Consider the following 144,179-nt stretch of genomic DNA (forward strand, 5'->3'; position numbering starts at 1 on the left):
AGTAAATACCGGTATGTTTCAAATTAATATGAGAGGGATATATGTGTAATATTAAAAGAATAGAGATTTTTGAGAAATAATTACAATAATAAATCAGGTATATTTTTGTGGAAATACCACGCAAAAGTGTAATATTATGAGCAAAAAAACAACTATTGTTATAATACACCAAGTCCATTAAGTTATAATATTAAATAACTGTAATTGTCGAATTCTCACATTACACAAATATACATATTTCTTGAAAAAAATAATATTTTGCAAAAATAACATTCAAATGTTATGACAATAAAGTTTTAATGTTAAGAAAATAAAGTCACATTTTTTTTTAGGTCAAAGTCCTAATGAAAATATATATATGTTCAAGGCAAATGGTTTCATGGTTATATTATATTATCTGACTCGCATAAATTATCAATCAATCAATCAATCAATCAATCAATCAATCAATCAATCAATCTAGGTTTATTTGTATAGCACCCTTACAACATCACAATGGTGCACAAAGTGCTTTACAGGACAAATAAGTTAAAAGCAAGTAAAACCACACACATTAAAACAGCAATAATAAATACTTATAGCAATTGTTTGTTAAAAGCTAATTTAAACAAATATTTTTGTTAGTCAAGATTTAAAAACTTCTAGCTCCGTGATGGCTCGCAACTCAGGTGGGAGGGAATTCCATAACTTGGGTGCAGATGCGGAAAAAGAACGATCACCTCATGTTTTAAGTCTCGTCCTATGTACTTCCAAAGATGTGTGTAAAGATGAGCGCAGATTAAAATAAAGACAGTTAAAATATCAGCCAAGTATGCTGGGGCCAGACCACTGATGGTCTTAAAAACAAAAAAAAAGGATTTTAAAATGTCTTCTAAAACCCACTGGGAGCCAATGGAGAGCAAAGAGAACTATTGGCATTATGAGTGAGGAGGCGAGCAGATGCATTTTGTACTAACTGGAGCATGTGGAGGAGTGACTGATTTAGTCCATTATAGAGGGCATTACAGTAGTCCAGTCTAGAGCTGATGAAGGCAAGAATGGCTTTTTCAAGGTCTGCCCCCTGCAGAAAAGGCTGCGCTTTGGCCAAAAGTCTCAGCTGGGAAAAAAACTGCTGTAACCACGGAGTTTATTTGTTTTCCAAATTTAAGGTCGCTGTCAAATATCACACCCAGATTTTTCACAGCAGGAGCGAGGGTTGGGGTGCTAAAGCTAGGTGCACTATGACGTGCATCAGAGCTACAAACAGTGCACCGTATTTCCAGGACTATAAGGCGCACTTAAAATCATTTTTTTCTTTCTGAAAACTTGACAGTGCGCATTATAACCCGGTGCGCCTAATGTACGGAATGGTTGAGTTTACTCACCTCGATTTTATTTGGTACATGGTGTAATGATAAGTGTGACCAGTAGATGGCAATCAAACATAATAGATAAGTGTAGACAGCACTATGATTGCAATATCCATCCATCCATCCATTTTCTACCGCTTGTCCCTTTTTTGGGGGTCGCGGGGAGTGCTGGAGCTTATCTAAGCTGCATTCAGGCGGAAGGCGGGGTACACCCTGGACAAGTCAATATGTCTCAAGTAAAGAACACCAACATTTTAAATGTTCCATTGAAAATATAGAACATTACACACGGCACTCAAAAATCTATCAAAATGTTTTAATACGACTTTGGTAAGCTATGAAGCCGCACCGCTTGAGGGACTGTCGGCGCATTAAACATACGAGTATTATTATGATGTGTGTATAAGGTAAGACATATTATCTGGTGTTTTGTTTCGCAATATTATGCAAAAGCAACTTTTGGGATCTGCAAAAATCCTGAAAAATTGCGCGCGTCCGTGAGTCGATAAAATTCTTCTTTTTCCTCTACCTTCTTGTTATGGGACATTCATCCTCCGCTGTTGCCATTTCTAATATAAAGTAGTGTAAAGTTCTTACTTAAATCTGTCAGTAAACTTGCCATGAAAGCGTTAAAACATACCGGTGTAGTGAGTTAACATTATTCACCCAAGGAACTTTAGTTATTAGCGAGTTCCAATCGGACGGTTTTTCACGAGACACATTTCCTGTGTTGTTCTTTCCGGATGAGGAGATGCTGCTCCGTTATTGATTTAAGTCAAGTCTGAATGTCATTAAAACAGTTAGCTCCATCTTTTGACACTTCTTCCACCCCCGTCCTTGCACGCTACACCGCTACAACAAAGATGACGGGGAGAAGACGCTGCCGAAGGTGAGCCACGTAAATAAGACCGCCCACAAAACGGCGCATCCGGAAGCGACTGTCAGAAAGCAGCTTGAAGATGATCTGTAAAACATCATCTATGCAACATTTTGACCAAAGAACCACCATTACATGTTATGTAGACCACAAGGAAGTGTTTTCAATTTTGAAAAATAATAATATTAATACGACTCCTTTAATGCGCCCTATAATCCGTTGTGCCTAATATATGAAAAAATATCAAAAATAGACCTTTCATCGGCAGTGCGCCCTATGGTCCGGAAAATACAGTACTCTGTTGTGCTCTCATTTTAATGCAGAAAATTATGTGACCGCCATACTTTAATGTTATTGAGACAGCTATGGAGGGAATTGAGTGCTTTTCTGTCACTGGGCAAATATAGCTGTACATCATCAGCATATAAGTGGAAGTTAACATTGTATTTGGATTTGATTGAACCATGTTAAGAGAAAAAAAAAAATAGGCCCAAGGATTGAGCCCTGGGGTACGCCAGAAGAAAATGGAGCAACTGTGGAGGAGATATCATGAATCATTACTGAAAAGGACCTTTGGGAGAGATATGAGGAAAACCAGCTTAGCACAGATCCATGTAGGCCAGGGGTGTCCAAAGTGTGGCCCGGGGGCAATTTGCGGCCCGCAGCTAATAGTTTACCGGCCCGCCACACGTTCTGGAAATGTTATTGCAAAAATTAAAAAAAACATTAAAAAAAAGTTGAATGAGGTGAAATCTGACTAGAAAAAGTTGCAATGTTGACACAAAGCTGCCATGCAGGCTGTTTTTTTTCTTTTTTTTTCTTTTTTTTTCTTTTTTTGCCATTTCTTAAAAAAAAAGAAAAAAATAACTCAATGTTATAATGAATTATTGACCTATTCAAGGCTCCAATTATTTCAAATATTTAACTTTAAAATATTTTATGTGGAAAATATTGTGTGGTTGCCATACAAAAACATCAATGTTTTCTTTGACAAAAGAGCGTAAAACAAGCAAAATAATAGTTCAAACGTAAAATCGACAGATATGTCTGAAGTTGATCTCGTAACTTAAGTGTTGAAAGTTTTAAAAAAAAACTAATAAAAATGTATCACTTTATGAATGGGACACCTTTTGGGTCCCAAATATATTTAATGGGATTTTATTTGTCTTTTCACTGTGAAAAATAATAATGAATGGTGTCCTGTATTATTGATCTTTTTAAGGCTCTAATTACTTCACATCAAACATTGCTTTTTGAATGTTTTGGGCAGTGGGGGAAATACTGCATATTTCAGTTTTATTATTAAAAACCAAGTTGTCTTTGACAGAAAAGACATAAAACCTTGTTGTTTTTTTTAACTTTATTTCAACCTGAAGTTGATATACTGTAGAGATTTACTGTAAGCGTTAAATATATATATATATATATATATATAATAATTCGACTTGTTTTTTTTACATTTTAATGACTTAGACCCTTTATGGTCCCCGGGAGCCCTAAAGGTAAAAAAAAACAAAATCCATATATTTGGTTTGAAAATGAAAAATATCAAAATGGCCCCCGCATGCTTTAATTTTTCCATGTGCGGCCCTCAGTGGAAAAAGTTTGGACACCCCTGATGTAGGCCAACACAGTGCTCCAGGCGGGACGTGAGGAGTGCATGGTCCACAGTGTCTAAGGCAGATGTGAGATCCAGAAATACAAGCATTTTTGGTGTCAAGGACCATAAGAATGTCATTTTGGACTTTTAGTAAGGCTGATTATGTGCTGTGGAGAGTCTTGAATCCTGACTGAAACTTGTCAGCAATATCATTGAGGGACAGTTTTTCCATGATCTTGGACAGAAAAGGGAGATGTGATATTGGACGGGAGTTGGATAGAATGGATGGGTCTAGGTCGGGGGTCAGCAACCCGTGGCTCTCGAGTGCTGCCCTAGTGGCTCTCTGGAGCATATTTAAAAAAGGATAGAAAATGGAAAAAGATGGGGGAAAATGTTTTTTTTTTTTGTTGTTGTTTGAGGACAAACATGACACAAACCTTCCCAATTGTTAGAAAGCCCACTGTGTAATATGTTTGTGTGTATGCTTCACTGATGAGAGGATTTGGTGAACATCGTTTTGTCCTACTAATTTTGGTGGTTCTTAAACTCACCATAGTGTGGACTGTGACACAACAGTTTGTTTACATGTAAAATCTTCCACTCCTTATTTGTCTAATTTTGTCCACCAAAAGTTTTATGCTGTGCGTGAATGCACAAGGGTGCGCTTTGTTGATGTTATTGACTTGTTGGAGTGCTAATTAGGCATATTTGGTCACTGCATGACTGCAAGCTAATCAATGCTTACATGCTATTTAGGCTAGCTGTATGTGCATACTGCATCATTATGCCTCATTTGTAGGTATATTTGAGCTCATTTAATTTCCTTTACTTTTATCCTCTTTGTATATAATTTAGTTTTGCATGTCTCATGACACATTATCTGTATGCAATATTGGCTGCATTTCAGATAGTTGTTTGTGTGCCATGTTGTTCCAGACCACAGCAAACATTACCTAGAGTGCCAAAGATTGTAATAAATCTATTAAAAGAAGACTATATTCCTATAACTTGAACACACATGTTTGAACATGTTTGGCCTTTGGCCATTAAAAGCCAGTAATTTCCAGGAATTATCTCACCTTCTGAGTAGCCTCTGATTTACTAATGGTTTCCAATGTTGTAAAAACGTGTAGAATAAATATTAAATTTCAACGTTTCTGTCAACGAAGATTTGCTTCAGCCAATATAGACACTTACGTCATGTGTTGCCTTCATTATAAGACTTTTAAAGTCATTTTGATAGTAGGCTAATATAGACACTTACGTCATGTGTTGCCTTCATTATAAGACTTATATAAGACTTTTCATTGTGTGCAGTTCCAGACAGATTTGTTTTTTAGAAGTGGTCTGACTACAGCATGCTTCAGGGCAGCGGGGACAACACCCAGCCTGAAGCAGTTGATAATAATAAGAACAAGGCTTGGACCAAAGGTGTCCATAACCTCCAGCATTATTTTAGCAGGTATAATATCTAGAGGACAGCCAGTGGGGTTTAATTGCTGGGCTGATTTTTTTTATTAATTACTTTTGTTGTTGTAATTGTTGTATTATTACTAGGACAAATCATCATTTTTACAAGTCAATTGCAAGTCAAAAGGAAATTATACTAATAAGAGAATAAAGTAATATTATTACAAGAAAATACTAATAATGTATCTACAAAACCCAAAACCAGTGAAGTTGGCACGTTGTGTAAATCGTAAATAAAAACAGAATACAATGATTTGCAAATCCTTTTTCAACTTATATTCAATTGAATAGACTGCAAAGACAAGATATTTAATATTCGAACTGAGAAATTGTATTTTTATTTGCAAATAATCATTAACTTAGAATTTAATGGCAGCAACACATTGCAAAAAAAGTTGTCACAGGGGCATTTTTACCGCTGTGTTGCATTGCCTTTCCTTTTAACAACACTCAGTAAACGTTTGGGAACTGAGGAGAACAATTGTTGAAGCTTTTCAGGTGGAATTATTTCCCATTCTTGCTTGATATACAGCTTAAGTTGTTCAACAGTCTGGGGTCTCCGTTGAGGTATTTTAAGCTTCCTATTGCGCCACTCATTTTCAATGGGAGACAGGTCTGGACTACAGGCAGGCCAGTCTAGTACCCGCACTCTTTTACTATGAAGCCATGCTGTTGTAACACGCGGCTTGGCATTGTCTTGCTGAAATAAGCAGGGGCGTCCATGATAATGTTGCTTGGATGGCATAATATGTTGCTCCAAAACCTGTATGTACCTTTCAGCATTAATGGTGCCTTTTATAAGTGGTTGATTTATATAGGCTAGTAAGGTAAAGTTTTGTACCAGACAAGTTTCGGCTATCTTGCTTCTGCAGCCTTCATCAGAGGTGTCACGTGATGTTAACGTGACGTCATCTGTGACGTGTTATATGGATTGTTCCATCCCACCTGAAGTGGTGGGATGGCGGTGTCCCCTGGTGTGGGTGGGGGGTAGGGCGGGGTCTACCAACTATCCCACACCTGGGACACAGTCCTGCAGGGTCGCCCCCGGCCATTTGGTAGACATCCAGACGACAGGGGACGTAAGAGGTTTTATGTGGCCCGCGGAATGAGTTTGCTAAGTATAAAAATGAGCCGAAATTTTTGAATGAAAGAAACTGCTGTTTAAATTTGTCCACTAGTTGTCGCAATAGTAATTATTTGTATCTTTGTAGATTTTACTACATATGTAAAAAAAAAAAAAAAAAAACACATTATGTTAGTGCACCAGACAAGAAAATGAACAAACTATATAAATAGCAACAACAGCACGGGCCGGATGGGCAGCACGGTGGAAGAGAGGTTAGTGCGTCTGCCTCACAATACAAAGATCCTGAGTAGTCGTGAGTTCAATCCCGGCCTCGGGATCTTTCTGTGTGGAGTTTGCATGTCCTCCCGTGACTGCGTGGGTTCCCTCCGGTTACTCCGGCTTCCTCCCACCTCCAAAGACATGCACCTGGGGATAGGTTGATTGGCAACACTAAATTGGCCCTAGTGTGTGAATGTGAGTGTGAATGTTGTCTGTCTATCTGTGTTGGCCCTGCGATGAGGTGGCGACTTGTCCAGGGTGTACCATGCCTTCCGCCCTATTGTAGCTGAGACAGGCTCCAGCGCCCCCCGCAACCCCGATTGGAATAAGCGGTAGAAAATGGATGGATGGATGGATACATAAATAACATCCTGTAATTTGATTTTGATATTATTTTTTCATCTTGATGTATTGAAAATTAACACCAATGAGTTGACTGATGAACATTATCACATAATTTATTCAGAAAGTATAAATAACGACAAATAAAGATAAAATACTATTAACCACAACATGTAAGTGTAAAGAAAAACAAAAAAACATTATGATTTGTACATTTTCAGAATGTGCTTGTTCTATTTCTTAACAAAGAAAACAGTCTGAAGTTGTCTTTATTTTTAAGTTATCATGCCGTGATTTTACCAGTCCAGCTCACTAGGGAGTAGATTTTTCTCCATGTGGCCTCCCATCTAAAATAAGTTTGACACCCCTGATCTATTTCTTAATAGTTTTAGTATTATTCCAGTAAAATCATAAAGTATGTGTTTTAAAAAAAATAGTTATTATGTGGCTCTATAACACAACGACTGACCTCTTCCTCCATTCTTTATGATGGACACATCTTGATCATCTCCTACTACTATTTTATGAAGACATTTAAATATGTCTGCGGTTTATATAATGAAGCGATGCATTATCTGCATTCCGCTCTCGTGCAGCACGCTGACATTTGCACACTAGTTAATGCATGCAGACAGAAATGCATATTCACAAAACCAACACGGATGCTCTGTCCCTCAGGAGCCATCAACATGCAGACAATTTTTACTTGGATTAAAACAGCCACACATGCTCAATATTGTTGAGTTAAAGTGCACGTGGGTGCCTGTCAATGAATGATAAATGTGTGAAAATTACAAATTACAATGGTCTTTATTTGCATGCTTTACTTTTTTTTCAACCCTTCAACTTTTTAATATTTTCAGTAAAATGTTGCTATATTTTTGGCAATGTTTTTTTTGCTGTGTCACTCCCATGATACACGATTATTCCTAAAAGGGTTTTTTTCCATGTTAAATAAAAAAAAAAATATTTTAATTCCTTCACAGGTGCACCCAAAGCCCCGAAGCCAAACAGGACATAAAAGCATAAAAGTACTTTATTTTTTGATGAGCATAAAAACAGTTCCGAATATATATATATATATATATATATATATATATATATATATATATATATATATATATATATATATATATATATATATATATATATATATATATATATATATATATATATATATATATATATATATATATATATATATATATATACATACACGGGGATGGCGTGGCGAAGTTGGTAGAGTGGCCGTGCCAGCAACCGGAGGGATGCTGGTTACTGGGGTTCAATCCCCACCTTCTACCATCCTAGTCACGTCCGTTGTGTCCTTCGGCAAGACACTTCACCCTTGCTCCTGATGGCTGCTGGTTAGCGCCTTGCATGGCAGCTCCCGCCATCAGTGTGTGAATGGGTGAATGTGGAAATACTGTCAAAGTGCTTTGAGTACCTTGAAGGTAGAAAAGCACTATACAAGTATAACCCATTTATCATTTATTTATATATATATATATATATATATATATATATATATATGTGTGTGTGTGTGTGTGTGTATATATATATATATACATATGTGTGTGTATATATATATATATATATATATATATATATATATATATATATATATATATATATATATATATATATATATATATATATATATATATATATATATATATATATATATATTATATATATATATAAATATATATATATATATATATATATACACACATTATTTTTATTTTTTAAAACTTTTTTTGCACAAATCTCTCAATCAACTTCATCCCTAAACAAAACAATCCATGTACTGTTTTTGTGTTGTTTTGTTGTTTAAACTGGATTGGAATGGAACTTTATTGTAACCGTTTGAAGGTCTATTTGAACTAAATGATGTCAGTTGCCAATTAGCATGCATTAACAAAACATGAGTTATTTTACTCATTTAAACCTGTGACTTTATCTGATCAAAGGGCCTTCAAAAGGGTCAACATCCAATTAAAAAAACATGACATATTTGATATTTGTTTTGGGATTGAAGTTTATTGAAAAAAAAAATAGCAAAAAAAATGTTTTACATCCTTCAAAAACACACATATTTTCATGTCATGTTTGCCTAAGAAAATGGTTGAATTAAAAATAAAAACAAAAACATATACATATAGATTTAATTCCAACATAGCAACCACTTAAACTGAATTTAAGAAGTCATCTAGTTTGGTGTGCGTAATGAACACTGCAACAGTGTGACCACTAGAGGGCAGAAGCATAATTTACTGTAACCGAGTCTTGGGTATAAAAAATAGACAATAATATATATTCCAGCTGTATAAGGCTTTAAGGGTCTTTATTCTCAAAGATTAATTTATTTTAACATTTTAAGTATTTAAAAAAGGTACATGCATACGATTTGTATTTATTTATTGAGCAATTACTGAGTAAGTATTTTGACAAGTATTATCTAATGTAGTGTTTACATACATTATGTTATTGCTGTACTAGTAATAATACTGTCTAATGTTAGTCGAGGTAAAGCCAGTAAGGGAACAAACAAATGTAGTTGCGCTTTTGAACCACTGAGAGACGCTGTTTCTCCATAGAGGGCAATACGTTTGTAAATGAATAGTGTCAAAGCCACACATTTACAATGCAGCCTATATAGGTGTTGTAGAGGAACTAATAAAACCCACATCCATTTTTTACCGTTATTATGCCCTTTAATAAAACATTGAGTCATAGATGAGGTCACAAAAATCAATTTAGATATAGATTTACAGTAAGTGACATGTTTTTCTGCTCAGTCATTTATAAGAAAGTTTAGCTACAGTTTGTCCACAAGATGTAACTTTTGGCAGCAGCTATTTCGAAACGTTCAAACAGTCAGAAGCCGGAGTAGCATATAGATAGAACCGTAGCCACACACATGGTCACACACTATTGTGGGATGGCTTTGTAGTTCTCAACCAGGAGTCATTGCAAGCCAGCAGCACCAACAGCACACACACACACACAGGCGTTCAGTCAGCTTGGGGGTTAAGACTGTTTCTACTCTCAAACTGTGGAGTGTCGTCACACCACCCTGTGGGGCGACCCTTGCTATCCACAAAAGCAACACATTTACATATATTTCTGCTATATAATACACGGCAGGGTTTAGCAACTGTTTTAAAAAAAAATCTTCTGATATAAATGGTGTTTTTACTGTCAATTTAGGAATACATAGTTGTACAGTATGTACAGTATAACTGTAAAGACAATCAGGGAGTGACAATTCAAACCTAAATTTTTTTATTTTTTTTTCACACATCACCCATATCTCTAACACCTTTTTTCAAAGATAGTTACACTTAAAATGTGGTTTCACACATTCTAAAAATGGGGAGAAGCCTCAATAGCATGTGGAAAGTAAAACAAAAACAAAAACATACATAGCCACACTAGCCTGGTCACACACTGTTGTGGGATGACTTTGTACTTCTCAAGCAGGCATCATTGCAAGCCAGCAGGACCACCATTATAACCACAGGTGTTCAGTCAGCTTGGGGGTTAGGACTGTTTATACTCTCAAACTGTGGAGTGTCGTCACACCACCCTGTGGGGCGACCCTTGTTACCCTTGGGCTATAATGTGTTTGTATATCCATCCATTTCCACATTCCTCTTGATAAAATATTTTGCAATAGATTAAGTATTTTGGGGGGGGATTTAAGTAATTTTTGGGGAAATATGAATACAAATGTATCAGACAGTTGCTAAAAATGTAACACAAAAGCTACACATGTACATGTTTTTCTGCTATATAATACACAACAGGGTTTAGCAACTGTTTTTAAACATGTTTTCTGATATAAAAGGTGTTTTTATGTACAATTTAGCAACAAATAGTTGTACCGTATTTATAACTGTAAATACAAGCAGGGAGTGAAAATTCAAACCTAGAAAAAAATGAAATTTTTCAACCACATTTCCAACAACTTTCTTCAAAGATAGTTGCACTTTCTAAAGCAGGGTTTCATAAACAATACAACTTCAGACCTGCATTTAAAATGTGGTTTCACACGTTCGAAAAAATGGTTAGAAGCCTCAATAGCATGTGGAAGGTAAACATAACACCCACACAAAAAAAAACATACAGACACTAGCCTGGTCACACACTGTTGTGGGATGACTTTGTACTCCTCAAGCAGGAATCATTGCGAGCCAGCAGGACCAACAGCATTACCACAGCTTGAGGTTTCGGATTGTTTCTACTCTCAAACTGTGGAGTGTTGTCACACCACCCTGTGGGGCGACCCTTGCTATCTTTCAAAATAAATGTATTTCCACATTCCTCTTGATGGAATTTTGTGCAGTAGATTAAGTCATTTTGGGGCAAATATGAATAATAATTTTGGATAGTTGTTAAAAATGAAACACAAAAGCTACATGCTACATGATAGGGTTTAGCAACTGCTTTAGTCATGTCTTCTGGTGTTTGCATTTACAATTTAGGAGCAAATAATCAGTTGTACAGTATGTACTACTGTAAATATAAGCAGGAAGTGACAATTCAAACCTATTTTTCGCCCATATTGCCAACACTTTGCAGAGTTCAAAAAACGTTTGCGACTTAGGACCCACACTTAAAACAAATGGTTCGGAGCCTCAATAGCACGTGCGGGGGTGGGGTAGGGGGACATACACAGCCACACCAGCCTGGCCACACACTGTTACGGGATGGCTGTCCACTTCATAACCAGGAGTCATCAAGCCAAGGTGATTGTTTTGGTCAGTCTAGAAACAAATAGAACACCCACCGCAAGTGTCCTCTTCCCGTTTTTTCTACCCCCCCCCCCCCAACACATTGGAGGGTAGTATTTCATAAACACCACCCTGTGGGATGAGCCTCGCCGTCTCGCAGGTTGGAGTTCGGTCCAACGGTGCGTGGATGGGTGATTACTACTGGCCGCGGAATCTCATCTCTCTCGTTGTGTACCGCGATTGCCTTCAGTGATGACAACCATGGTTTTTTGCAGTGATGGAAATGCCGCCCCACAGCCTCACACTACAATCAGGCGCCTAATTGTCCTAAAAGCTGAAAACAAGAGCAACATAAGACAATGTGTATCCAAGAATGCGGCAAATACCTAACACAAACGTGCTGGACTTTTTTGTGTTATGTTATATATTTGTATAGGCCCCTACAGTAGGCGAACGGCAAACATGAGAGGAAACGAGCTAATGACAAAGACACACACATAAAACGGAGGGTGCATTGCACACGTTGTTTGCTCCTCCATATCAGGCGGCCATATAGTCATTTAGCCGCCTCTTTAATTGCTGAGTAATGGTGCCGCTCTCTGCTTGCAATCTGTGTTAGCCAGCAAATACTTTAAATGGGGTTTATATCAAACGGTAGCCTGTAAAAACATGACATTTACAACGCAGTGCTATAAAGCCGCGTAAGCCGATCGATAAGTCCAGCGTACGCACACACGCACACGTATGCACACACATGCAAACAAGCAGAATGCATGATTTAATGTCAAGCATGGAGCGACACACATGCACCAACTGTTCTGTGTTGTCCTGCAAATACTGTACTCCAATGTGTATTTTCATCTGGACACAAGATAATAAGTGATAGAATTATTAATGATTAGTTAAGCCACAAATCAATTATTATACATCCTACGTTGCAAGGGCCACGGTTATAATACGGTATACTTCACTGCTAGTCTAAAATATAATGTTATAGTACTACAAAGCTACCCAGATATACTAAAATATAGGAAATATTAGAGATGTAACGGTATCAAAATATCATGGTACGATATTGTTACGGTATTAGAACCACGGTACAATACAAACATACATATACACATATACTGTACATTAGGGCTGTGAATCTTTGGGTGTCCCACGATTCGATTCAATATCAATTCTTGGGGTCACGATTCCATTCAAAATAGATTTTTTTTCAATTCAACACGATTCTCGATTCAAAAACAATTTTTTTCCCGATTCAAAAGGATTCTTTATTCATTCAATACATAGGATTTCAGCAGGATCTACCCCAGTCTGCTGACATGCAAGCAGAGTAGTAGATTTTTGTAAAAAGCGTTTATATTTGTAAAGGACAATGTTTTATCAACTGATTGCAATAATGTAAATTTGTTTTAATTATTATATGAACCAAAAATATGACTTATTTTATCTTTGTGAAAATATTGGACACAGTGTGTTGTCAAGCTTATGAGATGCGATGCAAGTGTAAGCCACTGTGACACTATTGTTCATTTTATTTTTATTTTATAAATGTCCAATAATAATGTCAATGAGGGATTTTTAATCACTGCTATGTTGAAATTGTAACTAATATTGATACTGTTGTTGATAATATTCATTTTTGTTTCACTACTTTTGGTTTGTTCTGTGTCGTGTTTGTGTCTCCTCTCAATTGCTCTGTTTATTGCAGTTCTGAGTGTTGCTGGGTCGGGTTTGGTTTTGGAATTGGATTGCATTGTTATGGTATTGCTGTGTATTGTTTTGTTGGATTGATTAATTTACAAAAAATAAAAAATAAAAAAAAACAAAAAAAAAACGATTTGTTTAAAATGAGAATCGATTATGAATCTCGCAACGTGAGAATCGCGATTCGAATTCGAATCGATTTTTTCCCACACCCATACTGTACATATATATTCATTGTACAAACATACATATACACATACATGTACATATACATTCACTGTACAAACATACATATTTGCATACTGTACATATACAAGTACATATACATACATACACTCATGCATATAATCACGTTTCATCAAACATATATTAACGGTGTTGCCCTAGGGCAGGAGTCGGCAACCCGCGGCTCTTTAGCGCCGCTCTAGTGGCTCTCTGGAGTTTTTTTCAAAAATGTATGAAAAATGTAAAAAGATGAGGGGGAAAAAATATATTTTTTGTTTTAATATGGTTTCTGTAGGAGGACAAACATGACACAAACCTCCCTAATTGTTATAAAGCACACTGTTTGTATTAAACATGCTTCACTGATTCGAGTATTTGGTGAGCGCCGTTTTGTCCTACTAATTTTGGCGGTCCTTGAACTCACCGTAGTTTGTTTACATGCATAACTTTGTCCGACTTTCTAGGACGTGTTTTATGCCACTTCTTTTTCTGTCTCATTTTGTCCACCAAACTTTTTAACGTTGTGCATGAATGCACAAAGGTGAGTTTTGTTGATGTTATTGACTTGTGTGGAGTGCTAATCAGACATATTTGGTCACTGCATGACTGCAAGCTAATCGATGCTAACATGCTATTTAGGCTATCTATATGTACATATTGCATCATTATCATAATGATGCATAATGACATTATGCCTCATTTGTAGGTATATTTGAGCTCATTTAGTTTCCTTTAAGTCATCTTAATTCAATGTATATCTCATGACACACTTTCTGTATGTAATATGGCTTTTAATTTTTTGCGGCTCCAGACAGATTTGTTTTTGTATTTTTGGTCCAATATGGCTCTTTCAACATTTTGGGTTGCTGACCCCTGCCCTAGAGGAAACTGGGTAACACATGGCACACTGACAAAGCTTAGCCTACTGTTACTATAACAATCTACAAGGTTCATATAGTTGGCTTCTCTTTCTTCCCCTCCATTAATCTGCTTTATTTTGTATTTCAAGTTACCATTACATATATGTATTGTTGCATTTGAAACAATTGCATTGTTGATAATAGAGGTAATTATTGTTATTATTCATTATCAATAGCGCTATTTCTCTTGGTATTTGTTGTGCTCCATTTGTAGTGTAATAATGTTCCTTGTCATTTCTGTATTATTATTTATTTCACTCACTGCTTCTTTGCTATCACTTTTACCATCATATTTGTACATATCCTATTTGCTGATGTTGTTCTGTTATTGTTGTTGTTGTTATTGTTATTGTTGTGTTTGCTGTTGTTGTTGTCTCTCTGTCTAAGCCCCCTCTTGTCCCTGCAATTTCCCCCTCTGTCTTCCTTTTTTCTCTCTTTCTATCCCCTATTGTTCCGGCCTGGCTGCACCAAATGATAATATAAATCCATTTAATAAAGTCAAATACAAATAAGGCAACAAGAGAAGTATCCCCCACGTCTCATTTGTAAAGTAAATCTGTACAGCAGATATGGGCATCTACATCAACAATATGATTTGCCTGAGAAGCTGGACAGGACATAAAAAAAAAATAACACAATATGATGTTTTTGTGGTATATGTCCGAAAAAATAAAGGCTTTAAAAATGCCGTAGTGTGTAAAATGAAGTGGCAGGAATGTTTAGGATGAACACACTTACTGTAATTGAACACAAACACAATGCTCAAATGTTCTAATCATATTTAATACTACAAACATGATTTTTTTTTTTTTTTTTGTGCAAAGAATTGTATAGCAACATCCACTTTTTCAAGAAAATATTGGAAAAAAAATACCTCACAGTTGCGTGTCTTTAAAGTGAGAATGTAAACATCCTGTGTAAAACAATAATGTTCACTTTAGTGTCATGCAACTTTTACTTTCCAAGAAGCTGTGTCCTCCACAGTGGACATGTTTATATCAGTTTAGAAAAGGCTGTTTCTCAGAAAAATTTGCGAATAATTAAACTTTTAATCATGTACATTTTTTACAACTTGATGCCTAGTTTAGCTACTTTAACCATACCATCATACTGTAGTATGGTATACTATACTCTACATTATACTATACTTCATCATACCTTACATACTATGTTGTCATATACTGTACCAACATTGTACACCATACTATACAATACTACTATGTACTGCTCGTACCATAACTATACCATTATATATTATACTATACCATGTTATACTATACAATCAGTGGCAGGCCGTGCGTTTCCCACCTAGGCCTTCAGTGATGTCCGACTTCAATGATTACCTCTCAAAATACATAATTAATGTCACCACATGACCATTGCTGGAGAAATACTATACAGGAACACATATACGCACTATTGCGCATTGAAACACCTCAACAGTGTACAAAACGGGTTTTTTTCTGGCGCATTTAATAATCAATTAAAACACATCAGCAATTAAAACATATCTTAAGTGGTACTGTCCGAATTAAAATTGCAAAAAACATATTAAACGTGAAAAAATAAAGAAATAGAATATTTGAACTCACCATTTGTAGCACCCATTCGACGCCGTATAAGCCAGTGGTAGCCCTCGTAGTCGGTTGATTCAAGTGGAAATTAGATTGTTTGCGGGATTGGCACTATACTATACTATACTATACCATGTTATACTATACTATACTATACTATACTATACTATACTATACTATACTATACTATACTATACTATACTATACTATATCACTGTTTAGCATATTACACCATATCATACCATATACAATATACTTTGGTATATTGTACCATACTTCATCATAACACACCATATTCTATACCTTAGTGTACTATACTGTATATTACACCATAACCATACCATTATATTCTATACTATACAACATTATACTACACTATACTGCACCATACTATACTACTGTTTATCTCACTACACCATATCATACCATATACATTACCATTCTACACCATAACATACACACTATTTTATACATACTATGCTGTATATTGCACCATAACTATACCATCATGTACTATGCTATATCACAATATACTATGATATTCTGCACTATACTAAACTACTCTTAACCATACTATACCATATCATACATATACAGTTTACTTTGTTATATTGTACCCATACTACACCATAACATACACACTATTCTATACTTTAGTGTACTACGATGTATATTATACCATAACTATACCAACATGTACTATGCTATACCTCCTTATGCTATACTATACTGCATTATACTATACTACTTTTACCAAACTATACCAAATCATACCACATACTTTGCTATACTGTACCATATGACACCATGCCATACACACTATACTAAACTGTACTATACAATGCTATGCCATGTTATACTATACTGCACTATAGCATGCTACTGTTTACCATACTGCACCATACTGTATCATACCATACTATACATTAATACAAAGTTCATACTTTACTGTTACACTGTTGTGTAATATGCTGTCAATGATACCATCACTATACCATCATATACTATATCAAATTATACTATACTATCCTGCACTATACTATACCACTGTTTAGCATACTACATCGTATCACACCATATATCACAACAGTATACTATGTTATACTGTATCATACTACACCATACCATAAACTGTAGTGTACAATGCTGTATAATATACCATAATATACTATTTTATACCACATTATACAATACTGGACTATACTACACATGCTATGCTATACTTTCCCGTAGTACAGTGTACTACACCTGACCATATCTTACATAATATACTATAATATACATTATTGTAATATACTATATAGTATACCAAAACTGTACCATCATATACTATGCTATATTGCATTATGTTATACTACACTACACTGTTATAGGACATACTACACCAAATCATACCATACACACAATGCTACGCTACCATACTACACTATACCAACCACTGTATGTACTGTAATATACCTTACTGTACTATACTGTTATCTTTGGCAGCTTAGTCACAGATGACCATGCTAATTTACGCTCTTGGGTCAGACACTTATTTCGATTTGATATTTATTTTTTTATTTTATTTTATTTTTGATTTTGTTTTTTTATTTTGTAATAGTACTTTAATTATTAATAGTTTATTGTTTTTATTTAAATAGTTTTGTCATACTATTTTAGTCAATTGTTAGTAATATATATTCTGTTATAATTATTGTTGTAATTATACAATGCACTTATTTATTTATAATTTTCACATTTTAACTTGATGTTTTGTTGATGCGGTACATTCATGTTTGTTGACAACGCCTAGCATGGCTGTACAAGCCAATTATTGAGTGACAGTCCCTGTTGCACTTAGTGCAAACATGTGTAGAGACTTCGTCCCGCTCCTGCTGTGCGATGGTATTTGCAGTACGTTTACTCCTGTCTCTCTTCTCCTCTGCGAGCTGGCCTCTCCTCAAATCAGCCTCTGCAATACCCCGTCTCACCGCTTGACGCCAGACATTTCGGTTCTCCGCCTGTATCTAGTATCTAGAGGAATATTACACGCCTTCAGATCTCTCTTGCATGCGTCTTTGAACCGGGGGGAGGGACGCCCAACACGTCTGGAACCAGCAGCCAGTTGTCCATACATAATGTCCTTGGGAAGCCGTCCGTCCTCCATCCGCCGAACATGTCCCAGCCATCGAAGACGGCGCTGGCTAAGCAGAGAGTTCATGCTATGGATATTAGCCCGCTGAAGAATGACACTGTGTGGAATATAGTCCTGCCAGCTAATACCAAGGATACATTTGATGCACCGCATGTGGAAAACGTTAAGTCGACGCTCTTGTCTTATGTAAGTAGTCCAGGTCTCGCTTCCATAGAGTAAAGTGCTGAGAACGCAGGCCTGATAAACTCGGATCTTTGTATGTTGAGTAAGAGCGTTGTTTTCCCATACTCGTTTTGCTTGTTTAGCCACGATGGTATTTGCCTTTCCGAGCCTCCTGTCAAGTTCAACATCAAGCGAGAGTTTATTGCTGATTGTTGAGCCTAGGTATATAAAATTATCTACTACTTCTAAAGTGACACCATTCATCTTGATAGCAGGATTTGCAGCACCTTGAACGCTAACATTGGTTTTCTGCAGGCTAACTGTAAGTCCAAACTGTTCACAAGCATTCGCAAAACAGTCACTTAGACGCAAGGCTTCTTTGGTGTTGGTAACAAGAGCAGCATCGTCTGCAAAAAGCATCTTTCGGATTAACACTGACCTCCTTTTGGTCTTCGCACGTAATCTTGCCAGATTGAACAATTTGCCGTCAGACCGTGTGTGTAGATAGACACCCTCAATGGATGTGTCAAAAGCGTAGGACAGGAGTATAGAGAAGAATATTCCAAAAAGAGTTGGTGCTAAGACACAGCCCTGCTTAACACCACTGTTGATAGAGAAGGAGTCCGAACAATATCCATCATACAAGACTGTTCCCTTCATGTTGGAATGGAAAGAGATCAACATGCTGAGTAGTTTTGGAGGACATGCAATCTTTTGTAGAAGCTTGAATAGGCCCTTCCTGCTGACAAGATCGAAAGCCTTAGTTGGATCTATGAACATCATGTAAAGAGGTTGACCTTGTTCTCTACTCTTCTCTTGAATCTGCCGGACTGAAAATATTATGTCAGGCGTCGATCTTCCAGCCCTGAAACCACATTGGGATTCCGGATAGATACGATCTGCAAGTATCTGTAGCCTTTTTAGGATTATGCGTGCATAAACCTTTCCAACGATGTTCAAGAGACAAATTCCTCTATAGCTATTGCAGTCACTGCGGTCCCCTTTATTCTTATAAAGTGTTACATAGTGGCATCACGCATGTCCTGAGGTACTCCTTCTTCCTCCCAGCAAAGACACAGTAATTCGTACAGCGGTTTAAGTAGGGCAGGCTTTCCTTGCTTGATAGCTTCAGGTGGAATGTTATCGTTACCTGGTGCTTTGTCAGATGGAAGTGAATCAATAGCTTTTTCAAGCTCTACCATTGTAGGCACTTCGTCGAGTTCATTCATGATTGGTAGCTCCTTCGTATAATTTAGAGCAGCATCAGAGACAGTTGTTTCACGGCTGTATAGTTCTGAGTAGTGCTCGACCCATCTGACCATCTGTTCTTCACGATTGGTAATCTTCTCCCCTATCCGAGATTTAATTGGAGTAGTCCGTTTTACAGCAGGTCCTACTGCTTTCTTGATACCGTTGTACATTTCAGCACTTATCTGGATATATTCGCAGAGCTGCTGCCAGTAGTTGTTTGCACACTGTCTGGTGATGCGCTGTGTGGAACAACGAGTACTCTTGAGTGTTGCAAGTGACTGAGCATTTGGACATCTCTTGTATGCCAAAAATGCTTTTGTTTGGCCTCAATTGCTGGTTCCATGATTGGTAGATAAGCATTAAACCAGTCGTGACTAGTTATTTCCTTCTTCCCAAAAGTAGAAATAGCTGTATTGTAAATTGCTTCTTTCATGGCGTTCCATTTTGCTGTAGCATCATGCTCCGGCAGGTTTTGAAGAGCTTGGTCCAGGGTTGATACATAATCACCCACCTTGCATGAAATTGACATCTTTGATGTGTCAATGCAGGCACGACTCTTTGCCTTGGAGCGGTGAATTTTACGGGGCTGAAGGCGCACTTTGGCACTCACAAGGACATGGTCCGTATTGCAATCTGCACTATGATAGCTTCTGGTAATAACAATGTTATTTAGTGACGACCGCCTAGTGATTATCAGATCAAGCTGATGCCATCGATGAGACCTGGGATGTTTCCATGATACTTTGTGCGATGGTTTGCTCTTAAAAAATGTGTTTGTAATACAGAGGTTGTGGTAAGTGCATAGCTCCAGCAGCCTCTGGCCATTTATGTTCATCTTTCCGATGCCATGGTGTCCCAAGCAAGATGGCCATGATGCATGTTCTGCGCCTACTCTGGCATTAAAATCGCCAAGGACGATTAAGCACTCATCTTTAGGAAAACCCTTGATCTGCTCATCAAGTTGCTCATAGAATCTATCTTTAATCTCCTCAGTTGAAGAAAGAGTCGGAGCATAGACACTGAGAATGTTCACTGGACCTGTAGCAGTGCTGAGACGGATAGACAGCAATCGCTGAGTACGTCCTGATGGATGTTCCACTGATGCCAAAAGTGTGTTTCTGACTGCAAAACCAACTCCTTGCTGACGAGGCTCCTCAGGTTCTCTACCTTTTCAAAATAATGTATAGTTAGCCTCTCTGAGAGACCCACTGGAGGCCAGACTAGTTTTTTGAAGAGCAGCTATGTTGACATCAAGCCTGGCAAGCTCCTTATGTATGATGGCCGTCTTTCTGGCGTCGTCCACTTCACGAAGGTCATCAGAGATTCCTGTGCACATTATTCGCACATTCCAGCTTGCTAATCGAAGAGCTGGAGTCTTCTTTCTTTTCTTGTTTTGTTTGTCTGGTACATAAAATTAACCGTCTGCTTTTCATGCCTTTGCAGTACACTGAGCTCCAGGCACCCACTGAAGCAGGCAAACGTTGGCGGGACGACACCTTTTTGACCAGGGGCTGCCTGGTTTAAGGCGGACGGTAGTCGACCGATGAGACACGATGATTCCTTCCACCTTCAAAACTGACCCGTGGCGCCCCTTTCCTACGCCAATTGGATGGGGGTTTATAACCCGTAACTGTCAGAATCCGTGTTGTTTCCACACTTGGTTAAAGTGAAGCTGGAGTGTCCTCTCCAGAGCGTAATCATACAATACTATACAATACTGCACTAGAATATACTATACTACACCATACACACTATGGTATACTATATTGTGCCATGCTACACCATACCATTTATACTAACTGATTACACTTTGCTGTATATTATACCATTGCTTTACTACCTTTACCACTGACATACTATATTATTTACTAGTATACTGTACTATTCCATATCAATCCAAAGGCACTGTCTCTACAGGCGATCAATTAATTTGGGCAAACATTGGCTTTTTTATTGCTATTAACTTTGCCTATAGGTGATTGGATGAGCAAACACACTGCAGTGTGTGTGCCTAATAATGCGCTCAAGCACCGTCGTCAAATCACACACTTCAGTCGACTATCAGGTAGAACAAGATTGTAAAGCGGCGTGGGCTCCATTTTGTGCTTTTGGGGTGATTAAACATTGACGCTGTTGCTCTACTATCAGCTGAACAATGCAGCTGCACCTCACAACATTCATTTTAACCAAAATGTTAGACATGCAATGTTGCTTTAATCAATCATTTGCATGTGTATATATATATATATATATATATATATATATATATATATATATATATATATATATATATATATATATATATATATATATATATATATATATATATATATATATATATATATATATATATATATATATATATATATATATATATATATATATATATATAATGGATGGATGGATGGATATGTATAGATCCATCCATCCATCCATTTTCTACCGCTTATTCCCTTCGGGGTTGCGGGGGGCACTGGAGCCTATCTCAGCTACAATCGGGCAGAAGGTGGGGTACACCCTGGACAAGTCGCCACCTCATAATGTCATGGCTGTCTTGAGTTTCCAATAATTTCTACAACTCTTATTATTTTGTGATAGAGTTATTGGAGCACATACTTGTTGGTCACAAAAAAACATTCATGAAGTTTGGTTCTTTCATGAATTTATTGTGGGTCTACTGAAAATGTTACCAAATCTGCTGGGTCAAAAGTATACAAACCCCGTTTCCATATGAGTTGGGAAATTGTGTTAGATGTGAATATAAACGGAATACAATGATTTGCAAATCATTTTCAACTCATATTCAGTTGAATATGCTACAAAGACAACATATTTGATGTTCAAACTGATAAACATTTTTTTTTTGCAAATAATCATTAACTTTAGAATTTGATGCCAGCAACACATGACAAAGAAGTTGGGAAAAGTGGCAATAAATACTGATAAAGTCTAGGAATGCTCATCAAACACTTATTTGGAACATCCCACAGGTGAACAGGCAAATTGGGAACAGGTGGGTGCCATGATTGGGTATAAAAGTAGATTCCATGAAATGCTCAGTTATTCACAAACAAGGATGGGGCGAGAGTCACTACTTTGTCAACAAATGCGTGAGCATATTGTTGAACAGTTTAAGAAAAACCTTTCTCAACCAGCTATTGCAAGGAATTTAGGGATTTCACCATCTACGGTCCGTAATATCATCAAAGGGTTCAGAGAATCTGGAGAAATCACTGCACGTAAGCAGCTAAGACCGTGACTTTCGATCCCTTAGGCTGTACTTCATCAACAAGCGACATCAGTGTGTAAAGGATATCACAACATGGGCTCAGGAACACTTCAGAAACCCACTGTCAGTAACTACAGTTGGTCGCTACATCTGTAAGTGCAAGTTAAAACTCTCCTATGCAAGGCGAAAACCGTTTATCAACAACACCCAGAAACGCCGTCGGCTTCGCTGGGCTTGAGCTCACCTAAGATGGACTTATACAAAGTGGAAAAGTGTTCTGTGGACTGACGAGTCCACATTTCAAATTGTTTTTAGAAACTGTGGACGTCGTGTCCTCCGGACCAAAGAGGAAAAGAACCATCCGGATTGTTATGGGTGCAAAGTTGAAAAGCCAGCATCTATGATGGTATGGGGGTGTATTTGTACCCAAGACATGGGTAACTTACACATCTGTGAAGGCGCCATTATACTGAAAGGTACACACAGGTTTTGGAGCAACATATGTTGCCATCCAAGCAACGTTACCATGGACCCCCTGCTTATTTCAGCAAGACAATGCCAAGCCGCGTGTTACATCAACGTGGCTTCATAGTAAAAGAGTGCGGGTACTAGACTGGCCTGCCTGTAGTCCAGACCTGTCTCCCATTGAAAATGTGTGGTGCATTATGAAGCCTAAAATACCACAACCGAGACCCCCGGACTGTTGAACAACTTAAGCTGTACATCAAGCAAGAATGGGAAAGAATTCCACCTGAGAAGCTTAAAAAATGTGTCTCCTCAGTTCCCAAACGTTTACTGAGTGTTGTTAAAAGGAAAGGCCATGTAACACAGTGGTGAACATGCCCTTTCCCAACTACTTTGGCACGTGTTGCAGCCATGAAATTTTAAGTTAATTATTATTTGCAAAAAAATAATAAAGTTTATGAGTTTGAACATCAAATATCTTGTCTTTGTAGTGCATTCAATTGAAGGAAGGATTTGCAAATCATTGTATTCCGTTTATATTTACATCCAACACAATTTCCCAACTCATATGGAAACGGGGTTTGTACATACAGCAATGTTAATATTTGGTTACATGCCTCTCGGCAAGTTTCACTGCAATAAGGCGCAGAGGATGTACTTCCTGCGGCAGCTGAGGAAACTTAAGGTGCCGACAGAGATGCTGGTGCAGTTTTACTCAGCCATCATAGAGTCCATCCTGACCTCCTCCGTCACAGTGTGGTTCCCCGGCGCCACAGTCCAGGATAAGAATAGACTGCAGCGCATCGTACGTGTTGCTGAGAAGGTGATTGGCTGCAAGCTCCCATCCCTCCAGGACTTGTTCTCCTCCAGGACCAGGAGGCGTGTGGGTCGGATCACAGCTGACTCTTCTCACCCTGGACACACACTATTATCCCCTCTCCCCTCAGGCAGGAGACTACGCTCCATCCAGACCCACACCTCCCGCCACCTGAACAGTTTTTTCCCCTCGGCCATCAGGCAAATGAACAATAACTCCTAACAGCAGCTCCTTGAATTCCTTGAATCCCTTCTAAGTCTATCTGATAGCTCAGTCACAGCTCTTTTTATACCAAATATGTGTTATATGTGTTTTATGTCGCACGTTTGCACCAAGAAAAATTCCTAGTTTGTGAACCCGTTCTCAAACAATGGCAATAAAACGATTCTGATTCTGATTCTGATTCTGATTTTGGCAGCCATCCACAAGCTTCTGATAAGCTTCTTGTTGAATTTGTGACCACTCCTCTTGACAAAATTGGTGCAGTTCAGCTAAATGTGTTGGTTTTCCGACATGGACTTGTTTCTTCAGTATTGTCCACACGTTTAAGTCAGGACTTTGGGAAGGCCATTCTAAAACCTTAATTCTAGTCTGATTTAGCCTTTACCACTTTTGATGTGTGTTTGGGGTCATTGTCCTGTTGGAACACCCAACTGCGCCCAAGACCCAAACTCTGGGCTGATGATTTTAGGTTGTCCTGAAGAATTTGGAGGTAATCCTCCTTTTTGTGTGATGTGATCTGATTTAAGAAAATTAACCGTTTGACAGGACTATTTTTTTTATGTTGGCATTTGAGATAGCTAACGATTAACGCTCTAGTTGCCAGCTAGCGATTAGTGGCATTATACTGTGTTATTTAAATATCTTAGTATTGCACAATAATAAGGTACATTTAGGACCAACTGTTCTTACTTATTGGTACCTGTTTTTGGGATCTGCATAATTCCTAAAAAAAAAAAATTGAACCATGGGGGCATGGTGGAGATATTTATAAAGAAATCTTGCCTTCCTTCCTACTTGCTCCAAACGAGCCGTTTGGAATTTGCTCAATTTGGGACGTTTTAAAGTTTGACGTCTGCTGATATCTCCGTTATCTGGTAGAGATTTACCCAATACGCTTTGTGTGAGTCCGACATTGTCGTCAAAAAGTTCCTTTTTTTTCTCTATCCTCTTGTTGTGGGGCAGACTGGCTTGTACATGCACATAGCGGTGGATAATAAATGATAAATGGATGCATGTAGTTCAAACTTATATTTGTCAGTAGACTCCATATGGAAGAAAAAACATAATATGACCCCTTTAAAACGCAGTCACAATTGTATACAGCGGGGGTCAGCAACCCGCGGTTCTAGAGCCACATGCAGCTCTTGAGCGCCGCCCTGGTGGCTCCATGGAGCTTTTTCAAAAATGTACGGAAATGGAAAAAAAATGGGGTGAAAAATATGATTTTTCTTGTAATATGGTTTATGTTTGAGGACAAACACGACACAAACCTTCCTAAATTATACAAAGCCCACAGTTGAATATGTTTGTGTTTATGCTTCACTGATGAGAATATTTGGCGAGCACCGTTTTGTCCTACTAATTTCAGCAGCCCCTTGAACTTACCCTTGTGTGGACTGTGGCTCAACAGTTTGTTTACATGTGTAACTTTCTCCGACACTGCCACAGAAAGATGTGTTGTATGCCACTCCTTCTTTGTCTCATTTTGTCCATCAAACGTTTTATACTGTGCGTGAATGGACAAAGGTGAGCTTTGTTGATATTATTGACTTGTTATGGAGTGCTAATCAGGCATATTTGGTCACTGCATGACTGCAAGCTAATCGATGCTAACATGCTATTTAGGCTAGCTGTATGTACATATTGCATCGTTATGCCTCATTTGTAGGTATATTTGAGCTCATTTAATTACCTTTACTTGTGTTAATTTATATGTACATGTCTCATGACACATTATCTGTATGTAATATTGGCTGCGTTTCTGATGGTTGTTTGTGTTCCATGTTGTTCCAGACCACAGCAAACTTTACCCAACTTACAAGGATTGTAATAAATTCATTAGAAGAAGACAGCCTGCCGTTTCCTTTAACTTGGACACACACATCTATACCTTTGGCCATTATAAGACAGTCATTTCCAGGAGTTATCTCACCCTCTGAGAAGTGTTATGAATGTTTTCCAATGTTGTAAAAATGTGTAGAATAAATATTAAATTGCAACATTTCTGTCAACGAAGATTTGCGTCAGCCTGCGACACATACTCATTTTGATAATAGGCTAATATAGCTAATATAAACACTTACATCATATGTTGTCTTCATTATAAGACTTATATAAGTCTTTTAATTTTTTTAAGCTCCAGACAGATACGTATTTTGTATTTTTGGTCCAATATGGCTCTTTCAACATTTTGGGTTGCCGACACCTGGTATACTGGTTATACATGTTGGGGGTCCCTGCACCATCTCTCCCTCAGATTGGGGGCCCTTAGCCAGGAAAACATTTAGGACCCATGCTTTACTCCATGGATATGAAATAACACATATATCCATCCATTTACTACCGCTTGTCCCTTATGGGGTCGCGGGGGGTGATGGAGCCAATCCCAGCTGCACTCGGGCGGAAGGCAGGGTACACCCTGGACAAGTCGCCACCTCATCGCAGGGCCATCACAGATAGACAGACAAAATTCACGCTCACATAAAACAATTGACATGTAATTGAAATGAAGATTTTCACTCAAACATAATGGCATTTATTTAGCTTTTAGCCATTGTAGCAATTGTATTATCCATTCATCAATCCATTTTCTACCACTTGTCCCCGGAAGGAGGGGTACACCCTGGACAAGTCCCACCTCATCGCATGGCCAACACAGATAGACAGACAACATTCACACACTAGGGCCAATTTAGTGTTGCCAATCAACCTATCCCCAGGTGCATGTCTTTTGAGGTGGGAGGAAGCCAGAGTACCCGGAGTGAACCCACGCAGTCACGGCGAGAACATGCAAACTCCACACAGAAAGACCCCGAGCCCATTATGTTGTATGTTACATTTAGATACAACATTGGTTTTTAGGGGTGTCAAAAAAAATAAATAAATTAAATTAAATAAAAAAAAATGAAAATAAAAAAAATGAAAAATAATATTCTTTCCTGTCCAGCCACTCAGGAATATAGTTGATGTAGATGTCCATATCGGCTGTACACATTTACTTTAGAAAAGAGAAGTGTTGGATACTTCTCTTGTTGTCTTATTTGTATTTGACTTTTTTCAATGTTTGGGTAGAATTTTATCAAACAAAACAGTTTTTCTTAAAAGTAATATAGAAATTTATCAGAGCTGTGTATTTATTATATGGAGGAACGTACTTTCTGGCACCCAATGTTATTAAACATTTTTTGATTTTTTTTAACGAATCAGGAATAGATTCTGAATCGAAATTGTTACCCCCAACAATCAAATTGAATCGTGTGGTGCACAAAGATTCACAGCCCTATTGGCTTCACTTTCAGTTTGGCTTAGTGTCACTATAATGCAGTCAATATTTACATAGTGGTTATATATATTGTTATTATTAGGGTCCGCCCTGTACCCTGTACAAAGGACTCCCTCAGGGAGTCCTTTGTACTGGTTACAAAGGAACCTATTGTTATTGTAATTTTATTTTTGTATTTTTTCGGCCTTGTTGTGGCTCCTCAACTCCAACTCTTTAAGGTAGAATTAGTTGTGACATGGAAGTAAAGTAAATAGTGTGTTGTTCAGAACAATTTAAAGCGGTATTACTAGAGTAGTGTGCATGAGTCAATCACATCAACATAGGTTTGATGTTAAAGGCCTACTGAAATGAATTTTTTTTATTTAAACGGGGACAGCAGATCCATTCTATGTGTAATACTTGATCATTTCGCGATATTGCCATATTTTTGCTGAAAGGATTTAGTAGAGAACAACGACGATAAAGTTCGCAACTTTTGGTCGCTGATAAAAAAAAGCCTTGCCTATACCGGAAGTAGCGTGACGTCACCGGAGGTAGGACTCCTCACATTTTCCCATTGTTTACAATGCAGCGAGAGAGATTCGGACCAAGAAAGCTACGATTACCCCATTAATTTGAGCGAGGATGAAAGATTTGTGGATGAGGAACGTTGGAGTGAAGGATTACAGTGCAGTGCAGGATGTATCTTTTTTCGCTCTAACCGTAACTTAGGTACAAGGGTTCATTGGATTCCATACTTTCTCCTTTTTCTATTGTGGATCACGGATTTGTATTTTAAACCACCTCGGATACTATATCCTCTTGAAAATGAGAGTCGACAACGTGAAATGGACATTCACAGTGACTTTTATCTCCACGACAATACATCGGTGAAGCACTTTAGCTACTGAGCCAACGTGATAGCATCGTGCTTAAATGCAGATAGAAACAAAACAAATAAGCCCCTGACTGGAAGGATAGACAGAAGATCAACAATACTACCAAACTCTGGACATGTAACTACACGGTTAATGCTTTCCAGCTTGGCGAAGCTTAGCAATGCTGTTGCTAACGACGCCATTGAAGCTAACTTAGCTACGGAACCTCGACAGAGGTTAGCTCTGCACCTACGCCAGCTCTCATCTGCTCATCACGACCCGTGCTCACCTGCGTTTCAGCGATCGGCGGTACGACGAAGGACTTCACCCGATCACCGATGCGGTCGGCGGCCCGGAGACGGCGTAAGTCAAGGTGAGGTCGGCGGCTAGCGCATCTGCTATCCATCTCAAAGTCCTCCTGGTTGTGTTGCTGTAGTCCTTCGCTAATACACCGATCCCACCTACAACTTTCTTCTTTGCAGTCTCCATTGTTCATTAAACAAATTGCAAAAGATTCACCAACACAGATGTCCAGAATTCTGTGGAATTTTGAGATGAAAACAGAGCTTTTTGGATTGGATTCAATGGGCTCCGAATACTTCCGCTTCAACGATTGACGTCACGCGCAAACGTCATCATATCGAAACGTGGCGGGAAATTTAAAATTGCACTTTATAAGTTAACCCGGCCGTATTGGTATGTGTTGCAATGGTAATATTTCATCATTGATATATAAACTATCAGACTGCGTGGTCGGTAGTAGTGGGTTTCAGTAGGCCTTTAAAGATCCCAAACTGATTTGTTGAAAAAGTTTCTCTCCTCAACGTCCTCCCAAATGTTTGCGTCAAACCTGTGAATAAAGCGGTCAAAATTCCTCAGACATGCTAGACAGTAGATACAATTCCCATTGTTAAAAATAAAAAGTGAAGGGGGGGGGGGGGGGGGGGATAAATAAATGGATTAAAAAAAAAAAGAAGCCGAAAATGCCTCCCGGTGTAAACGCTGCAATTTGCCTCCCAGCTGGTGGAGGCAGCTTGGACAATGGCTAAACAGCTCTGAGGCACAAAAACAATCAATACAGATTCTCTGCTCCATCCCGAGCCCACCTGCTCTCTGCTCCCAGCCCCGCACGAGGGAGGCCACCCCCACCTACTCTTGCCCCCTTTCACCAACACCACACACACACACACACACACACACACACACACACACACACACACACACACACACACACACGGTTTAAAGCCTTGCCAACGTGACTCCCACACAGATTAAACTCCTCACCTGGTGACATTATGCAACATTCACTTTCATATACTTAAACTACACCAGTTTGTAGTCTCTGTGTTATTTTAGGCGAGAGTATTCGGTCTGGGTTATAATCTAGTCCAAAATACTTTCCAGTAGACAGGGCGAAAGGGGGTTAAAACAGCAGTTTTATACAAACCAAAACAATACAATGAAATTGTAGTCCCTAAAACAGTGGTTCTCAAATGGGGGTACACGTACCCCTGGGGGTACTTGAAGGTATGCCAAGGGGTATGTGAGATTTTTTTTAAATGTCTGTCAAAAAGAACTGTGAAAATAAAGGCAACAATGTAATATTCAGTGTTGACAGCTAGATTTTTTGTGGACATGTTCCATAAATATTGATGTTAAAGATTTCCTTTTTTGTGAAGAAATGTTTCGAATTAAGTTCATGAATCCAGATGGATCTCCATTACAATCCCCAAAGAGGGCACTTTAAGTCGATGATTACTTCTTTGTGTAGAAATCTTTATTTATAATTGAATCACTTGTTTATTTTTTTAACAAGTTTTTAGTTATTTTTATATCTTTTTTTCCAAATAGTTCAAGAAAGACCACAACAAATGAGCAATATTTTGCACTGTTATACACTGTAATAAATCAGAAACTGATAACATAGTGCTGTATTTTACTTCTTTATCTCTTTTTTTCAACCAAAAATGCTTTGCTCTGATTAGGGGGTACTTGAATTAAAAAAAATTTCACAGGGGGTACATCACTGAAAAAAGGTTGAGAACCACTGCCCTAGAAAATGTTATTCTGTGATGTTTAGGCGGAACTGGAAGGAAAAATCCATAAATGATAATACAAAATAATAAAACTCAATCAATCAATCAATCAATGTTTATTTATATAGCCCTAAATCACAAGTGTCTCAAAGGGCTGTACAAGCCACAACGACATCCTCGGTACAGAGCCCACATACCCCTTAAAGCCCCTTAAACTCTTAGATGATAAAATATACTGGACATAAGGGTTGTGAATCTTACAACCATTCATGATATAATTCCGACTCTTGGGGTGAGTAGTCACAAATCTTGGTTTTAAGTTCGACAATGATTTTAAATTGGAACAGCAGACTAACTCTGTTGTAGGATCTAGTTTTTATCATCTGAGATTTTTAGCAAAAATTAAATCAGTTTTATCTTTTACGACTTTGAGCGGGTAATTCATGCTTTTATGTCATCACCTTTGGACTACTGCAACTCCTTCTACGTTGGAATGAACCAGGCCTCAATTGCTCGATTCCAGTTAGTACAATATTCTGCTGCTCGCCTTTTAACTGGCACTATAAGACATGAACACCCATCCATCCGTCCATTTTCTACCGCTTGTCCCTTTTTGGGGTGACGGGGGGTCGCTGGAGCCTATCTCAGCACATTACCCCTATTTTAGCATCCCTTCACTTCATTTTAGAATTAATTTTAAAGTATTGTTTGTTTTTAAATCTCTTAACGGTTTAGCGCAGGGGTGTCCAAAGTGCGGCCCGGGGGCCATTTGCGGCCCGCAGCTAATTGTTTACCGGCCCGCCATACATTCTGCAAAAATTGCAAAATTGATAATATTGCAAAAATTTAAAAAAACATTTAAAAAAGTGGAATGAGGTGAAATCTAACAAGAAAAAGTTGCAATGTTGACACAAAGCTGCCATCCAGGCTGTTTTTTTTCTTTTGTCTTTGTTTATTTTTCTTTTTTTTGCCATTGCTAAAAAAAAAAAAAGACTAAAAATCTATGTTATAATGAATTATTACTTAAAAAATATCACTTTAAAATGTTTTATGTGGAAAAAATATTGCATATATTGTGTGGTTGCCATATAAAAACATCAAAGTTTTATTTGACAAAAGAGCATAATACAAACAAAATAATAGTTCAAACGTAAAATCGACAGATATATCTGAAGTTGTTCTCGTAATTTAAGTTAAAAGTAAAAAAAAACTAATAAAAATGTATCACTTTATGAGTGGGGGACCTTTTGGATCCCACATATATTTAGTAGGATGTTATTTAACTTTTCACTGTGATTACTCAAAAATATTAAAGAATTAAAATCAATGGTGTCCTGCATTATTGATCTTTTAAGGCTTTAATTACTAAATACTGCATATTTAAGTTTTACTATAAAAAACAAAGTTGTCTTTGACAGAAAAGGCATAAAACCTTCTTTTTTTTTTTACTTTATATCAACCTGAAGTTGATATAGAGATTTACTGTAAGTGTTAAATAGAAAATAATAATAATTTGACTTATTTTTAACATTTTAATGACTGAGACCCTTTATGGTCCCCGGGAGCCCTAAAGGTTAAAAAAAAAAATCCATATATTTTGTTAAGGTTTGAAAATGAAAAATATCAAAATAGCCCCCGCATGCTTAAATTTTTCCGTGTGCGGCCCTCAGTGGAAAAAGTTTGGACACTCCTGGTTTAGCGCCACAATATATATCAGACCTTTTAAAAAATGTACACCCCCACACGGTCTCTGAGGTCAGCTGTCATCCCAAAAACCTGTTTAAAAAATCCAAAATTAGTTTTAAATCACGTCTTAAAACATATTTTTACTCGTTGGCTTTTAAACCAGCCTGAGAGTTGTGTGATTTTAGTCTATTTTATTTTCTCTGATATATTGCATGTATTTATTATTTTATAGTTAAATGTTTTATATTATTGACTCTCCTCGTATGTATTTCCCAACTTCTGTGCAGCACTTTGTGAAACTTCTATTTTTTTTTTTTTTAAATGTGCTATATAAATAAAGTGGATTGGATTGAATTGGATCGCAGTCATGCTTCAAACAAAAACAAATCAATTGTTCATGTCAATGAGCCAGTCAATAGATTTGTGAATATAACAACCACATAACAATCATATTTGATAATCTAACAATGTGGAATAAAGAAAAATACAACTAAACTAAGTATCAACAGAAGAAAATTAATTTACATTTTTAATAGTAATTTGCATTTTTAACTCACTTTTTATGTCTCCCAATATGTTATTTATCTCTACTACATCATTCATTGTAATAAATTATGCAAATGAGGCCATGGTGTCATCTAGCAACTTCTAGCAATTTTTATGACAGCCAATAGTAACTTTCCTTACTGAGGAGTTTGCAACACTGGGAGATCAAGAGGGATCAGAAAAGATTGAGCACAGTGAGGAGATACAAATTGAGAACAGGGATTCACAGGATGAGACAGAAGAACCGCCAGAGAAAAAAGTGAATGATTTTCATTTCTAATTTCTGCATAATTAAGACTTTAGGAAGCCACAGTGCAGGGAGAGCTGCTGGAGGGGAGGACAGCAGTCTTAAGGTATGAATCGACGTTAAAACATGCCAAATTGGTGTTAAAAAAAAGTAAAAAAATTTCAAAAGTGTAATGCCAAGTCTCATTCTTGTCATTTTCTGAAACTTGGCAGCATTGTAGCTGCACTGTAATTAGCAGAATGGCACCATGCGAAGTATTTGAGCTGCTACACTAAAGCTGCTGTTTAGTTTACATGGTGGCACTTAATTATTAATTAATGTTATAACACCTCTACTTGACGCACAGCTTGCTTTTCTTGCTACTTGAGCAAACAACAGCAAAGACCTGGTAGCTTTTCCAAAAGTGTTTTGTTTACTTCTTCTTTTCGTGAAGTTTATGGATTGCAATGCCTTGAAGTTGATAGTTCTACTATTTGCTCATAAGCAATACAGGAACCACCTGTTTTGTCTGGGTCTATTTAAAAAAAGAACAAGTGACATAATTCTGACATGATACATTTTATCTTATTTTCACCATGCAAAGCTTCTATCGTATCGCATTGAATCGTAATGTTTAAAAAAAGTATTGTTCTTGAATCGTATCGTAACCCACGTATCAAGATTCATATAACTCAAACAAATTTGAATATCGTGCAAAGGTTTGTTTATTCCGGCAATTAGATTTACAAGGTGAAACTAATATATGACATAGGTTCATAACATGCAACTTAAAATAGACCAAGCCTTATTTTGACATAAATTTGATGGTTTGGGTTTACAGCTTATGAAAAGCTCGAATTGAAAATCTCATAAAATGTTGTGTTTTCAAAAACTGTAAGGCGTAATCTTCAAAATTATAAAAAATAAAGGCTTGACTTATTTCACTTTGCATGTAATGAGTTTATATTACATATTAGTTCCACATTTGATGTTGAATTGCTGAAATGAATAGCCATTGGCACAATTTTTGTTTTTGTTTCGCCTAATAGTATATATATATATATATATATATATATATATATATATATATATATATATATATATATATATATATATACCAGTGGTTCTTAACCTGGGTTCGATCGAACCCTAGGGGTTCGGTGAGTCGGCCTCAGGGGTTCGGCAGAGCCTCCGCCGCAGCGGTCAAGACACACCAGACTCATGAATTGATTAACCTGGAAATTAATTAAACAAGTCGAAAAAGTTATTTGGGTGTTACCATTTATTGGTCAATTGTACGGAATATGTACTGTACTGTGCAATCTACTAATAAATGTTTCATTCAATCAATCTTGTAAATAAAAACGTATCCCTATCGGCGTATCTGTACTGTAAAGTTAAAATGTGAATAACAATAAAAAAGAAGTCTAAGTCTAAGTATTATGGATACCCCCAAAACAATGTTCCCTCTGATTTTCCATCTGATTTGCAAGTGTGTAATTTGTTGTGAGTTCATGCACTGCGTTGGTTTTGTTCTTTGAACAAAGTGATGTTCATGCACGGTTCATGTTGTGCACTAGTAAAAAAAACATATAACTTTGTCTTGAATTTGAAAAAAAAAAAAATATTTTTTTTATTTGTCACTAAAGAAGGGTTCGATGAATGTGCATATGAAACTGGTGGGGTTCGGTACCTCCAACAAGGTTAAGAACCACTGATATATACTATTGGGCGAAACAAAACAAAAATTGAGTTATTAGCATACTGACTGCATCGGCTGCAGCATACACAGCACTGTTTCCTGTAATAACTTTTTTTTTTGCAAATATATTTGATTTATTTTTACAGTTAAAATCACATTTGACAATAATACGTTGCTCACTCAGACCCTTCATACGTGCACACATCCACTCATCCACACTCACATGCACGCTTGAGGAGAGAGGTGCACTTGGGCTTTAATAACTCAAGGTTTACAGTATAGGCATTATTAGAAAAAGTACCCAGATATTGTATATATCAAACCATCCTGCACTGGCTCAGGATCAGCAGACGATCCAGACCATAGCAAGATGGATGAATACTCCTCGGCATCAAGGATTCTCAGGAAGTGATCACTAGATCACTTCCCGGGGACCTCTCCACCGTTCACACTTAATAAAGAAGAAGAAAGTCACATTTTCGTGGCTTGATGAGATGCAACAAAAAAAAAAAGTCACAAAAAAATAGCAAGTAGACCGTGACTAAACTATATCAAAAGTGACATAAAAAAAACAATGGTAATGTGGGAACAACTTCCTGTAACAACTTTTGATTGGTCAGCAGGCCAAGAATGCAAGGCTCGATAATTCTGATTCAATGTGAAGATGAAAGAGAGAAAACAACCCTCTTGAGATTAATAATTGAAGAAATTAAAACCTTGATGTTGATTCAAAGTCGATTAATTGTGCAGCCAGTGTAAACATGTTATGTACTTTAATGTAACCATCCAACCAATGTATCCATCCTTTAACTGCACATATTTATGTCATTATGAGCATAGTTTTTGCTCATTAGTAAGTGATTTAAAGGCCTATTGAAACCCACTACTACCGACCACGCAGTCTGATAGTTTATATATTAATGATGAAATCTTAACATTGCAACACATGCCAATACGGCCGGGTTAGATTAGTAAAGTGCAATTTTAAATTTCCCGCGAAATATCCTGCTGAAAACGTCTCGGTATGATGGCGTTTGCGCGTGACGTCACGGATTGTAGCGTACATTTTGGGACACCATTGTGGCCAGCTATTAAGTCGTCTGTTTTCATCGCAAAATTCCACAGTATTCTGGACATCTGTGTTGGTGAATCTTTTGCAATTTGTTTAATGAACAATGGAGATAGCAAAGAAGAAAGCTGTAGGTGGTAAGCGGTGTATTAGCGGCCGGCTGCAGCAACACAAACACGTAGCCGGTGTTTCATTGTTTACATTCCCGAACGATGACAGTCAAGCTTTACCATTGGCCTGTGGAGAACTGGGACAACAGAAACTCTTACCAGGAGGACTTTGAGTTGGATACGCGGTACCGTGAGTACGCAGCTGCGGCTTCCAAACATTTGATCGCTTGCCCGTACGCGCGTGCCGCTATGTGCATGTCACGTACGTAACTTTGGGGAAATATATGTGCTGTATGAACTTTGCGGAGGTGAACGATACTTTGGGCTGTGGGATTGAGTGTGTTGTGTGGGTGTTTGATTTGCATTGGTGGGTTATATGGACGGGAGGGGGGAGGTATTTGTTATGCGGGATTCATTTCTGGCATATTAAATATAAGCCTGGTTGTGTTGTGGCTAATAGAGTATATATATGTCTTGTGTTTATTTACTGTTTTAGTCATTCCCAGCTGAATATCAGGTCCCACCCGCCTCTCACAGCATCTTCCCTATCTGAATCGCTTCCACTGCCCTCTAGTCCTTCACTCTCACTTTCCTCATCCAGGAATCTTTCATCCTCGCTCAAATTAATGGGGAAATAGTCGCTTTCTCGGTCCGAATCGCTCTCGCTGTTTGTGGCCATGATTGTAAACAATGTGCAGATGTGAGGAGCTCCACAACCTGTGACGTCACGCTACTTCCGGTACAGGCAAGGCTTTTTTATCAGCGACCAAAAGTTGCGGACTTTATCGTCGATGTTCTCTACTAAATCCTTTCAGCAAAAATATGGCAATGTCGCGAAATGATCAAGTATGACACATAGAATGGACCTGCTATCCCCGTTTAAATAAGAAAATCTCATTTCAGTAGGCCTTTAAAGGCCTACTGAAACCCACTACTACCGACCACGCAGTCTGATAGTTTATATATCAATGATGAAATCTTAACATTATAACACATGCCAATACGGCCGGGTTAACTTATAAAGTGACATTTTAAATTTGCCGCTAAACTTCCGGTTCGAAACGCCTCTGCGGATGACGTGTGCGCGTGACGTAGACCGGGGAACACGGGTATGCCTTCCACATTGAAGCCAATACGAAAAAGCTCTGTTTTCATTTCATAATTCCACAGTATTCTGGACATCTGTGTTCGTGAATCTGTTGCAATCATGTTCATTGCATTATGGAGAAGGAAGCTGAGCAAGCAAAGAAGAAAGTTGTCGGTGCGAAATGGACGTATTTTTCGAACGTAGTCAGCAACAACAGTACACAGCCGGCGCTTCTTTGTTTACATTCCCGAAAGATGCAGTCAAGATGGAAGAACTCGGATAACAGAGACTCTAACCAGGAGGACTTTTGACTTCGATACACAGACGCCTGTAGAGAACTGGGACAACACAGACTCTTACCAGGATTACTTTGATTTGGATGACAAAGACGCAGACGTGCTACTGTGAGTATGCAGCTTTGGCTTCTAAACATTTGATCGCTTGACCGTATGTGCGCAACTTTTTTTTGCGTATGTACGTAACTTTTTTAAAATATATAAGCTTTATGAACCTTGGGTTAGGTGAACGGTCTTTTGGGCTGAGTGATTGTGTGTGTTGATCAGGTGTTTGAATTGTATTGGCGTGTTCTATGGAGCTAGGAGCTAGCATAGGAGCTAGGAGCTAGCATAACAAACACACAGGTGTTTTTATGCAGGATTAATTTGTGGCATATTAAATATAAGCCTGGTTGTGTTGTGGCTAATAGAGTAAATATATGTCTTGTGTTTATTTACTGTTTTAGTCATTCCCAGCTGAATACCAGGTACCGTGAGTATGCAGCCTTGGCTGCTAAACATTAGATAGCTTGACCGTACGTGCGCGTCACGTACGTAACTTTTTAAAAATATATAAGCTTTATGAACCTTGGGTTAGGTGAACGGTCTTTTGGGCTGAGTGATTGTGTGTGTTGATCAGGTGTTTGAATTGTATTGGCGTGTTCTATGGAGCTAGGAGCTAGCAGAGGAGCTAGGAGCTAGCATAACAAACACGCAGGTGTTTTTATGCAGGATTAATTTGTGGCATATTAAATATAAGCCTGGTTGTGTTGTGGCTAATAGAGTATATATATGTCTTGTGTTTATTTACTGTTGTAGTCATTCCCAGCTGAATATCAGGTACCGTGAGTATGCAGCCTTGGCTGCTAAACATTTGACAGCTTGACCGTATGTGCGCGTCACGTACGTAACTTTTTAAAAATATATAAGCTTTATGAACCTTGGGTTAGGTGAACGGTCTTTTGGGCTGAGTGATTGTGTGTGTTGATCAGGTGTTTGAATTGTATTGGCGTGTTCTATGGAGCTAGGAGCTAGCAGAGGAGCTAGGAGCTAGCGTAACAAACACGCAGGTGTTTTTATGCAGGATTAATTTGTGGCATATTAAATATAAGCCTGGTTGTGTTGTGGCTAATAGAGTATATATATGTCTTGTGTTTATTTACTGTTGTAGTCATTCCCAGCTGAATATCAGGTCACCCCCGGCTCTCACAGCATCTTCCCTATCTGAATAGCTTCAACTCCCCACTAGTCCTTCACTTGCACTTTACTCATCCACAAATCTTTCATCCTCGCTCAAATTAATGGGGAAATTGTCGCTTTCTCTGTCCGAATCTCTCTCACTTCATGCGGCCATCATTGTAAACAATAGGGAACTTTGCGTATATGTTCAACTGACTACGTCACGCTACTTCCGGTAGGGGCAAGCCTTTTTTTTATCAGATACCAAAAGTTGCAATCTTTATCGTCGTTGTTCTATACTAAATCCTTTCAGCAAAAATATGGCAATATCGCGAAATGATCAAGTATGACACATAGAATAGATCTGCTATCCCCGTTTAAATAAAAAAAAATCATTTCAGTAGGCCTTTAACGTGGCTAAACAAACACTAATGTGTGTTTTTAGGAATCTGCCTCTCCTCTCTTAACACTCCTTCTTCCCGGGTTTAATTGTTCATCCTAATTAGAATAAAGCTTTTCCTCAACAGGGTGAGGGTTTTTGTTCAAACCGTTATGCTTCATCTTTTTTTTTTTCTTTTTTTTTTTTAATGATCATTTCCTTTAAATGTGCGAGTCCCAGGTGCGGCAGACAGCGGTGCAGATATTGCCTCTCGGCGCGCAATAATGCACGGTGCACGTCTGCGACCACCATTGTGCGAATGGTTGAGTGCATTACTACGGCGGGTGGCTGTGGCTGTGGCGAGAACAAAAACCGGGCCAGTTCCGAATGAGTCCTTTTATGAGGAGTCCTGTGCCCAGTGGGAAACCTTGAGAGGCCAAACTGTGTTTTAAGTGAGACTGCAACTGGTGAGGCCATTATCCTTACACTCCTGAACCTTTCTTTTGCTCTATCTGTGTGCACACGTAGTTCCATATGCGTGTGTGTGTGTGTGGGTCCTTCCTCTGCCTTGAAAGCCCCCGGAGCCTAGGGGAGCTGTGAAAAATCAATACTCTTCGGCAGCTCCCCTCCTCTTTATTCATTTAATAACTCACTACCATTGCATTACTGTTCCACTGATCTCCCATCACAGAGCTCAGACTGACACCTTTGTGCTCTTTTACCACGCTGGCGTTTGATGTAAACACTTCAACCTGCACCCTCGCGCCTGACACATGCACCAAATAGACCTCGCGCACAAGCGCCGGCGCGTCAACAACGTGGAAAATATGAAAAAGACGAGTCAAAGAGAAGCGCCGGAGAGATCGGCGAAAATGGAGCCGGCCTGGGCTTGATTGGCTAACAGCGAGCGGTGCTGTGGTAACCGGGGAAGTGGGTGTCAAAGGGGTGAAAGGCTCGAAAAATCGTTAAAAGTAATGGTGCACCTGCACAATCGAAACAGATCCATCCGTCATGATCACCACTTTATGTCCCTCTTATGTAGCCAAATAGGGCCATCAAAATAGCTCTCAGGATGATGTAGTACAGCGACAGCTTGGTTTCCATCTTTTACGAAGACCGAATCGAGCAAAAACTTAATGTAAATCCAACGACTACCCAAAAATACGAACACAAAACACTGCTTTTAGTGAATAATGCCAGTTATTTTTCTTTAATGCCATATTTTGTGTCATGTTTTAGCCAGAAAATGTTATGATGCAGCATTGGTCCGGACCCCAGGATGCAGGGATGATAGGCAACGTGCAGGTAAGAGCCCTCTTTATTAGGAACCATACAGGAACAACAACATGTGCAAGATGGAAGTGCACAAATGGCAAATAGACTTAGGGGGGCATCAAAACGCAGAGCAGGATGATGTAGTACAGCGGCAGCTTGGTTTGCATCATTTACGAAGACCCAATCGAACGAAAACTTCAGCACGTTTTGCCATAAAAAATAATGTAAATTCAACGACCAGCCAAAAATACGAACACAAAACACTGCCTATAGAGAATAATGCCAGTTATTTTTCTTTAATGTCATATTTTGTGTCATGTTTTAGCCAGAAAATGTTATGATGCCGCATCGGTCCGGACCCCAGGATGCAGGGACGATAGGCAATGTGCAGGTAAGAGCCCTCTTTACTAGGAACAAAACAGGAACAACAACATGTGCAAGATGGAAGTGCACAAATGGCAAATAGACTTAGGGGGGCATCAAAACGCAGAGCAGGATGATGTAGTACAGCGGCAGCTTGGTTTGCATCTTTTACGAAGACCCAATCGAACGAAAACTTCAGCAAGTTTTGCCATAAAAAATAATGTAAATCCAACGACCAGCCAAAAATACGAACACAAAACACTGCCTATAGAGAATAATGCCAGTTATTTTTCTTTAATGTCATATTTTGTGTCATGTTTTAGCCAGAAAATGTTATGATGCCGCATCGGTCCGGACCCCAGGATGCAGGGACGATAGGCAATGTGCAGGTAAGAGCCCTCTTTACTAGGAACAAAACAGGAACAACAACATGTGCAAGATGGAAGTGCACAAATGGCAAATAGAATTAGGGGGGCATCAAAACGCAGAGCAGGATGATGTAGTACAGCGGCAGCTTGGTTTGCATCTTTTACGAAGACCCAATCGAACGAAAACTTCAGCACGTTTTGCCATAAAAAATAATGTAAATCCAACGACCAGCCAAAAATACGAACACAAAGCACTGCCTATAGAGAATAATGCCAGTTATTTTTCTTTAATGTCATATTTTGTGTCATGTTTTAGCCAGAAAATGTTATGATGCCGCATCGGTCCGGACCCCAGGATGCAGGGACGATAGGCAATGTGCAGGTAAGAGCCCTCTTTACTAGGAACAAAACAGGAACAACAACATGTGCAAGATGGAAGTGCACAAATGGCAAATAGAATTAGGGGGGCATCAAAACGCAGAGCAGGATGATGTAGTGCAGCGGCAGCTTGGTTTGCATCTTTTACGAAGACCCAATCGAACGAAAACTTCAGCAAGTTTTGCCATAAAAAATAATGTAAATCCAAAGACCAGCCAAAAATACGAACACAAAACACTGCCTATAGAGAATAATGCCAGTTATTTTTCTTTAATGTCATATTTTGTGTCATGTTTTAGCCAGAAAATGTTATGATGCCGCATCGGTCCGGACCCCAGGATGCAGGGACGATAGGCAATGTGCAGGTAAGAGCCCTCTTTACTAGGAACAAAACAGGAACAACAACATGTGTAAGATGGAAGTGCACAAATGGCAAATAGAATTAGGGGGGCATCAAAACGCAGAGCAGGATGATGTAGTGCAGCGGCAGCTTGGTTTGCATCTTTTACGAAGACCCAATCGAACGAAAACTTCAGCAAGTTTTGCCATAAAAAATAATGTAAATCCAACGACCACCCAAAAATACGAACACAAAACACTGCTTATAGAGAATAATGCCAGTTATTTTTCTTTAATGTCATATTTTGTGTCATGTTTTAGCCAGAAAATGTTATGATGCCGCATCGGTCCGGACCCCAGGATGCAGGGGGGATAGGCAACTTGCAGGTAAGAGCCATCTTTATTAGGAACAATGCAGGTACAACAAAAACATGTGCAAAGTACAGCGGCATTTTATGTATTTTTTTAGGTAAAATTATGGTCAATTTAATTTGGCTTTAAAGACAATAATTTGCACAAATGTCACAGGGAAAACAGTTTTGTACAGATTGGTGTAAAGTGATTAAACATATATAATGTCAAGTAAAGAATTGCAGAAGTATTCAGGTCAGTGTGTAATAGATGCACCTTGGGCTGCGATCACAACACTGAGTCTGAAATGTTGTCCTCTTTCTTTTTTGCAAAACAGCTCAACTCTGTCAGGTTGCTTAGAAATCAGACGTGAATAACTCTTTTCATACACAAATTCCCAATTGGATGAGATCTGTTCTTTGGCTTGGCCAATCTATAACATTTGAACCAGTTCTCTTTTGCTTTTGCTGTATGCATGAGGTTGTTGCCTAGCTTGGTAGTATACCTTTTGCCAAGGCATAGTTTTTTCGCAGGTTGTAACTGATTATCGTCCAGGATTTCCCAATATTTTTCTGCATTTCCCTTTACCTTTACAGGCCTTCCAGGACCTCCTGCAGAGAATCATCCTCACAAGTTGGGGCGGTGTGCTGTGGTGTTTGCCAAACATAATATCTCATCTGATGGCCCAAAACCAAATGTTTTGTCTCATCAAAACAAAGTGTCAACGCTTAAACACTTAAATATGTGTGTGTGTGTATATATATATATATATATATATATATATATATATATATATATATATATATATATATATATATATATATATATATATATATATATATATATATATATATATATATATATATATATACATATACATATATATATATATATATATATATATATATATATATATATATATATATATATATATATATATACATATATATATATGTATATATATATATATATATATATATATATATATATACAAAAATATACAAAATCTCCTGAGGATTGAGGAAATCCCTCATGAAACAGGCCTGTAGACATGAAATAGTCTTGTGATTTTTTCCCACACATACATATTACGCTCTACCACGGTATCGAGCACTATTTTTTGGATAATCTAATTAAGACATATATATATATATATATATATATATATATATATACATATATATATATATGTATATATATATATATATATATATATATATATATATATATATATATATATATATATATATATATATATATATATACATACATATATATATATATTTTTTTTTTATATATATGTTATATATAGTTTATATATATAATTTATTTCAATCACATGTATTAATTCTGACAGCCCTAATATATATATATATATATATATATATATATATATATATATATATATATATATATATATATATATATATATATCAGTGGTGGGCCGTCAGGGCCAACAAGGCCTTCGCTGTTGACCTAACATAGCCAGGAAATCATGATCATAATTAAAGATAAAAGTAATTTTTAAATGTATTTTCCCTAAATATCTATAAGTATTCATATTCTCTTCATGTCATATTATGCTCCTTCCAACGCTGTTGTTTTTAGTTTATAGAGTTTTTATCCAATCAGAATTCAGCTAGCTTATGTTGCCATGCTCTACCAAATCTGCCACAGGCCTTCAGATTCAGCAATGCGGGCATCTGTGCACTGTAAGTGTACGGGAACATACAGTTGACAGACAGTTGCAATGGCCAATCAGATCACGAGTTGTTGTCAGTAAGGCCTTCTAGATGGCCTAAGGCAGATATATAGTGATGTTATGAGCCAGGTAACATAATAACTCCATTACCCAGCATGCCACAGTAGTGACGCGCATGCGCAGTAGCCCCGTTTAGGTTGTTGAATGTAGACATGCCGGCAGCGGGATGTTTTTGATGAGCACGCTGTGGTGTAAACTTTAAGAACTCAGCCAACACGCCTCGTCTGCATCTTGTGTTTCTGTTGTGTTACGGTGCGGATGTTCTCCCGAAATGTGTTTGTCATTCTTGTTTGGTGTGGCTTCACAGTGTGGCGCATATTTGTAACAGTGTTAAAGTTGTTTATACGGACACCCTCAGTGTGACCTGCGTGGCTTTTGATCAAATATGTCTTGCAGTCACATACGTGTGTGTACAGAAGCCAAATACATCATGTGACTGGGCTGGCACGCTGTTTGTACAGGTTGTAGAGGGCGCTAAAGGCAGTGCCATCACGGCACGCCCTTAATATTGTTGTTTGGGTGAAAATCGGCAGACATTCGAGAGAATGCTTGCCCTGAAACTCGTGAGTCTCCCGGAAAAATCAGTAGGGTTGGCAAGTATGACGCCGTCAAGCGCCATTCATATAAAACTCGCGGGCCGCACTAACATTACATTTTCATATTACGGTGCAGGCCGCAAAATAACGTCTCGCGGGCCGCAATTGGCCCGTGGGCCGCGTGTCTGAGAGCCCTGCTTTAGATAAAACAGAGGTTATTTGTTGGCATCGCAGCGACAAGCTTTCTCCTCATCGGCGCACAACAACTTTAAAATAGCATTTTAATGCAAAGCACGTACACGAGGATGCAACATTGACACCAACTTGACTAAACGACAAACAACTTCAACACTGGTTTACCTGCATCAATGTTGTCAACAAAAGTAGCACAGAGAAGTTGAACGTAGCTTTCGCTAAATGGACAGCCAGCGCATGTAAGCTACTCAACATCGTTGAAGACAAAGATGTCATTCATATCACCACACAGTAGCTCAGTTTCAAAGGATGTAAAGGGTAAGGATGGAAAGGATAATGCAAGTATTAAGTAGACTAAAAATGTACCATAGTAGCAATACAAAATATAACATTTATGCGATATTTACATATTATATGTACTGATATATTATATTATTATATTACGTTATATTTTTTTTATATAAAAGATACAATATATAACAAATCCCAATTACCATGAACAGTATTACAGTATATGTAACAGCTGCAGCAAAAAAAAATTATGTTTACAAAAAAAAAAGAAAAATAAAAGCCATTAAAAGATTACAACCCTCCCAAATATATTACACTATATACATCCATTCATACATTATATTACTTTAATTTATTTTCACGTAAAAACACTCATTTTTAAGGTGTGGCGACTCTTATTTTATTTTATTTTGTTGTAGTAGCAACTTCCTCACGGTCAACTTCCTTTGTTTTCACTTTAGCGAACTGCGCATGCAAGTGACGTTGGGGCCACATTGGGGCCTGTTTGTTTTTTACACTGGAGTCTGATAAAAATCACATTTTAGTTGCAGTGTAAAAACTCAGATGGAAAACATCAGAATTAAAAAAAAAAAGATTTGGGCCACCTTGGCCTGCACTGTAAACATAGTCAAAGTGTTTACAAAGTAGAAAGAAAAAGAACCATGATAAACATTCTAAACTTACTGATAATCTTATTCATCTCACGATATAAAAATACATTTTACCTCATTTTATATTATTAATTTGTTTATTTTTGTATGCTATTATTTATGGAGCATATTGTGAATAAATTAGGAACAGGAAGTGAAAAAAAGAGTTAGCAATTGCTATGTAATGGAAAAGGGGTAGGATCAAATAAGCTCTGCTTCTTCCTACTGCTTTTGGAATATGTTAAAAAGAGAAACTGGAAATTGTGATGTATCATGTTAATACATGATAAATAATAAACTCAAACCACCATCTGGCATAAGACGTTTCATGAAAGCAGAGTGTCTGAGTGTGGTTTTGTTTATTTTTTAGAATGCCGTGTCTTTTGCTTAGGGGCGTTAGCGATAAAGCCAGCCAGAGCAGCGTTAGTTCAGGTTTGTTTGTAAGCTTTTGTGGGATGGCAGCTCTGTTCAATCTTTTCACTGGATTGTGTTACCTCCGGTTGATAAAGAGATTGAATGTGTCATATATTTTTGTCCACAAACGGGGTATTGTAGGATTACAAGCTTGTCACTTCAATCATTGATTTATTGTTCATTGTCTTTTATTCCCACACAGGAGTCGTAGTAGTGTGTATGTCTGTGTGTATTACATGTTGTTTGCTGTGTTTCTTGCCTCTTTCTATTTAATATCAAGTTTATTTTAGCGTGTTGCTAGTTGCTGTTTTCATTAGTAAAACGATATTTCCTATGTTGAACTTGCCGTGTCGGACGCTGTCATGTTGACATAAAACCACATCCACAGTAGCGTGCCACGTTACAGCAAATGTATTTGTAACGGCGTTTTAACGTGCTGAGAAGTAAGTAATAAGATTACTTGTTGCTAGTAAAAGTAACATTGCTACTAACGTTATTAGATATCACTGTGATTCCGAATACTGTTAACAACATTGGTTGCGACCGACCATAAAATAAAGAAGCAGCTGCTGCTGTTTTGCCTTTGAGTAAAAAAAAAAAAAACGCTAATGCGAGTTCATAAATCATCCATGTAGTGTTGTCCCGATACCAATATCTTGGTACCGGTACCGGTACCAGAATTATTTCGATACTTTTCGGTACTTTTCGATACTTTTCTAAATAAAGGGGACCACAAAAAATTGCAAATATTGGCTTTATTTTAACAAAAAATCTTACGGTACATTGAACATATGTTTCGTATTGCAAGTTTGTCCTTAAATAAAATAGTAAACAAACAAGACAACTTGTTTTTTATTAGTAAGTAAGCAAACAAAGCATCCTAATTTAGTCTGCTGACATATGCAGTAACATATTGTGCCATTTTCCATTCTAATATTTTGTCAACATTATTAAGGACAAGTGGTAGAAAATTGATTATTAATCTACTTGTTCATTTACTGTTAATATCTGCTTACTTTCTATTTTAACATGTTCTGTCTACACTTCTGTTAAAATGTAATGATGACTTATTCTTCTGTTGTTTGATATTTAACATGAGTTTTGTATGATACCACAAATGTGGGTATCAATCCGATACCAAGTCGTTACAGGATCATTCATTGGTCATATTCAAAGTCCTCATGTGTCCAGGGACATATTTCCTGAGTTTATAAACATAATATAAATTGTTTTTAAACGAAAGAAGATAGTTGTAATGCCAAAAAATATTGACGTAATCATAGTAGTATCGACTAAATACGCTCCTTTCCTTGGTATCATTACAGAGGATGTTAGGTGTGGATCCACCAATGGCATTTGTTTACATTTTGACGCCGGTGAGCTACGGTGTGTAGTGAAGCATGTTTAGCTATTCCTCGCCCTGCAGGGATGATACTTGTAAGAAACATACTTTATTTGTCGCCATGGAGGCGAGCATTAGTGATTTAGAAGTAGCTACAACACTGCCGACTGGGGCTGGACTTTAGCCGCTAGCTAGCTAGACATGTCTTAAAGCTCCTCTTCCTGAGGGTGTTTCAGTGTTATAACTTCACCTTTATCTTTAGTTTTTAAGCCAAACTGCATCCATTCTCCCTTTTCTGTCTACACACTGTGTCTGTTTGTAAATACTCTGTGATTGTGCGCTGGCGAACGTGCTCACCTGCTCGTAAACCTGCAATGACACGACGTGACGACGATGGAGGGGGAGGGGGGGCGGTTCTTTTTAGAGGCGGTATAGTACCGAATATGATTCATTAGTATTACGGTACTGTACTAATACCGGTAAACCGTACAACCATACATCCATGGCACCTTTATCATAGAAGCTTATGGCACCAACTCGGAAAGTTGATTAACTATGAAAATCTTGGCTCTGAACAAATGGAACACAGCAAAAGACCATTGCATTTTTTTAATCTGAGGCGTGAGGATTATTCTGAATTTGGCAGCTGAAGAATGATACAAGGTTCCGTCAGTCGGCAGACATCGTGAGTCACTGTTCTATATTCTTATTTCAGGGGTGTCCAAAGTGCGGCCCAGGTGCCATTTGCGGCCTGCAGCTCAAGTTTTTTTGGCCCGCGGCATATTGTCGAAATAAAATCAGACAAAAAAGAACAGTAAAAATGTAAGCATAATAATAAGCAAATATGGTAGCTTATTTTAATACTAATTTTAATACAAAGCAGACACATTGTTTTGTCTGTAAATTTATGTCTGTTTTAAATTCTTTTTTTTTTTTTTTTTACTAAATAAAATATCAAAACGGCCCCCGAATGCTTTGACTCGTCAGTATGCGGCCCTTTGTGGAAATAGTTTGGACACCCCTGTCTTATTTGAAATGTTTAGCGCCATGCACAAACGCTGCCGTTGCTGTGCGCTCTGTGAAATAATCCCGCCGGAGAAAGAAGTTAGAGCAATGCTTAAAATGATCAAAAATATTGTAAATACAATATTACATGTTAATATGAACGTGCCTGTTATTACATTACAGACATTCTCATAGCATGCATATTAAACAATGTTTGAGGTTTTTGAATGGGATTTAAAGGGGCCTTATAGGCATAATAGAACGTGTCGCTATTATCTGCATTGTTAGCTGCTTCTTACGAGCAGTTTTTCAATATTTAGAACGCAGTATGTCAGAGAATAAAATAGTTATGGTTAAAAACAACAAAAGAAGCAATGGCATTCCTAAATATAAACATCCTAATGACACTGCAAACCTGTATTCTTGGTGATCTGCATCAATTTAGTATCGTGTCATCAAAGAGTAAAAATGCATTTCTTTCAATATGCATCATAACAAAAAGGGTAATACTAAAAAAATGGATAGATGTTGATAGTCCAACTCATACTGACTCAGTATACACAAGCTATGGAAATGATATCAGTAGAACAAACTGCATTTAGTCTAGATAATAATGAGTCATATATTGGAATATGGGATCCATTATTTAAATGTTGTTTTAACTATTAAAGGAACTTAAAATATGACTTATTTTATCTTTGTGGAAAATATTGGACACAATGTGTTGTCAAGTTTATGAGATTTGATGCAGGTGTAATCCACTGTGACACTATTGTTAATTGTTTTAAATATTTTTATTTATTTTTTGTTATAAATGGCTGTGATGATAATGTAAGTAAGGGATGTCTAATCACTGCTATGTTGGAATTCTTATTAATATTGATACTGTTGTTGATATTATTAATTTTGGTTTGACTTCTTTTGGATTGTTTTGTTTCATGTTTGTGTGTCCTCTCAATCGCTCTGTTGATTGCTATTCTGAATGCTGCTGGGTCGGGTTTGGCTTTGGAATTGGAATTGTATTATTATGGTACTATTGTGTAATTTTTTGTTGGATAGATTAATTTAAAAAAAATTATGATAATATTTACAACGCACAGAAAAAGCAAATACATCTGTTCTTGTTTCCATGTAACTCAAATGTATGCTTATTTATGCACAAATCGGAGCGACAGCTTGTATCTCGAAACATTGGTAAGTTGAGGTACCACTGTTTTAAATCATTTCAATGGATGTCCTACAGACATACGGCCAAGCTTCAGTTATGATATACAATGTTTTTAATCAGAGGGAAGCTAAACAAAACGTTGACGTGATGCTATTTTTTTTATTTTGTTCCAACAAGGAAAACAACCGTGCTTTATTTTATTTTGAAGAGCGCGTCTGCCGTAGTTGATGGGCTGTAAAGTCAGGCAGATGCAAATGACATCCAGAGAGGCTGCAGCCTGCTAAAAGTGATGACAGAGAGACAAATAGATGGAAGACACACAAGCATCCAAACCATCCGTGCACACTCCCACTGTTCAGACAAGCAGGGAAGGGAGGTTGGGGGTAGGGTGGGGGTATAAAAAAAATCAATAGTGTACTTGCCACATATAGATGAATTTTTCCAGGGTGTTCTGTTGTTTGGCTGAAGGATTTCACATTTGTGCATTTGGAAGAGGAATGACCTCTCACTCCCTGAAAGATGAACAACACTGCCGGCTGCTGCATGCACGTCTTTTTATGCATATTTATGAGGCTCGGAGAAGCTCTCACAAATAACAGAAGAATAGATGCGGTTCATGTCTGTTATTCCTTTTATCCAGAGTCACTGTGATTGATATTTGAAAGGCTTTCCTATTTTTAACCATTGAATAGGCCTGGGCCGATAACACGATATTTTGTCCTTCAAGTTATTGCCGGTAATTTAAAAAAAAACCTTGTCAGCAATATTTTCCAACCAAATTTAGCACTGATGTAATCACAATATATAATAGTAAGGTAACACTTCCTCAGCAACCTCAGCCCCAGAAATAGGAGAGCCCACCACATTTAATAACAATAGAAGAGAAAATTCTAACACAATATCAAATAGACGGACATTGAATGAGTACGAGAAACCAAATTTGGGGTGTAACAATAGATGAAAAAGTGAACTGAAAATATCCTAAAAATAAACAACCTAAAGTGGCAAGAAATACATCAATAATGAATATTATGATGTATAATTATTTGTATTTGTTATTGTTAATTTAATTTTTATTTCATTTTATTATTATTATTATATATATATATATTTTTTAAAATTATTGTTATTTTTGTTTAATCTTATTATTTATTTGTGTGTGGCGTCGCGCGGGTCTCGCTTCCTGTTGGGTGGGGTCCGTGCCCGTGTGGCCCGACCTTGCGCTGTGGGGTCTCTGTTGGCGACTTTATGTGGTGGCGGCGCGGCGCCCGTGTCTGGTCTGGATACTGTGTCTCGGTTGTTTGGGCGGTGGTGTGTTTGTGCGGGTTTGGGTTGGGGTGGTGGGGTCTTTTGGTGGGGGGGGGGTGTTGGTGTCTCTTGTTTGCGTGTTGGCGTTTGGGCTTGCCGGCGGGCTGGCGCTGGCTGGTATCTGTGATCCTGTTGGCGTGTGGTTGCCGGTCGCGTTTTTTTTTTTGATCGCTTTGATTTGATTGGGTGGTGCTGGCTGTCTGGGGGTGTTGTGGCTGCTGTTTCTGCTGCCGTTTGTTTGTGGTGTGGGCGCCCGTGGCTGCTGGGTCTGGTGCAGGGGGGTGGCTGATGTTGTGACTGGTGGCAGCGCGCGCGCGTGGTGGTTGTCGGGGCTGACAAACTGTGTATATGTATGTGTATGTATGTATGTACGTATGTATGTATATATATGTGCATGTGTATGTGTGTGTATGTGTACATGTGTATGTTTATGTGTATGTATATATATATGTATGTATATTTCTGGGGGTACGTTCTGGGCCTGCCTGTCGGGTGGGGGTCGGCGCCTCAGGCTACTGCATCCGGACTGCGTGTCTGGAGCTCCTGGGTCCCGCCGTCCATCCCTTCCGGGTGCCCGTCTTGGTTGGGGCCTGCTGGGTCTGGTCCCTGCGTCTACTGTGGTGGCTTGGTGCTGCAGGGTATTCCGAGGTGCTGCGAGTCGGCCAGTTGTTGGGGTAGCGACCTTGTGTGTCAGCATGTCTGTGATCTTCTTTTAATTCTTTTTTTATTTATTTATTTATTTATTTATTTATTTATTATAAATAGATTGAATTATTTATTTATTTTTTTTCCTTTTTTTTTTTTTAATATATTTTATTAATATTATTATTATTATTATTATGTATTTATTTATTTTATTTATTTATTCCCCTACATCAGGGGGGGGGACTCGGCGGGGCGGTTGCTGGTTGTTCCATCTCCATCGTTGGGGTCCCTGCGGGTGGGGTGGGTGGTTCCTGTGGCCCCGTGCTGGGTGGTCCTGTGGCGGCCGGGTTGGGTGGGGTGGCCGTGGGCTGGCCTCGCCGCGCTCTCCGGGGGTGGGGGGGGGCTCGTGGGGGCCCTGTTGCCGGTGGGGCGGGGGCGGTCTTCCCGTCCGGTTGCGGGGGGTCTCCGGGCCCCTCGGGCGGGGCGTCCCGCCTTTCTGTCCGTGTGGGGTGTGGTCTCTCGCTGGCTTGGGGTCTGGCTGCCCCCTGTTTTTCTCGTGCCTTGTCCTCTGCCGGGTGCGTCTGTCTGCGGCCTGCTGCTGGCCCTTGTGGGCGGCACGGTGGGCCAGGCTCTGGGGTTCCTGTCGCTGTCCGGCTTGGCTGCGTGGGGGCGGTGGCCCCTGGTTCCCTGGACACCACACCTACTGTTTGTGGGATGGGTTCTTGGGGAGGCTGGGGCCGTACTCTGGCTCCCGCACACACTGGGAGTCAAATGTATTGTACATGCAAATTCACATATACTCACACACATACATACAGACATACATAGGTACCTACGCTCCCACATACATATACAAATAAATACAGTACATATTTACACACTCAAAGTTCGTACATCCACACGCACATTCATTATACAAACATACTGTATACACATACTGTACATATACATTCACTGTAAAAACATACATATACACATACAGTACATATACACTCACTGTACAAACACACACATACACATACTACACATACATTCACTGTACAAACACACACATACATATACTGTACATATACATTCACTGTACAAACACACATTTACACATACTGTACATATACATTCACTGTTCAAACACACATACTGTATACACATACTGTACATATACATTCGCTGTACACACATATACACATACTGTACATATAAATTCACTGTACAAGCACACACACACATACTGTACCGGTACATATTCAAGTACATATGCACACATACACTCATGCACATAATCACGTTTCATCAAACATACATTAACGTTGTTGCCCTAGGGTAAACTGGGTATAACACATGGCACACTGACTAAGCTTAACCTATTGTTACTATAACAATCTACAAGGTTAAGGTTGCTTCTCTTTCTTCCCCTCCATTTTTCTGCATTCTTTCGTATCTCAAGTTATCATTACGTATATGTATTGTTGCATTTGAACAATTGTATTGTTGATAATAAAGGTAAAGTACTGGTATTGTTTATTATCAATAGCACTATTTCTATTGGTATTCATATTGCTCCATTTTTAGTGTAATAATGCTCAGTTCTGTATTTTTTTTTTAAATTTTCGCTAACTGCTTATTTGCTATTACTTTTACCATCATATTTGTACATGTCGTATTTGCTGATGTTGCTCTGTTGTTGTTGTTGTTGTTGTTGTTGTGTTTGCTGTTGTTGTTTTTGTCTCTCTGTCTAATCCCCCTCTTGTCCCCACAATTCCCCCCTCTGTCTTCCTTTTTCTCTCTTTCTATCCCCTCCTGCTCCGGCCCGGCTGCACCAAATGATAATATAAATACATTTAATAAAGTCAAAATACAAGTAAGGCAATAAGAGAAGTATCCTACACTTCTCTTTTGTAAAGTAAATCTGAACAGCCGATATGGGCATCTACATCTGCTATATGATTTGCCCAAAAAGCTGGGCAGGACATTAAAAAAAAAAAAAAAAAAAAAAAAAAGGAATAAAGCAAAATATGTTCTGGACCAAAAGTCAAAAATGGTGTTACCATATCTGAGGTATTGTGCAGAAATATGGGAAATAAGTACAAAAGTACACTTATTACTTAGCATGTTAAATAAATAAATAATAAATAGGTTATACTTGTATAGCGCTTTTCTACCTTCAAGGTACTCAAAGCACTTTGACACTATTTCCACATTCACCCATTCACACACACATTCACACACTGATGGCGGGAGCTGCCATGCAAGGCCCTAACCACGACCCATGAGGAGCAAGGGTGAAGTGTCTTGCTCAAGGACACAACGAACATGACGATGTTGGTAGAAGGTGGGAATTGAACCAGGAACCCTCAGGTTGCTGGCACAGCCACTCTTCCAACAGCGCCGTATTGTACGTTTATTAGCTGGAGTATGTTTAGAACTACTTATAGACATATTATTTTGGTTCGTTTGGTCAGAAAAACTAACGTCAAAACCACAGCAATTGCATGTTGCACATCCGCACACCTCCTTGGTAGCAGTCATGGCGCCTGTTGTTTCGTTGGCCTTACTCTCTTTACACACCACTCTGTATCACACTAACAAAAGAAGTCAGGAGATAAAGTTATAGAGAAGTTTCTTAAGTGCAAAATTCATGACTAAAGTGGAGAAGCTGTATTTTCATTTACACTTTAATTTTATTGACAGTTTAGTTAAAAAACACATAATTTATTTTTTATTATTTATTATTATTTTATTATAATTTATAAATTATTGTTATTTAAAATATATTATTAATTTAGTTAGAATTTATTTTAGCACTTTGCAATTTTATGTAATTTTTTAAAATCAGTTTTTCATCAGTCTCTTCTTCTGGTTTCATGGTTGATGGTTTCATATCATTGGACAAGGTGTGTCCTGTTTAACTGTTAGTAGGTTAGATATACATATTGAATATGATTGAAATCTAGAGTAAGATTACTAATATGGTGTTAACATTTGAGTGAGCCCCTCTGTAAAAATTGGGCCCCGGGGTCGGAAAGATCTGCGATGAGGTGGCGACTTGTCCAGGGTGTACCCCGCCTTCCGCCCGATTGCAGCTGAGATAAGCTCCATCACCCCCCGCGACCCCAAAAAGGGACAAGCGGTAGAAAATGGATTGATGGATTGATGGTCGGAAAAGTTAAAAGCCCCTGGTTTAGACCTGCTCAGTGGCCTTGTGGTTAGAGTGTCCTCCCTGAGACTGGAAGGTCGTGAGTTCAAACCCCGGCCGAGTCATACCAAAGACTATAAAAATGGGCAGCCATTGCCTCCCTGCTTGGCACTCAGCATCAAGGGTTGGAATTGGGGCATTGCAATTGGAATTTAAGTCACCAAAATGATTCCAGAGTGCGGCCAACACTGCTGCTCACTGCTCCCCTCACCTCCCGGGGGGTGGAACAAGGGGATGGGTCAAATGCAGAGGGTAATTTCACCACACCTAGTGTGTGTGTGACTATCATCATCATATCGTTTTATTCCTTTCATGAAAATGCATATATACAAGCAACGCACAGTTCACACTTTCATTGTTTTTTTTGTTTCTTATACATTTCCATGACCAGAAAGGAGCAGATATAATACAATAATATTCTCATATTTATCAGCCCCCTTTTTTAACACAAATTATTTTAGATGACTTTACCACTGTTCCCTCCACCAACACCCGAACTCCAACATACTTTTTAATTTTCGTCTAAGCATTTTCACAATGACACGTCCAATCAAAGTCAAAAATCAGTTTGATAGAATGCCAGTTGTCTCTTTTTGTAACTCTTTTTAAAGTTAAAGTTAAGTTAAAGTTATAGTTAAAGTACCAATGATTGTCACACACACACTAGGTGTGGTGAAATTTGTCCTCTGCATTTGACCCATCCCCTTGTTCAACCCCTTGGAGGTGAGGGGAGCAGTGAGCAGCAGTGGTGCCACGCCCGGGAATAATTTTTTGGTGATTTAACCCCCAATTCCAACCCTTGATTCTGAGTGCCAAGCAGGGAGGTAATGGGTCCCATTTTTATAGTCTTTGGTGTGACTCAGCCGGGGTTTGCACTCACAACCTACCGATCTCAGGGCGGACACTAATCACTAGGCCACAATTCAAAAATATTGTTGCAACTTTTTACATTAAGACTTTAAAGGCCTACTGAAACCCACTACTACCGACCACACAGTCTGATAGTTTATATATCAATGATGAAATCTTAACATTGCAACACATGCCAATACGGCCGGGTTAACTTATAAAGTGCAATTTTAAATTTCCCGCTAAACTTCCGTTTGAAAACGTCTATGTATAATGACGTATGCGCGTGACGTCAATCGTTGAAACGGAAGTATTCGGACACCATTGTATCCAATACAAAAAGCTCTGTTTTCATCGCAAAATTCCACAGTATTCTGGACATCTGTGTTGGTGAATCTTTTGCATTTTGTTTAATGAACAATGGAGACTGCAAAGAAGAAAGCTGTAGGTGGGATCGGTGTATTAGCGGCTGGCTGCAGTAACACAACCAGGAGGACTTTGACTTGGATAGCAGACGCGCTATCCGACGCTAGCCGCCGACCGCATCGATGATCGGGTGAAGTCCTTCGTCGCTCCGTCGATCGCTGGAACGCAGGTGAGCACGGGTGTTGATGAGCAGATGAGGGCTGGCTGGCGTAGATGGATAGCTAATGTTTTTAGCATAGCTCTGTGAGGTCCCGTAGCTAAGTTAGCTTCAATGGCGTCGTTAGCAACAGCATTGTTAAGCTTCGTCAGGCTGGAAAGCATTAACCATGTAGTTAAAATTGTTGATTTTCTGTCTATCCTTCCAGTCAGGGGTTTATTTATGTTGTTTCTATCTGCAGTTAAGCCCGATGCCATCACATTAGCTCCGTAGCTAAAGTGCTTCGCCGATGTATTGTCGTGGAGATAAAAGTCACTGTGAATGTCCATTTTGTGTTCTCGACTCTCATTTTCAAGAGGATATAGTATCCGAGGTGGTTTAAAATAAAAATCTGTGATCCACAATAGAAAAAGGAGAAAGTGTGGAATCCAATGAGCCCTTGTACCTAAGTTACGGTCAGAGCGAAAAAAGATACGTCCTGCACTGCACTCTAGTCCTTCACTCTCACGTTCCTCATCCACGAATCCTTCATCCTCGCTCAAATTAATGGGGTAATCGTCGCTTTCTCGGTCCGAATCGCTCTCGCTGCTGGTGTAAACAATGGGGAAATATGAGGAGCCTTTCAACCTGCGACGTCACGCTACTTCCGGTACAGGCAAGGCTTTTTTTTATCAGCGACCAAAAGTTGCGAACTTTATCGTCGATGTTCTCTACTAAATCCTTTTAGCAAAAATATGGCAATATCGCGAAATGATCAAGTATGACACATAGAATGGATCTGCTATCCCCGTTTCAATTTTTAAAAATTCATTTCAGTAGGCCTTTAACTTTAACTTTATCATATATTGACCGACATTGTATTGGTTTCAGCATTTTCAATCTTCAAAATGCTGGAAAAAAGTTTGGATACCCCCGATATAGTTTCTTACTGATTTAGTTAACATCAGTTATAGTCACTCATTATAGACCCTTACAGGTCTAAAGTGGAACTGCAACGACCCAAACATGCATGGCGAGCTCTTGAATCGTTATAAAAGTTTCCTCGGCAGCGTGGAAATTCCCCACTGACCGAGTGGGAGGCTGCTGCTGCTGCTGCTGCTGCTAGGGTCTTGTTTGCTTTGCTACTCCGACGGTAATTACAGACAAACGCTGCGAGTGTGTATCCACAGGTGGCGTCCGCCTTGACAACAAGAGGGGGATTTAATGCAGTCTGTGTGGTGTAACCCTACAGGCCCCTGCTAATGCAGCGCCCTCTTTGCCTTGTTTTAACACAGGATCCTTTAATGCAGCCTTAACCACGTTTGGCCAGTATTTTTAAAACGAAAATGAAATTGCGGCGGCGCCACCTCCCGTCTACGGGATGGTGCGCGGGGAGGTTCTCGGAGAGGCTGCAGGAATCTAAACTGGGACTAATGAAGATGGGGAGAGTGCTGCCGGTCTGGCACTATAGGATTACATTGTCATACAGCACTATAATGTAAGAGTGTAATGTGCTTTTAAAGAGAGGATGCTAAAAGTGCACGGTGACGGTACATCCCCCTCCTCTGGGTTTGATGGAACCACTGCAGGGGGATGGAGTGCGGAGGTCAAGGTGCTGTGCTTTGACATACTGACGAGAGACGAGGGGTACTCCTTGATGTTTGTCCTGTCGATAGCTTAGCTGAAGGGAGGGCTCCCTCTCATAGCGTACGGCGCTACGATTCTGGCGTGCTCCTGTTTGTCTGCAGATAAAACGAGCCTCCCCGCGTGCTAGTGTTTGCAAGGTCGAGGCTGCCTTGAACGCTGGTAGCGCACGTTTAGGTGCCGGTGTGTTCCTCCACAGGGCTTCATTCAGGACGTGCACGCTGTGTTTATTAAAGTCCATCTTCACAAAGGACCATGCTATAGAAAGTAAACTTAGATATAGTGTACAAGTGAAACTCAAAAAGATTAGAATATCGTGCAAAAGTTCATTCATGTCAGCAACTCAACTTTTGAAAAGTCAGAGCGAAAAAAGATATCTCTTGAACTGCATTCTAGTCCGTCACTCTAACGTTCCTCATCCACGAATCTTTCATCCTCGCTCAAATTAATGGGGTAATCGTCGCTTTCTCGCTCCATTGTAAACAACGGGGAATTGTGAGCAGCACTACCGCTTGTGACGTCACGCTACTTCCGGTAGGGGCAAGGCTTTTTTTTATCAGCGAGCAAAAGTTGCGAACTTTATCGTCGATTTTCTCTACTAAATCCTTTCAGCAAAAATATGGCAATATCGCGAAATGATCAAGTATGACACATAGAATGGATCTGCTATTCCCGTTTAAAAAAAAAAAAAAAATTCAGTAGGCCTTTAATGTTGGGTTATTCCCAACCAAACTATTGGGTCAAATTATTTAAACCAAAATTTGAGTTATGATAACTTAATGTTGGGTGATTGTAAATAATGTTAATGAAGTTAGTCCTTAATAAAATTCCCTTCAAGAAAAAAATACCTTTTTTAATTAAAAAAGCCTTTTACCCAAAAATGCGTTACTCATTGAAAAACAACCCAAAATGGTTTATAGTTTTGAAAACCCAGAAATGTAGTTAAAATAATACTCTTATAACCCAAAAAATGGATTGGGTTAAAAAATAACCCAATTATAACCCAACTGCTGGTTCAGAAAAGGACAAACCCCTTATTTGAGTTATTTTAAGTCAACATTTTGGCTTAATTTTTTCAATACAAATTTTGCGTTGAATTATTTTACCAAAAAGTTGAGTTATGATCATTTAATGTTGGGTTAATCCCAACCAAACTATTGGGTTGAATTATTTAACCCAAAAGTTGAGTTATGATAACTCAATGTTGGGTTGAAGAGATTAGTGTCCTGGGCATGACGTTAAAGTGCATCCGGCAATGGAGGCTCCTCTATGGGGTCTTGGGGCACTAGGAGGTTAGCCCTTTTACTACTGTTACCCCAGGTGGCCCTTGGCAAAGGCCTATTACCTGACTGCCCCCTAGCCAGGGATACGGGGTAGACCTCAACGGCGGAGCAGGCGGAAGACGGTAGATTTAAGAACTACCACAACGGCTGCGATGGCGGAAGAAGGCTGCAGCAGAAAAGGGTCGCCAGTCGTCTTGGACTCCATGCCACTGGACCCTGACCCGATTCTGTCAAGGATCGTGTGGTGACTGTCTGTGCACCAGTCTCCCCATGTTAAATAAAGTCACGCACAGGCCTCCTCTATAAAGGGATACACCCATACCAGGAGGATCGTCATACTCGTTCGAGTGACCGCCAATGATGAATGAGATTAATCCATAATAAAATTCCTTTCAAGAAAAAAAGTCACTTTTTAATTAAAAAAATGCCTTTTACCCAAAAATGTGTTACTGGTGGAAAAACAATCCAAAAGTGGTTCATAATTTGGAAAACCCAGAAATGTTGTTAAAATAATACCATTATAACCCTAAAAATGGATTGCTCTTCATAAAAATAACTCCAAAATTTAACCCAACACTCGCAACTCATAAATTGGGTTATCAAAATAACTCAGCATGTTTTAGTGTATACACACTAAAAAATGTTGGGTTAAAAAAATAACCCAATTATAACCCAACTGCTGGTTCAGAAAAGGACAAACCCCTTATTTGAGTTATTTTAAGTCAACATTTTGGCTACATTTTTTCAATACAAATTTTGCGTTGAATTATTTTACCAAAAAGTTGAGTTATGATAATTTAATGTTGGGTTATTCCCAACCAAACTATTGGGTTGAATTATTTAACCCAAAAGTTGAGTTATGATAACTCAATGTTGGGTTAATAAAATTCCCTTTAAGAATAAAAATCACTTTTTAATTAAAAAAAAGTGATTTTTTTTAAATGCATTACACGTGGAAAAACAATCCAAAAGTGGTTCATAATTTCGAAAACCCAGAAATTGAGTTAAAAGAATACCCTTATAAAATTAAAATAAAAACAAAATAACTCCAAAATTTAACCCAACACTCGCAACTCATAAATTGGGTTATCAAAATAACCCAGCATTTTTTAGTGTGTACAACATCCCCACTTACAGAAGGTCCACTAAATCCAATATAGTGGACTCCTGTGTGAGAGAATCTCCAGGTGTGGCGTGTGTCTTACGAGCCAGAGACTACAAGGGGAAGAAGAGGCAGTAATCCATTAAACAGGCCTTCCATCTGGGGATTAGGTTAGGCCATCAGGAGATGGCTCCTTCACTGTGAGAGCGGGCCAAGGTGGTGGGTCAAGCACTTAGTAATAAGCTCAACTGTGCTGTAGTGACTTGTTACCAAGGTTACCTGCACGGGCCTTGTAGCAACACCTCCGTGATGGAGCTGGCCACACGTGTGTGCGACACATGCGTCGCCGCGCTTTGCCCCGACTCGATCTCCTGCTTCCTTTTTTTTTGTTTTTGTCCACACTTCCCTGACAGGACCCAGCGCCTTCCGTGGTAAGGATGATGGCGGACGCTGCAAAATAAAAGCCTTTCGATTTAAGAGCGCTGCCAGACTTGCGTTTTTTTTTGTTGTTTTTTTTTAAGATGTCTGATGTCCGCAGAGCCGTGAAAACGCGGGGTCATGTCTGCCTTCCCTGACCAGACGCGAGAATGCTGATGCACCATTTGTCTGGTGCGCATGATGGATGACATGCGCTGATGCATAGCCTCTAAGTGATTGGGCCAGAGAGAAGACACCTAATTCACTTACACTATATTTGCTTTTCCATTCCGCGACATGCAATCAGGCCGGAGAGTCTTCTGGATTTACCAAAGCGTTGCTCACTTGCTTCTAGTTTTCCATATCCATCATGCTCTTCTTTCCTTTGCTCGTCCCAAACTCTGCTTTATATATATTGTACGCATTTGAAATGAGATAAGATGAATGTTGGAGAACAGTAGTCTTCAATGGTGTCCAGGCCAAGGAACCCCAAATTGATGGAGCAATGGAGCAAGGACCTCCCACTAATGCATCTTGTAAAATTGGGGTTTATATTAAACTGGTGATAAAAGTACCTTGTTATTGTGCAATATTACAATGTTCAAATAACAGCAATAGCTGGCATCTGCCTCGCTAATTGCTAGCTGTCAACTAGTGTGCTAATTGATAGCTTACAACTGGATTGCTAATCGCTAGCCGACAACAAGTACAAAAATTGCTAGCTGGCAACCAGAGGGCCAATCGCGAGCTGGCAACTAGTCCGCAAATTTCTACCTGGCAACTAGTCCGCAAATTGATAGCTGGCAACTAAAGTGCTAATTGCTAGCTGGCAAGTAGTCCGCAAATTTCTACCTGGCAACTAGTCCGCAAATCGATAGCTGGCAACTAAAGCGCTAATTGCTAGCTGGGAACTAGACTGCAAATTTCTACCTGGCAACTAGTCCGCATATCGATAGCTGGCAACTACAGCACAAATCGCTAGCTGGCAACTGCCGCTCAAATTTTGAGCTGGAAACTGCCATTGTAATCGCTAGCTGACAACCGAACTGCTAATTGCTCGCTTGCAACTATGGCTAGCTGGCAACAAGTGCCCAAATCGCTAGCTTAGAGCACAAATAGCTAACTGGCAACTAAAGCCCTAATTGCTAGCAGGGAACTAGTCTGCAAATGTTTACCTGGCAACAAGTCTGCAAATTGATAGCTGGCAACTACAGCACTAATCACTAGCTGGCAACTGCCGCTCTAATTTTTAGCTGCCAACTGCCGCTCTAATTTTTAGCTGCCAACTGCCGTTGTAATCGATACCTGACAACCAAACTGCTAATTGCTCGCTGGCAACTAGTGCGCTAATTAATAGCTAACAACTAGACTAAGAATCGTTAGATGGCAACTAGTGCACAAATCGCCAGCTGGCAACTAGTGTACTAATGGCTCGCTGGCAACAAGTGCGCAAATCGCCAGCTTAGAGCACAAATAGCTAGCTGGCAACTGAAGCCCTAATTGCTAGCTGGGAACTAGTCTGAAAATTTCTACCTGGCAACAAGTCCGCAAATCGATAGCTGGCAACTACAGCACTAATCGCTAGCAGGCAACTGCCGCTCTAATTCTTAGCTGGCAACTGCCGTGGTAATCGCTAGCTCACAACCAAACTGCTACTTGCTTGGTGGCAACTAGTGCGCTTATTGATAGCTAACAACTAGACAAAGAATTGTTAGATGGCAACTAGTGTACTAATGGCTAGCTGGCAACAAGTGCGCAAATCGCCAGCTTAGAGCACAAATAGCTAATTACTAGCTCTAATTTTTAGCTGGCAACTTCCATTGTAATCGCTAGCTGACAACCTAACTGCTAATTGCTCGCTGGCAACTAGTGCGCTAATTGATAGCTAACAACTAAAATAAGAATCGTTAGACGGCAACAGGTGCGCAAATCGCTAGCTTAGAGCACAAATAGCTACCTGGCAATCAAAGCCCTAATTGCTAGCTGGGAACTAGTCTGCAAATTTCTACCTGGCAACTAGTCCGCAAATCAATAGCTGGCAACTACAGCACTAATCGCTAGCTGGCAACTACAGCGCTAATTACTAGCTGGAAACTGCTGCTCTAATTGTTAGCTGGCAACTGCCGTTCTAATTGCTAGCTGACAACCAAACTGCTAATCGATTGCTGGCAACTAGCACGCTAATTGATAACTAACAACTAGACAAAGAATTGTTAGATGGCATGTTAGAATAATTATGTATATATTATCACACAACTCTTATGCTCAAGGGCTGTTGCTATAGTTATTATTAATTGTGCTGAAGTGGTATTTTTCTTTGTCTGTGCAAAGCTGGCAATCCAAAAGATTGCAAGCTAGCCGTCTCGTATCAGTGTTGTGTCCAGACTCGGCCTGCTGGCTGCCAAAGCCGAACATCGGGTACCGGGACGCAGACAAAGCAGAGATGGGGCGATATCACCAGCGTCAACACATTTGCATTTTTTGTATAATCATATATTGTGTCTAACTGGAGTTGTCGAGATTAACCCCTTCCCTCAGCGACAGCTTCAGTGATGTAACGAGGGACTTCCCAAATAAATAGAGGAAGCACGCGGGCTGGACTTTTAGAACGTAGTTTGGATCTGTAACTAGAATACAGCCCAAAACACGTGTCTTCTCATTGAGCCAAATTGAACTCTGTCTCTGCATGATTCCTTGCTTCTCGTCTGTTTAATAGATGTCATCAGTGTTTCAACCTGACATGGCAACAAGTGCGCAAATCGCTAGCTGGTAATTATAGCACCAATAGCTTTGATTGATTGATTGAAACTTTTATTAGTAGATTGCACAGTGAAGTACATATTCCGTACAATTGACCACTAAATGGTAACACCCGAATAAGTTTTTCAACGTGTTTAAGTCGGGGTCCACTTAAATTGATTCATGATACAGATATATACTATTTTCATAATACAGTCATCACACAAGATAATCATCAGAGTATATGCAATGAATTATTTACATTATTTACAATCCGGGGTGTGGGATATGGAGGGAGGGGGGGGGGGGGGGTTAGGATTGGTTGGTATCAACACTTCAGTCATCAACAATTGCATCATCAGAGAAATGGACATTGGAACAGTGTAGGACTGACTTGGTAGGATATGTACAGCAAGTAGTGGACATAGAGAGAGATCAGTATAAGAAAAAGTGTCTACATTTGATTATTTACATTTGATTATTTACAATCCGAAGAGGTATGATGTGGAAGGGATGGTGTTAGTTTAGGGTTGAAGTTGCATGGAGGTGTTGTTTTAGTGCGGTTTTGAAGGAGGATAGAGATGCCCTTTCTTTTGCACCTGTTGGGAGTGCATTCCACATTGATGTGGCATAGAAAAAGAATGAGTTAAGACCTTTGTTAGATTGGAATCTGGGTTTAACATGGTTAGTGGAGCTCCCTCTGGTGTTGTGGTTATGGCGGTCATTTACGTTAAGGAAGTAGTGTGACATGTACTTCGGTATCAGGGAGGTGTAGCGGATTTTATAGACTAGGCTCAGTGCAAGTTGTTTTACTCACAGCTAGATAGCAACTAAAGCGCTAATCGCTAGCTGTGAACTGCCACTCTAATTGTTAGCCGACAACCAGACTGCTAATCGCTGGCTGGCAACTAGCACGGTAATTCATTGTTAACTCAGTGGTTCTTAACCTTGTTGGAGGTACCGAACCCCACCAGTTTCATATGCGCATTCACCGAACCCTTCTTTAGTGAAAAATAAAATGTTGCTTTTTTTCAAATTCAACACAAAGTTATATGTTTTTTTTGCTGATGCACAAAATGAACCGTGCATGAACATCCCCTTGTTCAAAGAACAAAACCAACACAGTGCATGAACTCACAACAAATTACACACCTGTAAATCAGTGTGACTTCTGCTGTTGTCTTTGAGAGACCAGTTCAGATATGCGTGGCTTCACCTTGGCAAGTGCCACTCTCATGTCATTTTCACAGCAAAGTATGTTCCTTTTCTTCGTTTTTATGTCCGGCATCCTTGAAAAGGATTGCTCGCAAAGATATGTTGTAACAAATGGTATAAAAAATTCCAGGGCTTTCTTAGCAATAACCGATCCCATGTTTACATCTTATTGTGCAACATGTGAATGTTTTAGTGGGAACTAAATGCGATATCTGAAAGGGGTACAAATTATTTCCAAAGCAGGAACCCCACCCAGACATACAATACTAGTACACAGCTCTTGAAAAACAATATTTTTTTGTGATTGTCATTATAAGTGGGCCAAAACACTTATACAAAAAAATTATATCATGGAAATGACTTATGTCATTTGATTATAATAATAAAACATTTAACTTGTTATTTAGTGAGGATTGGGACAGGTGTGCTGCAGGTGTGGCCACAGTGCATGTGCACGTCTGACGTCACTCACTGAATGCTCAAGGAGTTTTTGCTTTGCTCACGCATATGGAAAATTAGAGGGAACATTGTTTGGGAGTATCCATAATACGCCGATAGGGAGAAGTTTTTATTCACACAATAAGTCGGGTGTGTCTTGACCTCCGCAGCGCAGGCTTCGCCGAACCCCTGAGGCCGACTCACCGAACCCCTAGGGTTTGATCGAACTCAGGTTAAGAACCACTGAACTAGACTAATAATTGTTAGATGACAACTAGTGCACAAATCGCTAGCTGGCAACTAGTGCGCCAATCGCTAGCTGGCAACTAGTTCGCAAATGTCTACCTGGCAACCAGTCGGCAAATCGCCAGCTCGCAACTGGCGTTCTAATCGCTAGCTGACAACCAGACTGCTAATTGGTCATAGAATAGAATAGAATAGAATATATCTTTTTTGTCATTGTACATTGTACAACGAAATTGTAAGCAAAACTAATTCAGTGCAAATTCATAACACATAAAACCATAAGAACATAGATAAAAATACATAAAATACATAAAAATAGCAAGCACACAGTTCACATGCACAGTCGAGGGCAGCAGTTCAGAAAGTTTATGTCCAGGGTAGGATGGGTCCCTTATGATGTTTTGGGCCTTTTTGAGGCACCTGGCACTGTACAGTTCATCTAGGGAGGGGAGAGAGCAGCCAGTGATCTTCATGGCAGTTTTTATGACCCTCTGAAGTGCATTTCTCTCTGCTGCCGTGCAGCTGGCATACCATACACACATGCAGTATGTCAGCACACTCTCTATTGAGCAGCGATAGAAGGACACAAGCAGTTTTTGTGACAGGTTGTTCTTTTTGAGGAGTCTCAGAAAGTAAAGTCTCTGCTGTGCCTTTTTGATGGTCACTGAGGTGTTCATACTCCATGACAGGTCTTCCTCGATCTGGATCCCCAGACCATTTCCACATAGTCCCCGTTGATGTACAGTGGTTGGATGTTTATTGTTTTTTTCTTCCGGAAATCCATGATCAGCTCCTTCGTCTTGGTGGTGTTAAGGACCAGGTTGTTTTCCCTGCACCACCCAGTCAGCCGCTCCACTTCATTTCTGTAGACAGACTCGTCCCTCCCAGAAATGAGTCCCACTACTGTGGTGTCGGCTGCAAATTTAATAGTGGTGTTGCTGGCATGAGCAGGGGTGTAGTCATGAGTGTAGAGGGTGTAGAGCAGGGGTCCCCAAACTACGGCCCGCGGGCCGGATACGGCCCCCCAGCGTCCAAAATCCGGCCCGCGGGAAGTCCCAAATTAAAAAAAATAATAAAATATATATATATATATATATATATATATATATATATATATATATATATATATATATATATATATATATATATATATATATATATATATATATATATATATATATATGTATATATATATATATATATATATATATATATGTATATATATAAATGTTTTTATTTTAATTTTTTGTATTATTTTTTGTATTTTTTATTTGTCCTTACTAGTCTATTTTCTACCGTCTCCTAGCCACTCAGGCAAATCATATTGTCTAAAAATTCATTTTACCATCGAGCAAGTGCGCTCTTTAAGTCAATTAGTGCGCGAGGAATATATATGTAAGAATACATATATATGTATATATATATATATATATATATATATATATATATATATATATATATATATATATATATATATATATATATATATATATATATATATATATATATATATTATTGCCGTGATCAGCAGCCAGTTGAGGCACGTCACTCAGTTGTGCCTCAACATGGATTGCGGACTTGGCTAACTGCTGGCCTGCTGTGCAGTGAGACCGTATTGCTATATGAACTAGATTATACATTTCCATTTAGTTTAGTTAGCTGAGGTATATAATGTACAGTGTATTTTGTCAACAACTGTATGTGTGTAACGTATTTCTTGTGCTGAACGATCATAAAACTGCTGCGAAGACACACTGGCTGAGGCTCACAGTAATCCCGCCTCCTTGTGCCGGTTAATGCACCCCCGCCGTAGAAAATGGGGGGGGGGGGGGGGGGTTGCATGTTATATCAACTAAAGCCCACACCTATTTTTATGGGCTTTCCTCTTTGTGATGTTAATTCCTGTTACATGCTGTTATACAGTATATGCCTTGCGCTCTTATTTTGAAGGCGCTAAGAGCGGAAGTGATGACACGTTGGAGTGGAGCGGAGGTTTTTGAAAGAAGGTCAATAAAGTGGTCCTCGTGTAAACTGGAGCCTCCGTGTTTATTATTTTGTAGTTTCATACAGTATAGGCGACATTTATAAACCCTCGGTTATAAATAAATAAACTTTTTTATTAAATGTGCTTTTTTTGTGTGCTACAGTTTGTATGTGCAAAGTTAAAGTTAAGTTAAAGTACCAATGATTGTCACACACACACTAGGTGTGGTTAAATTTGTCCTCTGCATTTGACCCATCCCTTGATCACCCCCTGGGAGGTGAGGGGAGCAGTGGGCAGCAGCGGCGCCGCGCCCGGGAATAATTTTTGGTGATTTAACCCCCAATTCCAACCCTTGATGCTGAGTGCCAAGCAGGGAAGAATGCTGGTATGAGCTTTTAAACATAACCCGTTTACTGCTGCCAATCAAATGGTGTATAAGATACTCTTTAGGGTTCATATGTTTGTAAATCTGACTGTGATGAAGTCAGTGCCTCACCAGCCATGAACCTCACCGCACGTCACTGATGGACATATACATATATACACACACATATATACACATTTGCATATACATATACATATATATATATATATATATATATATATATATATATATATATATATATATATATATATATATATATATATATATATATATATATATATATATATATATATATATATATACTGTATATATATATATATATATATATATATATATATATATATATATATATATATATATATATATATATATATATATATATATATATATATATATATATATATATATATAGATAGATAGCGCGGCCCCCAGCCAAATTGTTTTACCCCAATGCGGCCCCGGAGTCTAAAAGTTTGGGGACCCCTGGTGTAGAGTAGGGGGCTTAGCACGCAGCCCTGGGGGGAGCCGGTGCTGATGCTGATGGATGTTGAGAGGTGGGAGCCTACTCTCACCCTCTGAGAGCGATTTGTCAGGAAGTCCAGGATCCAGTGGCAGATGGAGGAAGACAGTCCCAGCCCCGTCAGTTTGGGCACCAGTCTGTGGGGGAGGATGGTATTGAACGCAGAGCTAAAATCAACAAAAAGTAGCTCCCCTGCTGCTCTAGGTGGCTCAGAGCAGTGTGGAGGGCTGTTGGGATAGATAGACAGATATGTTGGAACTAGTTACTAACTAAACTGGAGGTACCACTCAATTTGTATGTGCAATATTTCCGAGAACGTCTCTTACTGGCGCAAATGACGCCTGAGTGAGTGCCTGGCACACTCACTACCTGCATTGACACTGCACTGATACCGTGTCGCTGTTTCATAATGGCTGTGGTCATGAGCAAATGTAATTGTTTTTGGGGCTTTTTAAACAAATAGCTGCTGACTTTTCACACAATCACTACTTCCTAATTTTTTATTAGCAGCAGTTTGGAACTAAATTGTCAATGCAAACCTGAGCATAGCGCTCAACTCCTATTTTCTTCAACATAAAGTAAAGCCGACAGCTCGCCTCTTCTCTCCGTCATGTCTCCTTTCTTCCTCTAATGTCTGCTGAAACAAGCACCTGCCGGATCTTGTAAGGCTACAAGATGTTCTGCACCTTGCGTACAGCGAAAGGAAGATTATTTAAAAAGTATTGATCATTATGTAATAGCGCAGGATAATGACTTACATTTGCCTGTTTTCCTCCCTCAGGCTGCTTTCACAATGTTGAATGCGGCGGGAATTTTTTTTCCCTGATTGATTTTTTTTTTCTTTCACGCCGCCATTTTGACTTCCTTTTGATGAGCCGCTAAGTAATTCAACAGTACTCTCCAATCTAAAGAACATCCAAGCGTAATATGTTGCTCCACAATGACATCTATCAAAGCAAACGTATTCAAATGGAAACCTTTAGAGCTCAACCAATACCTTGTCAGCAAACCTCAGCGTCGTTTTTGGTTTTTTTTAATGTTTTTGTGTGCGTGCCAAAAGTAAATAAATTGCAATAAATAAATAAAAATAATGTTAACCACAGAACCAGAAAGCTTACGTAAATACACATAATAAAAACTACAAAATAGGGATGTCCGATAATGGCTTTTTGCCGATATCCGATATTCCGATATTTAACAAACCCTTAATTACCGATACCGACATCAACCGATACCGATATCAACCGATACCGATATATACAGTCGTGGAATTAACACATTATTATGCCTAATTTGGACAACCAGGTATGGTGAAGATGAGGTCCTTTTTAAAAAAAATAAATCAAAATAAAAAAAGATAGATAAATTAAAAACATTTTCTTAAATAAAAAAGAAAGTAAAGCAATATAAAAACAGTTACATAGAAACTAGTAATTAATGAAAATGAATCAAATTAACTGTTAAAGGTTAGTACTATTAGTGAACCAGAAGCACGCACAATCATGTGTGCTTACGGACTGTATCCCTTGCAGACAGTATTGATATATATTGATATATAATGTAGGAACCAGAATATTAATAACAGAAAGAAACAACCCTTTTGTGTGAATGAGTGTTAATGAGTGTACATGGGGGAGGGAGGTTTTTTGGGTTGGTGTACTAATTGTAAGTGTATCTTGTGTTTTTTATGTTAATTTAATTAAAAATAAATAAATAAAATAAAAATAAAAAAACGATACCGATAATTTCCGATATTACATTTTAAAGCATTTATCAGCCAGGCGGACATCTCTACTACAAAACACTTCCAGCAATACTTAATAAAAAGTACCGTTTGACTTTATTTTAGTTGTATTATATGGTAGTTAGCTTCTTTCTACACTTAATTACAATGTTACTTTATAATTATCCGTACAGGTAATAAAGATTTTAAAAATGGGGCATCTTTTTTTTTTTAATTACTTTCTTGGAATGGTTTTCACAAAATTACACACTTTCTTTTTTTAAATGAATGTTATATAAGTAATTAAAAATTTTAATTCAGTTCAGTTCATTTATTGTCAGGGTTTTCCCTGACAGTTTGGTCAAGTTTTAGTTTTCCTCTGCTATGTCTTTGTTTCCTGTCTTTAGTTCCTGTCAGCACTCTTATTTTGATTCAGTTTCCTGTTTGTTCCCTGAGTGCTTTGTCCCCTCAGCTGTGGCTGATTGGCACCTGGCCACACCTGGTGCGAGTCAGCCAGCTGCTATTTAAACCTGCCCTGCCCTCCAGTCACTGCTGGATTATTGTAGTGTCTGTTGTCACTTGTACCTGTAGCTTCTACCTATTTGTCGTTGTAGCTCCGTCTACTTTTGTCCACTCCGCTTTAGTCATAGTTCATTCGTGTCACAGTAAGTGTTTTTGTTTATTGTCCACAGTTAGCCTTTGTGCTATTTTAGTTTATAGCCTAGTTTGTTCTCCGCCTTGTGCGCGCCTTTTGTTTGTTCCCTTTTGTTTGTTTTTTGCTATAGAGCTGAATTAAATCATGTTTTCCTGTTCAATGCCTGCCATCATCTCTGCATCTTGGGGTTCGTCACCTACAAACATTGACATTTATTTATTTATTTCATTAAAAAATCAAACAAAGGAATGAAATACAAATAAATCATTCAACATAACGTTAAAGTAAAATATGAATGAAAAGTAGCAGAAAGAAGTGAACAACTTATAATATCTGCCCCCTATTCTACAAATACATAAATCAATCCATCAATCAATATTTATTTATATAGCCCTAAATCACAAAAGTCTCAAAGGGCTGCACAAGCCACAACGACATCCTCGGTACAGAGCCCACATAAGGGACGTCGATGTGAATGACTATGAGAAACCTTGGAGAGGACCGCATATGTGGGTAACCCCCCCTCTAAGTACAGTCCTTAGTGGATCTAACATAACAATGAGAGTCCAGTCCATAGTGGGGCCAGCAGGAGACCATCCCGAATGGAGACGGGTCAGCAGCGCAGAGACGTCCCCAACCGATGCACAGGCGAGCGGTCCACCCCGGGTACCAACTCTGGACAGCCAGCACGTCATCCATGGTCACCAGAACCGGAATAACCCGGCGAGGGAGCAGAGGAGAAAAGAAAACGGCAGATCAACTGGTCTAAAAAAGGAGGGTCTATTTTATAGCTAGAGTATACAAATGAGTTTTAAGATGGGACTTAAATGCTTCCACTGAGGTAGCATCTCTAACTGTTACCGGGAGGGCATTCCATAGTACTGGAGCCCGAATAGAAAACGCTCTGTAGCCGGCAGACGTTTTTTGGGCTCTGGGAATCACTAATAAGCAAGAATAAGAACCATGATAAACATTCTGAATTTATTTCATCCATCCATTCATTCATTCTCAAAATAATCTTACTCATCTCATCATATGAAATATAACTTACTTCACCAATTATTATTTATTTATTTATTTTTATTGTGATTACTTATGGAGTATATTGTGAATAAATTGATTGAACAGGAAGTGAACAAAATTTTTGGCAACTGTTACGTAAAAGAAAAGGAGTAGGATTAAATAAGCTCTGCTTCTTCCTACTCCTTTTCGAACATGTTGAAAAGAGAAAATGGAAATTGTGATGCATCATGTTGTATGCTTGCATGTTCGAAATTAACTCAAACTCAAACTCAAACTCAATACAACAAATGACTTTCAGTGTTGGCGACTACAAAGCCATATTTTCATTTTACAACAATGAAACCAATAGAATCATATCCAGTTGAAAGTCCCATAATAAGAAGATAGAGAAAAAGAAGAATGCTTATCCACTACGGCGTCTCCACGGACTACGAAGGCGGACCCGCACAATTTTTCAGGATTTATGCAGATCCCAAATACAGATCAGCAGGTACCAGAAGGTAAGAAAAATTGATTTTGCATAATATTGCCAAACAAAACACCAGATAATATGTCTTACCTTTTACACACACCATAATAATACTGCTATGTTGAAGTGTGCACATCAAGCGGTGCTGCTTTATAGCTTACCAAAGTTGTACTAAAACATTTTGATAGATTTTTGAGTGCCGTGTGTAATGTTCTATATTTTCAATGGAACATATAACATGGTGGTGTTGTTTACTTGAGCAATTATGCTATCATAGTAAAGCCTACACTTATCTCTTATGTGTGACTGCCATCTACTGGTCACACTTATCGTTGCACCATGTACCAAATAAAATAGCTTAGAGGTGGGTAAGCTCAATAAAACTTATTCCTTACATCAGGCGCATCGGGCTATAAGGCGCACTGTTGAGTTTTGAGGATTTTAAGTGCGCCTCATAGTCCGGAAAATACGGTATGTGTTTTTTAAAACAAACTTCTAAACAACATTGCAAAATAGTTGTATTTGTAAATTGAGACAGCGTTGATTTTCAACGTTGGATCCATGTTGTTGGTTGGGAAATGACCACATTTTAAAGGTCAAATCAACATCACAACCTGACACCTGAAAGCTAGGAGTATCCAACGATGATTTCAAATTAGAAATGGTCACAGCTGATGAGGTGTTTAAAAAATTGAGCGTGCTCCACCCAAACAAGTAAACTGGAGGGAATAATATTCCCTCCAGATTCCTCAGGGACTCTGCCTCCATCATTGCCCCGATCATCACGCACATAATAAACCTTTTAATTACACAAGGCCAAGCACCAAAAGATTTTAAGATAGCAAGAGTAACTCCCCTCTTTAAAAAAGGAAGCAAATTGGAACCTGTCAACTACCGACCTGTTTCTATTCTCAGTTCCATTTCGAAAGTAATGGAGAAAATAGCTCATGAACAGGTCGATAGTTACCATGCCACTAATAAACTCATGTACAAATTCCAATCCGGCTTCAGAACTAACCACTCCACTGACACATGCCTTCTCTATCTGACCGACCACATCGAACATGAGGTGGACGCGGGCAAATACTGCGGCATGGTCATGCTGGACCTTCAGAAGGCCTTTGACACCATTAACCACACTATACTGTTGGATAAGCTCAGAGCAATCGGATTTAACAAAACCTCATGGAGCTGGATGCAATCTTACTTGGAGGGGAGGGAGCAGGTGGTAGAGGTAAACGGCACCGTGTCCCCCCGCCCTCTCGGTGAGCTGTGGAGTCCCCCAAGGCAGTATATTGGGACCTTTACTGTTTCTAATATACATAAACGACTTGTCATCGGCATGCGACTGTGAATTGTTTTTGTTTGCGGATGACTCTGCATAGTATATATCTGATAGTATATATCTGTATCATGAATCAATTTAAGTGGACCCCGACTTAAACAAGTTGAAAAACTTATTCGGGTGTTACCATTTAGTGGTCAATTGTACGGAATATGTACTTCACTGTGCAACCTACTAATAAAAGTCTCAATCAATCAATCAAACATTGAATACACGTCGTCAAAAGGCATGTTGTTTCAACATTGAATTTGTGTTATAGAATATTGGTTGGGAAATGACCAAATTTTAAAGGTCAAATCAGCATCAGAACCCAACATTGATTAAACGTCGTCAAAAAGCATGTTGTTCCTGCGCTAGGTTTGAATTACTTAACGTCAGGACCTAATACAAAAAGTTCTCAACATTTGTCTTGTGTCTGCTGATATGCTAATAGCATTGGGGAAGTCACTTCCTACTCGTTCCATGATTCGCAGGAGCCAGGCGTGCCGTTTCAACCAAGTTTTTTAATGTCCATGTAACAAGTCAACAATCTTTTCAGATGTTTTCTCTCTCCAGTCTCTCCCCCCATTCCTCCTCCACTGGCCGCTCACTGTCAAAGACAACAGATGATTAGATTACCACGTACCACCTGTGAAATCTAATCACCTGCCAGCTGTGTCTCGCCGTCAGCACATGTCCCGGCCCTATCCGATGGTGCTCCGCCCTCAACACCATCGACAGAGGCGGTGACCTTTGCTCCTGCAGGCGCGCTGGTCTCACTCTCCCTCCACAAGCATGTTGACACAATGTGCATTACAGTAATTAAACAACAAAATATTTTAAGAACAAAAAAAATTACTTCACGAAAAAAATAATAGGCCATTAGGCAGTTTGACCCAGGTACAGCTGAATTGACGTTTATATTATTTTGTGGGGGTTCCAGTGCAGACTTTTCTCACATAGTCGACTTGACTTGCAGTGTCTACACCCTCCATTCATGTTGCGTGATCCCCTAAGGTCTAAATGGCCTCTGGTGGAATATTTTATGTATGTATTTATTTTAGTGTCCTTCATGACTTGGCCATTGATTTCTCTTCGCTAAAAAGGACGTGTCCTTCCGGCAGTGCGCCACAGGTTGCCACTTCAAACACAGGCACACGAAAAGAAAAAGTTGCATTGGCCTTTTTATGTATTTTTGCATTCATATTTTAAGTCGAGAAATATGGATTATTCTTTTTAAACGAAAATCATGTGACACACTACAAAGGGCGCCCTTTTCCGGAAAAAAAATCTTAGAAGTCTTACTTTTTTGAATGAAACGTTGAAGCTTGTTGTCTTTTTTGTGAACCAGCTAATTCAATTTAGCAAAGGCGGTGATGATAGTTGTGTTCACAAAAAATGGCTCATAGTTCTGTTGTATCATGTCTTTACAAATATGTATGTTTTTGGAACAGTTCCAAGATATTTCTTCTAAATCTTAAGCAATGCTGTGTCCGAAGTAAAATGTTAAAATGCTTAACTGAGAAGTGTAAAAAAAAATGTTGTCCGCTGTAGTTATAAAATTAGGGCTGTCAAAGTTAAAGTACCATTAGAGTGGAAAAACAAGTTGACTCTATATTGAAGCTATTATCATATATATCTGGTTTATGAAACCAAAAGTCTTCTTAAATTTGCAAATAAATAGATATGATCAAAATAGTATCAATCTCATGTACAAAACCCAAAACTGTCAATGACGTGAACTATGATGCAGCTTACTGCGAGAAATGTTTTCCCGTGGTGCAAACGGACAGGACCGGACACGGCTTGCAGGTAAATACATGATTTAATCTTTCTATACAAAAAAGGGTACTAACAAAAAGCGCTCACAGCGGAGGCACAAAACTTAACGCAGGGAACAAAACTAACACTAAGACAGAAACTATGGACATGAAACAAAACTACACTTACTGTGACGTGAAACAAGCATCAAACTGTCATGAAAAGAGCATGAAAAGAACAACAATAGAGCACGAACAGAGTCATCGGAGTAATGTCAGGAGCAGTGTTGGGTTAGTTACTGAAAACCAGTAACTAGTTACAGTTACTAGTTACTTTATTTCAAAAGTAGCGCAGTTACTAACTCAGTTACTTACACCAAAAAGTAATGCGTTACTGTGAAAAGTAACTATTTAGTTACTTTTTTTTTCTTCATTTTTTTATAAGGCACCATTATAATAATACAATCTGTTGATCAACTTGACATGCATTTGCATCACTGAACTCTGCTGAGCCATGTGGTCTACATACAACACACAAAGACAAAGATATGTTTCAAAGGGCCAATTTATTTCAGCCCAGAACAAATTGACAAAACTATTTTAAATAGCTGCAACATAACATACATAAGTAACAAACAGCATAATAACAACATAGCTGTAAACCTGGCTTCACCTAAGGAAGGCACACGTGACATACACAAAGCCTAACCAGGCAGATTTGAATTGTTGTTTTGGGCAGTAGACGGGATCTTTGATACAAGACACAACTTACATTTAACTAAAATGTTATTTTCTTTGTGCTCGACAAAAGAAAAGAAGTGAGAATATCTCATACTTGCCAACCCTCCCGAATTTCAGTGCCTTTCCCCGGGACATCCATACTCCCCAATTTCTCCCGATTTCCAACCGGACTTAAGGCACGCCCCCTTCAGGTCAGTGCGACCTGAGTGAGGACAGCCTGTCGTCACGTCCGCTTGGCCAACCAAAAAGTAACCACAGAACACTAGTGTTCTGTGGTTACTTTTTGGTTGGCCAACGGTTTATGTTGTATTGTATTGTCCCCAGACACACACACAGAGCGCCTCTGGCTTGTGACACAAGAGATATATATATATTTTTTAAATCTGTCCTTTCTAAAATATTTTCTACCGCTTGTTACTCTCGGGGTCTCCTAGCCGCTCAGGCATATAATATTGTCTAAACATGCATTTTCCCATCAATAACGAGACATATATATATATATATATATATATATATATATATATATATATATATATATATATATATATATATATATATATATATATATATATATATATATATATATATATATATATACTACCGTTCAAAAGTTTGGGGTCACCCAAACAATTTTGTGGAATAGCCTTCATTTCTAAAAACAAGAATAGACTGTCAAGTTTCAGATGAAAGTTCTCTTTTTCTGGCCATTTTGAGCATTTAATTGACCCCACAAATGTGATGCTCCAGAAACTCAATCTGCTCAAAGGAAGGTCAGTTTTGTAGCTTCTGTAACGAGCTAAACTGTTTTCAGATGTGTGAACATAATTGCACAAGGGTTTTCTAATCATCAATTAGCCTTCTGAGCCAATGAGCAAACACATTGTACCATTAGAACACTGGAGTGATAGTTGCTGGAAATGGGTCTCTATACACCTATGTAGATTTTGCACCAAAAAACAGACATTTGCAGCCAGAATAGTCATTTACCACATTAGCAATGTATAGAGTGTATTTCTTTAAAGTTAAGACTAGTTTAAAGTTGTCTTCATTGAAAAGTACAGTGCTTTTTCTTCAAAAATAAGGACATTTCAATGTGACCCCAAACTTTTGAACGGTAGTATATATATATATATATATATATATATATATATATATATACACACACAGCCCGGCCCCCTGCCAGCTTATTTTAACCCAATGCGGCCCCGCAGTCCAAAAGTTTGGGGACCCCTGATTCTCTTTCAAATGTTCTTGTAATCAGACAATATTTTCGGTATATTAGATGAAATTTTTACCTGACACGTTTCGACCGTCATCTGCAGTCTTCTTCAGAAGGGTCACCTGACCACTGTGTGAAGGTTTGCAAGAAGCCTAAAACAAAAATCCGAACAGAAAATCTTAAAATCAACCATATCAGATCATTGCAAAATAAATAACCACATCATGGACCGGGACAACAGCAAAATCATCGGGACAGAAAAAAAACAAATTAAAAAGACGGATTAAGGAGGCGATCGAACTAAGGAAGCGGCCCAAGGAAACCATCAATCGGGATGAGGGGGAGCGTCTCACGTACCTGGGACTCCCTCCTCCATTAACCATCTGTAACGCTCAATTTGGATTGAAAAGGTATTCAAACTGGCCACATGGCGGATGAGTCCAAGGCCACCAATGTGAGGTTTACCTCGCCTTTTGTCCAAAGTCAGCTTGGATAGGCTCCAGCCCACCTAAAACCCTCATGAGCACGAGCATTATAGAAAACAGATGATATTGAAACTACAAATTACTTAAATGTATTACATGACATAATCAGAGAATTAAGAAAGTTGATATCCAACTCCATAGCAGATTTTCTTGCAGTACAAGTCCACTTTTGGTGAGAGGGGTAAAAAAAAAAAAAAAAAAAAAAGGACAAACTAAGAAAAGACGAGCGCACATCAATAAGCCAGACTGCAGTTTCTCCATGCATAGCATTGCATATGACCAAAGGCCCGGTTGCCATGGTGATGCAGTATGTCTGCAGAATTGCCCGTTATTGATCCGCAGAGGCGTCAACGGCCAGGCAGGGGTGAGAGGAAAAACGTGTGTGTGTGTTTGAGAGGAGGGTGAGGGGGGTGTCAGTAGGGGAAGTGGGGGTAGCTTGAAGTGAGATCACTACTAGAACATGCACACACACACACACACACACACACACACACACACACACGCACACACACTCGAGTCTTGTGGCACATTTTGAAATAAATCCATATTGTACTTGCAAATGAGACTCAGAAATGTAGGAAAACAAGACAGCACAATTATCATCGTCACCTCAGTGTTAATTGTTGAATAATTATTGTTTAAATTGTTATTAATCGAGGAATCTCCAGATCAACGTTTTTGGCCTTTGATCCTGATTTTTTGGCATCCGATCCGATTTCGAGTCCCGATCTTATACTTTGACAATAGATCATAGAAATGAAAATGTTTTATAATAAGAAACTAAAAGTGAACACAATAACATTTTTTTATGAAGGGTATTTATTAGATTGTGTTAAATTTAGAATTTTTGAGAATTAAATATTGTGTGGTATTAAAATCTGCACAGTTGTTTTTTTTAACAAAATAAAGTAGCTAGTGCACAATATCTGAACAAAAACATCAAAGATGTATCCCATGAGTTTGTAAACAATAACAACCAACAATTATTTTGTAATAATGAAAACGAGAAAAAGACAAATATTGATCTATTCACTTGAGTATTTTTTATATACTGATACCATACTATGTATCGACATCTGTATCGATCACTCCTATTTAACATAGAAGCTTTAGTATAGCTTCTTGTGTTGATCTGCTCGGTGTGTGTATGTAGCATACAGTGATAATAATATTTGGAAGAAACCTTGTTGATTTTTCGCCAGTGCGTTGAGGATTAATATCTTAGAAATGGCTTCACACTGTGGATAAACAATTAAAGCTGGTGTTCTGGCAGGACACGCCCCCTCCTGGAATTAATTTTAACTCCTGCATGTGTGTTACAAGGAATATGGAAATTATGTCTACCTCAGAGTGCCGTATTTTTCGGATTTAGAACGCACCACCGGTATATAAGTCGCATCCAAAAAGAAAAAAATACTTTTTCATATATTAGCCACAGATATATAAGTTGTCAAATGAGTTATTTACACGGGAATGTATTGTAAATGTTTATTTACATACGTTAATTGTTTCCAAGCGTTATATGTAACAGAGCAGTAAAACGGCTGATCAAACAAAACAGAAGTCATTGTCATGGACCCACTAGCTGTGGAAGCTAGCTCTCCAATCAGCTAAACAGACTCAATAACTCCACAATGACATTTTGGACTGGAACAAGACAAAAATAATGCCATTGTAAGGTATAAATACTAACACAGACACTTGTAAACCAGTTAGCATATTAGCCAATGCTAACAACGGTAGCTTCACTCCATTAAATCACTCCCACAGACATTACACATGGTACGATTTAGTAAGAATTCATTGTTTTAGTTATATTATTAAACTTATAAAAATTGCTTGGAGTGATGAATGAAACATCCATACAAGTAGAAACGCTATGGATGACTAGAAGACAGAGCTTGAGGTTGAAAGCTCGAAACCAGGGGGTCCCCAATCTTTTTGACTCTGGGGCCGCATTGGGTTAAAAAAATGTGGCCGGGGGCCGGGCTGTGTGTGTGTGTGTGTGTGTGTGTGTGTGTGTGTGTGTGTGTGTGTGTGTGTGTGTGTGTGTGTGTGTGTGTGTGTGTGTGTGTGTGTTTGTGTGTGTGTTTGTGTGTGTATGTATATGTGTGTGTGTGTGTGTGTGTGTGTGTGTGTGTGTGTGTGTGTGTGTGTGTGTGTGTGTGTGTGTGTGTGTGTGTGTGTGTGTGTGTGTGTGTGAGAGTGTGTGTGTGTGTATATATATATATATATGTAGAAATGTCCGATAAATGCTTTAAAATGTAATATCGGAAATTATCGGTATCAGTTTTTTTGTTATCGGTATCGTTTTTGTGGTTGTTTTTTTTTGTTTTTTGTTTTTTAATTAAATCAACTTAAAAAACACAAGATACACTTACAATTAGTGCACCAACCCAAAAAACCTCCCTCACACTCATTCACACAAAAGGGTTGTTTCTTTCTGTTATTAATATTCTGGTTCCTACATTATATATCAATATATAACAATACAGTCTGCAAGGGATACAGTCCGTAAGCACACATGATTGTGCGTGCTGCTGGTCCACTAATAGTACTAACCTTTAACAGTTAATTTTACTAATTTTCATTAATTACTAGTTTCTATGTAACTGTTTTTATATTGTTTTACTTTCTTTTTTATTCAAAAAAATGTTTTTTAATTATTTATCTTATTTTTTTTAATTTTTTTTAAAAAAGGACCTTATCTTCACCATACCTGGTTGTCCAAATTAGGCATAATAATGTGTTAATTCCACGTCTGTATATATCGGTATTGGTTGATATCGGTATCGTAATTAAGAGTTGGACAATATCGGAATATCGGATATCGGTAAAAAGCCATTATCGGACATCCCTAATATATATATATATATATATATATATATATATATATATATATATATATATATATATATATATATATATATTTATATATATATTTATATATATACTGTATATACTGTATATATGTATGTATTCTTCACGCACTAATTGACTAAAAGAGTGCGCCCGACACTGCAGCGCGAGCGCGATGGTGTCACGTTAGCAATGGGAAAATGCAATGGGAGACCCACAGAGTAACAAGTGGTAGAAAATAGATTAGAAAGGACAAATTTAAATTTGGACTTCCCGCGGGCCGGATTTTGGACGGTGGTGGGCCGTATTCGGCCCGCGGGCCATAGTTTGGGGACCACTGCTCTAAACTGAAAAGCACTGCAGCACCTGCAGTGAGTGAACTTGTTCAAAAGATGGCACCATAGCACAAACAATGACACGCATTTTCTGTGTCTTTGCTTGTTTTGTTTTTTACTATTTGCATTATGGCATTATCCATTATGGCATTATCCATGAATTAGCTGCACTTTTTTAAAAGCTGCAGTGTACGAAGCGTAGGGAAAAAGTAGCGGCTTATATTTCAGAATTTTCGGTACATCCGTTTTGAAGGAATGTTTCACATGAGTACAATCTTTAGCCATGTCAACACGGGGACACAGCTGGAGTAAAGATCAGTTAAAAAGTGCAAATATCAGCCCTCGATCCAATCAGGCCATCTCTATACTAAACAAATTAACATTTATTACCATAAAAAATTGGTACCGCTAACTATCGATAATGACTCCTAGGTACAGGGAATGCAAGATGAAAATCCTGTATTTACGTAATATAAAGTTAAATATGAAAAATATGACTCAACATAAACACAAAAATCTGCCAAGAGAACAATGAAATTTGACTTCAAAATGCTGACATTTATTTTCAAAGGTTTGGCTGATAAATTGTTCAAATTGACTGTGAGTCTGTTTTAAAAGTGCTCCTCCTCTGGTCAACATATGAAACAACAAGTGTGTGTAAAAATGTGAAGTGCTCCCCCTCTGGCCAACATATGTAATAACAAGTGTGTATAAGAAATTTAAATGTGCCCCCTTTATTACTTTTTTTTATGTAAAAGTCTTACTTTTTAATGCAAAATGGTGATATTTGTCATATAAAGTTCTGACTTGTATCACAATATTGCCAATTTTTTTGTTGTTCTTGTAAAATAGTGACATTTTTTGAGTAAAATGTTGACTATATTATAATATTGCCAACATTTTAAAGTTTTATTTTTAATTACGACTCTTTTCATAACATTTTCAAAATGGTTGAGCTTTTCTTGTAAAATTGCGACTGTTACTGAGTAAAATTCCAACGTTTATTATAATATCGTACAAATGTTCCGTTTTTCTTGTCTAAGTTTGACTTGCGTTGAGTAAAATTACGACTTTTATTGTAATACCGCCAAAATTCTAAGATTTCTTGTGAAATTGTGATTTTTTTCTTGTGAAATTCCATCTCATTTTTCACAACAAGCTTTTTTATATTTGCATAGTATGTATATATTATTAATGTTGTAAATACAAATCTTTACATATCTAGAAAGGGTGGTCCTAAAGAGGTAGGCATTTTTCAGAGGTCTAAAGAAGGTAAGAAATACAACAGTGTGTGTATGTATGTGTGTGTGTGTGTGTGTGTGTGTGTGTGTGTGTGTGTGTGTGTGTGTGTGTGTGTGTGTGTGTGTGTGTGTGTGTGTGTGTGTGTGTGTGTGTGTGTGCGTGCGTGCGTGCTTGCATGTGCTTGACAGTACGATCAATACTTCTGCATAAGGCAAGCAATCTGTGATGTAATCAGTCTCACACGTATTGTTCTGTTCAATAGTCCGTGAATACTTTCAAGGTTTTTACCTCGCAGAAAGTAGACTTTCTCCACCGCTAATGCAATTGTGTCATTACACGCTGTCTCTTTTCTTTTCTTCTTCAACAAAAAGACCACCATTTCTCAAAGTCGCCACTGAGACAACACACAAAAGAAAACAACTGGTTCAGTTTGACTTGTGGTATTTAAAAAGAAGAAAGCAAAAAAAAAAAAGCGAAGGCTATTAAAGTTGACGAGAGAGTGGAGATGAAGGCGGTGTGTTTTTTTTTTTGTGTGTGTTTGTTTTGTTGTAGTATTCCTCGCACGTCGTTTGAAAACTGTAATCCTGGGCCGAAAGGTCAAAAGTCTCAGCAGGTTTTTTTTATTTGTGTCTTTTGTGCTGCTGTTTTAAGCTCCCCGACACGCTTTGTACTGCGCTGAAAGAGCAACACTGCTGGGGGGTCTGTGAGGGGATTAAGTCTCACTGATGACGGCAGAGGAAGGTGATGGTGCGTGGGCGCTGTCTGCCACTTTAGTTGTTGCCAATACTTATCATGCATAAAAGTGTTGTCCTTATTAGAGGATGCCACTACTAAAAATGCGTTTATGCGTAAGTTTTTTCCTACGCTTTGAACCCTGCGGTTTATAAAACCTTGCTACAAGTTAATGTATTTGCGGAAGGGGCGTGGTCCACGTGTCGCCTGCGGGCAAGGCATGTGCAGGAACCGGCTGTGAAGCAGATGACAGGTGAGTGGATACCTCAGCTGGAACGAGTTATCTAATCACCTGTCTCTTTATTAGCAGCGTTGGGGACCGCAGAGGGGGAGCTGAAAAGTTGGAGAGGAGAGTTGAAAAGCTGGAGAATGAGAAAGAGGGAAAAGAAGAGACTTTAAACAAAAATAAACATATTGTAAACCTGGCAACCAAGCCTGGCTCCAAATCTATCGGTCCTAAAAGAACCCCACGACACAAGTCGTTCACATTTGGTGCCCAACAAGCAAGGACCGAGGAGAGATGTCGGCCCCAACCCCCCTGGAGGCGCTCGGAAGAGTATTGGCGGAGGTGTCAGCGTCCAGCCAGGAGCAAATGGAGAAGGGCCGCCAGCAGACCCAGATTCTGCAGGTGCTGGTGAGCCAGGCGGGAGGAGCTGCGAAGACGGGAACGACGGCCTCCATGCAGCGGATGACAGAGGACGAAGACCCGCAGGTGTTCCTCAACATCTTCGAGGCCACAACAGCAGCATGTGGCTGGCCAGGCCCCGAGTGGGGTGTGAAGCTGCTGCCGCTCCTGGCGCGGGAGGCGCAGCGGGCGGCACATAGTCTCCCGGCACACGCCCGGGTGCACTTCCCTAGTCTCCGCCGTGCAATATTGGACCGGGTCGGTAGCCACCCGGAAGACCACCGACGCCGGTTCCGCGCGATGCGGCTGGGGCCCGAGGGCCGCACGTTTGCGCTGGCGCAGCAGCTCCGAGAAGTGGCCACCCGGTGGCTCAAACCCCAGCAGTCTGAGAGCAAGATGTTCGAGCGGATCCTCCTTGAACAGTTCGTTGATGCCATCCCACCCAGAACTGCAGCTTGGTTGCGGTACCACCGTCCGCGGGACCTGATGGCTGCAGTGGCCCTGGCCGAGGACCACCAGGCTGTCCACCGGTAGCTGAGTCCGAAAGCCTCCGAAAGACCCACCCCAGCGCCACGGGCGGCCAAACGGCCCACCCCAGCACCGCAAAGACGGAGCGCACAGACGGAGACGACCGCAACCCTCAAGCAGGTTCCCGGCCCGGACATGGACACGCACACACTATACCATCCACCAGCAACATTAAGGGGGCGGGGGGGGGGGTCTAGGGGTTGTAACATCTCCTGTGTTCCTCCTTCTGTCCAGGGTACCGGCGCTGCGGAAAGGGGGCTTCCCCCAGCAGACGGCACCTCGAACGCCAGGGCCGGTGTGCTGGGGGTGCGGACAACCGGGTCACGTAAGGACGGATTGCTCCCTGATGGAGGTGGGACAGGTGATGCTGGTTGTCGTACCCACAGCACCCTCCCCGATCCAGGGGAGGCGTATTGTGTCCCGGTAAGGGTACAAGGGAGTACATACCGAGCAATGGTGGATTCGGGCTGCAAACAGTCCATGATCCACCAAGACCTGGTTCGACCCGGGGCGTTGAGGCAAGCGACACGGGGGAGAATCAGGTGTATTCATGGGGATGTGTACACGTATCCCATCATGCCAGTGGAAATTTGGTATCAGGGACAAAAGCATAGTGTCAAGGTTGCCGTAAGCGCGCACCTTACGCATCCCATAATTTTAGGAACAAATTGGCCGGAATTGAATCACCTAGTGAGACAATGTGTGGGGATGCAATCACAGACCGTAGGAAAAGGGAATATCCGCGCAGTTCTCAGTGGCGACGCGGGTTCATCTGACACTGCCGAGCGGGAAGCCCCCCCGGCCCCCCGTTGGCAACCTACGGAGGATTTTCCCCTCGAGCAGTCCCGTAATGAAACCTTGCGTGCGGCCTGCGACCAGGTGGATTACATCGACGGTCAGCTGGTGCGCCCGGGAACAGCGCGGGTTTTTCCCCACTTTGCAATTATTAGGGATAGGTTATACCGAGTGAGCCGTGACACTCAAACCGGAGAGGAATGCACCCAGTTGTTGGTGCCAAAACGCCGCCGGGAAATGGTTTTCCAGGCGGCGCATGTTAATCCCATGTCTAGCCACATGGGGTACGATAAGACACTCAATCGGGTCATGATCCGATTCTATTGGCCGGGGATCCGAACAGACAAGCGCCGGTGGTGTGCTGCCTTCCCGGACTGCCAGTTGGTGAATTCGGCGGCCATCCCGAAGGCGCCCTTGCGTCCATTACCGCTCATGGAGGTCCTCATCGGACCATTTCACCCGAGCACACAGGGATATCGCTTTGTGTTAGTCCTGGTGTATTACGTAACGCGCTATCCCGAAGCAGTGCCCCTGCGCTCCATCTCTGCCAAGAGTGTTGCGCAAGCCCTGTTTCAGGTCATCTCCCGAGTCAGAATCCCGAAAGAGATTCTGACGGACCAAGGCACGTCCTTTATGTCACGCACGTTAAAGGAACTGTAAGGGTTACTGGGAATTAAAGCGATCCGCACCAGTGTGTACCACCCACAAACAGATGGGCTGGTGGAGCGGTTAAATAAAATGCTGAAAACCATGATCCGTAAGTTCACGCACGAGGACAAACCAAATTGGGATAAATGGCTGGATCCCCTAATGTTTGCGATGCCGCGCCTCCATAGGAGAGTAGGCGCGGCCGGACGGCGTCCCAGCCTGAGTCTGGCGGTGGAGGTATGTGGGGGGGCGTGGCCTGCGGAGAAGCGGGGCGTGTCAGGACCGGCTTCGAGATTAGCGTAGGTGACACAGCTGTGGGTGTTTGTCTGATCACCTGCCGCTCTGTTAAAGGCAGCGGTCGGGAAGGAGAAAGGTGGTTGATGGTGGAGAGAAAAGCCGAGCACGAACGAGAGTGAGGGGGAGACAGACAGATATGACTGAAAACGAACACAAACAACATTTATTGCAAATAAATCATTGTTCAGAAAGATGAACGAGGCGAACATGTCAATAATTGGTGGTCTGAAGAACCCGGAAGAGCAAGTCTTCCACAACGGTATACAATTATAAAAGGATGTTGCTGCATATTATTTATGTCAGTCCAATTATGTTGACACTTATACGTTGGACGGAGGATTCTCATCTGTCCATCGTCTGTCCTTGCAGCGCGAGCACCGATCTTGTAGCCGTGCTTCTGTCAGTTTGCACGTACTTTTCTGACGTGTGAAATAAAGACGCTAATTTAGGTGCTACACACATTCTTGTATTTGTTACCTTCTTGATACCTCCGACAAATGCCTACCTCTTTAATACCACCCTTTTTAGATATATAAATATTTGTATTTACAACATTAAAAATATATACATACTATGCAAATATAAAAAAGGTAAGCCTTTTGATTTTTTATTTCATTTTTTTGTTTGTAATTGGTTTTTAATCTTCATTATTCAATTCAAGTTATTACAGTATGTCTCTATAAACATATATTTATTTATTTTTATATCCATTTTAGCCAAAGGGGGCGCATTTCAATTTCTTACACACACATTTTGCATATGTTGGCCAGTGGGGGAGCGCTTCAATTTTTTTACACACACTTGTTATTTCATATAGCACTTTTGAAACCGACACAAAGTCAATTTGAAAAAATCCCTCCTTTTTCGGACCAGCCTAATTTTGATAGATTTCACCACCAGGGGTGCAAATGAGACATTCTCTATTAGATGCAATGGTCTTCCATATTGGGACCATGATTTCGGTCCTAACTTGTTCACCGGTCTTCATATGTAAGGTACTTGTTGATGTCTCAAGAAGGGTAGAAAATACAATAACACGCACACGCATTAGCACACGCACACACACACGCACACACACACACACAACATATGGGAAAACATTTTTAAGGACTTTTGGGCTCATGTTTACATGAAATTTCAGCAGGTTAATTATTTTTACATATGTTGTGGGTGTTTTGATGGTCAGCATATATTTTGCGTATTAATGACGACAGAATGGATTGCACGCCTTATTCTGCTCACTTAACAAACGCAATCCGCTTTGCACAAGTTTAGAAGATCAACTTTGCATGTGCTATGTATTTTAATACACGCAACTTACTTACTTAGGCCTTTAAATTCCCTAAGGAACATAGGCCATTGATGAAACTCCTCCACCCCCTTCGGTCTTGTGCCCGCCGCTCCAGTTGTTGCCATGACAGCCCTTGCGCCTAGTACACGCAAACCTTTAGTAAATTAGGGCTAGTTGTCCCCATGAAGGCGAGGATTGCTGACTTAGAAGTGGCTTTGTACTGTGGAGAGACATTAACCGCTGGCAAGTTAACAATTAAAGTACCACTGATTGTCACACTAGGTGTGGTGAAATTACCCTCTGCATTTGACCCATCCACTTGTTCCACCCCCTGGGAGGTGAGGGGAGCAGTGAGCAGCAGTGTTGGCCGCGCTCGGGGAATCATTTTTGGTGATTTAACCCCCAATTCCAACCCTTGATGTTGAGTGCCAAACAGAGGTAATGGGTCCCATTTTTATAGTCTTTGGTATGACTCGGCCGGGGTTTGAACTCACGACCTACCGATCTCAGGGCGGACACTCTAACCACAAGGCCGCTGAGCAGGTTTGGAAAAGGAATCTACATTGCGTTGAGGACGCGCTTGTTCGCCTGTCGCCGTCAAATTTTCGGCACACAAAGCTAGCATGCGTCGTCAACATGCATTATCGCGATATAACGACATTATTGAACGCTCTTTCGTCGGCCATGTTTACATTCTGTATATCGCGCAGCCCTCGCTGGATCGAGGTGGGTGGAAAACCACAAGCTCAGCACAAATGTTGCACACAGCCGCAGCCCGCAGGTGCACTAGAGGGGAATTTAAGAGCCTCAATCACTCACAAAACAACACAACTAATCTTCTGTGCGTCCACAACAAACACAACACCTCTCTCACACTCTCCCGGCCTCCTTCCCGAGCTCCACGTTCACTGGGGGGGGGGGGTTTGGGGGGCCGAGCATGTATGTGTGCACAGTGTTTGTTTGTCTCAGCGGCGCGCCGTGATTGCGCTCTGAGATGTTGTCAGGGGGCCCCTGGACCGAGGCTCGGCAGCCGCATGTTTGAGCTCAAGGTCTCCATGCTGCGGTCCTGAAAGCTCCACTGTGCCTGAATGAGCTGCTAACCTTGGCACCAAAATCAATAACAGCCAAACTCTTTGAAGAATCACACATGGAACTGGTGTGTGTGTGTGTGTGTGTGTGTGTGTGTGTGTGTGTGTGTGTGTGTGTGTGTGTGTGTGTGTGTGTGTGTGTGTGTGTGTGTGTGTGTGTGTGTGTGTGTGTGTGTGTGTAATTGCTGCTTGGCGCTGCTCCAGAGCGCTGCACAGTGTGATGGGAGAGGAACCTGCCCTCCTCCAAGATAGAGGTTTAGGTTAGGATGAAGATTCTGAAGCCCTCGGCCTATCTTTTCTTAGATGCTAGGTAGATAATCACACACGTTCTATCCAGGACTTACCGGACGTTGGCCGGCAAATGGCGGGGAGGAGGAGGATTTGTCTGATTAGCGCATTGAAACTGCATTTCTTTACTTAGTGTCGAAAACACAGCACTTTACTTCCTTCTCATTTGTTTTTATGTACAGTAGTACCTCGTCTTACAAGCTTAATGTGTTCTGTGACGGCGCTCTTAACTCAAAACACTTGTATCTCAAATCCATGCTTCCCATTTAAATTAATTGAAATCGACTTAATTGGTGCTTGGCCCTCCCAGAAAACAGCACAAATGTAACTTTTTTTTTCATGCCTTTAAAAAAAATTATAAAAATAAAAAAACTTTTAAAAAATAAATAATGTGTAAAAACAATACAATAGTATGTAGTAGGGTTGTCTCGATACCAATATTTTGGTACCGGTACCAAAATGTATTTCGATTCAAGACGGAACGACACAGGAGGTCCTTCATACCGACAGCCATCAGACTGTATAATGCATATGTTCCTTAACTGCACTTAAATGTAGAGTATATGTAGAATATATTTATATTATTTATATATTATATATATATTATATATATTATATTATTTATAATTATTATTGTCTATTGTGAGCGAACTGTGGTGCTGAATTTTCCCCAGGGATCAATAAAGTACGTTCTATTCTATTCTATTCTATATGTTTCTAAAAAAAGGGGACAAAAAAAAAATTGCATTATTGGCTTTATTTTATTAAAAAATCTTACGGTACATTAAACATATGTTTCTTATTGCAAGTTTGTCCTTAAATAAAATAGTGAACATACAAGACAACGTGTCTTTTAGTAGTAAGTAAACAAACAAAGGCTCCTAATTAGTCTGCTGACGTATGCAGTGACTTATTGTGTCATTTCTCATTCTATTAATTTGTCAAAATTATAAAGAACAAGGTGTAAAAATGTATTATTAATCTACTTGTTCATTTATGGTCATAGTTTAAGTTCTCATGTGTCGAGGGATGTATTTCCTGAGTTTTTATTAATATAATATGAATTTAAAAAGAAAAAATATTTAGTGACGATAAAAAATATAGATGTAGTATCGACTAGATACGCTCTTGTATTTGGTATCATTACAGCGGATGTCAGGTGTAGATCCACCCATGGCATTTGTTTACATTGTGACGCCAGTGAGCTATTGTATCCTCCTACGGTGTGTAGTGAAGCATGTTTAGCTATTCCTCATCCTGCAGGGATGATACTTGTAAAAAACTCACTTTATTTGTTGCCATGGAGGCGAGGATTAGTGATTTAGAAGTAGCTAAAACACTGCCGATTGCGGATGGCAATTAGCCGCTAACTAGCTAGCCATGTCTTAAAGCACCTCTTCTGGTGGGCGTTGTAGTGTTGCAGCTTCACTTTTATCTTTAGTTTGTAAGCCAAAATGCGTCCGTTCTCCCTTTTCTGTCTACACACTGTGTCTGTTTGATTAAAGATTAAGATTAAAGTACCAATGATTGTCACACACACACTAGATGTGGTGAAATGTGTCCTCTGCACTTGACCCATCCCCTTGGGAAGCAGTGGGCAGCAGCGGCGCCGCACCCAGGAATCATTTTGGTGATTTAACCCCCAACTCCATCCCTTGATGCTGAGTGCCAAGCAGGGAGGTAATGGGTCCCATTGTAAGTACCTTGTGATTGTGCACTGCCGAACATGCTCCTCTGCTCGTAAAACCAGCAATCTCACGACGTGATGATGACGCGCCGCAATGCCTGTCAAAAAAATATATGGCGAACCGGTACTTTTCAAAAGTATAGTAAAGTTTTTGATTCATTAGTACCATGATACGATACTAGTACCGGTATACCGTACAACCCTAGTATGTAGTATTAACAACTACAGTCATTTCATGAAGTAATTTAATAATAATATACAGCATTAAACTTGGAAAGTCGACTTCACTGGTATCTCCTTACAGCTGCTTCTCCGTCAAACACACACAGCTTTTTCTTTTTTTCATGGATAAATGTTCACCATTCAGATAATATTTTATAGGAGCCATATGTAGGAAATGGTACTGCAATCACGATCAAAATTGTGTAGTCCCCTCCCACTCTTCATGACTGAGGTTGCCAGATATGCAGCCGAATCCAGCTCAATCGACTGGGCTACTCCAAGGAACTTCAATCTTCCACTGCCTCTTACTCGGGGTTGAGGTGCTGGGACCGTAACAGCTGAACAGACAAGCTTTTTGGCAATAACAAATTTCTAACAAACACATTTTAAACAGAAATTAGGCTATTTTCAGGAAGAAGTACGTCATGCCTGCGTACAATATCACAACAAATGACAATCACATGATTATTGTCAGTACTATCTGAAAACAAAGACTAAAACAAACTACAACCAACGCTAGCAATGGTTATACTAGTGAAAATAAGTAGAGCATGTTTAGCAGCCAAATGTACGCCCAAAACTAAAGAGGAGACATTTTACCAAGATATGCCTATAGGCTACTGTTTCAAACGTTTCAGATTTATATATAATTTGGTACATAAAGTCTAATAAAGAATTAATTTATCATGTGATTTGGCTTCCTCTATACCAGGGGTCACCAACCTTTTTGAAACCAAGGGCTACTTCTTGGGTATTGATTAATGCGAAGGGCTACCAGTTAGATACACACTTAAATAAATTGCCAGAAATAGTCAATTTGCTGAATTTACCTTTAACTCTGTTATTATTAATAATTAATGATATTTATCTTTGTGGAAACACTGATCATCTTAATGATTTCTCACAATAAATATATATAGAAACAGATAAATATCAATATGCAACACTTTATTTTTATATTTTCTCTAAGTGCACATTTTTCAAATTGAACATTTTCAAATGATCACTTATAAGACAGTCTTGTGAAATCACAATATCCCATTTTAACTAGCTAGCCACTAACATTTTTTAACAAATCATGAATTACTTTGCACCATGTTTGTACAAATAATAACTCATGTAAAATACAAAAGTAAACTCTCAAATTTTTAAATCATGTCACACTTTGAACTGGACACCAAATCTGTTATCTGTTTCTTTGTCAGTTAGTGGGAAGCCTGGCATTGCATGCTGTTAACTAGTGTGTTGTACTCTGGTGTGTAACTTGACACTGCAACTCTGAGTGAGTCTTGCAGATGTGCATCAGTGAGGCGTGTTCTGTGTTTGTTCTTGATGAAGTTCATGTCAGAAAAGGCTGATTCACAAAGATAAGATTTTTCCTCATTGTTTGCGGAACCTTCTTAATCTTTTGGACATATTTTCACAGCAATCTGGCCTTAAGCTTAATTATGATAAATGTAAAATGTTAAGGATCGTAAATCTAAAGGGAACGTCCTTTCGAATGGAATGCAAAGTGCCTGTTTTGTGGACAGATGGACCAGTTAACATACCTGGTGTTGTTGTCCCAGAAAATCTGGAAGATCTAGGCTCAGTAAATTATGATAATCGACTAAGAAAGCTGGAAAAAATTATGCAATTATGGAAAGGGAAATCCCTAACCTTGTATGGTAAAATGTCTATTGCCAACTCGTTAATTATTCCTCAATTTATTTATTTGTTTTTGTCATTACCAGCTCCATCACAAAACTTTTTTAAGATTTATGAGCGGAGGGTCTTCGATTTTGTCTGGAACGGCAAACCAGAAAAGATTAGAAGAAAAGTTTTGTACAAAGAGTATGAATATGGGGGCCTGAACTTGTCAACCTTGAAGCTATGTGTCTGTCTTTAAAAGCATCAATTGTTCCAAAGATGTATTTAAACATTGAGTGGTACACAAATGTCCTGTTGGACAAAAAACATGTACTGTATCAAAAGAAATTGTATCCTTTTTTACAAGTGATCCCCTCCCAGAGAGTCTGCTGGGAAACATGGCGGGGTTCATAAAGGAAACAATCCACCCATTGTGGTGTTTTCAATTTTATGTGCCAGAAAAAAGTGACAATATTTTGCAGCAGTTAACATGGATGAACTCTAATATTGTAATAGATGGAAAGCCTTTCTTTTGGAAAAATATGTTTGAAAGAGGAATCATTTTTGTCAATGATATTATCAATGAGAATGGTAAAATTATGAAGTATGATGAATTTAGAGCTATGTATGGTGATGCTTGCTCAAGCTTTTCATTTTATCAACTAACTGGAGTAATTGGGAAAAGATGGAAACAAATAATTAATTATGGAACTACTAAATTATTAGTTTGTAAACCTCTAATAAGAAATTCTAGTTGGCAAAAAGGAACTAAAATAAATAGAAAAATATATAATTTTTATTTAATGAAGAAATCTTTGAAGGCTGCCTCATACAACACAAATGGAAAATGGGAGGACTTTTTTGACTGCCCGTTGCCATGGGATGCCATATTCAAACTAATCTATAAAACCACTATCGATGTGCAAAATCGTTATTTTCAAATTAAAATTATTTATAACTTCTTACCCACAGGGAAAATGTTAAAATTATGGAATATGACAGAGTCAGATGATTGCCGATTTTGTTGTCAGGAGCCTGAATCCACCCTGCATTTGTTTTGGTATTGTCATATTGTGTCTTTGTTTTGGGTGGAAGTTGAAAAAATGTGTTCATTGACAATCATGATTTAGTCAATTTAATTATAGTACTCGGTAAAATGTTTATTTTTAAGGCCAAAAACAGATATTCACTTAGTATTACTTTCTTTAAAACATTTATTCAGTATTTTCTAACTTTAGAAAGTTACATGGTTGAAAACGATAATGATGCCAAAAAACGTTTAAAAAAAGATGAGAAGTCCTCAAAGGCTTATTTTGAAAGTATAATTATGTTTATAGATTATATGATATCTGTTGTTGTGTTCCCTAATTTGAGTGACCTGGACATAATCTGGACTGTACATAAATGCTCATTTTGACAATGTAATTTTGTTTATAAAGTATATGCAATTTGTTGTGTTCCCTAATTTGTTTCTGTGTACATGAATGAAGGTGTGTGTTGCTGAGTCCGACTTGGACATTATCTGGACTGGGCCTGGTTTAAAAAAACCCTTTAAACAAATCTAATTTCATTGACAACCTGGTCTGTTGAAGATAAGGCCCTTTTTTAAAAAATAAAATAAAATAAGATAAATAAATAAAAAACATTTTCTTGGATAAAAAAGAAAGTAAAACAATATAAAAATAATTACATAAAAAATAGTAATTAATGAAAATGTTAGTGGACCAGCAGCCTATACAATCATGTGTGCTTCAGGGACTGTGTCCCTTGCAGATGTGCTGTCTATGTTGTGGGAACCAGAATATTGGTAGCAGAAAGAAATAACCCCTTTTGTGTGAGTGGGTGTTGATGAGTGTGCATGGGGGAGGTTGTTTGGGTTGATGCACTGATTGAAAGTGTATCTTGTGTTTTTTCTATGTAGATTTAATTTTAATTTTATTTAATTTTATTTATTTATTTATTTATTTATTTATTTATTTTTTAATTTATTTATTTTTTTTAGAACAGGCCCGCGGGCGACTCATCTGGTCCTTACGGGCGACCTGGTGCCCGGGGGCACCGCGTTGGTGACCCCTGCTCTATACGTATTACATTGACATGATGACGGTCGTGCTAATGATGGAACCCATTTCCTTAGCATATCAGCGTATTGAGAACGAAATAGGCACTGACACTCCCCATGTCCACATAGGTTTTATTTGTGGAAAATATATGCTGCCCTGTCAGTTCGAATACACATCGACATACAGGCTAACGAGCATATATTTCCCCCGTTAGCCTGTATGTCGATGCGTATGCTCCCATTGACCAGGCTAGCATGCTAAGCATTCGTTGCACGAACATACGAGCTTTGTTAGACAAGATCATAAACTGTATTGGACAATATAGTTTACATACTAATTGTCCATTTCCATTTATTACAAGTAATAAGAAAACGTGAATGCCTGACTTACCTATCAAGGAGGAAAATAGCAAGTTTGGCGTCAGATGAAAAAATCTTCTACGCCTTCAGTCGTCTCCATCCTTCAAAGGCATCTCTGATTCCAAATCCTTGTTTTATTCCTGGCTTTGTCATGAATACGTTGAGAATCATAACGACGACTTTTAGATTTACTAAGGTCTGACATGTTTAGTAACTTTACCAGTGGTATTAGTCAGACGAAGAGGGCGGTGCATAACTGGCAACCTGGATGTGACACACTCACAGACTTTTTAATTGGTCAAACAGCAGAGGGGGAGACATCACAATGAAAACAATAACAAGATTTCGGGGCTGTAAATCTAATTTTGAAATTAGCTGAACTACTGTTATCAGTTATAGAGGTATTCGAAAATAACATGATTTATTAATGCATTTTGACATATAAGGGCCATTTAATGATGATTTGACATGCAATTCTTACATATGGCTCCTTTAACATTCTTGGCTGACGTTAGACTCAATCTTCTTCAGTATGGTGCAGACGAGCAGTGATACGCTAGAATTGCGTTGCCTAGTTGGTGACACCCTCTGTCATGTTTTTGATGATTTGTTTTTTTAATTCAATGAATATCATCCACTCTTTCTGCTCAGCATTGTCCAACATTCACTTGATTTCTTCCCATGGTTGGAAAATAGATAGATGAAGGTATTTAGCTATAAGACCAGATGTTTAGGGTGGATCTTACGGGGTTCACTGTGACATTTGCTACACCAACGAAGGGCATATGTTTATAACTCAAATTTTTGCTTGTAACTTAAAGCATAACAATTTGCAAAAAGAAAGCTCTTGGCTCAAAACACTCATAACCTCTAAAGGCCTTAGTGGCCACATGCGTGGACAGCACCTTTTAGCTCTTATTTCCAAAAGTGTGTACACTACTGAATTGGGGTCTTATGGCCCTTATGTGGACACTTATACTGCCATATGGTGGTGTCAGAAGAGTATAACATACAATGGAATTTGGAAAAAAAAGTGTAAAAATAAGAATTAGCATGTAACTAAACATGAAGTACACGTTTGTTACTTATGGACTAAGTACATCATATAAAAATATGATTTATTCTAATTAGGGTCCAATAAGCCCATATAGCAAAGAGAAATTAAAAAAGCATGTAAACAAACAGCTTGGGCCTTAAGAGGTTAAGTTGGGGCACTCTTAAGTTGAGGTATCACTGTACTTATATTTTACATACTGGGCAGCATGGCTCAGGTGGTAAGTTGTTGGCTCCCAACCCAATGGTTTGATCCCGTGACCTATCCTTGTGCAAGACACTGGAACCCCAGTTGCAGCGTCATCTGTAGGTAAAAGTGTCGAAGCACTTTGAGCAATGTTCCCTCTAATTTTCATGTGTGTGAGCAAACGCAAAAACTCCCTGAGCATTCAGTGGAGCCCATGTGAGCAACATCAGACGTGCACACTGTGGCTACACCAGCAGCACACCTGTCCCAAACCTGACTAAATAACAAGTTCAATCTCCATCCATCCTTTCGGGGTCGGGGGGGGGGGGGGGGGTGCTGGAGCCTATCTCAGCTGCATTCGGGCGGAAGGCGGGGTACACACTGGACAAGTCCCCACCTCATCGCAGGGCCAACACAGATAGACAGACAACATTCTCTTATTATTATAATCAAATGACAGCTGTCTATTTCCATGAGATTATTTTCTAATATAAGTGTTTAGGCCCACTTACAATGACAATAACAAAAAATATTGTTTTTCATGAACTGTGTACTTGTATTGTTTGTCTGGGTGGAGGTCCTGCTTTGGAAATAATTTGTACCCCTTTCAGACATTGCATTTAGTTCTTATTAAAACATTCGCATGTTGCACAATGAGATGTAAGCAGGGGATCATGTGTACATTCCTGCAACTTCCTGTTTGTAAAAAATATATTTATATTAGTATTTATTTAATATACTAAAAGCATTTCATGATTAATATTTATAAATTAAGATTCCTAATAAATGACACTAGAATAAGCACACATTTGATTGGTAAATCGTAGTGTAACGACCTGGAATGACACTTTATGTGTGGTGTTGGAGTTGTCCGACTTTTTGTGTGGCTGTAAACGCATCACTGGCTAAGTGCCATATGTGCATGTGTTGGCGCAAGTGAGAAAGAGCGAGCGGCTGCTGTTGATATAACAAAGTTGCTTTTGGTCTGGTTTATACTGCAGAAAATGACCACTTTTGCTAGATATCATTGTTTTTACTAATGTTTTGGTGATGTGTTTATGGCAGACAATAAAGAGTTTTGCTCAGTAAAGTGATGGATGGAATTCATGTCCTCAAAGCGTCTCGATAGACGTTACGATATTTGAACAATGATGACCAAAACTGTTTTCTCTGTCGTGTCCGTGTGTCGAAAATTGTTATGGGCTTATTTTTCTATTTGATTTTGTGCGTGGCATAGATTTGCCGTGCGCAGAGGACGCTTGAGCAGTGCGCAATTGCACAGGCGTGCACCTTGGAGGGAAACGTTGGCTTTGAGTACCTTGAAAGTAAAAAAGATATACCAATTTTCATAGATTCACAATTTTACTTGCACTTTTTGCTGTCAGTGTAGTGTAAGGTCATAACAAAATTACCAACTCATGGCACGGAAGAACATACTTACTCTTTTTTTGGTGATTCAAAACAATTTTGACAGCAAAAGTTAGGGTTTTGCTTCACAAAGAATACAGAAAAACAGTTCACTAATCTAATGTATTTTGTTTTGTATTATTATTTATGCCACGTAAATAACTAGATAAACAGAATGAAATAAATATGTATCTTAAAAAATTATCCCTAATGACAAAGTGTTCTCAAACAGAGACTTAATGTGCAGAACAGAGTTTTCAAACTATCCCTTCTTGCTAGCTGTATTTGTTTACCAAGTAGACGTGTGACAAAAGTATTCCAGCTGTACCTCAACTTAAGAGTTCCCCACCTTGAAAGTATTTTGAGATAAGAGCTGTCTATCAACTAATTGTTATGTCTTCAGTTACAAGAAAAAAATTGAGTGACATGCATCCCCACCATTAGTTGGTGTAGCATATGTCACATTGAACCCTGTAAGATCCGCCCAAAACATCGGGTCTTACTCGCTACATGATTTGGTTTTCTAACCGTTTGAAGGTAGAACGTGAGTGTGAAGGACAGTGCTGCAATTGCTAGTCTGCACCATACTGCAGCAGGATGAGTCTCACGCCGGTCAAGAATGTTAGAATACAATTTGAATGCCAGACATGTATCCATGAAAGTATGGAAAAGCTGCTGATGGTGTGTTTGACAGAGGAGCAGCTGGAAAGAGATACCACAGAAGTCCACTCTCTGAGGTAAACACTGTGCATTATTATCACATTACTTCATTGATGTGCATTTTGATCAATAGTCAATTAAACTTTAGCAACTAAACACATATTTAAACACCTATGCTTGAGAAGGAACAGGATGAAGAAAATCTTATATTCCCTGCCCCCTTCAACATAATAAGTAGTCTTACTTAATGGATAGCCCAGATTTACAAGCATACAAACCAAACAAATACATCCAAATATAATGAAAACAAAAAAAAAACACACAAAAGTGCAAAACTTACAACTTACAGTACAAACCGAACGAAAAAAGTAATATACACCTCACGGGATGATACAAAACAAATACAAAAACAGACAAAAAATAAGTAAAATAATAAATATAAATCAAAATGTAGACACTTACCATATGATCTTATTGTTCTGTCTTTATATATTTTTTTCAATTGGAATATCTTTCTACAATCTTTTATCTCATTGTAAAGATAATTCCATAGTTAAACCCTCACCACTGATATACACATTTGTTTTATAGGTGTCCTTGAATACTGATGTTTAAAATGACCTTTTCTTCTATGCTCTTCTTTCTCAAAAGTGATGACAAACATTTTTTGTAAATTTGCTGGTAATGTTTTACTTTTAGCCTTAAAAATAACACATCATGTCTGTAACTTTACTAGCTCCTGTAGTTTCAATAAACCAGAATTAATAAATAATATGTTAGTGTGTTCTAGATAATCTGCTTTATGAATAATCCTTATAGCTCTTTTCTGTAGTTTATACAATCCCTTTATGTTACTCTTATATGCTCTCCCTGACCACCTGAGGGCACCTCAGACTGTGGATGCTTTTAAAAAAGGCTTAAAAACCCATCTTTTAAAAAAATATTTTTTATAGTTTTTAATAGATATGCATGCTGGTTCTAGCTATTGGGCTGTTTCTAGTTTTATTTATTTTTTTTTTTTATTATCTTTTTTTATTATTATTATTATTACTATTTTCTTTTTCTTTTTTTTAACACTGTGGCACTTTGAGGTTGTTTGCTCAACGTAAAGTGCTTTTTACAAATAAAATCTATTATTATTATTATTATTATTATGTGTTCCCCCACACTTCCACACAGTAGCTGATATATGGCAATATAAGTGCACAATACAATATACGCATTGCCCTATAATTTTTCCAAGATGGCGGCGCGCACAGACGCAGCGGCTTACGGCTCTCCTTTTCAGTGCTCTTTCCTCCTTCTTTTCTTCTTGTTTTTTTTTCCTTTTGTGCACCACCTGTACTGCAAACACCCGGTACACCCGCCAGTCACTCTTGGATATCGGGAACTCGCACCAGATATCTGTTTCGAGCGACTTTCACCACGAGCACAACATCCCAGACGACATAGCAAGAGCACCGGGCTCTCGGTGGTTTGTTGTCGGGTCTGGGAGACGGCGCAGACGGAGGAGGGAGAGGAAGCAGAAGCGTGGCCGCAGGTCCGGCGTCTTGCTCAGGCTTAGGAAACAACCCCACAAGCCACCTCTACCGAGCCTGTTCCTCTCCAATGCCAGATCCCTCGTACAGAAGATGGACGACCTGGAGTTACAACTCGCTGGAAACCGCTATGTTCGGGACTGTTGTGCTATGATTATCACCGAAACCTGACTTCACCCGGAAATACCCGATGCTAGCATGCAGCTAGCCGGCCGCACTCTGCTCCGCCGGGACAGAACTAAGGACTCCGGTAAGAGCAGAGGAGGGGGGCTCTGTATTTACGTGCATGAGAACTGGTGCAACAACGGGACAATCATTGAACAGCACTGTTGCCCGGACGTGGAATACATGTCTGTTAGATGTCGGCCTATTTTTCTCCCGAGAGAGCTGTCTGTTGTTATCATCACGGCTGTGTATATTCCACCGGACGCCAAAGTAAACACAGCACTCTCTCTTCTGCTGAACACTGTCAACGAACAGCAGCGGGCCCACCCCGACGGTGTTCATATCATAGCAGGGGATTTTAATAAGGCCAATCTAAAGACTGTACTCCCTAAGTTCTACCAGCACGTGAAGTGTTCTACAAGGGGCAAGAACACCCTTGACCACGTGTATACCAACGTGAAGCACGCGTACAGAGCTACACCCCTCCCCCAGCTTGGTCAGTCAGACCATCTTTCCCTCCTGCTCTCTCCTACCTACACCCCCATCAGACGCCAGGCCAGGCCCATCACAAAGACTGGCCTGATGATGCACTCCCCAAACTTCAGGACTGCTTCCAACACACGAATTGGGACCTCTTCCAACAACAGGAGCTGGAGACAGCCGCAGGAACGGTGCTGGACTACATACAGTTCTGCATCGGGAATGTGACTGTGGAAAAAACCATCCGGGTTTACCCCAACAAGAAACCCTGGATGACCAGCCAGGTCCGCACACTCCTCAGGGCCCGCGACGCAGCCTTCAGGTCAGGGGACAGGGCACTGTACAGTGCCGCTAGAGCCGACCTGAAGAGAGGGATTAAAAAAGCAAAGGCGGACCACAGGAGGTGCATAGAGTCCCATCTGTCCAGCAATAACTCACGGGAGGTGTGGCGGGGCATTCATGACATCACAAACTACAGAGGCTGCAATGTGACAACTGCAGATCAGAGTGCGAAACTGGCAGAGGAGCTTAACTGTTTCTTTGCCCGTTTCGATACCCCCCAGCGACACCCATCTGCTCCAGCCCTGCCCCCGCCCCCACCGGGCTCCGGCACCACTCCACTCACTGTACAGGAGCACAGTGTCAGACGAGTGCTCCTGGCTGTGAACCCCAGGAAGGCTGCCGGACCAGACGGAGTACCTGGAAAGGTGCTCAGGGCGTGCGCCCACCAGCTCGCTCCCCCCCTCACCAGGATCTTCAACCTCTCCCTGGCTCAGGCAGTCATCCCATCCTGCCTGAAGTCATCTACAATAATCCCGGTGCCGAAGAAGTCTCCCATCACCAGCCTGAATGATTACCGACCAGTGGCCCTCACTCCGGTAATCATGAAGTGCTTCGAGAGACTGGTTCTCCAGCACATCAAGGACCACATCCCTCCAGACTTTGACCCCCACCAGTTCGCATACCGGGCGAACAGATCCACAGAGGAAGCCATCGCTGTTGCTCTCCACTCTGCTCTGAACCACCTGGAGCAGCAGCAGAGCTACGTCCGGATGCTCTCTGTGGATTATAGTTCTGCCTTCAATACAATAATCCCGGACAGACTCTGCAATAAACTGGACACTCTTGGCCTCCCCCCTCTCACAAACGCCTGGATAAGGGACTTCCTAACGGACCGACCCCAGAATGTGAGACTAGGCCCCCACCTCTCATCCACCCGCACGCTGAGCATCGGCTCCCCACAGGGCTGTGTGCTGAGCCCCCTCCTCTACTGCCTCTACACCCATGACTGCAGTCCAGCCCACAGTGACAACCTTATCGTCAAGTTTGCTGACGATACCACAGTGGTCGGGCTCATCTCCAGGGGTGACGAGGCTGCCTACAGGGAGGAGGTCCTGAAGCTGACGGCCTGGTCTTCGGAGAACAACCTCGCTCTCAACACCAGCAAGACCAGAGAGATCATCGTCGACTTCAGGAGGAGCAGCACCGACCCTGCCCCCCTCTACATCAACGGCGAGCGTGTGGAGGGGGTCCACACCTTCAGGTACCTTGGAGTCCACATCTCTAATGACTTTTCCTGGACAGTCAACACCACAGCAATCATCAAGAAGGCTCAGCAGCGGCTACACTTCCTGAGAGTCCTCGGGAAGTACAACCTGAAGCCTGACCTGCTGCTGACCTTCTACCGCTCGTCCATCGAGAGCCTGCTGACCTACTGTATTACAGTATGGTACGGCAGCTGCACTGCAGCAGACAGGGAGAGGCTGCAAAGAGTGGTCAAGACGGCTCAAAAGATCATCGGCCGCCCTCTCCCCTCTCTGATGGACATCTACACCTCCCGCTGCCTCAACAGAGCCAGTGCCATCATCAAGGACAGCACCCACCCTGGCTCTGACCTGTTCCACCTGCTGCCCTCTGGGAAGCGCTACAGGTGCATTAAAACCAAGACGAACAGGCTAAAAAACAGCTTCTTCCCCAGGGCCATAACCACCCTGAACAGACTTCCCCATTGACCCTCATAACTGCCTTCTCTTCGGTGCAATAACCCATTCCACCAACCACCCTGTTTCATGTAGATATTCATGTACATATTCATTTCACCCTCTGTATAGAGTGTACACTTGTTTTATCGCACTGTATGGAATGGCCTCAATCTCGTTACCCTGCGTAATGACAATAAAGCTGATTCTGATTCTGATTCTGATTCTAATCCAACACATATTTTACCTTATTTAATATAAAAATACTCTTAGACATCGTTTTCCGTAGATGTGCAATATGAGATTTCCTCATTAATCACTTCATAAAACTAACATAGTTGATAGTAACGCATTCCACTCTATTGTTCTTATGCAATATTTCTTATTTAAAAACGTGTTTTTATTTTTAAAAGGCATGTTATTTGCTACAATTGTGACTTCACTGGTATCTCCTTACAACTGCTTCTCCGTCAAACACACCATCAGCAGCTTGTTCATATTTTCATGGATCAATGTCCGCCGTTCAGATAATACTTTAAAGGAGCCTTATGTAGGAATATGGCCAGAAATGGTACTGCAATCACGGTCAAAATTCTGTAGTCCCCTCCCCCTCGCCCTGACTGAGGTTGCCAGATACACAGCCGAATCCAGCTCGATTGACTGGACTACTCCAAGGAACTTCAATCTTCCACTGCCTCTTAGTAGGGGTTGAGGTGCTGGGACCATAATAGCTGAATAGACAAGCGTAACAAACACATTTTACACAGAATTAGGCTATTTTCAGGAAGAAGTAGGTCATGCCTGCGAACAATATCACAACAAATGACAATCACATGATTATTGTCAGTACTATCTGAAAACAAAGACTAAAACAAACTACAACCAATGCTAGCAATGGTTATACTAGTGAAAATAAGTAGCGCATGCCGATATTTCTTATTTAAAAATGTGTTTTTATTTTTAAAAGGCATGTTATTTGCTAAAATAGTGTTGTTGTTTTTTGTTGGGGGGGCAAGCACCAATTAAATTGATTTCAATTCATTTCAATGGCTGATGTTGATTTGAGATACAAGTGTTTTAAATTAAGAGCTCTGTCACAGAACCAGTTCGGCCTGTAAGTTGAAGTACTCCTCCATTTGTGTATTCGACTCGTTCAGAGGACGTTTTGTGAAAGCGTTCGATTGGTACACCCAAAGAATCACTTGATTAAAGTACAGTGTTTTATTTTCCTATATTCAAACAGTGTTACCGTTGAAACCGTGTGTAATGTTACAGTGGCCAAAAATATTAAACATGCTTATTAAATAGATCCTCTTTCTTGTTTTTAATGAATACTTCGGACTATTACAATACTGTATTTTAATGTTGGTCATCATGGTTGGTACTCGGAGAGCCAAATGTTTTTTTGAGGTGGTACTTGTAAGGACGTCGTCGCATTTTACTGCGCGGCTCCTTCTCCCAAGATGCAGATGGAACTCCGGAGGCAAGGTGCAGGTAAGGAAATGATTTATTGTCCATAAAAATATTCAAAATGTATTTCTATATGCAAACACAGTGTTACCGTTGAAACCATGTGTAATGTTACACTGGCCAAAAATATTAAATATGCTTATTAAATAGATCCTCTTTCTTGGTTTTAATGAATACTTCGTATCGCGGATCGATCTCCCAAGATGTAGACGGAACTCCGGAGGCAAGGTGCAGGTAAGGAAATTATTTATTGTCCATAGATCATGCAGGAAATGCAGATAAACAAAACAAGTGTGCCGATAGCTCGGGAAGCAAAGCTAAGGAAAAGGCTAGCGCGAAAGCTTAGCATACAAACAGGTATGGGAATCAAAAGGTAGGTAACTGTTGGGTAGTGCAAACAAGAAAGCCAGACAGTGTGTGGCGAAAAACAGGAATAAGTAGCTCTCTGATTAGTGCCCAGGAGCAGGTAAGCGTCCCGAACACTAATCAGAGGCAGGTGAAAATAATCTGCAGTCATGGCAACTAAAATACACACCCAACAGAACTAAGGGAGTCAAACCAAAATAACACATGATCCGGGCAACAGATCATAACAGTACTTGTTGAAAAAATATTTTGAGAACACTGCTTTTCAAGCTGCACACTGACTACTCTCAAGTATGGTCAAGTTGACGTTGTGCAGTGTGACACTGTATGTTCCAGTAGAAAGTGCGTGTTTTGAGTATGAGCGTCAAAGAGAGACAAAAGGACAGATAAAGATTGAAGTCTATTGATGAGGAGGACAATGACAAATATATTCCTCTGATTGTTCTCAGACGTCATTTTTCTTTGTCTCTCTCTTCTGGCTCTCCTCTCTCATTCCTTTCTGCGTTTCTCCTGTCCTCATTATTTATCTTTAGTCTATTCCATTACCAGCCCTCCCTCGCTTCCTATGCCTCCCTGCCTTCTCCTATTGATTTTCATTTATAGCTTTTCATCCTTTTCACTCCCATGTCTCTGCACCCTCGCGCCGCTCGCCTCACCTCAGAGGGAGCGAGAGAGAGAAAAGTGGTCCACATTCTCATGCTGTTCTTTTGTGACAATATCAGATGCTCGCCAACTTGGCTGCGCCGCGACAAAGAGCCGGCGCCGTAGGTGAGCAGGTCCATCGGCAGCCTCGCGCTATTCACAGAGCCGTAAAGGTCACCTTTCTTTCTCGCACACTGCCTTGGCGAGCGTCACAAAGCTTTCGGGGGGGAAAGTCCTGACAGCAGATGGACAGATGTATTAAAATCCTTATTTATAAATATCCTTATTTATTAATATCCTTATTTTTGTTTGCGTAGAGTTTGGTTTGACACAGGAAACGATCAGCTTCATCAAATGCTGTGTCTAATATGATCTATTTCTACATGCCTGTAACCACATTAATAAAGGCACTGTTAAATGCATACTTCTCTGACAATGTCAATGAAAACTAGGTTGTGTTGGTTACATAAGAACAATTGTTTCTTGACTAAGGACAAATGTACATTATGTGTGCTTGAATGTTCAGAGCAAAGGGCCTTTTTTTTGTTAGTTTAAAAAATAAATTAAAAAATACATTGCATTGCATTTTTATTGAAGATACAGGGGGTGTATTTTTATACAACATATTTTGGACATTGTCTTAATAGAATATAGACAGATTTTTTTAGTGAAGTGAAGTAAATTATATTTATATAGCGCTTTTCTCTAGTGACTCAAAGGACTTTTACATAGTGAAACCCAATATCTAAGTTACATTTAAACCAGTGTGGGTGGCACTGGGAGCAGGTGGGTCAAGTGTCTTGCCCAAAGACACAATGGCATATATACTATATATATATATATATATATATATATATATATATATATATATATATATATATATATATATATATAATATATATATATATATATATATATATATATATATATATATATATATATATATATATATATATATATATATATATATATATAATGTCTTTTCAAGACATTTTGCTAGGATTTTTTTTTTTTTTTTTGTCAAATCATTATACTTAGCCAAAATATTTTATAAAAATATTTGATAAAAAACACTGCATTTTGGTTGAGGATGCTTTTTTTTACATTGTCAGCATTTTTAAATAGACCTTTTTATTACCTACATAGCAGACTTTGGTAGTAACGCGCTACATTACATTACATACATATGGGACGGCGTGGCGAAGTTTATAGAGTGGCTGTGCCAGCAATCGGAGTGTTGCTGGTTACTGGGGTTCAATTCCCACCTTCTACCTTCCTAGTCACGTCTGTGGTGTCCTTGGGCAAGACACTTCACCCTTTGCCTCTGATGGCTGCTGGTTAGCGCCTTGCATGGCAGCTCCTGCCATCAGTGTGTGAATGTGTGTGTGAATGGGTAAATGTGGAAATACTGTCAAAAGCGCTTTGAGTACCTTGAAGGTAGAAAAGCGCTATACAAGTATAACCCATTTACATTTACTCGATTACATTTACCTAAGTAACTTTTTGTGACAATCAGGGGTCCCCAAACTACAGATCCGGCCCGCTAGCGTCCAAAATACGGCCTGCGGGAAGTCCCAAGTAAAAAAAAAAAAAATATATATATATATATATATATATATATATATATATATATATATATATATATATATATATATATATATATATATATATATATATATATATATATATATATATATATATATATATATATATATATTTATATTTTTTATTATTATTAATTTTTATTTTTTATTTATTTTATTTTTATTTATTTATTTATTTATTTATTTTTTTTTTTTTTTTAAATTTAAATGTATTTATTTTTTATATCTGTCCTTTCTAATCCATTTTCTACTGCTTGTTACTCTCGTTGTCTCCTAGTCGCTCAGGCAAATCACGTATATATATATATATATATGTATATATATATATATATTTTACAGCCCGGCCCCCGGCCAAATTCTTTTAACCTAATGCGGTCCCTGAGTCAAAAAATTTGGGGACCCCTGGTGTAAATTGTACTTGTCAGAGTAGTTTTAATGCAACATACTTTTTACTTTTACTTGACTATTTTTATGGAGAAGAAACACTACTTTTAGTCTGTTACATTGAGGTTCATTCCAATTGCTACATTTATTTATCCATCCCATCCCATTTTCTACCGCTCTTCCCTTTTGGGGTGGCGGGGGTGCTGTAGCCTATCTCAACTGCATTCGGGCGGAAGGCGGGGTACACCCTGGACAAGTCGCCAACTCATCACAGGGCCAACACAGATAGACAGACAACATTCACACTCACATTCACACACTAGGGCCAATTTTAGAGTTGCCAATCAACCTATCCCCAGGTGCATGTCTTTGGAGGTGGGAGGAAGCCGGAGTACCCGGAGGGAACCCACGCAGTCACGGGGAGAACATGCAAACTCCACACAGAAAGACCCCGAGCCTGGGGATTGAACCCAGGACCTTCGCATTGTGAGGCACACATACTAACCCCTGTTCCACCGTGCTCCCCACATTTATTTATGTCATCATTATATTTCTTCATAATCTATTGATTACTGCTTGCGAAGACGTATTTATTTGGCTCGTTAAAGAGACTTCTTCCAGCGGGCACTGTCACATGACTCCGTTTCACCAATCCAATGTCAGCACTCGTGACATTTGACTCCATGGCACCAATTAAAAGTGGAGCTGGCGGTCACATGACTAAATTCATACCACATACTATAACAATTAACATGACAGCACAACTCTTCAATATTTACCTTAAAAACTATGAAAAAGAAAAGTTTTAATCATGCAGTGTCATCTGTGTCAGTAAAAATGTTTACATTCCAACTTAAAATAATTCCACTTCCAACTATAGAAAACGTGTTGCGGTAAGTTGTATATGTGTTTTTTTTTATGTTTTAGCAGTGCATTTGCGAACATTAGCCCTGTGGTATAACGTCATAAGTGACTGTAAAATGTAAAACCCTTTTTATACAATATATATAAGTACGACTTCACTTTAGGAGTCCTTGGCCTGGAAAATGTTAAAGACTCCTACTTTAAAGTTAGGGCCACTCCAAGCTAAACTGGGCACTAAGCATAATTTTATTAGGTTTGTATAGTTTTTAATCAAACTTAATTTAAATTTAATGCATGTTTTGTACAAAAATCATTGTGCTAAAATTGTGTATATATGAAAAATATTGCACTTGTACAACAATTGTAATTTTTTTTTGTGTGAAAAGTAACAAATTTAACATAAAAGCATATGTTTGCTAACCTTTATGACATACGTCCAACCGAGAACTGAAACCAGTACCACTGCCATACAGGACTAGCATTAAAGCTGTGTGCTACAGTTATGAAGTTTATGGAACTTTGCCATTATATTTGTATCAGTGCCAGAGCAGGAAGGAGCTTGGTATACATTTGCAAAATAATTCTAAATGAAACACATTGTCATTCAATCGACATTGTACATGCGCTTTTTCATGCAAAATGGGACACCCCACACATGTTCGGGCCTTACGCGCAAAGCGTCATCTCCATATAGGGAAGGTCGGCCCTATCTCAAGTAACAGTACTCTTACTTGAATACAATGTGTGGCTACTCTATTTACCTCTGTTGCATTCACGATTTCTTTCTCTTTTTTTTTTCCTTTTTTTTTTCTACCATTTTTGTTTACATGGTAAAAATGTGTTCTTTTGTGGGTTTTCTATATGACTCTTGGGAGAATTTTAGGGTGGACCAGTGGATGGTGTGTATGACCAGGTTCCATGAATGTGTATAATTTGGAGCAGAACATTTGGGGCCTGAATCACTAAGATCCAAATGCCACGTGTTAAACCAGACCTGGGCAAATTAAGGCCCGGGGGCCAATTGAGCTTTTCAATCTGGCCTGCCGGACATTCCCAAATATTTTTTTTAGATCTTTAAGATGGAAACAATAGCTGCCATTATGATGCGCAGTGATGTTTTCAAATGACCGTAAGTCTTGAACTATACAAAGTATTTCAATGGTTGGAATCTGCGCTTTTGCATGATATACTAGTTACTATGGTAATCTACCAAGAACGACCAGCCTGAAATGCGCGTGTCAGGGACAGACGCGGAAGGAGATTTTTACAGCAAACTTCTAAAGCTTAGTGATGTATCAGATATATCAGATTGTAGATGATTTTTTTTACCCTTCGTGTTCATATTTTGCTGTTTTTTGCATTGTTGTTGCGTTTCGCTTGATTGTAAAATATGTCGACCGAGAGTGGGTGTGACGTTCATATGTTGTCAATATTCAGTGTTTTATCGTTCATAGTTAATATTGTAAATCCTACATTCTTTATTTTCATGTACATTCTGGGTGTCTCATTCAGTAAAACAACGTAAAATTCCATTCCGTTTTTAGCATTCAGTCAGACATTATTGTGAGGTTTTGTATTAGTGTTCCTAAAAATCAGATATACCGGCCTCCAGACACATGTTTTTCTCTATAATTGGCCCCCCAAGTCAAAATAATTGCCCAGACCTGTTCTAAACAGTGTGCAATCTTTAAATGTGTGCGTACCATTAGTGGGCGTGTCGCGTGCGATCTACTAACATTGCACGTGCTATTCATAACCAGTGCAGAGGTGAGGTTTTAGTGTGTACTAACGGGGATTTCACCACAGAGACACTCATTTACTGCACATTTATGCCATCGTGCTCCTACCTGTGGCGTTTGGCTATGTTTTCAAACAAGCCGCAGACAAGTGCCACTTTTTATGGGCATTTTAGAAGCAGTCGGGTGCGTCCACAATGAAACCCACTTTTCTGTGTGTGCTGCAGATACGCTCACGAGAGAAAGGCTGCACTTACTGTGCTCAAAACGCAAAAAATGCATACTTCAAGGCGTTTTTTTTCCTTGTATAGGAGATATGTAAACAAATGCCTTTAAAAAAAAAACAAGAAAACCCTCAAAATGCTTTAATTGAACTTGTTTTAATTAGCCCCTTAACTCACCCGACATGCAGCTATAAAATTATGTTGCTGTATAGACGATATGTCTAGTATTTTAGAAGCATTTAAGTCCCATCTTAAAACTCATTTGTATACTCTGGCCTTTAAAGAGACATCCTTTTTAAACCAGTTGATCTGCCATTTTTTTTCTTTTCTCCTCTGCCCCCCTCTCCCTTGTGGAGGGGGGCGGCACAGGTCCGGTGGCCATGGATGAAGTGCTGGCTGTCCAGAGTCGGGACCCGGGGTGGACCGCTCGCCTGTGCATCGGTTGGGGACATCTCTGCGCTGCTGACCCGTCTCCGCTCGGGATGGTTTCCTGCTGGCCCCACTATGGACTGGACTGTCACTATTATGTTAGATCCACTATGGACTGGACTTTCAAAATATTATGCTAGACCCACTCGACGTCCATTGCATCCGGTCTCCCCTAGAGGGGGGATCTGCGATCCTCTCCAAGGTTTCTCATAGTCATTCACATCGACATCCCACTGGGTTGTGAGTTTTTCCTTGCCCTTATGTGGGCTCTGAACCGAGGATGTCGTTGTGGCTTGTGCAGCCCTTTGAGACATTTGTGATTTAGGGCTATATAAATAAACATTGATTGATTGATTGATTTATTTTTTTATTTCTTACAGACCATGCACATATGTTGACACACACATATTCTCTGTAGCTTGCTTGTCTTTCCGACCCTGCAGCCGTTTGTTTGTGTAACTGTCAATTTGCACATACTTTTTAGAGGCGCTAAATTAAACTTAAAATACTGCTCGCAAAACGGTGATGAGTGTTGATAAATCACATGCTGTATGACATATTTGCATCTTCTACCCAGGTATTTAGGGCTTTTTGCTAATCAGCATATATTCGGCATATTGATGAAGACAGACACGCAAAATGGATTGCACACCCTATTCTGCTCACATAACAGACGCGATACACTTAGCACACGGCTGATCTACTAAACTTGTGCAAGCAGTTTGCATGTGTTTTAGTACACGCAAACCTGTAGTAAACCACAGCCTTGGCCTTTGTGAAGGTTTGTGTTCCACTGAAGGCCATTCCAGTTTTATTTAGTTTTTGTCTTATTTGGCCGGTTTTCTGTTCCAAGCTCTTATATTGCATCTTATTAGATGATATCAGAAACTGTGTTTGGCCACAAGCATTCACTGTCTTCGTGTTTGCTTTGACTCTCCAAGCCAACGAGGAAGTGGATCAAAATGTCAACTCTGAAGGCCGATAACGATATAGTGAGAGACATTGCGCTCTTGCTCTCCCGCGCCTTATTCAAACACGCTAATGCTGATGCTAGTTATTAATTGACCAGACACAGTTATCTGAAGAAACAGGCTGTCGTACGCTGATAACGACCGACGCCATCTCGACTGAACACCACCTAGACGCCACTCAAAGTTTGTCTTTGATAGAAAAAGTGTCCAGGAATGATGAGTGGTTGATTCATGGAGAGATGCAGCCTTTAAAAAAAGTTAAAAAAAACAACCAGGCATATGCATGTTTGCATTATGACAACTTAATGAAAACAGTTTTCCTTTAGGTTTCTTTCATTTTGAGTACAGGTGATATAGTTAAAACAAACAGTTTTATTATCCAGGACTCTTATATTTTTTTGTTATATTTTTCTTGATTTATTCAAAACAATTGCCATTTGATTCTACAGGATTTACACATTTGTATTATTCATTTAAGTTTTTTTATATATTGTTTTTTGCTTCATTTAAAATAATTACATTTCAATTATCCAGGATTTACACATTTTAATTTTTTTGAATCATTCAAATCAAATAGTTTGATTTAACAGGATTTACACATATTTATCTTTTTTTTGTTACGTATTTTTTTAATTATTCAAAACAAGTAGTTTGATCAGCTAGGATTTACACAATTGCATTATTTATTCAGGGTTTTTTTGTTTTATTTTTCCCAATTCATTCAAAATAATTACAGTCTGATTAAACAGAATTCACACATTATTATTATTTACTGTCTTAGAGTTTTCTTTATTTACTCAAAAGAATTACAGTTTGCCTATTCAGGATTTACATTTTGTGTTATTATTCATTTAGGGGTTTATTTGTATACTTTATTTGATTTATTCAAAACAATTACAGTTTGATTATCGAGGATCTACACTTTTTTTTTTTTTACATGTTTTTGTTTTTGTTATATATTTCTTGAATTATTCCAAATAATGTGTTTTATTATCCAGGATTCACACATTTTATTATTTATATTATTGTTTTTTGTATTTTTCTTGATTCATTCAAAATAATTACAATGTGATTAAACAGGATTTACACATATTTATTATTTATTGTTCTATATTTTTCCAAGTTTATTCAAAACAATTACAGTTTGCCTATCTAGGATTAACACATTTGTATTATATATTTAGGTTTGTTTTTTTTCAAATTTGTCTTGATACATTGAAAACAATTACAATCTGAATATCCTGGATGGACAATTTTTTTTTTTTTTAATTTTACCTAACATGTTTTTAATTTATATTTTAAAAAACACACTTTTGCACATTTTAGTTTTGTTTTTTGTTTTTTTGTTGTTGTTTTTTCAAAAACATTACAGCTTGATTATCTCAAATGTATTTATTAGTATTCAAACAAGTGTTGTCCCGATACCAATATTTTGGTGCCTGTGCCGGTATCAAATTTATTTCGATACTTTCGCTACTTTTCGATGCTTTTCTAAATAAAGGGGACCACAAAAAATTGCATTATTGGCTTTATTTTAACAAAAAATCTTACAGTACATTAATTATATGTTTATTGTTGCAAGTTTGTCCTTAAATAAAATAGTGAACATACACGACAACTTGTCTTTTAGTAGTAAGTAAACAAACAAAGGCTCCTAATTTAGCTGCTGACATATGCAGTAACATATTGTGTCATTTTACATTCTATTATTTTGTCAAAATTATTAAGAACAAGTGGTGGAAAATGAATTATTAATCTACTTGTTCATTTACTGTTAATCTCTGCTTACTTACTCTTTTAACATGTTCTATCTACTCTTCTGTTAAAATTTAATAATAATTTATTCTTCTGTTAGGATGCTTTACATTAGTTTTGGATGATTCCTCAAATGTGGGTATCAATCCGATACAAAGTCGTTACAGGATCCTACATTGGTCATATTCAAAGTCCTCGTGTGTCCAGGGACATATTTCCTGAGTTTATAAACATAATATACATTTTTAAAAAACGAAAGAAGATGTTGTGATGCCAAAAAACATCGACGTAATCATAGTAGTATCGACTAGATACACTCCTGTACTTGGTATCATTACAGTGGATGTTAGGTGTAGATTCACCAATGGTGTTTGTTTACATTTTGACGGACCGGTACTTTTCAGAGGCGCTATAGTACCGAATATGATTCATTAGTATCATGGTGCTATACTAATATATATATAATATATATATATATATATAATATATATACTAATATGTATACCGTACAACCCTAATTCAGACTAAAACAAAAATCATTGTCGTAGCAATTTTGGGCCAAAACTACTCAATTGCATTAAATTTCAATTGAAAATGATAAGAATAACGAATAAAACGGTAGCATTTGTATTCGTAAATTGGGAGGCTTTATAAGATAGTGGGATTGTCCTACAATCACAAATCGTGAGGTCTCGCATTGTTGCGTTAAAATGGTGAAATTCCAAAATGTGTGATTTTTAGACTCGCGACTGGGGTCAAGTTGTGCCGACCATCACCTCCTGGCGCCACTTTGCTGTTTTCCTCTTTACTGATTGGACAAATTCCCAGTGTCCAGTAAAACAGGGCTCTTTGCCCCTGAAGCCTGGCATTACCAAGAGTGCCATTATTATCCTCAGTGATCGCTCTAAGACATGACAACACACACACACACACACACACACACGCACACACACTTGAACAATGGCGCATTGATCACACGCACACACAAACAATGATTCCCCTCCCCCAGCCTCACCTTCCCTTGTCAGAAACAGGCGTCCAATCTTCACCAGTCTGTAATTTTACGGCACAACAAAATGAAAGGGTAATTTGAGGAGGCACAATCGGGATAAAGGGACAAAGTTTGGCGTCTGAAAGGTCTGCGGTGATGATGATGACGGTGGTGGTGGGGGAAAAGGAGCAGGGAGAAAGGTGCTTTGACGAGGATGACAGCCCCACGCCTCTCTGGTCGGCTCAGAGCGCGGATAGAAAACGTTGCAATTTAGATAGTTTACTGTCTTTTGTCCAAGCACAACCTGCAGAGGGGTTTTAGCAGGTTTACAGTCACTGCTTTCTCTTTATTTTGTTTACTGACTGAGTCCAGCTCGTTCACTCAATGGCAGGTTTTTTTAATATAGAGAATAGCAACGATGGAAAGATTACAGGTACGGTAAAATAGTAGCAAAACATCCATTTGTTCAAGTGAAGAAATAACATTGTTGGTGAGTCTGTGGGATGGGGAGGTGGTTGAGAGGACTTTGCAGAGTAAGACTGAGGTTTTACTCCAGAGTATTTTTTAACAGTAACTATGTTTCCATGCGCTAAATTAGTCTGATTTGTCAAATTATTCGTCTCAAAAGAAGCATCCTAAAACCCATGGAAACACTTTATTCTGGTCGTGATTGGCTTTTGAAAAGTTATTAATAGGGGTGTGGGAAAAAATCGATTCAAATTCGAATCGCGATTCTCGCGTTGTGCGATTCAGAATCGATTCTCATTTTTAAAAAATCGATTTTTTATTTATTTATTTATTGAAAAAAAATTTTTAGCAATACCATAACAATGCAATCCAATTCCAAAACCAAACCCGACGCAGCAACACTCGGAACTGCAATAAACAGAGCAATTGAGAGGAGACACAAACACGACACAGAACAAACTAAAAGTAGTGAAACAAAAATGAATATTATCAACAACAGTATCAATATTAGTTTCAATTTCAACATAGCAGTGATTAAAAATCCCTCATTGACATTATTATTAGACATTTATAAAAAAATAAAAAATGAACAATAGTGTCACAGTGGCTTACACTTGCATCGCATCTCATTAGCTTGACAAAACACAGTGTCCAATATTTTCGCAAAGATAAAATAAGTCATATTTTTGGTTCATTTAATAGTTAAAACCAATTTACATTATTGCAATCAGTTGATAAAACATTGTCCTTTACAATTATAAAAGCTTTTTACAAAAATCTACTATGCTTGCATGTCAGCAGACTGGGGTAGATCCTGCTGAAATCCTATGTATTGAATGAATAGAGAATCCTTTTGAATCGGAAAAAAATTGTTTTTGAATCGAGAATTGTTTTGAATTGAAAAAAAATCTATTTTGAATCGAATCGTGACACCAAGAATCGATATTGAATCTAATCGTGGGACACCCAAAGATTCACAGCCGTAGTTATTAATATTGATACTGTTGTTGATATTATTCATTTTTTGTTTGACTACTTTTGGATTGTTTTGTGTCATGTTTGTGTGTTCTTTCAATTGTGCCGTTGATTGCTATTCTGAATGTTGCTGGGCTGGGTTTGGTTTAGGAATTGGAATTGTATTATTATGGTATTATTGTGTATTATTTTGTTGGATTTATTAATATAAAAAATAAAAAAGTTGGACCAACACACCGAGGCTCCGTTTACACTGCACGCCAAATAAGATTTATTTTTGCCCTCAAGTACTTCGAATTTGATCTTTTCGCATCAGATTCAGGCCACATCAGGAGGTAGTCCAAATCCGATTGGAAGTCTGATCTTTTCAAATGTGGCTTGAGTCTAAACGCAATGCGACCTGAATGCGACCCGTTTGTGACTTTTTCGTCAGCTTTGGGCGAGCTACGTCATTCGTGTGCGCGGGGAAAGACGCAGCCCACAAGCGGAAGTGGATACGTCATCACAACATGTAATTTCGGTAAGCCAAGTATTTTTTTGGCAGGCACATTTTTAGTGCATCACTAGTCATAGTGGGCTATATGTAATATTTGAATATATAATTTTGATTCCGGAGAAATAGCAATTGTTGAAGGACCGTTATTGACGCTGTTGCGTATTTGCTTACATGATACATACATTGCGTAAGTTGTTTACGTAAGTGAGTTGAAAAATAAAGCTAACATAGATACACGCTGATATCCGTGTTGCCTCGACTTAACAGCCATAAAAAGATCAGAAACCTCCCAAATATATTATACTATATATATCCACTTTATTTTCAATAAAAATACAAAATGTTTTAAGGTGTGGCGACTTTTATTTTATGTTTGTAGTAGTAGTAGCGACTTCCTTGTTCGTTTACAGGATCCGGTCTACTTCCTTTGTTTTCATCTTATCGAATCGCGCATGCAAGTGACGTCGAGGCCACATTGGGGCCTTGTTGGGGCCTGTGTGCTTTTACACTGGAGGTGGATAAAGACCACATTTTATTTGTGATCTAAACAGTCAGCTTGAAAAAATCAGATTTTGGAAAAATCTGATTTGGGCCACTCTGGCTTGAAGTGTAAACGTAGTCCTAGATTATGCGATTGAAAACAAGATCTCTTGACTGCCGTAGAGGACCCTTCGTATTGTGCATGCGACAGGCTCAGATGTATAACCCGGAGGTGGATCCCGTTAAATAAAAACATAGGCAAAAACTGGAATTAGGAGGAGACTGTTTATTTTGCTTCACAAATTAAAAGAACTGAACCTTTTAAAGTGCATTGATGGGAGAGAAAAACATAAACAAAAAAAATCTATTTCAAAAAGTAGCTAAAGAACTTGAGAATGCCGGCTTCATTCGGACTGTAGAACAAAAACAGGTGAGATGGAAGAAAATGAAGCAGTTATATTGAAGGTGAATAAAGGGTATACAAACCTCTTCACGCTGCATTTGTGCACTCCAAAAGGATCAGCAATAACTTTTTATCCCGTACAGAACAAGGGCAACCCTAACCTGGAGTGGTATCAGGGCACGAATGGTCTTTTCCTTCGGACTTAAAATTCTTCCATCAATCCACAGAGTTTATTGAATGAATTTCGAGACATTTAAAAGTTTTCTTCACATTATTCGTGCAAACATTCCTTCAAAAAAACTCTCTCTCACCAGTCTTTGCTTCGGATCCGCATCAAATCCAGCAACTGCGAGACCTTTTTAGAAAGAAGAAAGAAAGAAAGAATGGACTTTATTGTCATTATATTTGCAAATAATGAGATTAAAGACTCCAACTTAAGGTGCGGTAGTTGGGAACAAATATGGGGTAAAAATAAATAAATAATAAAATAAAATAAATTACACAACAGGCAATAAAGAAAAAAACTAACAATTGAAATAAACAGACTAGCATCCAATAAAAATAATAAGCAATCCTGTACAATACACAAAAAACTATAGAAATACAAAATACTGTACAATATACAGAACAAGACAAGAGTACCGGAGTAATAAATAACAATCAGTGTCGGACGTATTGCACTCGAAGGGTAATATTGCACAGTAGGGTATTAGGGTAGGATATTGTATAGGGGTGAATTATTATTATAAGTTAGGGTTCAAGATGGTGACAGCTCTGGGAAAGAAGCTGTCTCTGAGCCTGTTTGTTCTGGCTCTGATGCACCTGTAGCGCCTGCCCGATGGTAGCAGGTCGAACAGGTGGAAGCCAGGGTGTGTGCTGTCCTTGGTGATGCTTTTTGCTCTGTTGAGGCAGCGGGAGTTGTGTAAATCCTTCAGGGAGGGGAGTAGTGGTAGTAGTGTCATGTTCGTGGTGCAACCTAAGATAATTTCTTGATGCTGTCTGTTATTTAACATCAGCATAGCCATTAGAGACTTAAAGGCCTACTGAAATGATTTTTTTTTATTTAAACGGGAATAGCAGATCCATTCTATGTGTCATACTTGATCATTTCGCGATATTGCCATATTTTTGCTGAAAGGATTTAGTAGAGAAAATCGACGATAAAGTTCGCAACTTTTGCTCGCTGATAAAAAAAAGCCTTGCCTGTACCGGAAGTAGCGTGACGTCACAGGAGCTAGTATTCCTCACAATTCCCCATTGTTTACAATGGAGCGAGAGAGATTCGGACCGAGAAAGTGATGATTACCCCATTAATTTGAGCGAGGATGAAAGATTCGTAGATGAGGAACGTTACAGTGAACGACTTGAGAGGCAGTGATGGACGTATCTTTTTTCGCTCTGACCGTAACTTAGGTACAAGCTGGCTCATTGGATTCCACACTCTCCTTTTTATATTGTGGATCACGGATTTGTATTTTAAACCACCTCGGATACTATATCCTCTTGAAAATGAGAGTCGAGAACGCGAAATGGACATTCAGTGCCTTTTATCTCCACGACAATACATCGGCGAAATGCTTTAGCTACGAGCTAACGTGATAGCATCGTGCTTTAACTGCATATAGAAACAAAAAAAATAAACCTCTGACTGGAAGGATAGATAGAAAATCAACAATACTATTAAACCGTGGACATGTAAATACACGGTTAATGCTTTCCAGGCTGGCGAAGGTTAACAATGCTGTGCTAACGACGCCATTGAAGCTAACTTAGCAACCAGACCTCACAGAACTATGTACTCTCTCCTTTTTCTATTGTGAATCACGGATTTGTATTTTAAACCACCTCGGATACTATATCCTCTTGAAAATGAGAGTCGAGCACGCGAAATGGACATTCAAAGTGACTTTTATCTCCAAGACAATACATCGGTGACACACTTAGCTACTGAGCTAGCGCGATAGCATCGTTCTCAAATGAAGATAGAAACAAAATAAATAAACCTCTGACTGGAAGGATAGATAGAAAATCAACAATACTATTAAACCGTGGACATGTAAATACACGGTTAATGATTTCCAGGCTGGCGAAGGTTAACAATGCTGTGCTAACGACGCCATTGAAGCTAACTTAGCAACCAGACCTCACAGAACTATGTACTCTCTCCTTTTTCTATTGTGATTCACGGATTTGTATTTTAAACCACCTCGGATACTATATCCTCTTGAAAATGAGAGTCGAGCACGCGAAATGGACATTTAAAGTGACTTTTATCTCCAAGACAATACATCGGTGACACACTTAGCTACTGAGCTAGCGCGATAGCATCGTTCTCAAATGAAGATAGAAACAAAATAAATAAACCTCTGACTGGAAGGATAGATAGAAAATCAACAATACTATTAAACCGTGGACATGTAAATACACGGTTAATGATTTCCAGGCTGGCGAAGGTTAACAATGCTGTGCTAACGACGCCATTGAAGCTAACTTAGCAACCAGACCTCACAGAACTATGTACTCTCTCCTTTTTCTATTGTGAATCACGGATTTGTATTTCAAACCACCTCGGATACTATATCCTCTTGAAAATGAGAGTCGAGCACGCGAAATGGACATTTAAAGTGACTTATCTCCAAGACAATACATCGGTGACACACTTAGCTACTGAGCTAGCGCGTAGCATCGTTCTCAAATGAAGATAGAAACCCATCAACAGCCGTGCTCACCTGCATTCCAGCGATCAACGGCACGACGAAGGACTTCATCCGTGGGTTTGGCGGCAAGCATCGGCTAGGCGTAGTAAGTAGTCCTTGTTGTGTTGCTGTAAGTATTGTAATGCCCCGCAGTGGAGAAGGAGTCACACAGACGAGGAAGCGCTGCTCAATCGCTTTATTAAACAGTGGTAACTGGTTGTAGTTCAAAAAGTAACGCACACACATACATGAGCTGCTGTTAGCCAAAACTCACGCTCACACACACAAGTTCTCCGCCAACTCACTCGCGCATGCACGTTCCCCAAACCCTTAAAGACAGTACACTAATGCAAATATCACAGATATTATAGTATTGTACTTAGCCGCTAAGACACCGATCGATCCCACCTACAACGTTTTTCTTTGCAGTCTCCATTGTTCATTAAACAAATTGCAAAAGATTCACCAACACAGATGTCCAGAATAATGTGGAATTTTGTCGAAGAAAACAAGAGGCTTTTCTATCGGGTCCGATGGGGTCCAACCACTTCCGTTGCTTTTGTGACGTCACGCGCATAAATCATATCCAAAGGAGTTTTTCAACCGGAAGTGTGGCGTGAATTTTAAAATTGCACTTTATAAGTTAACCCGGCCGTATTGGCATGTGTTGCAATGTTAAGATTTCATCATTGATATATAACAGGGGTCACCAACCTTTTTGAAACCAAGAGCTACTTTTTGGGTACTGATTAATGCGAAGGGCTACCAGTTTGATACACACTTAAATAAATTGCCAGAAATAGCCAATTTGCTCAATTTACCTTTAACTCTATGTTATTATTAATAATTAATTATATTTACACTTAATTGAACAGTTTTAAAGAGGAAAAAACACGAAAAAAATTACAATTACATTTTGAAACATAGTTTATCTTCAATTTCGACTCTCTAAAATTCAAAATTCAACCGAAAAAAAGAAGAGAAAAACTAGCTAACTCGAATCTTTTTGAAAAAATTTAAAAAATTATTTATGGAACATCATTACTAATTTTTCCTGATTAAAATTAATTTTAGAATTTTGATGACATGTTTTAAACAGGTTAAAATTCAATCTGCACTTTGTTAGAATATATAACAAATTGGACCAAGCTATATTTCTAACAAAGACAAATCATTATTTCTTCTAGATTTTCCAGAACAAAAATTTTAAAAGAAATTCAAAAGACTTTGAAATAAGATTTCAATTTGATTTTACAGATTTTTGAGATTTGCCAGAATAATTTTTTTGAATTTTAATCATAATAAGTTTGAAGAAATATTTCACAAATATTCTTCGTCGAAAAAACAGAAGCTAAAATGAAGAATTCAATTAAAATGTATTTATTATTCTTTACAATAAAAAAAATAAATTTACTTGAACATTGATTTAAATTGTCAGGAAAGAAGAGGAAGGAAATTAAAAGGTAAATAGGTATATGTGTTTAAAAATCCTAAAATAATTTTTAAGTTTGGATTTTTTCTCTAAAATTGTCCTTCTGAAAGTTATAAGAAGCAAAGTAAACAAATTAATGAATTTATTTAAACAAGTGAAGACCAAGTCTTTAAAATATTTTCTTGGATTTTCAAATTCTATTTGAGTTTTGTCTCTCTTAGAATTAAAAATGTCAGGCAAAGTGAGACCAGCTTGCTAGTAAATAAATAACATTTAAAAAATAGAGCCTGCTCACTGGTAAGTGCTGCTATTTGAGCTATTTTTAGAACAGGCCAGCGGGCTACTCATCTGGTCCTTACGGGCTACCTGGTGCCCGCGGGCACCGCGTTGGTGACCCCTGATATATAAACTATCAGACTACGTGGTTGGTAGTAGTGGGTTTCAGTAGGCCTTTAATATTTGTAATATGTGCCAAAACAAGTTGCAGATTCCTTGTTTTGGTGTGACTTCATAGGTCAACCCGAAAAGCAATATATTTATCCACAAGTGTATGGGAGGCCCACTAAGTATGACCTATAGAATCATTTGAGAGTGTGCATGGACACTGGGATTTCACATTTAGATGTGAAGCAAACTATTTGAGAAATCAGACTAATTTAGTGCATGGAAACGTAGTCTGTGATGAACAAGAGGGCAACACACAACAGAATATAGCAACATATGATCTAAACATATAATCAGCCATATTCAGTTCATGCTCAAAGGCTAGATAGGACAGCTTACCATGAATTGATTAACGCGGACCCCGACTTAAACAAGTTGAAAAAGTTATTCGGGTGTTACCATTTAGTGGTCAATTGTACAGAATATGTACTGTACTGTGCAATCTACTAATAAAAGTTTCAATCAATCAATCAAAGCTCTCGTCTGAGCTTACTTAAGTAGCTTTTTGGATACATTTTAATTTTAATGCAACAAACTGTTTACGTTTACTTGAGTATTTTTGTACGGAAGAATACGAAGACACACTACGTTTACTCCATTTAATTGAGTTTCATTCTAATAATTGTATTCATTGTTATTGATTACTGCTTGCTAATTAATTGATTATTGTAGAAAAAATTAAACAGTGTGGCATCAGAAGGTTGGTCCTGAACTGGGTAAGAAGCTACTTCAATCAATCAATCAATCAATCAATGTTTATTTATATAGCCCTAAATCACAAGTGTCTCAAAGGGCTGCACAAGCCACAACAACATCCTCGGTACAGAGCCCACATAAGGGCAAGGAAAAACTCACCCCAGTGGGACGTCGATGTGAATGACTATGAGAAACCTTGGAGAGGACTGCATATGTGGGTAACCCCCCCTCCTCTAGGGGAGACCAAAAGCAATAGATGTCGAGTGGGTCTGACATAAAGATTAAGATTAAAGTACCAATGATTGTCACACACACATATTGTGAAAGTCCAGTCCATAGTGGATCCAACATATCAGCGAAAGTCCAGCCCATACTTAACCAACAGGAAACAATATGTGAAGCTCGGGGAACATACAGTATGTCTACAGTGCTAAAAAATATATAGTGGTGTACCTCAGGGATCAATAATAGGACCAACATTGTTCAATCTTTATACAAACGACATTTGAAAAGTTACAAAGGACTTAAATATAGTATTAGTTGCAGACAACACAAATAGGTTTTGCTCAGGAGAGCACACATAGAAGCTAATACAAATAATAACAGAAGAAATTAAAAAATTTAAAAGATGGTTTGAATAAAAAAGACTATCTTTGAATCTCAGTAAAACTAAAATAATGCTATTCGGTAACAGAAGAAGAGAAAGTCAAACACAAATTCAAATACGCAGAGTAGCCATCAAAAGGGTAAAATAAAACACATATTTGGGTGTAATAATAGATCAAATGAACTAGAGATTTTGTGTACAAACTGTACAACATAAAGTGGCAAGAAATAAATAATTCAGTAATGAAAAATATGTTCTGGACCAAAAATCACTTAATATTCTCTCCTGCTCACTAGTGTTACCATATCTGAGTTATTGTGTAGAAATATGGGGACATAATTACAAAAGTACACTTCATTCACTAACCTTGTTACAAAAAACCGGTCAGTTACAAATATACATAATGTTGGATATAGAGAACATACAAATTATTTATTTATTGAATCAAATTATTGAAATTCAATGATTTGGTGCATTTGCAAACAGCTAAAATGATGCACAGGGAAACTACAACCTGCTACCCAAGTATGTTCAGCAATTTGTCTCAACAAAGAGGAGAAATATAACCTGAGGGAAAATAAATAACTTAAAAAATGTATTTGCATGTATAACACTTAAAACATGTAGTAAATCAGCATGTGGACTTAAATTATGGAAGAAGTAAATAAAAGTACTGAAATGATCCATCCAGTTTAATAAACTGTCCAAACCCAAAGTGTTTACAAAGTACAAGGGAAAAAAATGGTGATAAACATCTTGAACCTTATCAAATAAGGTGGTCAATTGATTTATTTCATTCTGTAAATCACAACTTACACAACTATTTATTCATGAGAACTTTATGTTGTTGTGTTTTTTGACACGTACAAAAACGTAACATTGAGGACTGCAACACTAGCTTAGTTATGTTAGCTACAAAGCAAACATTACACTCACATTTTAACAGCAACATCATGCTAGGTTAGGCTATTCTCTGAAGAGAAACTAAATGATCAAACTTTCAGCTCCCACATCTATCACTGACTGACAGTTGACAGAGCTCCAGGCTTTGTTTTAAGATGTGTAGTGAAGCCTTTTTGTTGCTGGGTTTTACGAAGCAGTCAATCGTGAATTGGTGGACGTATAATCGGCATGGGCTCATCTAGCCATATAGTCAAAAGCATATAGGTTTATACTTTGTAGGGTCTTCAAACACTACCTCTCTTTAAAGTGGAGCAAATGGGAGAAATTATAGATTTTTCTCAAGTTTGCTGCTCATAAACAAGCTCGAGGGACACATATCAGTGTTCAAACGTCATTAAAAAGTCACTTTTGCATAATAGGGGACCTTTTAGAGTGTTCCTATACACTTGAGTAAGAAGCTGTAGAACTGTCAGTCAGTTCTTCACTTATCAATCGTTTATATCATGTATATCTTCATTTCAAGGATCATCTTTGTTATTGTTGTATTGTTTTGTGTCATGGTAACAGGGAAAGACAAAGACAGAAAAAAACAGGAAAATCAGGAACTAAAAACATAGCATAGCAAATTACAGTTTGAAGATTTACACATTTATATAGTTTTTTGCTATATTTTTATTGACTATTCAAAACAATTACAGTCCGATTATCCAAAATGTAATTATTAGTTTTGTTATTTAAAAAAAGTATATTTTTCTGAATTAATTCAAAACAATTACAGCTTGATTATTCAGGATTAGGGATATGTATATTTTATCAGTGTAATACCCTTATCGGTATTTAGTGGTACTCTTATCGGTACTATATGTAATTTGTTGAAATAAGAATATGAAAAACAAAAATGTAATTAGCAATAATATTAGCACAAATCAAACCTAACCATAACACAACCAACATGATGTACTGTAACATCTCAGGGCAGGGAATTATTTTATCAACACCTGTTTTTTAGTCTTAAAGGGAAACTGCACTTATTGTGGAATTTTGCCTATCGTTAACAATCTTTATTGTGATGACTGGGTCGCATAGTGATGCGGGTGTTGTTCTCCCAGGAATGCAGACCTGGCTTCGGACACAGCTTGCAGGTAAAAAAAAGATTTATTTAAGAAATAAATAATACGGGAACAAAGAAAAACGTGCTCATAGCAAAAGGAGCTAGCATGGGAGATAGAAGGTAAACAGAGCCTTTAGCGTGGAAGCTAAAAGGTTTAGAGCAGGAAACAAAAGTCGTCATCTGTTGTAAGGAAACAAACTACGAAGCAAGACCGACTGACTGGGAAGGCAGGCTTTAAATAATAATGTCAGTGATGACCAACAGGTGCGTGTCGGGAACCCCAGCGGCAGGTGAAAGTAATAAGTTGCTATGGTAACAAACACAGAGGTGCATAAACAGGAACTAGAAAGAGACCAAGACTAACAGAAAAACATTAGTGACCCGAAAACCCAAACAGAACACGATCCGCGCAGCGGATCACAACACTTTATCAGAGACAAGAACACACGTCTTTATTTGTTTTTACCATTTCAAAGATGATATACGCATGAAAGATGTGGCTAATGGGAGTCGCCGTCGTAGCCTTCAAAGCCCTCTAAAACCACTTCAAAACCCTCCATCAACGGTTTGTATTCACACTGCATGTCTATATATAAGGTAGTAACAGACATGTTCATAACAAGATGTAATATGTACAATATTTACCGTATTTTGGTCATTTTAATAATTGAGAGAACATGTTTCTTCCGCACATTGACTTCTGTTACCAAAGCAGCTTGTTCCTACTTCTGGAATCAAACACGAGTGTGTTTTCTAATCATGGCCGACTTGGTAACAGACAAGGAAGACGACTATTTTTTGACAGATAAAGATTTACAACCTTAAATATACTGCTGCTTATAGAAGCGAGCACAAAGGAAGAGTGAGACGTTGGAGGAGACAAAAGCTGGGACAGGGGGATGAAATACGTTTTTTCATATATGATATATGTTAGTAATATACACTATATTGCCAAAAGTATTTGGCCACCTGCCTTGACTCACATATGAACTTGAAGTGCCATCCCATTCCTAACCCATAGGGTTCAATATGATGTCGGTCGACCTTTTGCATTTATTACAGCTTCAACTCTTCTGGGAAGGCTGTCCACAAGGTTGCGGAGTGTGTTTATAGGAATTTTCAACCATTCTTCCAAAAGCGCATTGGCGAGGTCACACACTGATGTTGGTCGAGAAGGCCTGGCTCTCAGTCTCCGTTCTAATTCATCCCAAAGGTGTTCTATCAGGTTTAGGTCAGGACTCTGTGCAGGCCAGTCAAGTTCATCCACGCCAGACTCTGTCATCCATGTCATTATGGACCTTGCTTTGTGCACTGGTGCACAGTCATGTTGGAAGAGGAAGGGGCCCGCTCTAAACTGTTCCCACAAGGTTGGGAGCATGGAATTCTCCAAAATGTTTTGGTATCGTGGAGCATTCAGAGTTCCTTTCACTGAAACTAAGGGGATAAACCTAACTCCTGAAAAACAACCCCACACCATAATTCCTCCTCCACCAAATGTTACACTCTGCACAATGCAGTCCGAAATGTAGCGTTCTCCTGGCAACCTCCAAACCCAGACTGGCCCATCAGATTGCCAGATGGAAAAGCGTGATTCATCACTCCAGAGAAAGCGTCTCCATTGCTCTAGAGTCCAGTTGCGACGTGCTTTACACCACTGCCGACACTTTGCATTGGACTTGGTGATGTATGTATTAGATGCAGCTGATTGGCCATGGAAACCCATTCCATGAAGCTAATGGAAGGTCACATGAAGTTTGGAGCTTTGTAGCAACTGACTGTGCAGCAAGTCTTTGCATTATGCGCCTCAGCATCCGCTGACCCCTCTCTGTCAGTTTACATGGCCTACCACTTTGTGGCCGTGTTGCTGTTGTTCCCAAACTCTTCCAATTTCTTATAATAACGTTGACTTTGCAATATTTAGGAGCGAGGACTTTTCTCGACTGGATTTGTTGCACAGGTGGCATCCAATGACAGTTCCACGCTGGAAATCACTGCGCTCCTGAGAGCGGCCCATTATTTCACTAATGTTTGTAGAAACAGTCTCCATGCCTAAGCCGGGGGTCGGCAACCCGCGGCTCTAGAGCCGCATGCGGCTCTTTAGCGCCGCCCTAGTGGCTCTCTGGAGATTTTTCAAAAATGTATGAAGAATGAAAAAAGATGAGGGGAAAAACATCTATTTTTATGTTTTAGTATGGTTTCTGTAGGAGGACAAACATGACACAAACCTCCCTAATTGTTACAAATCACACAGTTTATATTAAACATGCTTCACTGATTCGAGTATTTGGCGAGCGCCGTTTTGTCCTACTAATTTTGGCGGTCCTTGAACTCACCGTATAGTTTGTTTGCATGTATAACTTTCTCCGACTTTCTAGGACGTGTTTTATGCCACTTCTTTTTCTGTCTTATTTTGTCCACCACACTTTTAACGTCGAGCATGAGTGCACAAAGGTGAGTTTTGTTGATGTTATTGACTTGTGTGGAGTGCTAATCAGACATATTTGGTCACTGCATGACTGCAAGCTAATCGATGCTAACATGCTATTTAGGCTAGCGATATGTACATATTGCATCATTATGCCTCACTTGTAGCTATATTTGAGGTCATTTAGTTTCCTTTAAGTCCTCTTAATTCAATGTATATGTCATGACACACTATCTGTATGTAATATGGCTTTTAATTTGTTGCGGCTCCAGACAGATTTGTTTTTGTATTTTTGGTCCAATATGGCTCTTTCAACATTTTGGGTTGCCGATCCCTGGCCTAAGCGCTTGATTAGGACAAGTGATTAGGACACCTGATTCTGATCATTTTGATGGGTGGCCAAATACTTTTGGCAATATTGTGTATATTCTATGTGGGGAAAAACATCATTAAAAACATATTAAATTACACAAATTTAATTTGTTTTAATCAGCCCCTTTACTCGGGATCCGCGCGTAATCATGTGATAAGGGAACAAGCGAACCACAAACAGTTGATTCTGTTGTTAGAATAATTATGTGTAAGTTATGACACAACTCTTATGCTTAAAGGCCGTTGCTATAGTTATTATCAATTGTGCTGAAGTTGTACTTTTCTATCTATGCAAAGGGACATCGTCTCGTATCGGTGTTTGTGTCCAGAACCGGCCTGCTGACTGCCAAGGGCGAACATTGAGTGCCGTGACGCAGACAGAGCAGAGATAGGGCGATATCACGAGTGTCAGCACATTTGCGTTTCATGAATAATCTTATATTGTGTCTAACTGGGGCTGCTGAGATCACCCCCCTTCCTTCAGAGGCAGCCTCAGTGATGTAACCAGGGACCTCTCAAATAAATAGAGGAGCACGTGAGACTGTTACCTTAGAGCAGGGGTGTCCAAAGTGCGGCCCGGGGGCCATTTGCGGCCCCCAGCTAATTGTTTACCGGCCCGCCACTCATTCTGGAAATGCTATTGCAAAAATAAAAATGAATGAGGTGAAATCTAACGAAAAAAAGTTGCAATGTTGACACAAAGCTGCCATGCAGGCTGTTTTTTTTCTTTTGTCTTTCTTTATTTTTATTTTTTTGCCATTGCTCAAAAAAAAAAATAATGCCAAAAAATCCATGTTATAATGAATTATTTTCAAGGCTCCAATTACTTCAAATATTTCACTTTAAAATGTTTTATGTGGTAAATATTGCATATATTGTGTAGTAGCCATATAAAAACATCAACGTTTTATTTGACAAAAGAGCATAAAACAAACAAAATAATAGTTCAAACGTAAAATCGACAGATATATCTGAAGTTGATCTCCTAATTTAAGTGTTGAAAGTAAACGAAAAACCTAATAAAAACGTATCACTTTATGAGTGGGGCACCTTTTGGATCCCAAATATATTTAGTGGTATTTTATTTATCTTTTCACTGTGATTACTCAAAAATATTAAAGAATTAAAATCAATGCATTATTGATCTTTTAGGGCTCTAATGACTAAATATTGCATATTTATAAATGATAAATAAATGGGTTATACTTGTATAGCGCTTTTCTACCTTCAATGTACTCAAAGCGCTTTGACAGTATTTCCACATTTACCCATTCACACATACATTCACACACTGATGGCGGGAGCTGCCATGCAAGGCGCTAACCAGCAGCCATCAGAGGCAAAGGGTGACGTGTCTTGCCCAAGGACACAACGGACGTGACTAGGAAGGTTTTACTATAAAAAACAAAGTTGTTTTTGACATAAAAGCCATAAAACCTTTTTTTTTTATTACTTTATATCAACTTGAAGTTGATATAGAAATTTACTGTAAGCGTTAAATAAAAAAATAAAAATAATAATTTGACTTATTTTTAACATTTTAATGACTGAGACCCTTTATGGTCCCCAGGACCCCTAAAGGTAAAATAAATTTAAAAATCCATATATTTTGTTATGGTTTAAAAAGGAAAAATATCAAAATGGCCCCTACATGCTTTAATTTGTCCGTGTGCGGCCCTCAGTGGAAAAAGTTTGGACACCCCTGCCTTAGAGCGTAGGTTGGTTCTGTAACTAAGAGTACAGCCCAAAACGTCTCTCCTCATTGAGCTAAATTTAACTCTGTCTCTGCATGATTCCTTGCTTCTTGTCTGTTTAACAAATGTCATCAGTGTTTGAACCTGACATCTGTCCTTCCAGAGGAACAGAAGCAAAAAACTGGCTTCTGCCATTAATAACAGGTGCTGAACAGCAACACACGTTTGCTTTGATAAACAACTTGATTCTTTGTACCAAGCAACAATACAACGGTAACGTCATCCCTGGGGAGTGTGTCACAACAACCAATCCCCTGCTTTCCACGTATCAGCTAGTATTTGACACAGGACCCCAGATAGCTGCTCTGGGATGTGCCTGTCAATTATTCATAAATGTTGGACCTCCAGAATCAGCATGTTCTCATGCATTTGTGTCAACCAGGTGAAATTACGTCTGAATTACGTCTGAAAACAAGTTGACTTCATGTCCATTGGGACGTTTCAAAGTGTGAAATACGATCCGCCTTGAACACGGAGGTTTTTATTTTGAAAGTAAACCGGATAATTTATTTTGTGTTTGTGCATGGCTCCCTGTCAACACAAGCATTTGTTGAGGCGTCCGGCAAATTTGGAAGCTCTACATATATTTAGCGCTGGAACCGTTCCACAGGCGGTGGAAATGGACACATTGACTTCAATAAAATCGGAAAGAGTCTCCCGCCGTGCGGGTGCCGTTCCGCGACCGTTTTACATTCAGTGGAAATCCGGGGGAAGTCATCTCGCAGCTATAAAATTATAAAACGATGTTGCTGAATAGACGATGTGTCTAACATTTTTTATTTCTGACCGTCCAAATATGTTGAAACGAACACGCAGGACGGAGGTCATGTGTTTTTGCAGCGTCAGCACTCCCTCACAGTCGTGTGCATAACTCTGTCAGTCCTTTTCAAACGTGCTAAACACAACTCAAAATGGTGCTCCTAAAACGGTGATGAATGTTGATGAATTACATTTCGCATGCTTTTTAATTGTATTCGCATCTACCATAATTTTCGGACCGTAGGGCGCACCGGATTATAAGGGGCACCGTCGATGAGCAGGTCTATGTAGGTCTATTTTCATACAAAAGGCGCACCGGATTATAAAGTTAATTAAATGGGTCAGATTATGATTTAAAACACTTCCTTGTGGTCTACATAACTTGTAATGGTGGTTCTTTGGTCAAAATGTTGCATGGATTATGTTTTACAAATCATCTTCAAGTTGCTTTCTGACTGTCGCTTCCGGATGCGCCATTTTGTGGGCGGTCTTATTTATGTGACTCACCTTCGGCAGCGTCTTCTCCCCGTCATCTTTGTAGTAGCGGTGTAGCGTGCAAGGACGCTCAGTCTGGACCCCCTCTCCAGAGGCCCAGGCTTGGACTGAATTATTATTTTTTACTGCGCTCCGTCCCCAGCGTTTACCTCTTTCTTACCTTTTTTGTGTAAGGGGCGCCGGAAGTTGACAGACCCGTCAGCGATCCTGTTCTGTCTCCCTGTAATGTTTGTCTGCTCTTGAATGGGATTGTGCTGAAAATCTTAATTTCCCCTCGGGGATTAATAAAGTATTTCTGATTCTGATTCTGATTCTGATTACCTTGAAGTTTCTCTCACAGCTCCACACCCTCTGCAAAACACCCGCGAAATATGGTACACATTTCTAAGACTAAATTCAGAGACATGCTTGTGAAATCAGAGCATGTTTGGTTGAGGAAAAACAAATATCCACCATCACGCAAAACGTCTGAGTAATTATGACTAACGAGCAATGTTCCCTCTAAGGTGCACGCCTGTGCAATTACGCACTGCTCAAGCGTCCTCTGCGCACGGCAAATTTATGCCAAGCACAAAATCAAATAAAAAAATAAGCGCATAACAATTTTCGACACACGGACACGACAGAGAAAACAGTTTTCGTCATCATTGTTAGAATATTGTAACGTCTGTCGAGATGCTGTGAGGACATGAATTCCATCGATCACTTTACTGAGCAAAACTCTTTATTGTCGGCAATAAACACATCACCAAAACATTAGTAAAAAAAATGATATCTAGCAAAACTGGTCATTTTCTGCAGTAAAATCCAGACCAAAAGCAACTTTGTTATATCAACAGCAGCCGCTCGCTCTTTCTCACTTGCGCCAACACATGCACATATGGCACTTAGCCAGTGATGCGTTTACAGCCACACATAAAGTCGGACAACTCCAACACCACACATAAAGTGTCATTCCAGGTCGTTACGCTATGATTTACCAATCAAATGTGTGCTTATTTTAGAGTCATTTATTAGGAATGTACACATGATCCCCTGCTTATAGTGCAACATGTGAATATTTTAATGGGAGCTAAATGCAATGTCTGAAAGGGGTACAAATTATTTCCAAAGCAGGACCTCCACCCAGACAAACAATACAAGTACACAGTTCATGAAAAACAATATTTTTTGTTATTGTCATTGTAAGTGGGCCTAAACAAAATAATCTCATGGAAATGACTGCTGTCATTTGATTATAATAATAAGAGAATGTTGTCTGTCTATCTGTGTTGGCCCTGCGATGAGGTGGGGACTTGTCCAGGGTGTACTCCGCCTTCCGCCCGAATGCAGCTGAGATAGGCTCCAGCACCCCCCGCGACCCCGAAAGGGACAAGCGGTAGAAAATGGATGGATGGATGGAGATGTAACTTGTTATTTAGTCAGGTTTGGGACAGGTGTGCTGCTGGTGTAGCCACAGTGTGCACGTCTGATGTTGCTCACATGGCCTCCACTGAATGCTCAGGGAGTTTTTGCGTTTGCTCACACACATCAAAAATTAGAGGGAACATTGCTAACGAGTCACGGTCCATTTGTCTAACGATGATACAACTTTGAAGATGTCGGTATTATGCAGTATGTATGCTAGCATGTAGGGGGCGCCACAAATGTGAAAAAATAGGACACCTTTTGGGATGGATAGATAGACAGATACTAGATAAATGGATGGATGTGGTCGAATAAAGAGGAGATGGAATTTGAAGAGGAGGGGGTTTTGGGGTCGTAACCTTGAGTATTGATCCGGTTTTGTCATTTCTATGGCGACCGGAGTCCCCCCTCTCCCCTCTCTCTCTCTCTCTCTCTCTCTCTCTCTCTCTCTCTCTCTCTCTCTCTCTCTCTCTCTCTCTCTCTCTCTCTCTCTCTCTCTCTCTCTCTCTCTCTCTTTCTGACCTGCTGCAGTACATTAAACCTGAGATCCATAATGCCCGTTTGTTTCCCCCAATTTTCTCCCCTTTCTCCATCTTACAGGAGGCTTAGTGTGCTGCACAGAGTTGCAAACACACGCACACTCACACACACACACTCACACACACACACACACACACACGCGTGCATGCTCATCCAAGCACAGGAAGAAACTGAATTAAACCTTAAAAACAATCTGGGCCAGCCCAGAGCACAATTCATCATGATCTGTGTGTGTCAGAATTGTGTGTGTACATGTGTGTTTGTGTGAGGGGGCGGCAGGGGCTCCTGGGTGACTCCAGCCACTGACCAGTTGCCCACACACAAACACACACACACCAACTGTGCTCACACAATACAACATCTTTAAACACTCGTGCACAATCCAACCAAGGTCAGCTATTTTGTAAATGAGGCTACGTGTGTGTGTGTGTGTGTGTGTGTGTGTGTGTGTGTGTGTGTGTGTGTGTGTGTGTGTGTGTGTGTGTGTGTGTGTGTGTGTGTGTGTGTGTGTGTGTGTGTGTGTGTGTGTGTGTGTGTGTGTGTGTGTGTGTGTGCGTGCGTGTGTGCGTGCGGGCGAGAGAGAGAGAGAGAGAGAGAGAGAGAAATCTGAGGAGTGTATGCAATTAGCTAATTCAACTTAATTCCACACTTACTTTTCCTCGTTTCCACCTGGCAGGATTCACTTTCTGTCAATTATTCTAAACCGATTTCTTACCTCATCCCACGAGGAGCTGCACTAATTATTTAACTGTGTGTGTGTGTGTGTGTGTGTGTATGTGTGTGTGTGTGTGTGTGTGTGTGTGTGTGTGTGTGTGTGTGTGTGTGTGTGTGTGTGTGTGTGTGTGTGTGTGTGTGTGTGTGTGTGTGTGTGTGTGTGTGTGTGTGTTCTTGTATTTCTATCCTTCTTGAGACATCAACAAGGAAAAGTACCTTCCATATGAAGACCGGTGAACAAGTTATGACATAAATCACGGTCCTAATACGGATCTAATAGAGAATGTCTCATTTGCACCTCTAGTGGTGAAAACTATTTAAATTAGGGTGGTCCCAAAAAGGAGGGATTTTTCAAATTGACTGTGTGTCGGTTTGAAAAGTGCTCCCCCTCTGGCCAACATATAAAATAACAAGTGTGTGTAAAAAAAAATGTAGGTGCTCCCCTCTGGCCAATATATGTAATAGCAAGTGTGTGTAAGAAGATGAAATGCGCCCCCTTAGGCCTAAATTAACAAAAAAAACAAAAAACAAATATGTATATAGAGACATACTGTAATAACTTGAAGTAAATAATGAAGATTAAAAATCAATTACAAACAAAAAATTAAAAATAAAAAAATTCACTAAAAGCTTAAGTTTTTTATATTTGCATAGTATATATATATATATATATTATTAATGTTGTAAATACAAATGTGTATATGTCTAGAAAGGGTGGTCCTAAAGAGGTAGGCATTTTTCAGAGGTCCCAAGAAAGTAAGAAATACAAGAGTGTGTGTGTGTGTGTGTGTGTGTGTGTGTGTGTGTGTGTGTGTGTGTGTGTGTGTGTGTGTGTGTGTGTGTGTGTGTGTGTGTGTGTGTGTGTGTGTGTGTGTGTCCTTGTATTTCTATCCTTCTTGAGACATTAACAAGGAAAAGTACCTTCCATATGAGGACCGGTGAACAAGTTAGGACCGAAATCATTGTCCCAATACGGAAAACCATTGCATCTAATAGAGAATGTCTCATTTGCACCCTTGGTGTTGAAATCTATCAAAATTAGGGTGGTCCCAAAAAGGAGGGATTTTTCACATTGGCTGTGTGTCGGTTTTAAAAATCAACATATGAAATAACGAGTGTGTGTATAAAATGTTAGTGCTCCCCCTCTGCTCAATATATGTAATAACAAGTGTGTGTAAGACATTGAAATGCACCTCCTTTGGCCAAAATTAATTTAAAAAAAATAAATAAATATGTATTTAGAGACATACTGTAATAACTGGAAGTAAATAATGAAGATTAAAAACCAATTACAAACAAAAAAAATCACTAAAAGTTTACCTTCATTATATTTGCGTAGTATGTATATATTATTAATGTCGTAAATACAAATCTTTATATGTCTAGAAAGGGTGGTCCTAAAGAGATAGGCATTTTTCAAAGGTTCCAAGAAGGTGAGAAATACAAGAATGTGTGTGGGTGTGACTGTGTGTGTGTGTGTGCGTGTCTGTGGTACTGCTTCCTTAATCATTCTCTGGATTTACATTTCAGAGCCCATTTCAATTTAGTGCCTGTATCCTTTTTACGTGTGAGTAAACACCTGAAAGAAACCATATGCGACCATAAAAACGTGTCAACAACTACAAGCGACATCACCGAGAAGTAAACAATTCTACATGAAATATAAATGAATGTATTCTATCCTGTTTAGTGGGGGTAATCTCAGATTGTTCACCAATTCACACATGATGGTTCTTTTTGGAGGACAAATTCCAACAAAATGGCCACATTGTTGGGAGTGTAGACCTGCTTTGAATTAAAGTATGATTAAATGTTTCCATTCATTGAAAAATAAAACATGAATTTCCCTTTCATTTTGTCAAAGTCACATTAATAGCGATGAAAGGTGGAGACTTCTGATGATGCTTTTGTGTGTTGTTATATTTGACTGTGTTAAATGAATATAGGTCAAATTTTCCTGAATATATTCAGTTTTATTTTAATTATTGGATTTGTATTTTTATATATATGTTGTAGGGTTGTATGGTATACCGGTACTAGTATAGTATCGCGGTACTAATGAATCAAAAACTGTACTATACTCTGAAAAGTATCGGTTCCCACTTCTTTTTTTTTAACGGGCATAATGGCGCGCCGTCGTCACGTCATGACATTGCATGAAGAGGAGCATGTTCGGCAGCGCACAATCACGGAGTACTTACAAACAGACACAGTGGGTGGACAGAAAAGGGAGAATGGATGCATTTGGGCCTGAAAACTAAAGATAAAGGTGAAGCTATAACACTGAAACGCTCTCAGGAAGAGGTGCTTTAAGACATGGCTAGCTAGCTAGCGGCTAACATCCATCCGCAGTCTGCAGTGTTTTAGATACCAAGTAGAAGAGTGTATCTAGTCGATACTACTATGATTACATCAATATTTTTTATAATCACAAAATCTTTTTTCCTTTTTTTAAAATCAATATTGTGTTTATAAACTCAGGAAATATGTGCCTGGACACATGAGGACTTTGAATATGACCAATGTATGATCGTGTTACTACATGGTATCGGATCGATACCTAAATTTGTGGTATCATCTAAAACTAATGTAAAGTATACCCAAACAACAGAAGAATAAGTGATTATTACATTTTAACAGAAGTGTAGATGGAACATGTTAAAACAGAAAATAAGCAGATATTAACAGTAAATTAACAAGAGGCTTAATGCCAAAATATTGGTATGGGGACAACCCTAATATGATGTGATATTATATTCACACAAATCGTGAAGAAAAAAAAGTCCTACTAACAATGCACTGAAAATGCTATCTTTGATCCCACAAGTACTCAAACCAAATGTAAAGTAAAGTAAAGTAAAGTAAAGTACCAATGATACTCACACACACTAGGTGTGGCAAAACTATTCTCTGCATTTGACCCATCACCCCCTGGGAGGTGAGGGGAGCAGTGAGCAGCAGCGGTGGCTGTGCCCGGGAATCAATTTTGGTGATTCAACCCCCAATTCCTACCCTTAATGCTGAGTGCCAAGCAGGGAGTTAATGGGTCCGATTTTTATAGTCTTTGGTATGACTCGGCCGGGGTTTGAACTAATGTGATCCTGTATGGTACTGGCTGGTTGTAGTTTTTATACTTGTGGTGCTACTTTTTCGTTTAGTGTTTTTTTGTTTTTTGTTTTCTGCATAAGTGTCTGATAATAAAGTAAAAGGGGGGTGTCTCTAATTTTGAGGGTGGTTTATTGGAAAAGAAAAAAAGAAAAAATATCTCACCTTCCCTTTGATTTTGTCAAAGTCTCTTTGATAGCACGTACCCTGACGATGGTATTTCATGCTTTTGTGTTTTGTTTTGTGTTCGGACTGTGTGGAATGAATATAGGTCAAATTTGCCAGAAGATATTAATGTTTATATTATTTATTGTATTTCTTATTTCTTTGTCAGATCAGATTGTATCGGGATGGGGATCATGATCTGATCACATTTAGATTCAGATCAAATCAGATATGATCAGATCAGATCAAATTATGATCAGATCAGATTAGATCAGTTCAAGATCAGATCAGATCAAGATATGGAACTGATCATATCTTGATCAGTTCCAGATCAGATCAATATATGGTCAGATCAAGATCCAATCAGATTAAGATATACTCAGATCAGATCAAGATATGATCAGATCAGAACAAGATATGTTCAGATCAGATTTGGATCAAGACCAGATCGGATGAAGATCGGATCAGATCAATTTAAAATGGTAAATCACCACAAAAAGTTGTGACAAAAATATCTTGTTATAAAGCATTTAAAATTATATTTTCATCGCACCTTTACTCAAACAAAAACTAATGTAGTCCTTTATGTTAATAATTATATTTGGACTACTGACAAGTTGTAGTTTGTATATTCATCCACTAGATGGTGCATTTTTTCCCCATACAAACCATGCAGCAATAGTTCTAATCGTGTATTGTTTTTCCTGTAAAACTGTCCTCATACTAACTTAAAAGGGGTGTGTCTCTATTATTGTTGGTGGTGCATATGTGAAAGTAACAATTATTCTTGTTATTTTTGTTTTTATTCCAACAATAGAGCTATGTAAACATACTGTCTTCAAAAGGGTTAAACCCCAAAAACTAAATATTTTATTCATATATTTCAGACTGGAGGAGTTTTAAAAGACTGACAAACATTTAATTGAAAATAATATTAAAAAGTTTTTGGGAAGCGTACAATTTTTGTTTTAATTCTGACTAAAGGGGGAAAAAATGCATGAAAAATCTTATTAATAGTAAGTCATTTTTTAAAGTAACTTATGTAAAATAAAAGATGTTTAGTGAATTAAAAAACATTGTTGGCCTAAATTTTTAAAATATAATTACTACAGTATTTTGTTTGTACCATATATTAAAAAAAATACTTTAAATCACAAACAAATATCATTATATAACATATTCATAGCACATTTTTAGAAGCTGACATTCTTTGTCATCGCAGGGATAAATGAGTGAGGACATTTAAAGGACTTCTTAATGGTTGACTATTAGGGCCTTGGAGTCCACCACCCTCTCGTAGGCCCAGGGGCTCATCTGTAAAGGGGTCCCGTGTTCAGGGGTCCCGCGGAGTCGAAGGGTGGCCCCCTTTGTGAGGAAATGATTTTCTCTGTGCCGAGGAGGACACTCCAAATCATCTCCAGCAATCTTGCTAATGGTCCTGAGACGCCGCCGCCTTTGTCCCGTAATGGTGACAGATGAGTGGCAGACAGGAGGTGTTGGGAGGGCAGGGGGGAGGGCGGGACTGTCCTATGGCGAAGAGTTGACTACAAACCATAACACACACACACACACACACACACACACGTTTTACACAAACACTTGCATAAGATGCCACTTGGCTTGCAGGCGTGTGTGTGATTGTGGGTAATTGTCTCCTCTTCTTGCCGTGTCAGCAGTTATCTTCAACGACGCCCCTTAACTTTCATCATTTCAGAAAAAAGATGATTCCACTTTAGAGGGTAACCCCCACACTTTTACCTTCCTTCCATCAACTCTGCTCTCTTTTGACATGAGAGCAGTGACATTACAAAAATAAACACATGACTCTAGACCAGGGGTGTCCAAACTTTTTCCACTGAGGGCCGCACACGGAAAAATTAAAGCATGTGGAGGCCATTATGATATTTTTTATTTTCAAACCATAACAAAATATATGCATTTTTTATTTATTTTACATTTAGGGGTCCCGGGGACCACAAAGGGTCTCAGTCATTAAAATGTTAAAAATAAGTCATATTATTATTTTTTTTAAATTATTTAACGCTTACAGTAAATCTCTATATCAACCTCAAGTTGATATAAAGTAATACAAATTTTAAAAAAATGTTTTATGGCTTTTCTGTCAAAAACAACTTAGTTTTTTTTTTTTATAGTAAAACTGAAATATGCAGTATTTAGTAATTAGAGCCCTAAAAGCTCAATAATGCAGGACACCATTGATTTTAGTTATTTCATATTTTTGAGTAATCACAGTGAAAAGATAAATAAAAAATCACTAAATATATTTGGGATCCAAAAGGTGCCCCACTCATAAAGTGATACATTTTTATTAGGTCTTTCTTTTACTTTCAACACTTAAGTTACGAGATCAACTTCAGATATATCTGTCGATTTTATGCTGGAACTATTATTTTGTTTGTTTTATGCGCTTTTGTCAAAGAAAACGTTGATGTTTTTATATGGCTACTACACAATATACGCAAAATTTACCACATAAAACATTTTAAAGTGAAACATTTGAAGTAATTGGAGCCCTGAAAATAATTAATTGTAACATGGATTTTTTTGTCATTTTTTTTTAACAAAAAAAGAAAAATTAAGAAAGACAACCAAAAAAAAAACAGCCTGCATGGCAGCTTTTGTGTCAACATTGCAACTTTTTCTCATTAGATTTCACCTCATTCCACTTTTTTTAATGTTCTTTTTTATTTTTACAATAGTATTTCCAGAATGTGTAGCGGGGGCCGGTAAACAATTAGCTGCGGGCCGCAAATGGCCCACGGGCTGCACTTTGGACACCCCTGCTCTAGACCAGTCAAGGCCCGCGGGCCAGATCCGGCCCGTAAATGAGTGATCTATGGCCCCCGGGATGATATTTGATTCGTATTAGAACCGGCCCGCAGGCCAAAGCCGCCTGCTGCTGTTTTGCACGCACCAATACTCCATCAGTTTTGGTGCTAGGAATTTTCAAAATGGGGTCCCAGGGACCCCATCAAGTCATAAAAATGGGGTCCCACAGTACATTTTTGGGGTCGTCTTCATGCGTAGCATTAAAAAAAAATTTAAAAAATTTAAAATAAATATAAGAAATACTGTAGAGTCTAACAAAAAAATATATATGTGGAAATTACCCAAAAACAAAACATTTAGTAAGGTGATATTAACGCATGACATGCAAAGTAAGATATGTCAAGCCTTTATTTATTATAATTTTGATGATAATGACTTACAGCTTATAAAAACCCGTTTCGAAAACAGTAAGCTGTGATGATACGTGTCATTGTTTTACCTTTATTGAAGACTCGAGCTGGCACGGTTGCTTCGTACTTTGCAAGTTCTCTCTTGAATTCATGAGCGGCTCTCACCTTCTTTATCAAAGTGTTGCCACTTGAAACTTTCTTTGGCCCCATGGTGGATTGTTGTTCAGTTGTACTCAATTAAACAAAAGTACAAAGACTGAGTCACTAACAAGTGGGATTCTTTATTTGGACACTCGATTCCGCAGAATGATATTTGGGAAAACGGGCTAATATGGTCCGACTATTTGGCTTACAATAACTGAGACGTATTGGAACCGACAAACGGCAATTTTAATTGATAATTAAATCATATTGAAAACATTTCTCCAAGTTTCCCTCTTATCAAGTGATTTTTCTTGTAAATTAGTTCCCTCGCCTAATAATTGGGCTAATTATGATTTTATTACCGTCATTTGTATATTTCATCAAATTTATACCTAAATCGTAGCACTAAAAGACCTCCAGTGGCTTTCTTGTGCAACCCTCCAATTCAACTGTTGCACTTTTTTTTCTATTAATTTCTAATTGGCTGCTTCTCATTAGCACATGTCACCAATAGGAATCGAAGGGAAGAAGACGTGCTCAATGGTGGCGCTCTCATTAAGAGATGCCCAGCAGCTGGCCTGAGGGCAGATTAAAAAAAGGCCCGCTGCAAATAGTGCTTGCAAGAAGAGAAGAAGGGGACGGGGGAGTTACTTGGTGGTCCAATGATGGTGCTATGTGTCCAAAGTGCTGTTTTAGGAGGGCTTGTTTTCAAGGCCATAAAATGTGCAATAATTAGTAACTAACTCATTTAGATATAATTAACTTTGTTAATCGGGTTATCATTTGAGTGTAAAAAAAATAGTTAAACTCTATACCAATTGTGCGAAGGCTCCAATCTAGTGGTACGCCATTTTTTAAGCACAGTGTTTTATTTACCTATTTTCCAACACAAGTGTTACTGTTCAAACTGTGAGTAATGTTTCAGTGGCCAAAAATACTAAATATACATATTAAATAAAGCGTTTGCCTTGTTTTTAATGAATACTTAGGCCCTCTACGCTACTGTATTTTAATGTTGGCCATGATGGTGGTACTTGGAGGGCCAAGTTTTTTAAGAGGTGGTAAAAAAAAGTTTGCAAACCACTGCTCTATAGTATAAAGCAGTTTGCTTCTTACTGCTTTTGTTGCTGCAGTGTTGTGGAACATACTTGAAAACAAAAGAGATATGCTTTCCTCATCGCTGTCTCATGCATCCCTAATTATTTTTATTTTTTTTTACTTTTTATATGCAACGCTTTTTCAAATTTGGAGTCAGAGGTTGTCTCTTTCTAGTGCACCCATCCATCCATCTATTTTCTATCGTCATTCCCTCTCAACATCACGTGTAAATAAATAATTTTCATGATCTCACATGACAATTATTAATGTATGATATATCTATGATTTTATCTTTAGCACTTTTAGTTTTCCTTTCACTTTCTGTTTGCCTGAGTGATGGCTCCCTCACCTGTCCCTGATTGGCAATCAGGATGCTTCTTATTACTTATCCAGCCTTTTCCTCTGGATCATTTGCCTTGCTTGCTTTGTGATTCATACCCATGTTTGTTCTTTGTGCACTTCCCAGCTGCACTTGTTTTTTGTGTTACAAGCATTTTCCCTAATAAAAAGGGCTTATTGTCTGCACTTTCCTGATATCTCTGCATCTTGGGGTCCAGACAAACACCAGAATGTTAAAGAATGATCCAGCTTTTAAATATGAATTACTTGCAAGAGGAGCAATCACAATACCGTATTTTCTGGACTATAGAGCTCACTGGTATATAAGCCGCACCCACGAAATTTTAGGGAAAAAATACATGTCTCCATATATTAGCCGCACCGGATTATAAGCCGCAGATATATATGTTTTGAAATGAGTTAATTACACAGAAATATTTTATAAATCGTTATTTACATACCTTAATTGTTTCCAAATAGTGTCTGTTAACACGGCAGTAAAACGGCTGATTAAACAAAACAGAAGTCATCGTCATGGACCCACAAGCTGTGGAAGCTCGCTCCCCAATCAGCTAAACAGACTCAATAACTCCACTGTGACGTTTTGGTGAATTTATGACACTGAAACTATACAAAAAAATGCCATTGGAAGTTAATAATGCTAACACAGACACTTGTAAACATGATAGCATGTTTGCTAATGCTAATGACGGCAGCTTGATTACATCACAATAGCACATACAAATATGCATGAAAACACTCCTACAGACAACACAGACACTGGTAAACGTGTTAGCGTATAAGCTAATGTTAACAACATTTGCTTGATCACATTACTATAGCACATAGCAAATATGCATGAAATCATTCCTATAAACATCACACATGGGACAGTTTAGTAAGTATGAGTTGTTTTACTTATATTGTAAAACTTACCAACATTGCTTGGAGTGATGTACAAAGAATCCATACCAGCTATGGACGGCACAATATAAAGCGCTATACAGTACTGTATAGCAAACAAACATAACAAGGGGGTGATGGATTAACTTTCTCTTTAATAAAAAACTGTCCTCATTTGCAGCCGCTCTGTCGAAAATACAAACACATTGTCACTAAGCCTATTGTGTACTCACAATTTGAAATCACAAAAATCCTCACCTTTGACAACGAGGTTGCTACAATGATTATAAATAAAAAACAAAATCTACTTTACCCTGTTAGTCTTTTTGGTGTGCAGCAGAGGAAGGTGGAGGGGGTAGGAGGCAATGTCGACAACACTGTGGATACTTGCTGGAAGTTACAAACTTGTCCATTGCTTTTTTGGACTCATATTGAGCCAGCAGAACTAGAAAATGTTGTTAAAAGACAAAAAACAACAACTTGAAATGCACTCAAAGTAGCACTTAACGACAGCACTGCTGCTGTGCTAACTGGAAGAGCATCGATGAGCGATCAGCCTGCCCACAATGGATGTGCTGCCGGGTACAAAAAGTGATTGCACGGAGAAAAGGTGCGTACACCAAAGTCTGTGGTTTGTAATTGAAAAGTTTGTACAATGAGGGGGTTGTAAATGGAGGTTCCACTGTATCCATTGTATTCACCTGATGTCACTGAGCGTCTCTTGTCAAAGCGTTCTGGGCCGGATTTTGCCTTTCTCGAACAAAAATGCCAGATACTTGCCCTGTTTTAGGCTGTTGGAACTGGTCAGATCGCAAAAAAAATGAAAGTTTCTCCAGAGTTTCTCCAGAGGTAATCAAGAAGGGCGCAAGAGTGCAAGATCTGTTGAAGCAAAAACAAGAAACGCACGAGTTTGCAGTGATCACTTTGTTAAAGGTTTGTTTGATATACTTTTACGTTTAGTGTTTCCCGTTTAAGTATTATCTTGATATTATTTGTAAAACGCATTTTTTGCGACGAGTGTTTCCTGTTTCTTGGCGAGTCTAAAAAAGAAAAGCAAATATGAGCAAATCATAAAATAGTTAAGCTTTTACCATAGACAGCAATCATTAATGAAGCTTTCAGCACATACAAAATGTTACACAATGTTGACATCTATAGTAAAATCATGAAAATTGGTATTAAAATGAGCTCAAATATACCTACAACTGAGCCATAATGATGCAATATGTACATACAGCTAGCCTAAATAGCATGTTAGCATCGATTAGCTTACAGTTATGCACTGACCAAATATGCCTGATTAGCACTCCATCAAGTCAATAACATCAACAAAGCGCACCTTTGTGCATTCACGCACAGTATAAAACGTTTGGTGGACAAAATGAGATAAAGAAGGAGTTGAAGATTTTACATGTAAACAAACGGTTGCGTCACAGTCCACACTATGGTGAGTTCAAGACCCGTCGAAATTAGTAGGACAAAACGATGTTCACCAAATACTCTCATCAGTGAAGCATACACACACACATATTAAACAGTTTTCTAACAATTGGGAAGGTTTGTGTTATGTTTGTCCTCAAACAAAAAACATACTAAAACAAAAAACATATTTTTCCCCCATCTTTTTCCATTTTCAATCCTCTTTTAAAAATGCTCCAGGGAGCCACTAAAGAGCAGCCTGTGGCTCGAGAGCCGCGGGTTGCTGACCCCCGAGCTAGGGTATATAAATGAGTTTTAAGATGGGACTTAAATGCTTCTACTGAGGTAGCATCTCCAACTGTTACCGGTATAGCATTCCAGAGTACTAGAGCCTGAATAGAAAATGCTGTAGAGCCCACAGACTTGTTTTTGGCTCTGAGAAATTGAGACCTATTTGCGATATTGGGTCCCGTTGAGTTTTTGTCTTGTCCTTATATGAGTCGAGGATGTCGTTGTGGCTTGTGCATCCCTTTGAGACACTTGTTATTAAGGGCTATACAAATAAACTTTGATTGACTGATTGATTGAGATATTAAGTACCTTTTTTAAACTGATTTAATAAAAAAACAAACGTATTCATCTCATATATTGAAGTGCAATTGTTGACACATACACTGTAAAAAAAAAAATCGGTCATCTACTGGCAGCTACGGCTGCCAAACGAAAACCATAAAATTAAAGTAAAACATTGTAAACCAAATAATGATCAAAAACATATTTAAAGAAATTTTCGTGAAACGTTTTGCGGAAAAATATTGTAATTTTACAGATTTTTACTCAATTATTAAGATCAACCACCTTTAATAAAGTGAAGATGCAAACAGTTCTGCAGAAAAATACCTTTATTCTACAGCATGGGTGTCAAACTCTGGCCCGCGGGCCAAATTTGGCCCGCCGTGTTATTTCACTTGGCCCTTGAGGCGATATCAAATTAACACTAAAGCTGGCCTGCCGATCCTCCTGGGAGTCTTCCAAACGCCAGCCAGCCAGCCAGCCAGCGCTGGCCAAGTCACATAACATGTGCGGCTTCCGCACACACACACACACACACACACATTAGAATGCAACGCATACTTCATCAACAGCGATACAGGTTACACTGAGGGTAGCCGAATAAAAGACTTTAACACTGTTAGAAATATACGCCACACTGTGAATCCACACCAAACCAGAACATTTTGCAGCACTAACTCTTCCGGGACGCTACAAGGTGTGTGTGTGTGGGGGAGAGGTTTGGTGGTAACGGGGTTGTATTTTGTAGCGTCCCGGAAGAGTTAGTGCTGCAAAGGATTCTGGGTATTTGTTCTGTTGTGTTTATGTTGTGTTACGGTGCGGATGTTCTCCCGAAATTGTCATTCTTGTTTGGTGTGGATTCACAGTGTGGCGTATATTTCTAACAGTGTTAAAGTTTTTTATACTGGCACCCTCAGTGTAACCTGTATCGCTGTTGATGAAGTATGCGTTGCATTTGCTCGTGTGTGCGTACAGAAGCTGTACATATCTGAAAAGCGGACATGACGATAGTTCGTAGAGTATGTTAAAGGTTAATTTGTTTTACCTTGGCCCGTGGCTTTGTTCAGTTTTAAATTTTGGCCCACTCTGTATTTGAGTTTGACACCCCTGATTGTTGGTATGGACATAGACTTTTATATAATAAGCTACGTATTTAATGAAAGGTAATTACTGTAATTTTACATGAATTTGAAAGTAATTTAAGAAAACAGAAAATGCTATGTAT

This window comes from Entelurus aequoreus, linkage group LG02, assembly GCF_033978785.1.
Source record: "Entelurus aequoreus isolate RoL-2023_Sb linkage group LG02, RoL_Eaeq_v1.1, whole genome shotgun sequence".
Lineage (NCBI taxonomy): Eukaryota > Metazoa > Chordata > Actinopteri > Syngnathiformes > Syngnathidae > Entelurus > Entelurus aequoreus.